At 43.3% G+C, this 144,179-nt stretch overlaps 1 protein-coding gene across 1 annotated transcript; it reads left to right on the plus strand.

Annotated features, from left to right (window-relative positions):
- Window positions 1-21,772: 21,772 nt before the first annotated feature.
- On the plus strand, window positions 21,773-81,271 carry fut10 (fucosyltransferase 10). The gene is made up of 4 exons (XM_060851457.1): window positions 21,773-21,892; window positions 33,666-33,945; window positions 78,418-79,253; window positions 80,694-81,271. Exons 1-4 carry the CDS (start codon window positions 21,773-21,775, stop codon window positions 80,922-80,924), a joined length of 1,467 nt encoding a protein of 488 aa, XP_060707440.1. The 3' UTR covers window positions 80,925-81,271.
- Window positions 81,272-144,179: the final 62,908 nt, after the last annotated feature.

Genomic DNA, 144,179 nt, shown 5'->3' on the forward strand with positions numbered 1-144,179 from the left:
ATCTCGGAAATGGCCTCAACATCGAAGTCCCAGGTACCTATCCATGCTGCAAGCTCACCTACCTTATTTTGGATACTTCCGGCATTGAAGTAGACACACTTCAAACCAGCTTGCTGTCTGCCACCACATTCCTGTGAGGGGAATCTCCTGTCCCTGTCCTCCCTACTTCCAGTTCTGTGCACTAGAACTTCACCTCAGGCTCCTATCCCCTTGCTGAGCTTGTTTAAACCCACCTGAATAGCACCAACAAATTTCCCACCCAAGATATTAGTACCCCTCTGGTTCAAGTGAAGACCGTTCTGTGTAGAGGTCTCACCTTCCCCAGAATGAGCTCCAATTATCCATATACCTGAAACCCTCCCTCCTGCACCATCCCTGCAGCTACATTTTCAGCTGATATATCTCCTTTCTCCTTGCCTTGCTATCACGTGGCATGAGTAACAAACCAGAGATAACAACTCTGTTTGTTCTAGCCCTCAGCTTCCACCCTAGCTTCCTGAAATCCTGCCTTACATCCCTATCCCTCTTTCTACCTATGTCATTGGTACCTATGTGGACCACGACTTGAGGCTGGACACCCTCTCCCTTCAGGACCCCAAAGATATGATCTGAGACATCGCGGAGTCTGGCACCTGGAGGCAACACACCAACCGTGAATCTCATTTGTTCCCAACAAACCTTCTATCTGAGCCTCTAACTATTGTGTCCCCAATAACTAACACACTCCTCCTTTCCCTCCTTCCCTCCTGTGCAACAGAGAGAGGCTCTGTGCCAGAGACCTGGACCCCACTGCATACACCTGGTAAGTCATCCCCCACAACAGTATCCAAAATGGTATACATGTTTTTCGGGGGACAACAACAAAACACTCTTATATAGCTGGAAGGAAATAAAAAAAAGTCCCTCCTTTCCCAGAAACCTCTGCTCTCTGATGTCAAATCAGTGACCCACTGCTTCTAGCAGGCCCCTGGTCCAAGCTCCCGCCCTTCGAGCTGCTGCTGCTGCTGCTGAAAAGCAGAAAAAAAAGGCCTGCATTGATTGCTGATTTTGCCAAATTGAAGTTGCAGAAAACCAAAAAAATGGTTCCTCTCCACCAATTTCTCAACTCAGAAGAAAGCAGATCTTCAGATTTTATTTTAATGTTCCTGACACTTCATTCACGACAGACTAGATGAACGAAGGGGATCTTATTAAAACATACAACATGCTGAGGGGGTATTTGACAGGATAGTTTTTGAGAAGACTGGTCGAGGAATCTCAAAATCAGGGACGCCTGGCGTAGTTCAGCCATTATCTAGTCAAGGGCGATGCAAGCTCAAGGGATCAATTGGCCTCTTCTGCTGCTATTTCTTATGTTTTTATGAGGGCAGTAATTGACAGCATTACACCAGTCACTTTGTCTCAGCAATAAATGGAACAATACATTTTGCACAACACTTACGGAGTTTACCACTAAATGCTTCTGTGTCCTACAGGAAGAATGTTTTTATGTCTGCAAAACACTAGTCATATATGGTGTGGAAAATTAAAAACTATCGTGTAAGGTATTGCTTCTAGATGTGATTCACATAGAAATTATTTGGAAGTGTTGTGAAGTCGAAGGTGTGTGCTGTACCTTTCGGAGAGGGTGAATGCTTCTTCGGACTGGGAGCTTGCAGGCACCTGTCATCTGACTAGCTAGCAGTCTCAATGTAGACTGGAAAATTGAGGATATGCAACATTTGGCTGTGAAATGGATACCTGAGTTGTTTGCTGTTTTGACAATTCAAATTTAACCAATCAGTTTATGAATGCCTCAGGATACTAAAACCCAATCAAGTTTGATTTTATTGTTTTTGCTAACATCAAACCAATGAGACTATCCGATGTTGGGGGTGTAGAAAAAGCAGGCATTTTGAAAGTCAGACAGAACAACTGCCATTGAGAATACTCTCTATCAAAGGTATCTTTTTCACATGATACATCTTGGCAGTAAAAAAAAGACAGTTGCTGTGTGGTTTTGAAATTAAGTTGACGTAATTTTAATAAGTGTTTTATCGGAACAGTATATTGTTACAGAGTTGGAGACGGATAATAAGCAGTTAAGAGAAAGGGGTGCTTGGAGTTGTGAATGGTTGTTGTTTATGTGTTCACTTTTAGAGTTAAGTAAGAAATTGATATTATTTTGTTTAAATAGTGGAATTTGGGAGTTTTCTGTCACTCATACCTTAACAGATTATGAGACAAGGTGAACTTTTCTAGATGTTTGGTTTAATTAGCAGAAGGGTTACTGCTGTGTTGTAACAGTTTAGGGGCTTAGGTCCGTGATTTGGACAGGTTTAAACAGATCCTACCTGAGATTTGAACAGATTTGGGGTATAAAAAATCCCAGCAGATTTAAGCACTTGCCGATTAAAGTCCTAGATCTTTAAAATAAAATGTAAGTGAGACAATATGTTTAATTTTGGTAACTTATTGTTGGATAAATTAAGAGAAATGGCTCTTAAGATTGCTAAAGAGATTCTGGGGTTTGATGATGATTCCTAAATTTGCCAATAAAATTTAGAAAGACAGAAGAAGGACATACTTTTAGACTTAGCAAATAGGTTAGAATTGGGACAAAAGGAAAGCTGAAATTGTAATGGAGTTGGTCAAGCACTTGGGTGTATCTGAGGAACAGAAAAATGCAGTAGAGTTAGAAAACCTTGAATTGCAATTGAGAGAAATGGAGTTAGAAGATAAAGAAAGGGAACGAACAACCATGAGATGACAGAGAAGAAAAGGAGAGAGACAGAGAAGTAGAGAGAGAGTGGAAAAAGAGACAAAGAGAAGGTTCTTAGCTAAGCAAAGAGAGAGAGAGAGAAAAAAGAGAAAGAGAATGGGAGAGAGAATTTGAACTTCAGAAGTTGTGAATTACTCAGGCAAGTCAAGTTATTGGATGGAGATGAAGAGAGAAGGTAGTGATTTCCATACAAGTATATTAAAACATTGTTACATTTCAGTGTGAAAGATGTTGAAGCCTTCTTTATTTCATTGGAAAAATTGACGAGGTTGATGGAGTGACCAGAGAACTTGTGGGTAATGCTAATTCAGACTAAGCTGGTAGGCAGAACTAGTGAGGTACTTGCAACGCCGTCAGATGAGGGGTCAAGAGATTATGCAGATGTCTAACAGGCTATTTTGAGTGCTTATGATTAGTATCAGAAGCATATATGCAACAGTTCAGAAACATAAAGAAGGAACCAGGTCAGACTTAGGTTGAGTTCAAAAGAATTAAACATGGCAATTTTGACAGATGGGTGCAGGCCTTAAAAATAGATAAGAACTATGAGACTCTGAGAGATTATTTTGCTGGAGGAGTTTAAAAACTCACTTCCACAGATGTTAAGAATTCATTTGAATGATCAGAAAGTTCAAAAAGTGAGAAGAAAGGCAGAGATGGCAGACGAATATGCTTTGGTAAGCTTCCGGTAAGAATTTCATCCTGTGAGGAATAGAAATTGGGAGAAGGGGAGATCTTGCACTACAAATGAAGAATAGAGGGTGAAAGGGACGTGAAAGGCCTCAAGTGTTTCCACTGTGGTAAAAGTGGGACATGTAAAGTCACAGTGCTGGTTGTTAAAGAAATGCATTGCGGGAAAAGATGTGGTAAAAGAGGCTAAGCCAGTGACATTAGTGAAGGTAGTAAAGGAGACTCCAAGAAAAATCAAGGAGCTGCAGGAGAGTGCACAGCCTAGGCAGGGCTGGGTATTGAGTTAATGCCTGATCTCTATAAAGACTTCACCTCTGTGGGTCATTTGCTCAGACAGAACAAGGGGAGAAGGGATAGAAGTTATAATTTCGAGAGATGTGGGATCTAATCAGTCTCTAATAGTAAGAGATGAACATATTTGCACTCTTTTTGCCCTGTTACCTGAGAGAGTAGTAATTTGTGGGATAGATGGACAGAAATGTAGCGTTCCTCTATGTAAGATCAGGTTGGAGTGCCAAATCAAGACTGGGGAGGTAATAGTAGGAGTGATTGACAAACTGTCAGTTCCAGGAATACAGTTTGTTCTTGGGAACAATTTAGCAGGATCCAAGGTGGGAGTGACACCCCTTGTTGTGGGAGAAGCCAAAGGAAGAGCAGGGAACTGAGGAGTTAAAAGAAAAATATCCTGGTATTTTCCCAGACTGCGTAGTAACAAGATCCCACTATCATAAGTCACAGCACAAAGCAAAAACCTAAAGAGAAAGATGAAGGAGTTGAGATTCAGTTAGCAAATACCCTGTTTGATGTAATGGTGCAGGAAAACCTGAATAAACCTGACCCCGACCTGGGTCAGGCAGAACTGTTTACTCCTGAAAGGCAAATGGGCTCACAACAGAAAGATGAGACAATAAAAGATATATATTTTGATGCATACTCAGATAAGGAGTCAGAATGTGTTCCTGAGGGTTATTGTTTTAAAGATGAAAATGAGACCATAGCAGGTTAGTGCAGATGAGAAATAGGCAGAAGTGCACCAGATTGTGTTGCCGGTAGCATATAGACAGGAAGTATTATGGGTAACACATGAACTACTAATAGGAGGTCACCTCTGTGAGGAAGACTCAGGCTAAGATACAAAAGCATTTCTATTGGCCTGGAATGCATAAGAATGTGGTTAACTTTTGCCTTAGATATCATACGTGCCAAATGGTAGGTAGGCTCCAGGCAGTCATTAAGCCAACAACTTTGTTGCCAATTCCTGCATTCGAAGATACTTTCATGTGGGTTAAGATTGATTGTGTAGGTCCCCTTCCTAAAACTAGAAGTACTTGCTAACTATAATGGATGTAATTCTGGAAGCAATTCTATTACAGAGTATTAAGGCATAAAGGATGGTAGAGAGTTAATAGCTTTTTTCACACAGAATGGGCTACCAGAGAGATTCAGTCAGACCAAGGGTCTAATTTTACTGCTAGGACAGCTTTAAGGAGCTTTAAGCTGCTCTTTAAGGACAGCTTAGACATAAAGCACTTTAAATCAAGTGCCTACCATCCTGAATCCCAGGGAGCTTTAGAAAGAAGGCATCAGACCCTGAAGACTATGTTAAGAGCATACTGCCAGGATTACCCAAATGATTGAGATGAAGGTATCCCACTCGTAACGTATGCCATTAAAGATGCTCCAAACTAATCTACTCAATTAAATCCCTTTGAGTTAATATTCAGACATGAAGTGAGAGGGTCTTTGAAATTAACTGAAGAGAAATTGGAAATCTCACATTTGGATTATGTATCTGAGGTGAGGGAGAGATAAAATCAGGTATGTGAGTTAGCTAAACAGTACCTGAAGAAGTCACAGCTTAGAAAGAAGCAGGCGGCAGATAAAAACTCTGAAATTCAGACGTTTTCCAATGGGGATGATGTATTACTATTGTTACTAGAGGTAGGAGATCCCTTCAAAGCCAAGTTTAGTGGTCCCTACCAAATTAAGACAAAATTAAGTCAGGTAAACTATCTGGTAAAGATGCCGTATAGAAACAAAAAATATCGGGTATGTCACGTGAACATGTTGAAACCTCTTTATAATAGAGACAGAGAACTGGAGAAACCGGTATTAGTGCCTGGCGAGTGGTCTATCAAATCCAGATGTCGTGGAGTTTGATGTACCTCGTAATACATTGAACACTGAGGAAGTCCTTGAGGAATGGGATAGGTTAGTGAACTATCTGTCTCAGGAGCAAAGAACCCAGTTGAAAGGTTTGTTGGGGTAATATGATGACATATGTAGGAATAAAATGCAGAGGACACTAGTATGATTGTGTACCAAGTAGGAAATGCTATTCCAATAAAAACACCACCCCTACAGATGTAATCTGTTCAAAGCCATGCAGTTGCAGAAGGAACTAGATGAAATGCATAATGAAGATATCATTGAACCGAGTCAGAGTGGAGTTCACCAGTTGTTAGTTCCCAAACTTGACGGGATTCAATGATTTTGTGTGGACTGCCGGAAGGACAATGCCATAACAAAATTGGACTCATACGCAAAACCAAGATTGGAGGACTGTATAGAGAAAATTGTTCAGTCCACTTACATCACCAAGTTGAAATTAGTGCGTGGTTATTGGCAGGTACCTTTGTCACAGAAAGCGAAAGAAGTTTCTGTGTTTGTAACCCCAAATGAATTATATCAATTCGAAGTGTTGTCTTTTGGAATGAAGAACGCATCAGCCACGTTCCAAAGACTCATGAGCAGAGATGCGGCTGGGTTGACAAACTTTGCAGTTTATCTGGATGATGCAGTGATCTTTAGCGTGTCATGGAAAGATCGCATGGTCCAGTTGGCAGAACTCTTTGAACGATTAAGAGAAGCAAAACTGGTAATAAACTTGAAGAAAACAGAATTCGCGAAGGCAGAGGTGATGTTCTTGGGACATAACATTGGTCATGGAAGGTTAACCCCAATGAATGCCAAGACGAAGGCCATTGAGGAACTTCCACGACCAACCTCAAAGAAAGAGGTGCTTCAATTTTTGGGACTAAGCAGATTCTACTGGAAGTTTGTTCCAAACTTCAACAGCGTAATGGCACCTCAAACAGATTTACTGAAGAAGAACACAACATTTCAGTGGACAGAACAATGCCAGGAGGCACGTGAGAAGTTAAAAGCAATATTAACCACTACACCAGTTTTAGCTACACCAAAATTTTGAAAGCATTCAAAACTGCAATTGATGCTAGCGATATAGGAGTTGGAGCTGTACTGCTACAGGAAAATGATGTTGGGATTGAATGACCAATTAGTTACTTTTCAAAGAAATGCAACACCCACCAGAGAAAATATTCTACCATTGAAAAGGAAGTTTTGAGTTTGGTAGTGGCCTTACAACATTTTAATGTTTATGTGATGAACAATTTGTCAGAGACAGTTGTGTACATGAATTACAATCCTCTTACATTCTTGGAATGATTTAAAGACAGGAATATGAGACTATTTCATTGGAGTCATATGTTACAGACTTTAATTTACAAATTGTACGTGTTGTGGGTCATAAAAATGCGATAGCAGATGAGTTATTGCAGATTTAAAGGATGAAGTATAGATTAGATTGAACAGATACCAATGTTTTTTATATATATGTGTTGCAGATATTAATATGAACTTAGATTAATGTCGTATGTATTTCATGGTAATTAAGAATTAGGAAAACAAAATGAAGCCATCTTTTCATTATGATGGTTCATTGTTTCTTAGGTGGGGAGATGTTGTGAAGTTGAAGTTGGGTGCTGTACCTTTTGGAGAGGATAAATGCTGTTTTGCACTAGGAGCTTGCAGGCACTGTCATATGACTAGCTAGCAGTCTCAGAGTGTATTGGAAAATTGAAAACATGTAACATTTGGCTGTGAAATAGATACCTGAGTTGGTTGTTGTTTTGACAACAATTCAAATTTTATCCAATCAGTTTAAATTTTTCTTTTATTTATCCTCACACTACCGCCTAACTGCAGTAATGCTTATATTTTCTCCAGCACCCATATGGTGTGTGTGCAGGTGTGAGACACAGTGAAAGACACAAGGTGTACAAATCTTTATTCCATTTCTGCCACCAGGAAGAAAGGCCAGTGACAAGCAGTACCCTTCTCAGAGGGGAAACTACGGGACCTTGGGGACAATGTGAAATTCCGTCCAGGCAGGGGTGAGCACAGATAGGATTCCACCGCACACCTGAGCATCCTCCAACTGGTGTACTAAGTCAGGTTCGAGCACCGCCGTTTTAAGGCGTTGAATGGCAGTGGCCATGTACTGGACGTCTACCGCTGCCCTGCTCACTATATCCTGCGGCAGCATCCAGCCCAGGGCGCTGCCACCCAGCATGTCCCCGAACCTGGTCACCCTCATCGCCATGGCCCTCCCCTCTGACAGCCACTCGAACCCGCGAGTATAGAGGTGTGGATTTCTGAGCAACAGCTCCTTGACGACAGCCGCTACACCTGCCGGAAGGTAGGTGCAACACGATTCGACCATGTTCCAGACAGTGATCCTGTCGTGGTAAAAGACAGGCAGCGTCCTGAGGACAACCTCCAAACTGTCACAGTTGACGAACAGGAGCTGCGTGTTGTAGTTGAGGTTACTTTTTCTGCCAGGTGCGTATGTCGCCAGGCCACACCATCTAGGAGGAGGCTGTTTGTAAAGGTATCACTGCAAAGCCTGAAGGCGGAAACCAATCAGTTTAAATTATGCCTCAGGATATTAAAATCCAATCAATTTTGAATTTGTTCTTTTTGCCAACACTGAACCAATGAGACAATCCGATGTTGGGGGTATTAAAAAAAAGCAGGCATTTTGAAAGTCAGGCAGAGTAACTGCCATTGAGAAAGACAGCCAATCAAAAACACTCCCTATCAAAGATATCTTTTTCACATGAAACATCTCCACAGTAAAAGACAGAAAATGATTCAGGGAGATCTTCAGCCGAAAGAAGACAGACATCTGAGACAACAGCCGTTGTTGTACAGTTTTGAGATTAAGTTGATGTAATTTTAATAAGTGTTGTTTTAATTTTAATAAGTATATTGTTATAGAGTTAGAGGCAGATATTAAGCAGTTAAGAAAAAGAGGGGCTTAAAGTTATGAATACAGAGGAACCTTGATTATCCGAACGAGGTGGGTGGGCAGTATTTCATTGGGATAATTGATTATTGGGATAACCAGGGAAGCCATACTGATAAATTAGGGAAGCCATACTGATGTAACGCTGTGCTCGATTGATGAGTTTGTTTAAGTCGATAATTTTGATGAGTCTACTATTTAAACAAACTAATCTTTGCATTCTGCAAATTGCAGGTTAAACTGAGAAGGACTAAACCCTTACCAACACACAAATATATGAAATCCCAGCATTAAGTTGCCCTTAGGTCTTTTACATCTTTCCCCTCTCACTCTAAACCTGTGCCCTCTAGTTCTGGACTCCCCTACCCCAGGGAAAAGACTGTCTATTTATCCTATCCATGCCCCTCATAATTTTACAAACCTCCTCAGCCTCCAAGCTCCAGGGAAAACAGCCCCAACCTATTTGACTTCTTCCTGTAGCTCAAATCCTCCAACCCTGGCAACATCCTTGTAAATCTTTTCTGAACCCTTTCAAGTTTCACAACATCTTTCCAATAGGAAGGACACCAGAATTGCAAATAATATTCCAAAAGTGGCCTAACCAATGTCCTGTACAGCTGCAACATGACCTCCCAACCTCTGTAATCAATACTCTGACCAATAAAGGAAAGCATACCAAACACCTTCTTCACTATCCTATCTACCTGCAACTCCACTTTCAAGGAGCTATGAACCTACACTCCAAGGTGTCCTTGTTCAGCAACACTCCCCACAACCTTACCATTAAGTGTATAAGACCTGCTAAGATTTGCTTTTCCAAAATCCACCTCGTATTTATCTGAATTAAACTCTAAATTTTCTTTAAATATCTTTTACTCATATTTTAACAGATTAGGAGATGAGGTGAGCTTTTTTCCAGGTGTCTGGTTTACTGACAGAAGGGTTTACTGCTGTGCCATAACAGAAGCAAGATAACATAAATAAAAATAAATTTCTAAATAAGTACGTTAATATTAATTATAAATAAATGTATCAATGCAAGCAGATCTATTAGATGGCCTGTACCAAAGTACTGTGGAATCAGATGAATGCATTTTTAATGTAAAGAAGGGATCTTGCTTTGATTTGCAAATGTATATTTTTGAATAGTATTGGGCAGCATTTTATGATGGTGCTTTGAGTGAGGCTGATGGTGCTGTTCTTTGGGAAAACACTGTGGCAGCTGAGGTTTGATACGTGTAAGTGTGAGGTTTCCACCTTGAACCAGAGAAAGAAAAATTGGAATATTAAGAATTGCAGAGGAGTGAAAAGATTTGGAAGGCTGAGTATATAGATTATTAAAATCTAGCAATTCAGAACAAATAACAATTGAAAAGGCTATTATTTTAACAGCATCAGAATAGAAGGGAATGGAGTTATGTTAGAGTTGTATACAACCTTGTGTATATAAAACGCAAAAATAGGTGGGATGATAAATTGCAATGAGGAAATGAAAATCTTACAAATGGATGTAGACAAGTTAGGAGAGTGGGGCAAAATGTGGCAAATGGAGTTTAACTTGGATAAGTGTGAGGTTGTGCATTTCAGTCATAAAACTGGAAAGGCGATCTATTATCTAAATGGGGTGCGACTTCAGGGTGCTCCATTGCAGAGGGATTTGGGTGTCCTTGTTCATGAGTCACAGAAAACTAACATGCAGGTCCAGCAGGTAATAATGAAAGCAAATGGAATTTTGGCTTTTATAGCTAAAGGAATATAACAATAAGGAAGTATTGTTGCAACTATACAAGGCAGTGGTGAGACTGCACCTGGAGTATTGTGCACAGTTTTGGTCCCCTTATTTGATGAAAGACATAAGGGCATTGGAGGCAGTTCAAAGGAAGTTCACTAGATTGATCCCAGAGATGAGAGTTCATTGTTTAAAGAGAGATTGAACAGTTTAGGCCTATATTCTCTGGAATTTAGAAGAACAAAGGGAGATCAAATTGAGGTATTCAAGATAATAAAAGGTGTTGAACAAAATAGACATGGAGCGGATGCTTCCTCTTGTGGGGCATTCTCGGATGAGAGGTCATAGTCTTAGGATAAGGGGTAGCAAATTTAAAGCAGAGTTGAGGAGAAACTACTTCTCTCAAGGGGTTGTGGATCTGTGGAATTTGTTAACCCAAAGGGCGGTGGATGCGGGGACAGTGAGTACATTTATGAAGGAGTTAGACAGATTTTTAATTGGTGATAATTTGAAGGGTTATGGGGAGAAGCCAGGAAAATGGGTGCGAGGAGAATATCAGCCATGATCGAAAGGCTGAGCAGACTCGATGGGCCGAATGGCCTAATTCTGCTCCTGTATCTAATGATCTTGTGAACTTGATGAGAACACAGTACAGATGGGGAGACGATGAAATAGTGGTAATGTCACTGGACTTGTCATGTGGAAAACCAGGCTAATGTTCGAGAGGTGTGGCTTTAAAATCCCATTATGGATGTTGCTGGAATTTGAATAAAATTAATTAACCTAAAATCACATAGTTTCAGTAATTATGACTGTGAAATCATCATCAACTGTTGCCAAAACCTAGACTGTTTTGTGAGTATCCTTGGTAACCTGGACTTCCAGTTCCTGTCATGTATGAAACTGATGCCAGTTTCCATAGCCAAGGACTGGTGCTCCCATCACTTCAAAGGCAAAAAGTTATGATATATACTAACCTCAAACCGAATGAAAGGGATATAGAGATATACCCCGGTTTGAAACTTGAACCGTTGGCTATGAGATGTATTTTCCTTGATGTTCAGTAACATTCTGAACAGTCCAGAGTGTGATGTGTTTACAGATAACAACCCATTCAGCTAAGCTAGCAGCAACAGATGCAATTGGGCTGCTGAGGTTTGATTCCAGACCTCAAACAGATTTGGCAAAAGTGATACCCATGTCATTAGTCAGAAGACTGACTACAGGAGGGATCCCCATCCATGCCCCATTGGTGGGGACTAATATCATGTCAATGCCCCAAGTTAAAGGCAATGTTCTGACCTTGATTCCTATGATGTTCAGATGAAGACACAATGGAGTATCTCCAATGCACTTATGAGTGAGGCTTAAACCAGATCCAGGCAGGTAGAGCCAGGTGTGGTTTCACCTTTGACATTTATCTTGAAAGAGGACCTCAAACAGCTTCAGCTGATTGACTTGGGCATCAGTAGACTGCACCATTCCTGGAAGGTGCACTAATCCAGTGCCAACTGATGGGAGGGTCCAAACCCGCTCAGAGACTGAGGAATCCGAATAGATGTGCAAAGCGGATGGAGTCCTCTATCAGTTAGTTCATGACAAGCAGAGAGGGGTGAAGCAACTCATACTTTCCAACAGCCTCAAGTCAAATATTGATTGGAGTTCATGGTTAAGCAGGAAGCCAAGCGATGGAACGTTGACTGTCCTGACCAGTGGAGTTACTAACCCAGGATGGCTACTGATATTATGACGAATGTCATTTATGAGAAATTTAATTTGGCTAAAGCATGGGATCCCTGATTGCCAGAAGATTTCTAACAATTTTATGGTCCTTGGCACTAATTCTAGTAGTAACGGGAGGATGCACAAACTTATAAGATGAATTAAAGCTTTAATGGATTTAGGGGAGGCAATTGTATTGTGGTATAATTGCTGGACTGTTAATTCAGAGCTGCAGGTAATGTTCTGGGGACCAGGGTTCAAATCCCAACATGGCAATGTGGGAATTTGAATTCAATAAAATCCTGGAAATAAGAATCTAACAAAGACCATGAAACTACCATCAATTCATGGTTCACTAATATTCTTTAGGGAAGGAAACTGCCATAATTACCTGATCTGGCCCACAAGGTAATGTGCAATGGAGCGTTCAGCAGCGAGTGGTGACAGTGAGGAGAGGCATTGAGCAGGGGAGCCCATGGATTTGTGCAGGGACCTTTAACAAGATATGATGATGTTGAGGGGAGGTATAGTTGGAGCAGTCAAATGGACCAGACTCTGGTCAAATGCGTTCTTTGAGCAGATTGAATAAGGATTTCTTAAACACAATGTAAACCACAAGTTTTATTCCATGTAAATACTTCCTTATTTAAATTTAATATCCTATCATGTTTGTAAAGACCAGATGCTGATGGCATAATGATTCCCTGCTTCATGATCATTGGGACATCTGTTCAAATCTCATGATACTATGTAAGTAAGCTTAGGTAACAAGTGCTTGCGTTGCCAACGATACTTACACTCCATGAATGATTTTTTTTTACATTCACCAAAATGATACTGGAGTTTAGGAGCTGAATTGATGAGATTGGGTTGCAAAATCTTTGTTAGTATTCCTTTGGGTATCACAGATTGAAAGATAATCAAGGTGTTTAAGATGTTATAAGAATTCAATAGGATGGATAGAGAACAACATGGGAAAGCGTGACCTCCTCCTGCAGTCTCACAGCTAAAGATGGAGTTGTGCACTGTCACCAGTACCACTATTCCACAAGTTACAAAGAAAATAAAAATAGATTTTGAGTAACCGAAATGGCCAAATACCTTGTCTACATCAGTTTTTTTAGTTAAGATACCTGATTATTATATATTTTAATGAACACAAACACAGTTATTGGCTTATAATCAAAACAAAGCTCATGTAGTGAAGATGGAATAATGGGTTAATATAAATGGTCAGTAACATGGAAAATAAATGCTTACCCTTCTAAATAGCTCCAAAACACACATGCAAACACAGGCACACATACACACATTCAGGATAAGAGAAGAATACAGGATTTCTTTCTGAATAAAATACTTTGGCTAATGGGTTATTCTTACATACAGAAAGATAAAGTGTGGAATAGTCCCAAATCTGTTACTCTGATGTTTTGGCATGTGTGGTCACATTATTAATCACAAACAGTCTTGAAGACACAGCTTGTTCACGAAATATGATATTGAGAAGTTCTTGCAATACTTACAAATACATTTCCACCCAGAACTCGAGTGTTTACATTTTACAAATTGGACAAACTCACTTAGTAGCTCTTTCTTACAGGCTTTTACAGACCAGATAAAAAACAGAAAGTCTCCAAGTCTGTCACAGTCTACAGCAAAGCAGTTATCATCAGTCATGTGATTTCTAGGAAGCCTTGCTAACAAAGCCCCAATAGCATTGTAACATATCAATTACTTCTTTTGAAGAAACCGCTCCAACAAAGCTTCACAATTCTTTAAAATTGAAATTCTTTGAGCCATGTTCAATAGGAAGTGTCCATATAATAATAGAAACTACTTTTTAACACAAAAACCTTGGAAATTGATGTGGTTTGTGGTTTTCTATATGTACACCAAATCCTTGTTGTCTGTGGGGATAGGTCACAAATCTCCAGCAGATAACAACAAAAAAAATGCAGTTGTTGCTATAATGTAAATCTCCTTTCTAACACCAAGGACCATGAGATCCATCGGAACTGTCAACGGGGGAGAAAGAATCAAATCTGTGGTTGACTGCATAGTTATGTGGATCGGCGTATAATGAGGAGTAAGGTATACTAGAAAATGGGACACACATTCATAACTGTACCTGAAAAAACACAGAGTAACATTAATTTCCAAACATCTTTTTGGCCACATTGCCTGCTGCGAGCACCTGCCTATAGGAAATGGGAATAAAGAGGAGTTAAAGCTTGTGAAGATTAAAAATGGGTTGGCATAGATGGTAGTGGAAATACAGCACAGGACAGCAAAATGAAACTGCTGGGTTAGTTAGTCATCAGGCTTTCCAAAGCAATCATGGACAATTATGCTCTTCTCCAGCTAGATTTCTCATAATAAGAATGAGGAGCCTGATTAATATATAGACCCTATGAATAGATAGGGCAGAATAAATAAGGGGGAAATTGTTTTCTCAGACCCTATAGATAGATAGGGCAGAATAAAGAAGGGGAAACTGTTTTACTGGAAGTGCTGATAAACCTGCTTAGAAAACCGGTAGATTGGTAGTGGATGATTAAAGTAAAATATCAGAGAATAGTCATAGTGTTATAGTGTTACTAGACTATTAAATGTTTTAGATCAGACCTGTAGGATAATAGGATTTTTGGAAATGAACAAAGGGTGTGTTTAAGTAAGGCTCTGGCTGACAGCGATTGATTTACAGCCGATGATTGACAGGGTCAGGTTTGATTGAGTGAGGCAGATTGTATGGCAGGCCTTAAGAGACTGCTATCCACCCAAAATGGACCCCCAGGCTCTGAGAGGGGATCCACTGGGAGAAAGTGAAAACCCGGCTCCTTACTTGGAAAAACAGATAAAGAAGTGGAGGCTGGAAATAGAGCAAGACATAGAGATTAATCAGTTGCTGACCACAGTGTTCTGAAATTCCATCATTGAGGCAATGTCCTCCCAAGTCAGGTCAAGGCTGGAGGAGGTGGTGGGTCTGACATCATCAATGAACCACCAGGAATTTAGAGATCATGTATATCATGCAGTTGAAAGACAAAGAGAAACTGTCTGAACAGCAGGGAGAGGTGCAAAGGAAGCTGGCACAGATGCAGATCGAAGAGCTTAAAAAGAAAGAAAAAGAGAAGGCTAAAAATGTGCTGCTAGTAAGAGCTGACTCAGTAATCAACACTGGTGTGATCCAAGTGCCGGTGCAAGGGGGGTCCTATCAGGGAGCCAGACAGGGGCCAGAAAGTCCCAGGCCAGCAATGGAGGTTTTTAGAGAAGCTTTCCTGCAGGTGACTTATCTGGGCAGGGCAGATTTAAACAACAGCTTAAACAGAACTGGGGTTCCCAAGGACAAGAACGTAGGAATGGGGGACTCAGGTACATGATAAATAATCAGGCTCAAGGGTGGCCAGAAATTATGTGCCGGCGATGCCATCAACCAGGCCACTTTAGGAGGAATTGCCCTTAGTGGACTGGGCCCTCTCTGCCCTACTGCATGCCTAGACAGCGGGAATCCCCAGTGCCCACTTCCCAGACACCTACAGGTCTAGCAGGACCTGTTAACCTGGATGGGATGTGTTAGGGATGCCCTGAGAACCTGGGTGGGAAGGGGCACTACCCTGTAGTAGCATGGGAGGCTGATCAAGAACCAGTAATACAAGTTAATATAGAAGGGCAGCAGACACCGGTGATGATAGATACAGGAGCTAGATACACTTGTGTACAGCCGCGGTATGCCTCTCACCTTCCCATGTCAAGTAAATTTGTTAAAACTGTAGAGTTCTCGGGGAAATCACAGTTAACCCGATTTATAGCTCTAGTAAGATTAGAAATGGAAGGTAGGGAAATAGTTCTGAAAATGTGTTGCTGGTTAAAGCACAGCAGGTCAGGCAGCATCCAAGGAAATTCGACGTTTCATCAGGCTCTGGCCCGAAACGTCGAATTTTCTGTTCCTTGGATGCTGCCTGACCTGCTGCGCTTTAACCAGCAACACATTTTCAGCTCTGATCTCCAGCATCTGCAGACCTCACTTTTTACACAGGGAAATAGTTCTGCCAATATTAGTGTCTAAAGGGACGCCAATTAACTTGTTAAGTAGGGATGCTTTATGACAGTTAGAAGTAAGATTGGAGTGCACACAGCAGGGTTTGTCATAGAAAAGAGGTAAAAACAATGACTGCAGATGCTGGAAACCAGATTCTGGATCAGTGGTGCTGGAAGAGCACAGCAGTTCAGGCAGCATCCAAAGTGCAGCGAAATCGACGTTTTGGGCAAAAGCCCTTCATCAGGAATATAGGCAGAGAGCCTGAAGCGTGGAGAGATAAGCTACAGGAGGGTGGGGGTGGGGAGAAAGTAGCATAGAGTACAATGTACTCTACACTCATTGTACTCTATGCTACTTTCTCCCCACCCCCACCTCCTCTAGCTTATCTCTCCATTGTCCTAGATAAGGCCAATTCGCAATTAGTGAGTAGTAAGGGTATGGAATGCTTTGCCTGCAACGGTAGTAGATTCGCCAAGCTTAAGTCCATTTAAGTCGTCATTGGACAGCCTTATGGACATACATGGAATAGTGTATGTGGGATGGGCTTCAGATTCGTATGACAGGGTGGCGTAACATCGAGGGCCGAAGGGCCTGCACTGCACTGTAATGTTCTATGATGCAAGAAGTTAAAGATGTTAATGTTTATTGGATAGGGGAGATAGCAAGTGATATTCAAGACACTTGGGGGATGTGGAAAGCAGAAGTGTTGATGATGTTGGTGAAAGCAAGACCACCTAAGTCTTAGCTGCATTGTACAGTAATATTTGATGAGTCTTGGGATGACCTGTTAGAGAGGCAGTGACAGCAGGAAGTCACTGCTCCACAACATTTGAGAAGTGATACAATAATATTAGGGGAGCAGGGAGTGATCCTGCAAATAGAGAGAAATGTGTTCCTGGAAAAGTGGTATAGAGTACTAGATGCTGCACCACATGTAACTTTACTGGTAAATAAAGGATATCAGTCTAAAGACTTAGGATCTATGGTCACGTGTGTAGAAACAGTCAGGGAATGGCATATCCTCACAACAGGGGTTTAGGAATCCAGGGATGGCAGCTATATTAAAATCCTAGCATGCTGAAACTTGCCAGGGAATCCGAAGGATGTCAAGGTAACACCCCAGCGGAGCATGCCAGCGACAGTGGAGGAAGGTGGTCAATACGGTAATGAGCAATTGGATGCATTATGAGCCATTTTGTGGTCACAGCATGATACAGATGTGGGGAGGTGAAATCAGCTAGCCCAGTGGAAATAAGGTTGAAACCAGGAGCTGGGACAGGAGTGAAATTTCTGACAAATGAAGTTATCCCAAGGTTTGGTATACCATTGGAAATTAGTTCAGGCAATGGGTCTGCCTTCATTAGTTAAGTTGATGCCACAGTCTTTGAGAGTCAAACAGAGGTTTGGGTGCGTGTATCATCCCCAGTCAGAGGGTATGGTGGAAAGGATTAATGGGACATTGAAAGCCAAATTAAACAAGATCTGCACAGGCACCAACCTTAATTGGGTTGATGCGCTCCTGCTGGCACTAATGAGTTATCGCATGCAGACTAATCACATGACCAATCTAACATCGCATAAGATGCTCACAGGTAGACCTATGCCAGTGCCCAGGTGGAGAGGCTCATACGAAGGACCTAGCCTGGAGTGGTTAAGCTTGGAACTTAAACAATATATGCAGCAGCTAACTATGATACATGAGACTATCCACCTGCAGGAAACACAAAGGGAACCGCCACCTGTTAACAAGGAAGGACTTATTAAACCGGGGATTGGGTGTACATGCACGGTTTTCAAAGACGCTGGAATGAGCCAAGGAGAGAGGGACCTTTCGAAGTGACTAAGGTATCACCTACCACCATCCAAGTGGAAGGACGACACATATGGTACCACCTTAATCATTGCACTACAGCTCTCCCCCCAGCACAAACTAACTCTAGCACTGAGGTAAGTGGAGCTGAGGCTGAGGAACTTGGACACGGGCAGGCCACACAGGAGGCTAGTACCCCTCAGCAGGGTTCCGAACAAGGTACAAGTGAAGTTCTTGGGGATACTGATCATTCCAGCAATGATTGTGATGGAGATATGGAGCATAGTTCTCCTGGCAGCAGGGATGGAGAAGACACGGGGGATGCCCATGATACCCCCCTCTCTGATGCCAGGCCTGCATACTCAGACTTGGAGACCATTAATTTGGCAGACCTGGCCTGGTAATGCCAAGGTCGCTCAGGCTGGGAGACAAAGACGTATTAGAAGTGCAGACCTTGCTGCTCTAACATGGGCACGCACCCGTGACAATCACTGGTATCAATGGGCAAACTTTACAGCTGTAATGATGGATATACAGGATTGTTTCTTGTGTACTAAGGCAACCCCCTCATACTATGTTGTCCCTATGCCTTATAACTCGACCACCGGTACTCAATGGCATTTGCAGGACTCTAGCCGACCTCTTAATCTAGATGATTCATCAGTTTACATGCAATCCCATTGCCCGTTTTGGTGCCTCCTACTTCAGGCCTCTATGTTCTATCAGCAGAATGATGTGGGCAGGCAGTAACTCCAACAATGGTGTGGCTACAGTACCCTGTGGTCCACCAGTAAGACTAATTACATGTTCCCTGTGGTTGCTTTCAGGATATGGCAAGGGTTTGAATGATTTAAGCGAAATGGCTCCACACCAGTATGCTATTTTAAGGGTCTTTGCAGGAATACAATTGGGGTTGTTTTAAATTTTCAATGCATCCCACTGGCAGATACTGGGTGGCTGTGTGGTAAGATAGGAGGGTTGTGCCCGACGCTGCCCGCTGACTAGAGTAGTAGCTTGCCCGTGTAATGCTCCTACATGAGGTAGTAATATTGCCACACGTGTAGCTTGATGCGATGTCACAGTCAGCTTTGCGCCGAACTAAGCGACGGTATGTCCCTGATCTGACAATTTGGATTGATAGCATAGGACAGCCAAGAGGTATTCCTAATGAGTTTAAGGCCTGCAATGAGATTGCCGTGGGCTGCGAAGCTCTCATCCCAGTGATAGGGGTTAGCAGGAATGCTGAATGAATTAATTACATTTATTACAACCAGCACAGATTTATCAATTATACTGATGATGCACTTGTGGCCTTGGGAGAACAATTGGATGCTACTACCAAAATGACATGGCAAAACAGACAGGCCTGAGATTGTAAACTGGCACAAAAAGGAGGGGTTTGTGTGATGTTTGGGGAACATTGCTGTATCTTTATACCTAATGATACTAGCCCTGGGGATCTTTTACTAAAGCAATGGAAAAACTGAAGAATCTAAGACAGGAGCTAAAAGACAATGCGGGGTTTGGTCATCAGGCTTTTGATTGGCTGAATAATATATTCGAGTCTTGGGGAGCATGGTTTGTCAAGATTGGTCTCATTGTAGGTGTGATTTTACTTGTTGTTGCCTTCATCTTTTACCTTTTATTAAGTCCTTTTTAGTTCGTGTCACTACACGGCAACTTGTGGTCATTTCAGCTACCCTAGGAAGTGCTTACTCCTCTGATGGAACCCCACCGCTCCATTATTATGATCTGACAACAGCCACAGTGCAAGGAATATGTCCATGTGGGGACATCGATGATACTTCTTAAGAATGCGTGTGTCCTAGATTGTGAGGGATCTTGGGTCTTTCTTGGTTATTGGAGGACAGGTTTTGGCCCAAGGGACCTCAGGAATGGAGGAAGAACCCTTTAAGTCTCAGACTCCGAAAATTATTTAGTCTGTGTTGGGACCTATATTGTTTGTATTGGGCACAGGAGAGGCTGAGCTTATTGTCGTCTTCCTCTGGGTGAGACCAGTAGGTCTCAAAGTGGGAGGGGGGGGGGGATATGAAAAATAAAGAACATGAAAGCATGGGAAGGGTTAAAGCATGAAGACCACTGTGTTCTGTGGAAGGCAGGATGGGATAACCATAGTGGAACATACTTACACCAATTAGCAGAGTAAGGTTAAGACTGAAAGGTCACTATGGCGCGATGAGATAACACAAGTAATAAAGCAAGTTTCTCTGTTAAGTGTTATTATGACAGGATTGGGACAATACATATTTCGGACATGACATTAAAATATCTAATTAATAGTTAGTAGAGTCAGCTTGAGACAGGAGACTATTGTAACAGATGGAATAGCTAAATATCTAATCATGACATTAGGAAAATATTGAGTAAGGTCTGGAATGAAAGACCATTGTAGCAGAATTAGTAATAAATATTTTACTGTGACACTAGAATAACATTAAGTAGAATGTACAACTAAAGAGATAATGGGAACTAACATCACTGGTTTATTGTGTAGCTAGAGTGAGGTACTTTGATTAATATAGTTGGACATGCTGATAAGCTAACAGAAACATGATTAAAAAAATATAAAAATCCATGGACCCCAAAGTTTGTGGGCATTCGAGAATCTGCTTTCTCAGTGTCACGGTTTTTTATTTGAAAATAAAAGACCTACTTCTTGAAGAACTCTCTGCGTCTCCTGGTGGTTCTCTATATTTTCTCCACAATACTCCCCTCTCTACCACGCCACCCATCCAGCTACTTGCCCTTTCTTGCAGATCATGCCCTCAAGACATCCAAGAGCCTGGATGTAGAGTAGAAGAGGTGAAGAGTGGAAAATTGCATGAAAAATGTTACTGTAAGTCATGGTGCATAGAAAAGGAGTCGGGGACATGACGCAATATGAAATGAGGGACACAGTTAAAATTAAATAATAAGTCTCTCATTTAAGGTAAAATTGTATCCTGCTTTGGAATGCTGGATTACTGAATGTGTCCACAGCAAAACAAAGATAATTACTTGATGACTGGCACAGACGTGATGCTGAAGGGTCTTTTGTTATGCTGTAGAAATCTCACAGATACTTTTCATCAACAAGTAAGTGGATTCTGGATTAGTGGTGCTGGAAGAGCACAGCAGTTCAGGCAGCATCCAACGAGCAGCGAAATCGACGTTTCGGGCAAAAGCCCTTCATCAGGAATAAAGCTTTATTCAGGAACTTCGCTGCTCGTTGGATGTTGCCTGAACTGCTGTGCTCTTCCAGCACCACTGATCCAGAATTTGGTTTCCAGCATCTGCAGTCATTGTTTTTACCTTGTTGATTTTAACAAGTAAGTGGAGCCCAGGCAGGGGAAAGTGCGCTTTTAGGTGAAAAATTTGATCAGTCATCGAATGGTGGAAGAGTTCGAAAGACCAAGGTGCCGTATTCCTATTTCTTGTGTCCTTCATATGGTTGATTATGGAGCACTTTTCGTATGCTCAGTGATCATACAAGGCGCAGGGAAGGGGAACTTCAGGAAAACGTCCACTCATTCTGTTTCACGTATTTCTATTGCATCCGGCTCAGTTCAGAGTGTCCAACTGGAAAATGTTTCTGGTCGATATTTTTAATCAAATTGTTCAGATGTGTCATGCCACATCTCTGGAGCAAGTTGGTCTTGAACCCAAGCTATCTGGCTCTTTTGAAGAAGAGACTCAGAAAAACTTCCGCCAAATGAATGAGAGCGATCCAAGTCACATGACGGCGCTGGGCGGGGCAGCGATGGGCCGAAGATGATTGACAGCCCGCGCAGCTAGTCAGCGTGCAGGACGTCGGTATCGTCACAAAGAAGGTTCCCTGAGTGACATCCAAAGGAACCAATGGTTGCAGTGTGGGGCGGGGTTGGCGATGTATCCTTTTTCTCTGTTACACAATGGACGGGGAGTTGTGGCCGAGGGGCGAGCGGCGGCGGGGAGGCAGGACCGGCTTCAGACCACTCTGGCTTTACTGCCTCTGCTGTTCCGCTCTGTTGTTTTTCATTGTTACCCTGCAGGTTAGCTGATTCCACTCCGTGCTTGTCGCTGCTGTTGTCCCTCGGGGTGCGTTGGTCCCATTGTCACATCCAGCCTTTTTTCCACTCTCCGATATAGTTCTTCTGGAAACACACAGAGATAATTCAGGAGAAGCCCGGTTCACGTTTCGACTGCGATACAACTCTTCTTTGTCTCGGAGTCGAAACGTTAACTCTGTTTTCCTCTTCACAGATGCTGCCAGACTGATTGACTTTCTCCAGCGTTTTCTATGTTTCAGATTTCCAGCATCCACTGGATTTTTTTTTAAAACATGAATTCTTCTCTTGTCCAATTCGGCTATCTCTTGGCCTTTTTATAATGTTCACCTTGAACAGTTGAGGAGCCCAGTTACCAACTGGGTCTTTAGCTGAAAGGATTCATTTCTGTCTGATCGTGCACATTTCTAAGGGAAACTGACACAAAACTGTTATTGTTGGCGATCTGAAAAAAATGTTAGAAAGTACACGGAAAATACTGAAGTTACTTCGGATTGGCAGCATCAATTCTGATGAATATTAATCTGAAACGTTAATTCTGTTTACTTTCCACGTTGTTCACTATTTACAGCATTTTCTGTGTTTTTTTAATTAATTCAGCAAGTGGTCTACATTAATTTGTCGTGCTGTGTTTGTACTTTCTCTGCCAGTGTTACAGCTACTACTGGACAGATACAATGAAAGAAAAGAATTGCATTTGTATGTCTTTTGTGTCCTCTGATCACTGCAAAGTGTATTCTGTTTTCAGGTTCACTGGGGTACTTCTATAAGGTTGGGCTTGGAATTTAAGGCCAGAGAATTTGACTGGCAGTGTGTTCTGATGTAAGATTTTTACTGTATTATGTAACATCCATGAATGCTTTGTCTTTATGAATAATGTATAGTGGCTTATATTTAGTTTAATGATTTATATTTCAAATATGAATGCAGGACCCCCAGTGCAGATGAGCTTGGTACAAAAGACATGCAGAAGTTAACTGGAAAACATAAGTTGGACATGCTGGTGTTGGACTGGGATGTACAAATGTAAAAATCACACAACACCAGGTTATAGTCCAACAGGTTTAATTGGATGCACTAGCTTTCGGAGCACTGCTCCATCATCAAATGGTTGTGGAGTACACAATTGTAAGACACAATTTATAGCAGAAGTTTACAGTGTGATGTAACTGAAATGATACATTGAAAAGTACCTTGATTGTTGGTCAAGTCTCTCATCTGTTAGAATGACCATGATAGAAGTGATTCTGGATCAGTGGTGCTGGAAGAGCACAGCAGTTCAGGCAGCATCCAATGAGCAGCGAAATCGCGTTTCGGGCAAAAGCCCTTCATCAGGAATAAAGCTTTATTCCTGATGAAGGGCTTTTGCCCGAAACGTCGATTTCGCTGCTCGTTGGATGCTGCCTGAACTGCTGTGCTCTTCCAGCACCACTGATCCAGAATCTGGTTTCCAGCATCTGCAGTCATTGTTTTTACCATGATAGAAGTGAAACTAGCATGGTCATTCTAACAGATGAGAGACTTAACAAACAATCAAGGTATTTTTCAATGTATCATTTCAGTTACATCACACTGCAAACTTTTGCTGTAAACTCTGTGAAGTACACAACTGTAAGACACAACCACCTGGAGAAGGAGCAGCGCTCCAAAAGCTAGTGCTTCCAACTAAACCTGTCGGACTATAACCTGGTGTTGTGTGATTTTTAACTTTGGAAAACAAGAATGAGTTACCACTTTTTTATTTGAAAGTTTCATTTAACCTGTCAGTGCATGAATATTTCAAACCAGTTGTGACCCTTTCAGGTAAACATTTTAGTGTATGTACTACAGTCACAAAATTTCACTGCCTATTTATAGTAGAAAAGTTGTTGAACCTCCATTGATAGGTGGGATGTATTTGCTGTCATTGGAAGAAACACACATAAGTAAATGATCATTCCTCACAACTAAGTTGTGAGTTGTCTTTTATTGATGACTAAGTTGTCCTTATTCTGTCACTGTCTTTTCTATTTGCCATTGAGCAGCAAGCCTTTCACTTTTCACTAGAAAAAGCTCCCACTTATGACTTGTCCATTTTGTCTTTGCTGAATGAAACATTAAAAGGATTTGCCGTCCTTGAAGATTTCTCCTTCCTTCACAGGAGAAACCAGTTTTCTTCTTTTTTTTGAAAACACCACGGTGGCACAGTGGTTAGCACTGCTGCCTCACAGCGCCAGGGACCTGGGTTCAATTCCCGCCTCAGGCGACTGACTGTGTGGAGTTTGCACGTTCTCCCCGTGTCTGCGTGGGTTTCCTCCGGGTGCTCCGGTTTCCTCCCACAGTCCAAAGATGTGCGGGTCAGGTGAATTGGCCATGCTAAATTGCCCGTAGTGTTAGGTAAGGGGTAAATGTAGGGGTATGGGTGGGTTGCGCTTCAGCGGGTCGGTGTGGACTTGTTGGGCCGAAGGGCCTGTTTCCACACTGTAAGTAATCTAATCTAATCTAAACTTGAAGCTACAGTTGCCACTAAGCTCTTTGTCTCCAACTTCATTCTGATTTTGAGGTCCACTTTGGTCTGCAGATTAACCCCAGGGGCTGCCCGCTTACCATGTATGTACTCGCTGACATTTTTTTTAATTAAAGTTTACTTGAATGTGGCAGATTCCTTTTGTGCATCTAACCTTTCAAAACTGCCAATGCGAACCTGGAAAACTGTCCAATACCTTTTAGAGGAGCTAACACTTCCAGAAGATAATTACCAATTCAAAAACATTCCCAGTTGTTGGTTTATCATATTTCGCCTCACCAGGAAAGTAGGTGTGAGCAGCTTTTCAGCTGTTGGGATTTAGAACAGTCCCTTACTTTGACAGCAAAGGGACGTTTTCCTCTCTTTCCAAGTATTGTTATCGTAATTGTCTGAGCATCCATTTCCCTGACAGCCCAGTTTTCCTTTCAACCATTCATTCACATGGGCACGCCACATTTTGCCCTGTCAGATTCTGCTTGCATGTTGCATTTCTTCTTCTGCCACTCTTTTAGGTATTTTAATCAAATTGGGAGATGTCATTACACACCTCTAGGGTACATGGGACTTGAACCTGGCCTTCCTAGTTCAGAGGTTGCAATACTACCCCTGCACAAGAACCTTCCTGCCCTTTTGTAATGCTGTCACCTTCTCCCAGCTCTCCCTCTCATGTTTTATTCCCTCACCTACTTCTTACATCCTACTCCTTACACTGTTGCATTCTGTTGGTGCATTGACACTGAAATACTGTCTATCATCATTGATTTGCAATGCACTGCCTTCAGTGATCACTGAAGCAATTGTCAGACTGAGCAGAAGGACATTACACAGTTTGTGTAAAATGTGACTCATCAGGTCAGGCAACATCTCTGTAGACTGAAACAGAGTTAGCATTGTGAATCTGATTGAAGACGTTCCTGGTTCTACGCATGTTGCTTAATTCTTACCGGAGATTAAAGATACCAAATGAAGCTAGGCACAGAACCACACACAGAACCACAAGGTTGATTGATGTATAGTCAAAGGTACTAATTGTAAGATTATTCCCTTGTAACTGTACAATGCAGTTGTGTACCTATCTTAGAAATACTTTTGATATCCTCAGCAGACATAGAAATGAGGTATTCAAACAGTTCCAACTGCTTCTGCATTTCATGACCAATCATTGAAAATCCTTATGGAGTCCACCATAGCAATTTCTTTTTTCAAATTCTACTTCCAAAAGGGTATTTTCTCTCCCCTGCCACCAAGCCATTGTCCAATCCCTCTCCATTAAAAAGGCAACCTTTATGTCACACCAGTCACCATTATCCCAGCCATATAACCTTTTGAGACCATCTCCTTGAGGCAGTATCTTAGAAGTTGCTTCAGTTTGAGTAGAGTTAGCTTGGAGCTGTGTTAGTGTGCAGAGTGTGTGACTTTGCATTGATAAAAGCTTTGCTATGTGCTTGGTCCACCCATGAAATCAGTTCTCTATGTAAATGTGCAAACGCCCCACCATACCTGGAGCTTGCACAGGTCAGCTTATGTATTTGGTCATGATATAGCGTTTGCAAATTCTACTAATTTTGCTTGCTTAAGTAGTTTCTTTCTTTATAAATCCTAATAACTTTGAGCTCTGTAACCTAAGCTTTTTTTGTGCTATGAATAACAATGTTATAGTAGTCGCTGAAGATGCTTGGTATTGACCATTTTGCTCTCTTCTTGCAGGCTGCGCCCTACAGTAGCTTACGATTTCCTCCGGGTTTTCCTTTCTCTCTGAGCAGCTTCCACCAGCTCCTATCTCCTGTTGCTGATCCTGTAATTTACAGATGGCGGATTCTGTTCCAATTCCACTCTGTTCTTCCTGGTATATACAAAATGTAGTGTGACACATTTTATTGTTGCTACTAACTTGCACTTGCATGTAACATGATATTGTACAGCGAGTTTTGAGAAGATTTGTAGCTCAGGTTGAGGTTCTGGATGTAGATTTGCTCACTGAGCTGCAAGGTTCATTTCCAGACGTTTTGTTACCCTACTAGGTAACATCTTTAGTGGGCCTCCCGAGAAGTAATGCTGAAAATTCCTGCTTTCTATTTATATGTTCAGGTTTCTTTGGGTTGGTGATGTTATTTCCTGTGGTGAAGTCACTTCCTGTTCCTTTTCTCAGTGGGTGGTAGATGGGGTCTAACTCAATGTGTTTTTTGATAGAGTTCAGGTTGGAATGCCATGAAATTGTACACTTGAAATGCTGTAGCATCCAAGGCTATGGGCCAAGTGGTGGAAAATGGGATTAGAATAGATGTATGTTTGATGACTGGAGCAGGTTTGATGGGTTGAAGGGTCTCTTGCTGTGCTGTAAAAAAAAAACTCTCTGACTCCATAACTAACAGCAATGCCATAACTGAAACGAAGTACTGGGAACCACAAATGGAAGCACAAGATGCTAGAAATGCTTAGCAGTATCAGTGACAGTGGCATTGTGTTAAAGCAATCCAGAGATCCAGATTAATTTTCTCAGGACATGGGCTCAAAATCACAGCAACTAGTGGAATTGAAGTTCAATTAATAAATCTGTGTTATTAAAAACAAAAGACTGGTCCCAGTTTCACGGATTGCCATAAAATCCCAACTGGCTGCCTAACCTTTATCCATTCACAGGATGTGGCCATCATTGGCCAGGCATTTATTAACCCAGAGGACATTTGAGAGTCAGCCACATTCCTCTGGGTATGTAGTCTCACATCGGACAGACCAAGTAAGGAAGGCAGTTCCCTTACAGGGGAAAACCAGGTGTATTTTTTTCCCTTGACAATCAGCAATAGTTTCATGACCATCATTGGACTCCTAATTCCAAACTTTTATTGAATTCAAATTCCGCAATAGGCCTTGACTGGATTTGAACCTAGGTCTCCAGAACAGTACCTGGGTCTCTGGATTAATAGTCTAGTGATAATAACCTGTAGGCCATTGCCTCCCATTTTCAGAGAGTAAAATTCTTATTTGGTCTATGACTCTAAACCCACAACAATGTGGTTGGCTCTTAATTGGTATCTGATATGATTCGAGCAAGCCACTCCGTTCAAGAGTAATAAGGGATAGGAAAAAATGACAGAGACACACATCCCATTAAATAATTAAAAACAAAAACCTACGGAGAGGGAAATAAAGTTTGCATTTTGAGCTGATGATCTTTCATCTGAGCTGGAAGAAGATAGAGTCATAGTGATGTACAGCATGGAAACAGACTCTTCGGTCCAACCCGTCCGTGCCAATCAGGTATCCCAACCCAACCTAGTCCCACCTACCAGCACCCGGCCCATATTCTGCCAAAACCTTCCTATTCATATACCCATCCAAATGCCTCTTAAATATTGCAATTGTACCAGCCTCCACCAGTTCCTCTGGCACCTCATTCCATACCCCATACCGCCCTCTGTGTGAAAAAGTTGCCCCTTCAGTCTCTTTTATATCCTTCCCACTCACCCTAAACCTATGCCCTCTAGTTCTGGACTCCCCAACCCCAGGGAAAAGATTTACCCTATTCATGCCCTTCACAATTTTGGAAATCTCGATAAGGTCAACCATCAGCCTCCGACACTCCAGGGAAAACAGCCCCAGCCTGTTCAGCTTCTCTCTATAGCTCAAATCCTCCAACCCTGGCAACGTCCTTGTAAATCTTTTCCGAACCCTTTCAAGTTTCACACCAACCTTCCAATAGGAAGGAGACCAGAATTGCACGCAGTATTCCAGCAGTGGCCTAACTAGTGTCCTGTACAGCAGCAACATGACCTCCCAACTCCTGTACTCAATACTCTGATCAATGAAGGAAAGCTTAGAGCCCGAGCATTTTCTAAGTGCGTTTGAGTTAAGTGGTGGTGGTATTGTAAAGATGAACAAAAGTGATGCAAGACTTGTCATAAGCAAGAATTGTTAAATATCATTGGAGATAATAGTGCAAGAGGGTATTGGGACAAGCAAATAAATACACAATGGGACCTGAGGAGGTAGTGGGTAAAGCAGTGTCTGCTATCCCAAGAAAATGGGAACAGTAGTTATGATCTAATTCTTTTGAAGCCTAAAGTTGTCTAAAACCAAAGATGTAAAGTGTCTGATCAAAAGGTGAGTAAAAGATTTCTCAAGTTTCCATTGAATGTTCTTCAAACATTGTAAGAGGCTGAGGACAAGGAAGTCCAAGGATGATTGGGGCAGCGAAGGGAAGTAGCTATAGCAGAGATATCACCAGGAGCTGAGTGGCAAAACTTTTTTGAATGACCTTTTAATCAATGTTGTTACTTGTTTCTCATACAAGCAAGATGTTTTATCTGAGTTCTTGTTTCCTGAAACAGTATCGGAACTGGCAAAGTGAGACTTGTACTAGGATTTAGTCACTAATTCTCAGTTTTGGTGATTTGTGTATGAAAGGAATCAATACCATAAATGTAGGTGAAAACATCTTTTAAATAATGTGAATGTGACAATGAGAAAATTGTTATCGGCTGGAATGTGCCGCTCGGAAGGACCCAGAAGATTCAGCAACAACTTCCATAAAGGAATTGGAAGAAAACTTGGAAAGTAGATGTTTGTGGGGCTGTGGGAAAAGATGACGGAAGTGGAATTGATTAGATAGCTCTTTCAAACAACTGGCATGTACACAATAGACCAAATGGCCTTGAACTGTGCTGTGTGAATCTATGATTTATCAGAGATTGTGAGTGAAGACTTTGTCAACTGTGTTTAAGATTGTGCAGTGTTATAGATTAGCCTCATAGTTTCCTTGGGCTGTGCTGTTTTGTCTGTGCCTAGAGAAGGTTAGAATAAGGAAAAAACACCTGTAGTCTGCTTAGACCACTCCTTCCAATACTGTTATGACCTTCTATTTTGTTGTTAGATCTCCAGAGTGATCAGCTCACCTGGAGGGGAGTCTCCTGAAAGACAGAAATTCGTTAAGGTTCACACTACCTTGGTGATAATTGCACAAAACCTTCAGAAGATCTAGTTCATTTTATAATTTACATAGGAGTTCAAACCATAAATGTAGGTGAAATGAGATGGATCAGGGTGTGCAGATAGAATGGGCTCTTTATTTGGATATCCTTCCTTATACTCATGTATACCTTTTGCGAGTTTGGTAACATCTCCAATCCTGCTTACTTTGCATTCAAATCACTTTATTGAAATCCTAGTGACAGCAGAGTTTATTAAGAAAACTATCTATTTAAAATAAAAAAAAGTCTAGCTGTTTAGGAAGGTCATTTTCTCTATGGTGGTGATTCTTTCCTTTGTAGCAGGCGTCAGTTTCTCTAATGTGGAAATGTTGAATGGAAGGGTCAACTGGAGTTTGACCTGGAGTTTTGAATTTAATGGTGCATAACAGTGTGTGAAGGCAGCCTTTCGCTGACAATAACTACACTGTAATTTATAAATGTGGACTTGCTTTATCCACAATTCTCAGAAAAATGTTGCCATCACTATGAAGCAGCTGTAGAGGGTTGAAAGTGGTGATTTGGTGCAACTTGTTTTTTCCCATTGTTTGTGCATTTGATGCAATAGGGCTAATTGCACTGGGGCTAACTATCATTGGCTTCACGAAAAGAGTTTGCTTTCCATCTCCAGGGTAACTCCTTGACCTTTATTATATTTTATCTCCATTCTGTGTCATGATGCTGAGAATCAGATAAAATATATATTATATTTGAATGCTATATTAAAAATAATAGGTGCTAAATAGTTAAATTAACATTCACACTTTTCCTTGACCCTCTTCCTTAGTGGGGGGGAAGCTTTTGTATCTTTCCGATCTCTCAATTTACTGAACCAGTCAGAAATCCTGAACTATTCCAATTCTGAAATGAGCTTTTTTCTTTCATATAAACATTTGTCAAGCTATGAATAACTTGATGCCTCCTTGACAAAATACAATTGCCTCTTGTTCTCATTCAGCTGTTTTTTTCCTCGTCAAAAATAGACACCTCCGTTTCTTGTTGGCCTGCTCTCCTACCATCATTCCCCAGACCCTGTCCGCAGTATCTGTGTCTCTGTAAAGTGCCTTGGGATTGTCACCCCAATTCAAAAGATTAGAAATTGAACTTGCTAGACTTTGTCACTGCGGATTTAGTAATTGATGCAAAGCTTTTAGACATTATGCTGATCCAGTGTTGTGGAGCAAGCTGGACCTTTCTCATGATGAGATTCTTGTTGAGCAATGATTTGAAGCCTTTAATACCCTTTATTGCACGAGGAGCCAGGAGTTATAATGTATAAGTGAAAGTCTTGATTGAAACAATCTTCCTGGACATGTATTCCAGTAATTGAGAATAAAACTCCCAATGCACGCACTGCTTAAGGTCTCAAATACAATCTCGGCTGAGGGCTTTGAAAATGTTTTTTTCTGATAGTTTCTGAATGCTGTTTGAAGCGATGAATATGGTTATTAAAGAAGCATTTTTTAAAAAAAAAATGCATTCTGAAGCATAATTATTTCTTTGACTAGTCAATACTTGGGGGGCAGTTGGTTAAAATTTGGCTTTCCCAATATAACTTGGAGATTCATAAGGCTCCTTGTATGATAGGTTTTTAGTGGAAACTATTAAAGCACAGTTTGTGAAGGGATTATTTCTGCTAATGACTTGTTATGAGTTAGGTTGGCTCTAATTATAAGCTAAACTTGTTGCTTCTGGTACTGTAAAGAAATGTGGCTTTTGTCTTGAACTATCTTGTTGAATGTTAAATTAATTCAAAGTGCTGAATAGCAGAAACATTGAGAGTTATGATTATATTCCCTACAGTATGGAAATAGGCCATTTGGCCCAACAAGTTCACACTGACCCTCTGAAGAGTAACCCATCCAGACCCATTTCCTTCCGACTAATGCTCCTAACACTAATTAGCATGGCCAGTTCATCTGACGTGCACATCTTTTGGACTGTGGAAGGAAACTGGAGCACCAGAGGAAACCCACACAGAAACAGAGAGAATGTGCAAACTCCACACAGACAGTCGCCCAAGACTGGAATTGAACCCAGGTCCCTGTGCTGTGAGGCAGCAGTGCTAACCAGTGGGCCACTGTGCCGCCCCCTGTTATCTTCCATTGCTTTGAACTTTCTTTGCTGTTGTTGAAATTCTGTATTGTTTCCAGTTAAAGCTTGAATATAACAAATTATTTAACTTCAGCAATGCACTGAAGGCTAGGTCATCACATGTTTTAGGTGGTGCGTGTTGTATCTTCACCTTTGGAATAATTCCCTTTAAAAACTCAACTTCTGAGCACTCAGCCCATTTGTAATTTATCAGTATGACCACAGCTGTCTGCATTGTAGCATTTGAGGCATAGGTTCTGTCTGGAGAGTTCTCCTTACCATATTAGCTTAGCTGTAAATAAAAGCTTACCAGAGATCTTCAAGTAAACTGAAACTATCATTTATGTTGCATTTAGATAACACATGATATCGTTACAGTATGAGCACGAGTTGAAGAAAATACACAAGTACTGAATGTAGTTTATTGCAACTTTTTCTGAAATCAATAGTATAGATTAGAATAGAAGTTCTCCTGGATGTGGAAAGTTAGTGCTTTAAACAAGGTTCCATGTTGACTGTTTGGTATGTGTTCCAGTGTTCCATTATCAGCACTCTCTTGAGATGACTGATTTTCTACAGCCCTCTGTTGATTGTGGGGCCTGCAAAAAGCCTTATCTCTGAATTCTCTGACTGAGTAAGAGGGAGAAGTAATTGCTTTGAGAGCGTTAAGTGTGCAGATGGGAAGACATATGGGTATGTCGGCACAGTCTGAATGTCAAACAGATGAACAGACCGTTGAGTGAGATGTTATGCCTTAATGAAGAGCTGCAATATTAGCTGTAAATATCCAAATTTTCTTGTAGCTAAGCCTTTGCTAAATTGCTTAACATGATTCGTTGCCAAGACAAATAATTGATATAAAATATCATGAATGCTATGAATTTAATAGAGCAGAGAGAATAAAATTCTGGCAGCTTGGATATGTTTCATTGTCATAAAATACATTGAAATATAAATTTGGTTTCTCTCTCCTGTCATTCAAAAGCAACATTGCATTAACCAGTCAAGATAAGAAATTAAGCATCTGTTCATTAGTAAGAGAAAGTATATATCTTCAAATGTGTGTTTAGAGTTGAGTCTCCAATTAGTGACTATTTCTGCCTCATGAACTAGTAGATAACAGGTTCAAGCCTCATTTTAATCATCCCCGGCAAACAGGAGATCAGAACTGAGGCCCGTGAATACTGGGTTAAATTCCAGTTGGATACCCTTTCCCAACAGGAGCTGACTGAAGCCTGGGTTTATCTTCTCCATCTTAACATTGTATGCCTGAGCTGTGCTCAAAAGCATATCTGTGTAAAAGGGAAAAGGAAACACTGTCACAGAAATAATCCAATGTGATCTGCTGGAGGTGAATGCAATGGAAGAAATGGCTTGTAAGAGGAAAAAGACTGCTTGTGTGGCTCGGTGTTAGACTTTGTTTTTTAATGCTCCGAATGAGTACCTTGGGACATTTGGTTATGTTAAAGGTACTGTCTTAATACATATTGTTCAGTTGCAAACACAGGTTTTAATCAGAAATCTGTCAGAGTTGTTTTTTCATTCTTCAGAGGTAACTATAGCTGACAGGGCTAGCATTGATTACCCACCACTCATTGCCGAAGGGAAGACAGTGGTCAAACACTGTTTTGAACTGCAAGCCAGTGACGTGCAGCTATTCTCCTGTACGATTTTGAGCCGGTAGCGGTGAAGGAGCGGTGATATATTTTCAGGTGTGAGTGTTATGTGGCTTGAAGAGGGAATTGCAGGTGGTGGTGTTCCCATACATTTGCTGTCTTTGCCCTTCTAGGTGGTGCAGATCGTGGGTTTGGGGAAGGCACAGGTGAAGGAACCTTGAGTTGCTGCTGTGCATCTTGTAGCTGTACACACTGCTGCTGCATCTTGATGATGGAACTGGTGAATGCTTCATGGATAGGCTGCTTTTTCCTGGATAGTATCAAGTTTCTTGAGTGTTGTTGGAGCTGAACTCATTGAGGCAAGTGGAGACAGACGTGTGCCTCGTAGCTGGTGGACAGAGTATGTCTATGTTTTAGGAAACTGTTACTGCAGGGTGTGATTAGTTTTGCTGCATTTTCGTACTTTGAGCTGTTTGCTAACAAAGAGAGGGGATTAAGAAATGAAACACTATTGCGTGCAGTTCAAGACTGTTATACCAATTCCAAGCTTTGCATGATTTGAATGTTCCTGTTTGCAGGTGGTGGTTGAACTAGGACAATTTGAAAAAAAAGAAGTCAAAAGTGAGAAGGTGAAGAGAGACGGACTGGTGGTTGTGAATCAGGTGAAAGAAACAAATGGTTTACTGAGCATCGCAAAGAAATATTCTGATGTGGGCATCCAACATCCCATTATCGTCTGGTGGTCTCCACTGACAGGTGAATTGGGCAGAATCGGTCAGTGTGGAGCAGATACCTGTTACTTTACCATAAATAAGACTTACCAAAATCATCAGATGACAAGAGCGTTCCTCTTTTACGGTGAGTTTTTGTTCAGTTCCTGGTCTGTCGTGAGAATTTGAGATACGTATCTGTAAACAATACGAGGGCAGTGATGTGTGGTGTAGGAGAGAGGAGCTGAATGCTGATATGAATAAACATGAGCATACCCGTCTATCGTGACAAGCTAGCTGGTAAAGAATTGCCCAACTTGCTTTCCAGTTCTGGGTCCACAGCTTCGCAGATTACCACAGCTCCAATGTATTAGATTTTTAGATTAGATTACTTACAGTGTGGAAACAGGCCCTTCGGCCCAACAAGTCCACACCGACCCGCCGAAGCGAAACCCACACATACCCCTACATTTACTCCTTATCTAACACTACGGGCAATTTAGCATGGCCAATTCACCTGTCCCGCACATCTTTGGACTGTGGGAGGAAACCGGAGCACCCGGAGGAAACCCATGCAGACACGGGGAGAACGTGCAAACTCCACACAGTCAGTCGCCTGAGGCGGGAGTTGAACTCGGATCTCTGGCGCAGTGAGGCAGCAGTGCTAACCACTGTGCCACCGTGGCGCTCACAAATGTTTGAGAACTTTTCAAATGTTACCAGATTTCTGTTTCTCCCGTTCTTTCAAGAAATGAGTTCTAGTTCCCCACCTCCCTCTGGGTGAAATGATTTACTTTCAAAATCCTACTCATCCTATTCCACTTCAAAGACTTTTATGCACACACTCTCCATCCCCCCACCATATCCAGGGGAAATGGGGCCACCCCCTGTTCTGTAACAGTTACCCCTTATAATTTTATTCATATTTAATGAAATCTCTCCCCCCCACCAATCGTCTTCTATTCTGAAGAAAACCAACTAATCTATCCAATCATTCCTCTTGGCTAAAATTCTACAGTTCAGGCAACAGACTTGCTAGTCTCTTCTGGTGCAATCATATCTTCTACATTCACATACGGTAAACGTGAAAAATAGATGGAAAATGTATTTGGCACTTGTTTTCTCGAAGTGAATTGAAAATGGAATTGGGCAGAATGCATTGGGGGTGACCCATCTATTGCCACCTTTTATATATTCCCATCAAAACTGAACTTCACCATTTCATCTCACAGCTCTTTAGAGGGTTGAACAAGCTTCAGAGTGTATCTAAAAACAAGGGAATGTTGCCCTATAAGTGATGTTAGCTAGACTTGGGGAATTTTAGATGCTTTATTGAGCACCATTTTTGGAAGGATATTGGAATTGTGGCAATGACATGGCAAAGACTCAATGCAGGTAGTTCTCCTGTGACACTGTCGTTTTGTTCCAGTGAAACCTCGCTTAATAGAAAATCAGTCAGTAAAAATAATGGGGCCTATGGGAAAGGTGGGTTTGGGGCAGACCAGCCAGAAATATCACTCACGATCGCTGAAAAATCACTCTGAAGTCTAATTCAAAGTATAACGCAGCCTGAATGAAGGTTGAAATCATATTTATTAATGAAACAAATGTAAATTTAATACAATGCTTTTAAAAAGTGTAACAAAGCAGCTCTCTATATGATACCTCTCACAGCTGTTCTGTTGGCAGCTGACATTAGTGCATGCGCAGGACAGCACAGAGTCAGTGGCGCTGGCATTGGTGTATGCACAGAATAAAATATACGAACCAATCCTTGCTGGAATCACGTTATTGCCAACAGAGGTAAGTGTTCTCGAAAATATCGTTGCCTGATTCTTCAGCGATGTTATAGCCAAATTGCACTGCTGAAGCACGTGTTCTCCCAGGACTACTTGTCGAACAATAACAGGAATAAGAGGATCATGTTATGAAAAATGGTTTTAGACAATTGGGACTATTCCCTATCTTTCCTCCTCTTCCTCCTCCCACCCCCACCCCCCCCCCCACCTCCCCAGCACCCTGGGAACATAAGTTTAAAAGGGAATCAAATAAATATATTCAAGGTGGTACATGGCATTGACGTAACTTTGGGATATTTTACGATATTGTGGGTGTTCTAAAAATACAAACAGTTGTTAAACAGTGTAAGATTACCTACACCAATTGTAAATGGAGGCTGCAACTCCAAGTATCGTGAAAAGATTGGAATGGGAGCTTTGAACTTCTTTTAAAACAAACTGTGCTTTGGTGATTAATTTTAAGTCTGAGTTTGATAAATTCTTAACTCCATTAACTCTGTACCTTTAATACCTTTGGCGAGAAAAATTCCTTTCGATCTTACTGAATTAAGGAGCAAGTACAAGATCCTCATTGAATTGAATTGAATTGAATTCGCTTTATGTCATGTCCAGAAGTGAGTACTACAAAAAGTTTATCACTCACCACTTACGGTGCCATTTTAGATACAAAGATATTGAGGTACAGATTCTTGGTACAAAGCAGAAAAACAAAGTTTTGAAAGATTAAATATTACAGTCCTCCTTATGAAAAAATAAAGAAACATAGTGAACAGTTCAATGCCACAGTCCATGAGCACCTGGCCATGCTGGGCTCGCACTCCTCACAAGGGCTCGTTATCCCCAGCTTCAGGCTGGACCTCACCTCCCCCTGCTGCTTTCCCCCGCACTGGCTGCCTGATCCCGCTCTCATCTACACCTGTCCCTACAAACCTTACTTGCCTGAGAAATCTGGACGATGAGATCGGTGGCATGGTCTTCAGAGGGTCAGCATGGACCTGATGGGCCAAATGTTTTGTTTTATTCATTCACAGGATGAAGACGTTGCTGGCTAAGCCAGCATTTATTGCCCATCCCTAATAGCCCAGAGGGCAGTTAAGAGTCAATCCCATTGCTGTGGTTTAATGGCCTGTTTCTGCCCTGAAGGGATCCTATGATTCAGATGAACCTCCAAGGCTCTTGGGGCATCCACTGTATTTAACTTCATTGATAGTACTGACTCAGATATTTATAGAAGAACTTCTGAACAATCCACGAGGAGCAATGTGAAGATTCCTGTTCGTGAGTGAGGAGGTGATGGCTGGTACTGATTGTCTGAGCTTGCCTACACTGACGAGGTTTACTTGGGCAAACTCTGGGATGGTTGGTTGGATGTGAGTGAGCCCTGGTTGGGGTGTTGCTAGGTAGTCGCTAAGTGCAGCCTTCCCAAAGACGACAAGAGCTTGGCTATGCTGGGTGTATTTTCTTTTGTTCAAATTGTGGCTTGTGGATTGAAATACAGAACATCCTGAGGGCACTTGACAGAACAGATTCTGGAAGGATGTTCACCTTTGGGAGGGAACAGAACAAGGGACATAACTGTACAAAAAAAAGGGTCTTCTGTTGAAGCTTGAGTCAAGGAGAAACTTTTTCTTTTCGATGGTAGAAACTTATGACTCTTCCCCAGAGAGTGGTGGAGGTAGTTTGTTGAATGGTTTTAAGGCAGAGATGCTGAAATCTTGACATTCGAGGGAATTGAAAGGAATCTGGGGCAGGCAGGAAAGTGGTGCTGAGGCCACGGTTGGATCAGGCATGATTTTGGGGAATAGTGGGGCAGGCTCGAGGGGCTGAATGGCCTACTTCTCTTCCTAGCTGAAAATGTGTTGCTGGTTAAAGCACAGCAGGTTAGGCAGCATTCAAGGAACAGGAAATTCAACGTTTCGGGCATAAGCCCTTCATCAGGAATCAGCAACACATTTTCAGCTGTCTGCTGTGCTTTAACCAGCAACACATTTTCAGCTGTGATCTCCAGCATCTGCAGACCTCATTTTTTACCTGATACTTCTCTTCCTAATCTGTCTGCTCATAAATGCCACGGCCATTCTTGAGCATCTTATCTGCAGTAGCACATCGAGGTAACACTGAGAACCGGATACGTAGCCAGGGTGGGAAGGGGTGGAACATAAAAGGAGGCATAGAGAAAGGTGGCTTGTTCTGTTATATCCTGCGCTGGTTGGAGATTAGCTACCCCGCCTAATCCTGCTTTCCAGCATCTGGCCTGTGGCTCTGCAGGTTATGGCACTACCTAGACAATTTTTCAATGGATTGAGTGTCTGCCTCTTTAGGCAGTGAGGTCCTGACTGCTACCACCCACTGGGTGAATAAACATCTGCTCACCTCTCCCATGCCTCCTGGTCACTGAGCATTCTGCAAAATTAACTAGCCTTTGACTGTTTAAAGACGCCTCTCAATTTTCACATGTCAAACCAATAGCACCTCCTGCTGTGTTCCATGGAAAATAATCCTAGCCAATCTTTCCTCGTTGTTATGTTCTTCCGTGCCCTGGACTTGATGGGATGCATCCTAGGCTGTTAAAGGATGTAGCTACAGAGATAATGGATGCACTGTTGGTAATCTCCCAAGAATTCCTTTAGATTCTGGAAAAGTCTTGGAGGATTGGAAAACTGCAAATGTAACACCCTGATTCAGAAAGGGAGGGAGACAAAAAAAAACAACAACCATATGCCATTTAGCTTAACTTCTGTCATTGGGGAAAATGTTAGACTATTATAAAATAGTTGATGTAATAATAAAGTCTTTAGAAATCCAGAGTTAACATGAGTTCGTGAAGGGGAAATCATACCAAACAAATTTATTAGAATTACTTGAGAAAGTAATAAGCTGGATAGATAAGGGGGAATGAATAGATGCAATCTGTTTGGATTTCCAAATGGTGGTTCAAAAAGGTAACTCATAGTAAGATGCCTACGAAGAGCCCATAGTGATGAGGAGAGGATTGGCTAATTCGTAGAACAAAGTGAGTTGGGAAAAAGAGTGTGTTTTCAGGATGTAAACCTGTAAGTAGCAGAGAGCCACATGGGGCCACAATAATTTCCAATTTATAATAATGATTCGGATGAGGGAAGTGAATGTACTATTTCCCCCATTTGCAGATGATGCAAATTTGGTTTGGAAGGCAAGTGGTGAGGACAGCACAAGGTGTCTACAGAATGATATAGTTGAGTGAATGGGCAAAAACTCAACAGATAGGAAATAATGTGGGAAAATGTGAGGCTATGCATTTTGACAGGAAGAACAGAAAGCTGAATATTATTTAAAGTGTGAAATACTGCAGAAAGCTGAGGATTTAGGTGTCTATGTGCATCAATCACAAAAGGCTAGCATTGAAATTTAGCAAGTAATACGGAAGGCGAATGGACCATTAGTCTTCATTTCAAGGGAAGAGAGGATGAAAGTAGGGAGATCTTGCTAAAACTATGCACGTTTTACTCGTGAATCCATACCTTGGGATGCTGTAAACAATTCTGTTCCCTGGATCTAAGAAAAGGATATACTGCAATTGGAGGCAATCCAGGGAATTTCACGATGTTGATCCTGGTTATGGAGGGATTTGCTAATGAGGAGAAGTGGAATAGATGGAGCCTGTTCCCTATTGAATTCAGAAGAATAAGGGGAAATCATCTTCAGTTATATCAGATTCTTAGGAGTTTGATGGGGTAGATGCAGAGATGTTGTTTCCCCGTAGGACCAGATGGCATAATCTCAGAGTAACGGGCCACCCATTTAGGACAGAGATGCGTAGGAATTTCCTCTGAGGGTCAAAAGACTGTGGAATTCTTTACAGCAAAGGCCTGGCGAAGCTGGGTGGTTAAGTGTATTCAAGGCTGAGATAAAAAAATCAATAATGAAATCAAGGGCTATTGGAGATAAGGCAGGAAAGTGGAATTGAGGATTATCAGATCATTGATCTCACTGAATGATTGAGCAGAGAGCGTGGACTGAAGGGTAGTGTTTGCTTCTGTCTTATGGCCTGAATGTCTTAGGCTCATAAATTTCCTCCATATCCTTTCTAGGATTCTGGGGAATCCAAGATGGAGGACTGGGAAAAAAAAATTGTGGCTATAAGAGCTGCTCTTTTTTTCGAGGTGTTTTCAGTGTTGGAGCTAATTTCCTTGAATTCTAGGGGCAATAATTACTGTTTTTTAAGCTGTTGCATTGTTTTGGAACTTTGGTGGGGAGGGGGAGAAAAGGATCAAAACAAAGGCATTCTAAAAAGGGAGACAAAGGCAGTGACCTGATGGGAAGTGGAGGAAGAAACCTACACTGCTGTCTGACTCTCCACAGCTACTGCCTCTGCTGTTTGACTTCAAGTACATCTGGACACTAGAGTTTGTCTAAGGAAAATACATGAGTAGCAAATTCCCAGCTGAAATCTGTGCGGGGAGATCACAACAGGAGAGCAGTTAAGTGGCTAGTTTTTTTTTGGATAAATCTACAGTAGTGAATTGAATGGATTCTTTTTTGATTATATGTTTTTATTGAGATCTGTCTCTTGATTGAACTTTAAAAATGTAAAACATAGGTACTAAGTTAGCTTGGAGCAGTGTTTTTAGAGCAGTAAGACTGTGCTAGTTTCTGGGTCTGTAGATTGTTAGGGTGAAAAGATGGCCTTTAGTAGAGTGATGTGCTCTTCTTGTTGGTATTGGGAGGTTAGGGAGAGATTCCATGTTATTGATGGTTATGTTGAGACAAAAAAATTGCAGATACTGGAATCCAAAGTAGGCAAGCAGGAGGCTGGAAGGACCAGCAAGCCAGGCAGCGTCAGGTGGTGGAAATGCCAATGTTTCGGCATAACCCTTCTTTAGGGCTGGGGGAATGCAGATAAAGGGTTGTGGGGTTTGGGTGGGGAGAGGGGCGACATGGTGAGACCTGCAGCTTTATCTGCAGCTCCGTCTATGCCCTACCCCAGTCCTGAAGAAGGGTTATGCCTGAAACGTTGACTTTCCCACCTCTTGATGCTGCTTGGCTTGCTGTGTTCTCCCAGCTTCCTGCTTGTCTACTGATGATTGTCTGGAGGAAGTGCATATGGTTGCGAATCCTTTCGGATTGCATGGATCGGTTGGTGCAGCAGTTAGAGGCAATACGGAATTCACAGGAGCTGGGGGGAGTGTTGGATGGCAGTTACAGAGAGGGAGATAAACTGAAAATACGGTCAGGTAGATGGGTGACCTCCAGGAAAGATAAGGAACCATGTAGGGTAGGAGTCTCCTGTGGCCATCTCCATCTCGAACAATTATGCTGTTTTGGAAAAGATGGGAGGGGGTGATGAACTCTAAAGGGAATGCAGCACTTACAGCCAGGTTTCTGGTACTGAAACTGGCTCTAATGTAACAAGGGGTAGGTCAGGTTCCAAGGGATCGATAGAGGCACAGACAGACGTTTCTGTGGCTGACAGCGAGACATCAGAATGGTCTGTTTTTTCCTTGGTGTCTGGATCAACGATATCTTGATTAGATTCCCTACGGTGTGGAAACAGGCCCTTCGGCCTAACCAGTCCACATCAACCCTCCAAAGAGTAACTCACCCAGACCCATTTCCCTCTAACTAATACGCCTCTAACACTATGGGCAATTTAGCATGGCCAATTCACCTGACCTGCACATCTTTGGACTGTGGGAGGAAACCGGAGCACCCGAGGAAACCCACGCAGACACATGGAGAATGTACACACTCCACACAGTTGCCTGAGGCTGGAATCAAACCTGGGACCCTGGTGCTGTGAGGCAGTAGTGCTAACTACTGAGCCACCATGATGCCCTCAGAGAGAGAGAGCAGGAAATACTCAAAGGGGAGTGGGACCAGCAGGAAGTCATTGTACATTGGAACTAATGACACAGGAAGAGGTAAGGATGAGATTCTGAGGCGGCAATGTAGGAAGTTAGACATAATTTAAAAAGGAGATCCTTGAGGGTAGTAATATCTGGATTACTGCAGGTGCCACGAGATAGTGAGGGTTAGAATAGGAGGATAGAGCAGATGAATGTGTGGCTGTGCAGGGAAGAACCATTCACATTTTTGGATCATTACGATCTCTTCTGGGGCAGAAGTGACCTGTACAAGAAGAATGTATTGCCCCTGAATTGGAAGGGAACTAATATACTGGCAGGGAGATTTGCTAGAGCTGCTCGTTGTCAGGGAGGGGAGGGGGGAAGTGCAAGGGAGACTGGAACCTAGTGAGATCGTGAGGAAAGAGAGCAGTCTGACAAGGATACAGTTAGGAAAAGGAGTAAGTTAAACAGTCAGGGCAGGGAGGAATAAGGTGAGACTGATAAATTGAACTGCATTTATTTCAATGCAAGAGCCGAACAGGGCAGGCAGATAAACTGAGTCTATGGTTAGGAACATGGGACTGGGATATCATAGCAATGACAGAGACATGGCTCAGGATGGGCAAGACTGGCAGCTTAATGTTCTAGGATGCTATAGGAAGGATAGAAAGGGGGACAAGAGTGGAGGGGGAGTGGTGTTTTTTGATTCCAGGATAGTGTAACGGCTGTAATTAGGGAGGATATTCCTGGGAATACATCCAGGGAAGTTATTTGGGTGGAACTGAGAAATAGGAAAGGAATGATCACCTTTATAGGGATTGTACTATAGACTCCTTAATAGTCAGCGGGAAATCGAGAAATAAATTTGTAAGGAGATCTCAGTTATCTGTGTCAACGGTAGGGTGGTTAAGGTAGAGGATTTTAATTTTCCAGACATGGACTGGGACTGCTATAGTGTTAATTGTGTATAAGAAGATTTTCTGATTCAGTATGTGGATGTATCTACTAGAGAAGTTACAAAACTTGACCTACTCTTGGGAAATAAGGCAGGGCATGTGACTGATGTGTCAGTGGGGGAGCACTTTGGAGCCAGCGACCATAATTCTATTAGTTTTAAAATGGTGATGGAAAAGGATAGACCAGATCTGAAAGTTAAACTTCTAAGTAGGAGGAAGGCTAATTATGATGGTATGATGCAAGGACTTTCAAAAGTTGACTGAACGCGGGTGTTCCCCGGTAAAGGGACAGCTGGAAAATGGGAAGCCTTCAGAAATAAGGTAACGAGAGTCGAGAGACAGTATGTTCCTATTAGGATGAAGGGCAAGGCTGATAGGTGGGAATGCTGGATGACTAGAGAAATTGAGGTTTTGGTCAAGAAAAGGAAGGAAGCATATGTCAGGTATAGACAGCAGAGAGCAGGTGAATCCTTAGAAGAGGATAAAGGCAGTAGGAGAAAGTGAGGACTGCAGATGCTGGAGATCAGAGCTGAAAATGTGTTGCTGGAAAAGCGCAGCTGGTCAGGCAGCATCCAAGGAGCAGGAGAATCGATGTTTCGAGCATGAGCCAATTCTCCTGCTATAAAGGCAGTAGGCATATATATAGGAGGGCATAAAGGGGACATGAGATAGCTTTGGCAAATAGGGTTAAGGAGAATCCAAAGGGTTTTTACAAATACATTAAGGACAAAAGGGTAACAAGGCAGAGAATAGAGCCCCTTACAGTTTAGCAAGGTGGCCTTTGTGTGGAACTGCGGGAGATGCCAAATGAGTATTTTGCATCAGTGTTTCCTGTGAAAAAGGACATGGAAGATAGAGAATATAGGGAAATACATGGTGATATCTTGACATATGTCCATATTACAAAGGAGGAGATGCATAAAAGTGAATAAATTCCCGGGACCTGATCTGGTGTACCCTTGACCTCTGTGGTAAGCTAGAGAAGTGATTGCTGGCCCTCGCTGAGATATTTGTATCATCGATAGTCACAGGTGAGGTGCCAGAAGACTGGAGGTTGCTAATGTGGTGGCACTATTTAAGAAATGTGGTAAGGAAAAGCCAGGGAACTATAGACCAGTGAGCCTGAAGTCAGTGGTGGGCAAATTGTTGGGAATCCGGAGGGACAGGATATACGTGTATTTGGAAAGGCAAGGACTGATTAGGGATAGTCAGCATGGCGTTGTGTGTTGGAAATTGTCTCTCACAAACTTGATTGAGATTTTTGAAGAATTCACAAAAACAATTGATGAGGGCAGAGCGGTATGATCTGTATGGACTTCAGTAAGGCGTTTTACAAGGTTCCACATGGGAGGCTAGTTTGTAAGGTTAGATCACATAGAATGCAGGGAGCACTAGCTATTTGGGTACAGAAATGGCTCAAAGGTAGAAGACAGAGGGTGGTGGTGGAGGGTTGTTTGTCAGACTAGAGGCCTGTGACCAGTGGAGTGCCACAAGGATCCATGCTGGGTCCTCTACTTTTCATTATTTACGTAAATTATTTGGATGTGAACATAGGAGTTATGCTTAGTAAGTTTGCAGATAACACTAAAATTGGAGGTGTAGTGGACAGCAAAGAAGGTTACCTCAGAGTACAATGGGATCTCGATCAGATGGGCCAATGGGTGGAAGAGTGGCAGATGGAGTTTAATTTAGGTAAATTGAGGTGCTGCATTTTGGAAATGCAAACCAGAGCATTTAATAGTAATGTCCGAGGGAGTGTTGCTGAACAAAGAGACCTTGGAATGCAGATTTACAGTACTTTGCAAGTGAAGTCGCAGGTAGATAGGATAGTGAAGAAAGCTAGTGAAGGTATGCTTTCCTTTATTGGTCAGTACATTGAGTGCAGGGGTTGGAAAGTCATGTTGCGGCTGTACAGAGTGTTGGTGAGGGCACTTTTGGAATATTGTGTACAATTCTGGTCTCCTTCCTACAGGAAAGATGTTGTGAAAATTGAAAGGGTTCAGAAAAGAATTACAAGGGTTCAATGGTTTGAGCTATAGGGAGAGGCTGAATAAACTAGGGCTGTTTTCCGTGGAGCATCGGAGGCTGAGGGGCGACCTTTCAGAGCTTTATAAAATCATGAGGGGTATGGATAGGGTAAAGGGCAAAGTTTTTTTCCGTGGGATGAGAGGGTAAAGATATAAAAGGAATCTGAGGGGCAACTTTTTCATGCAGAGGGTGGTGTGTATATGGAATGAACTGGAGCAAGTGGTGGAGGCTGTTACGATTACAACGTTTAAAAGGCATCTGGATGGCTACATGATTAGGAAGGGTTTAGAGGGATATGGGCCGGGTGCTGGCAAATGGGGCCAGACTCATTTAGGATATCTGGTTGCCATGGGCGAGTTGGACCAAAGATTCTGTTTCCCTGCTGTATATCTCTATGACAGTCGTGCAATCATTTTCCTTCTGTCATCATGTGACCGGAACTGCTCACAGCACTCAAGTTATCATCAAAGTAATAATTTATATAGTCCTAGTATAACTTCCCTGTTTTTATATTCTATATCTCCATTAATAACAATGGTATTCCATATGATTTTTCAACGACCTTATGAACCTGCCCTACTACCTTCAGGGAGCTTTCAACATTTTCTCTCAGGTCTCTTCCTTCACACATTTCTGTATTCTCCCCGTTGTTGTGCTTGCCTTCCCTTGGGCACTTATCTGTCCAATCCATTAATACTTTCCTGCACTCGGTAGGCATCCTATCTAACAGCCAAATTTTGTGCTGTATGCACACTGTGGTGGCACAGTGGCTCAGTGGTTAGCAGTGCTGCGTCTCAGTGCCAGGACCCGGGTTCAATTACAGCCTTAGACGGCTGTCTGTGTGGAGTTCTCCTCGCGTCTGAGTGGGTGTGCTCCCACAGTCCAAACCTGTGCAGGCTAGATGGATTGGCCATGCTAAACTGTCCAGGGATGTACAGCTTAGGTTGTTATCCATGGAAGTTGGAGGGTGGATGCTTTTCGGAGAGTTGATGTAGACTCGAAGGGCTGAATGGCCTGCTTTAACATGTAGGAATTCTATGATTTTAACTGCTAGACCATGCCCCCTATAGCAATGTCCAAATTGTTGCATTATATCACAAAACGTAAGAGACCTCATACTGAACACTGCAACACCCCAGGAAACAGCCTTCCAGGGACAAAAACATCCATTAACAATTGTCCTTTGTTTTCTGTTGCTGAGCTAATTTTGTAAGTTTCCTGGACCCTTTGGGCTTTATTTTCATTTAGCCAGACAATGGAACTGTGTCAAAAGCCTCACTCAAATCCATAAGATCATATCAATATTACTGAAAAAAAAATTCAATCACGATCATCAAGCACAAACTTCCTTTATTAACCTTAACATTTCCATTCTACCCAAAGGCAATGAGGAGCATTAACATAGGTGTAATTTCTGTTGCCACTTTGCTGTGATGTGTAGAGGTAATGGAGTTCTGTGTGATTTATCTCAGAAACTACCATTTTATTTGTTGTTTGTCTCGCGGGTAGTCCGTCCCTTGTAATCTTCTTCACTCGGCTTCTGGAGATAAGATATAATCCATGGGTGGCTGCTGATAATGTTTGTGTGGAGGTGCCAGTGTTGGACTGGCTTAGGCAAGGTCAAAAGTAACACAACACCAGGTTACAGTCCAACAAATTTGTTTGAAATCACAAACTTTTGGAGCTACACTCGTTCCTTGGGTGAAGATTTCACTTGCTGAAAATGTGTTGCTGGAAAAGCGCAGCAGGTCAGGCAGCATCCAAGGAACAGGAAATTCGACGATTCGGGCATAAGCCCTTCATCAGGAATGAGGAAAGTGTGTCCAGCAGGCTAAGATAAAAGGTAGGGAGGAGGGACTTGGGGGAGGGGCGATGGAGATGTGATAGGTGAAAGGAGGTCAAGGTGAGGGTGATAGGCCGGAGTGGGGTGGGGGCGGAGAGGTCAGGAAGAAGATTGCAGGTTAGGAAGGCGGTGCTGAGTTCGAGGGATTCGACTGAGACAAGGTGGGGGGAGGGGAATGTGGAAACTGGAGAAATCTGAGTTCATCCCTTGTGGTTGGAGAGTTCCCAGGCGGAAGATGAGGCGCTCTTCCTCCAACCGTCGTGTTGTTATGGTCTGGCGATGGAGGAGTCCAAGGACCTGCATGTCCTTGAAGATTTCACTTGGCAAAGGAGCAGCGCTCTGCAAGTTTGTGATTTCAAATAAACCTGTTGGGCTATAGCCTAGTGTCATGTGACTTTTGACTTTATATATCTCAGAACTGCTGTGGAGCAGCATTGCTATTTCCAACTTTATCACCCACTTGGTTGAGTGCAAGGTGAGTAGTATGTCATAGAGTCAGAGATGTACAGCATGGAAACAGACCCTTCAGCCCAACCCGTCCATGCCGACCAGATATTCCAACCCAATCTAGTCCCACCTTCCAGCACCAGGCCCATATCCCTCCAAACCCTTCCTATTCATATACCCATCCAAATGTTTCTCAAATGTTGCAATTGTACCAGCCTTCACCACTTCCTCTGGCAGCTCAATCCATACACGTACCACCCTCTGTGTGAAAAAGTTGCCCCATAGGTCTCTTTTATATCTTTCCCCTCTCACCCTAAACCTATGCCCTCTGGTTCTGGACTTCCCCGACCCCAGGGAAAAGACTTTTCCTATATACCATATCCATGCTCCTCATAATTTTATAAACCTCTATAAGGTCACCCCTCAGCCTCCAAGCTCCAGGGAAAACAGCCCTAGCCTGTTCAGCCTCTCCTGATAGCTCAAATCCTCTAACCCTGGTAACATCCTTGTAAATCTTTCTGAACCCTTTCAGGTTTCACAACATCTTTCCGATAGGAAGGAGATCACAATTGCATGCAATATTCCAACAGTGGTCTAAACAATGTCCTGTACAGCCGCAACATGACCTCCCAACTCCTGTACTCAATGCTCTGACCAATAAAGGAAAGTATACCAAACACCTTCTTCACTATCCTATCTACCTGCGACTCCACTTTCAAGGACCTATGAACCTGCACTCCAAGGTCTCTTTGTTCAGCAACACTCCCTAAATCCTGACCATTAAGTGTATAAGTCCTGCTAAGATTTGCTTTCCGAAAATGCAGCACCCGCATTTATCTGAATTAAACTCCATCTGCCACTTCTCAGCCCATTGGCCCATCTGGTCAAGATCCTGTCGTAATCTGAGGTAACCTTCTTCACTGTCCACTACACCTCCAATTTTGGTGTAATCTGCAAACTTACTAACTGTACCTCTTCTGCTTGCATCCAAATCATTTATGTTCATGACAAAAAGTAGAGGGCCCAGCACTGATCCTTGTGGCACTCGACTGGTCACAGGCCTCCAGTCTGAAAAGCAACCCTCCACCACCACCCTCTGTCTTCTACCTTTGAGCCAGTTCTGTATCCAAATGGCTAGTTCTCCCTGTATTCCATGAAATCTAATCTTGCTAATCAGTCTCCCATGGGGAACCTTGTCGAACGCCTTATTGAAGTCCATATAGATCACACCTACCGATCTGCCTTCATCAATCCTCTTTATTACTTCCTCAAAAAACTCAATCAAGTTTGTGAGACATAATTTCCCACACACAAAGCCAAGTTGACTCTCCTGAATCAGTCCTTGCCTTTCCAAATGCATGTACATCCTGTCCCTCAGGATTCCCCTCAACAACGTGCCCACCAGCGACGTCAGGCTCACTGGTCTATACTTCCCTGGCTTGTCCTTACCACCCATCTTAAACAGTGGCACCACGTTAGCCAACCTCCAGTCTTCTGGCACCTCACCTGTGACTATCAATGATACAAATATCTCAGCAAGAGGCCCAGCAATCATTTCTCTAGCCTCCCACAGAGTTCTAGGGTACACCTGATCAGGTCCTGGGGATTTATCCAACTTTATCCATTTCAAGACATCTAGCACTTGCTCCTCTGTAATATGGACATTTTGCAAGATGTCACCATCTATTTCCCTACAGTCTATATCTTCCATATCCTTTCTCACAGTAAATACTGATGCACAATACTCATTTAGTATCTTCCCCCATATTCTGCAGCTCCACACAAAGGCAGCCTTGCTGATCTTTGAGGGGAGAAAGTGAGGACTGCAGATGCTGGAGATCAGAGCTGAAAAATGTGTTGCTGGAAAAGTGCAGCAGGTCAGGCAGCATCCAAGGAGCAGGAGAATCGACGTTTCGGGCATAAGCTCTTCTTCAGGAATGAGGAAGATGTGCCAAGCAGGCTAAGATAAAAGGTAGGGAGGAGGGACTTGGAGGAGGGGCGTTGGGAATGCAATGGGTGGAAGGAGGTTAAGGTGAGGGTGATAGGTTGGAGGGTTCCTAGGCGGAAGAACCACAAGGGATGAATGCAGATTTCTCCAGCTTCTTCATTTCCCCTTCCCCCACCTTACCTAAGTCCCAACCCTCGGACTCAGCACCACCTTCTTGACCTGCAATCTTCTTCCTAACCTCTCCGGCCTATCACCCTCACCTTAACCTCCTTCCACCTATCGCATTCCCAATGCCCCTCCCCCAAGTCCCTCCTCCCTACCTTTTATCTTAGCCTACTTGGCACATCTACCTTATTCCTGAAGAAGGGCTTATGCCCGAAACGTCGATTCTCCTGCTCCTTGGATGCTGCCTGACCTCCTGCGCTTTTCAAGCAATGCATTTTTCAGCTCTGATCTTTGAGGGGCCCTATTCTCTCCCTAGTTACTCTTTTGTCCTTAATGTATTTGTAAAAACTCTTTGGATTCTCCTTAATTCTGTTTTTCAAAGCTATCTCAAGTCCCCTTTTTGCCCTCCTGATTTTCTTCTTAAGTATACTCCTACTTCCTTTATACTCTTCTAACGATTCACTCGATCTATCCTGTCTATACCTTACATATGCTTCCTTCTTTTTCTTAACCAAACCCTCAATTTCTCCGGTCATCCAGCATTCCCTATACCTATCAACCTTTCTTTTCACCCTGACGGTAATATACTTTCTCTGGATTCTCGTTATCTCATTTCTGAAGGCTTCCTATTTTCCAGCTGTCCCTTTACCTGCGAACATCTGTCTCCAATCAGCTTTCGAAAGTTCTTGCCTACTACCATCAAAATTGGCCTTCCTCCAATTTAGAACTTCAACTTTTAGATCTGGTCTATCCTTTTCCATCATTATTTTAAATCCAATAAAATTATGGTCACTGGCCTCAAAAGTGCTCCCCCACTGATACCTCAGTCACCTGCCCTGCCTTATTTCCCAACAAGAGACCAAGTTTTGCACCTTCTCTAGTAGGTACATCCACATCCTGGATCAGAAGATTGTCTTGTACCCACTTGACTAATTCCTCTCCAATTAAACCCTTAACACTAAGGCAGTCCGAGTCTACGTTTGGAAAGTTAAAATCCCCTACCATAACCACCCTATTATTCCTATAGATAGCTGAGATTCCCTTAAAATTTTGTTTCCCAATTTCCCTCTGACTATTGGGGGGTCTATAATACAAGGAGGAAGTGAGGACTGCAGATGCTGGAGATCAAAGCTTAAAAATGCGTTGCTGGAAAAGCGCAGCAGGTCAGGCAGCATCAAAGGAGCAGGAGAATCGATGTTTCGGGCATAAGCCCTTCTTCAGGAAGAAAGGCTTATGCCCAAAATGTCGATTCTCCTGCTCCTTTGATGCTGCCTGACCTGCTGCGCTTTTCCAGCAACGCATTTTTAAGCTTAGGGTCTATAATAGAATCCCAATAAGAAAGGGATGGTAATCTTATTTCTCAGTTCCACCCAAATAACTTCTCTGGATGTAGTTCCGTGAATATCCTCCCTCAGTGCAGCTGTAATGCTATCCCTTATCAAAAATGCCCCTTCCCCCTCCCCTCTTGCCTCTCTTTCTATCCTTCTTGTAGCATTTGTATCTTGGAACATAAAGCTGCTAGTCCTGTCCATCCCTGAGCCATGTTTCTGTAATTGCTATGCTATCCCAGTTCCATGTTCCTAACCATGCCCTGAGTTTGTCTGCCTTCCCTGTTAGACCCCTTGCATTGAAATAAAAGCAGTTTAATTTATTAGTCCTACCTTGTCCCTGCCTGCCCTGACTGTTTGACTCACTTCTGTTCTCAACTGTACCGGTCTCAGATTGAAATGGACCCCATGGCCCGCCAGAACAAGAAATCTTTTTTGTTCCGTTCTTTTAAAAAAAAGTTGCATCTTTAGGCTTCCCTTTTAGAGGTTGTTTTTGCATTGAGCTAGTCATATATTCTGCTGATGAAGAACTTTACCCTGGACATTTCATAGTCATTCCAGTATTATGACTAGAATTATTTGGATTTAAGTGGTACATTTCCTCCCTCCCTTTCTAAGGGAACTGTAGACAACCCCAGTGATTTGGAGGACAGCATTCCGACTTGGATTTCTGGGCTGCTGTCCATCAGGTTATCTGCTTATGTTAAGTATAGGTGCATGTCTTTACCTCGTCCTACCCACCCATTGATGTGGGTAGTCCATTGGACTGTTGTGCTTTACAGGAATGTCCCATTGGCAGACATAATAAATGAAGAAACTGCATAAGCACTGTGCAAGTCTGGGTCTAGATGGAGAGACGACAACAAATTTAACATTTCAGGTCAATGCTCAAAGAACAAAGAAAATTTACAGCCCAGGAACACGCCCTTCGGCCCTCCAAGCCTGAGCCGATCCACATCTACTGACTATACCTGTTGCCCAGTTCCTAAGCATCTGTGTCCCTCTCCTCCCCACCTGCTCATGCATCTGTGCAGACGCATCTTAAATTAATCTACCGTGCCTGCCTCTACCACCTCTGCTGGCAACATGTTCCAGGCACCCACCACTCTGTGTAAAGTACTTGCCATATGTTTAGATTAGATTTACAATGTGGAAACAGGCCCTTCGGCCCAACAAGTCCACACCGACCCGCCGAAGCGCAACGCACCCATACCCCTACATTTACCCCTTACCTAACACTATGGGCAATTTAGCATGGCCAATTCACCTGACCCGCACATCTTTGGACTGTGGGAGGAAACCGGAGCACCCGGAGGAAACCCACGCAGACACGGGGAGAACGTGCAAACTCCACACAGACAATCACCCAAGGCTGGGATCGAACCTGGGACCCTGGTGCTGTGAGGCAACAGTGCTAACCACTGTGCCACCCTGCCGCCCATATGTATCCCCCTTAAACTTTTCACCTCTCACCTTGAAAGCGTGACCTCTTGTTACTAAATCCTTCGTCCTGGGAAAAAGCTTATCTCTGTCTATACCTTTCATGACTTTATAAACCCCAATCAAGTCCGCCCTCAATCTCCTTTTTCCTAATGAAAACAAATCTAACCTACTCAACCTCTCTTCACACCTTCCATACCAGGCAACCTCTTCGTAAACCTTCTCTGCACCCTCTCCAAAGCGTCCACATCTCTTTGATAATGTGGTGACCAGAACTATACACTGTATTCTAAATGCAGCCGAACCAATATCTTGTACAGTGTTAACATGATCTGCCAGCTCTTATGTTCAATACCCCATCTGATGAAGGTAAACATACCATATACATCCTTGACTACTCTATCCACCTGTGCAGCGACATTCAGCATACAATGGACCTGCACTCCCAGATCTTTCTGCTCATCAACTTTTCCCAAGGCTCTTTCGTTCATTGTATAATTCGCTCTAGAATTAGTCTTGCCTAAATGCATCACCTCATATTTGTCTGGATTGAAATCCATCTGCCACTTTTCTGCCCAACTCTCCAGTCCATCTATATTCTCCTGTATTCTCTGACAGTCCCTTATGCTTTCTGCTACTCCACCAATCTTCGTGTCATCTGCAAACTTGCTGATCATGCCAACAGTGCCCTCTTCCAGATCATTTATGTATATTACAAACAACAGTGGTCCCCAACACTGACCCCTGTGGAACACCACTAGTCATCTTTCTCCATTTCAGGAAACTGCCTTCAACTACTCTGTCTCCTGTTGCTCAACCAGTTCTTTATCCACCTAGTTAGAACACCCTGCACACCATGTGACTTCACTTTCACTATTAGTTTACCATGGGGAACCTTATCAAATGCCTTACTAGAGTCCATGTATATCACATCAACAGCCCTTCCTTCATCAATCAACTTGGTCACTTCCTCAAAGAACTGTATTAAGTCGGTAAGGCACGATCTCCCCCACACAAAACCATGTTGCCTTTCACTGATAAGCCCATTCTTTTCTAAATATAAATAGATCCTTCTCCAGCAACTTTCCCACCACTGACGTCAGGCTCACTGGTCTGTAGTTACCCAGAATATCCCTACTATCCTTGTACAGGGGGAACAACATGAACAACCTTCCAGTCCTCCGGCACCTCACCTGTATTTAAGGATGCCACAAAGATATCCATCAGGACACCAGCTATTTCATCTCTCGTCTCCCTCAGCAACCTGGGATAGAGCCCATCCGGTCCTGGGGATTCGTCCACCTTAATAACGTCTAGCCTACCCCCAACACATCTTCCCTACTTATATCAATGTGATCCAGACAAATCAAACTTCTATCTCTAATCTCAACATTCATCATGTTCCTCTGCTCAGTGAACAGTGATGCAAAGATAAGTATTTTTGTGATTTCCCTACAGTGTGGAAACAGCCCCTTCAGCCCAACCAGTCCACACCGACCCTCCAAAAAGTAACCCACCCAGACCCATTTCCCTCTGACAAATGCATCTAACACTATGGGCAACTTAGCATGGCCAATTCAACTAACCTGCACATCTTTGGGCTGTGGGTGGAAACCGGAGCACCCTAAGGAAACCCACACAGACACTTGGAGAATGTACACGCCACATAGACAGTCGTCTGAGGCTAGAATCGAGTCTGGGCCCTTGGCACTGTGAGGCAGCAGTGCTAGCTACTGAGGCACTTCTTTTCATTGAACTACCTGGTCAGATACGAGGGAAGGGAGACAAAGCAATGAAAGTGACCACGGTAACAGAGACAAATAAATAGAATCCTGTTAGAGAGAATTATGTAAATTCTTTGAGATGGACATTTCTGGAAGAGAAATAGCAGTGAATTGAACACAGATACAGGAGTATTAATATGACCCTGACAGGAGGAAACTGTTGGGGTCAAATCTCTCATTTCCACAAGCTGTCTCATAGAACATTACAGCTCAGTACATGCTATTCTGCCCTTGTACTGACCTGTGAAACCAAATTAAAGCCCATCTAACCTATAGTATTCCATTATCATCCATATGTTTATCCAATGACCATTTAAATGCCCTTAAGGCTGGTGAGTCCACTACTGTTGCAGGCAGGGCATTCCACACCCTTACTATTCTCTGAGTATTGAAAGTATATTCTCTTAATTTATCACCAAAATAGTTAAGTTGGTTCTCTTTGTTGCTGCTAGCACAAAAGAGACTAATAGAGTTATACAGCACGGAAACTGATCCTTCGGTCCAACCAGTCTACGCCAGACATAATCCGTGCTAAACTAGTCCCTCCTGCTTGCTCCTGCTCAAACCTTTCCTATTGATGTACTTACTAAATGTTTTTTTAAATGTTGCAACTGTGCCTGTATCCAGCACTTCCTTTCATTAGGCTTCTTCAATAAACTCCAAAAACATTTTTTTATTAAGAATCGAAATATTCTTCAAACGTGTAGCAGAAAGGATTATTAAGTAAAATACTATACGGTATCCTGCTTATTCCTAGCCCATATTCATGCGCACACAGAGGAAAACAACACTACTCTGCAGAGTTTTGTGTGTTTGGGGGAAAAAAAGAAAAAAGATCACCTGTGTGGATCAAGAGTCTAAACTAAAAGGGTAGAATACTTTGACTTTCACAGTCTGTTTGGCTTCCTGTTGACAAGATCAAATTACTGTTGGTCACAAAGCTATACAAGATCTTCAGATCAGATTTCAGATTCAAATGGACCACTTTATAAGTCCTGACATCTGAATGTTTATCAGTTTTTCTTTCAATCCATTTTACTGAGAGAGAAATAACCTTTTAGCTGTTCATGCTTTAAGAATCTTTCTCATACTGACGGAGAGCATGATGTTTTCCATCTGCCAACTTTTTTTCAGAGAGGCAGTATTTGCTGTTTCCTGGAAGACACAGCAAGTTCAGTTCAGAGGCTGTTGCTAGACAACCTCTACACAGAGACCCTTCCAAGTTCAAATTTGTTTGTATAACAACTATAGGCTATAAAGCAATATTACCTCTGTTTTAAAAAGGTTTTCTCCCAAAGTCACTTACATTTTTATTTGTAAACAGCTGACAATCCCTGTTCTCTTTGACTTTTTGATCTTTGTGTTCCAGGGAGTCACGTGATAAATCTGTTGAAACCCCGGAGTTGCTTAAATCTTACATTTTCCAATTCTCATAATCCATAAATATATGTATATTTTTCTAACTAGCGCAACATTGCAGATGCTGAATTTAAGAAGTGAAGAAAATGCTGGAAATACTCAGCAGCTGTGAAACAAAAGAAACAAAATTAAAGTTTCAGGTTGAGGACCTTTGATCAGAACCCCCAACTCATGGTAATATTGGCAATGGCCACAGAAGGTCCTTGAATGTATTCAATCAGTCTGTGAATCTACCCTCTACCTCATTGTACTTTCAAAGGGGAGACTGCAGAAGTACCAACTAGGCTTCTAATGCAGAAAGGTGCCAATTGTAAATCTTTGAAAGATCCATGTAATTAGTCTGACTTTACTCGTGCACATTTCCACCCCTTTCGCAAGAAATGATGGGCATGTGACCATCGGAACCTCATTGCCCTGTAACCAAACTTAAAACTTTCATTCCAGATTGTATCATTATATAGCTGGGTAGATTTAACACTTGCATGCACCCATTATCAAGGATCACGCAAATCCCCAAGACAACAGTACATGCCACAAAGCTTCACAACCTACTCACACTGCATATACTTGAATCATACCTTGAATATAGGACACTATAAATTAGTAAGCTAGAAATGTGGAATAATGCAAATGTGGTACTATAACCCCTTAAAAGAACAAGAAAGATTTAGCTTGATGTATCTCTTTTGATTTATTCTGACATCCCAGAACACTTTATATGGTCAGTTATGCAATTTGTGAAGAGTCAGAGAATTGTAATAGCATGGAAACGGACCTTTTAGTCCAACTTGTCCATGCCGACCAGATATCCTAAACTAATCTAGTCCTATTTGCCAGTATTTGGCCCATATCCCTCTTAACCCTTCCTATTCATATACCCATCCAGATGCCTTTTAAATGTTGTAATTGTACCAGCCTCCACCACTTCCTCTGGCAGTTCATTCCATGCCTGCACCACCCTCTGTGTGGAAAAAGTTGCCCCTTAGGTCCCTTTTAAACCTTTCCCCTCTCACCTTAAACCTAGGCCCTCTAGTTTTGGACTCCCCCATCCCAGGGAAATCCTTGACAATTCACCCTATCCATGTTCCTATAACATCTATAAGGTCATCCCTCAACCTTCGCTCCAGGGAAAACAGCCTCAGCCTATTCAGCTGTAGCTCAAACAGCCCAACTCCAGCAACATCCTTGTAAATCTTTTCTGAACCCTTTCAAGTTTCACAACATCTTTCTTATACCAAAGTGTGGGCAGTTTGGGACCATTTCTTCGATTTAGCTGTACATTTTTTTAAATGATGCACTTCGGCATCCAAAATTAAGAATTCTGTTTCTTCAAGTGTTCCATCGAGACACCATGACACTGAAAGTCCCTCAATTTATTTGAACAAATAAATTATTAGGATTTGCAAATGTAAAACCGAAGCACGTTGGTTTTGTTTTGTCCAATCCAGTGCAGAGAGAGAGAGCTACTGACAGAGGTGCAGGCTTTGGGTCTGCTGTTTGGAATTAAGACAAGTGGCTGCTTTTGTCAAAGTTGGAATGAAGACACAATGTCTAAGTTTTTCTCAAACTGTGTATCTTTCGTTACAAACCCTTACTTGATCACTAGTAAAAGTTTGTTTTTTTTCCGAAAGGTGTTATTTCTATGTTCTCAACCTGTAAATTGAACTACAGGTTTTAACTGATTCATACTTTACTATTCAGCTGAGTTCACTTTAAAACGGACTGACGTTAATCCTGATGAAGGGTAGAGAAGCATTGTGTTATACTCAATCTTTCTGGCAATCTTCTGTGTAAGATTTGCGGGTGTTATTAACAGGTTTACCCTGTAGGGTGTTGGAAGGGGAGCCAGCTGCTCTGCTGAAGAGAAATAAAAAGAGGACTGTTCGATAAGGCAAAATTTATTCTGCAGGCTGTTGTTGCTGCTTTGTACTTCATGCTGTGGCTCCACTTCTATTAAACTGCAGTGCAAATGCATTTCTTTTTCATATCTCCCTAGAAGTGACCTCAAGTGAAAATAAATAATTGAAGGCTTTTAAAATGCGTCGTACGTCTATCCAATCAGGCTCCGGCAGACCATTTTTGTGTAACTGTGTGAAAACTGCAAACACGAATCCATGAAATGTGATCATTTTAACAAACACATGGTATGCTTTAATTTTAATATCCAAGTTGTGTTTAGCTACTTGAGGAGTGAACTGTATAAGCTGCTGCTTATCAAGTGGGACGCTAAACTGAAGATTTCTTCAGTCCTCTTGCAAGATCACAGAGCATTATCTGGCAATGATCTCATTGCTGTTTGAGATTTTGGAGGATTAACTTGGGTACCGAGCATCACAACACTTTATCAAATGGTAAATAGACTGTAAAGTGTGCTGGGCTGCATTCTAAGATGATGAAAAGAGCTGTTCAATTATTTTCCCTAAACTAAAGATTTAATGGCCTTTGCATGAGACAATATTGCTTGACATACGTTGGCCAACCCAAGGTCTGTTTTCAGGACCAGCAAAAGCAAGAAGGAAGAAACTGTCTATAGTCAGTCTTGTCCTTTTGAGACACAAAGTCAATGCGATTTGAAAATTATCCACCAGCTGCTCAAGAGCTATCAGGTTCTCTTGTGAAGCAATAATCTCACCACAGTCCATACTCTTAACATTTTATATCAGGAAGCAAATCAAAGTTCACATATTGGTGGCAGATTGAAAACTTTTCCCAAGACGAGTAAAGAATGTGCAAGTCATTTCAGATTTTGTTTTACTATGATGTAGCTCTGCTTGATACCTTCGTGGGAAAAGAGTCTATTGCCATACCAACCTGTAATTCCCACACTGCTTAAAAAAATGCACTTGTCATAGCGGTAATATATCTGGATTAACATTCTAGAGACATGGGTCTAAATCTCATCACAGCAGATGCTGAAATTTGAATTCAATGATATCTGGAGTTTTAGAAAAAGGCTAATTTAATGGCGACCGTGCAACCATGAAAATTGTCATAGAATCCACCTGATTCACTATTGTCCTTTTGGAAGGAAATTTGCCACCTTTACCCTTCTGTGACTCCAGACCCACAGCAAAGTGGCTAACTCTAATTAGAAATGGGTAAATGTGCAGATCTAGCCAGTGACGCCAACATCCTGTGAACGATGGATGTCATCTACAAACTGGCTTCCAAATAGATTGTTAATTTGATTTGTATTCACTTGAAGCTATAAATAAAGGGCAGACCTTTTTAGATATGAAAAATGTAGAAATCAGTAAGATTAAGATGGCAAAATCATTTCCCTGCGAGAGGAATCAATAGCAAGATGGCAGAAACTTAAAATTAGAACTAGGGCAATTAGAAAAATTAACAATTGAAACATTTTTTTCTCCCCAAAACACAATGGGTGTTGGATCAGTTGAAGCTATCAATACGGAGATTGGTAAATATTTGTTAGGTAAGGGGATACAAAGGTTCTAGATCAGGGGATACAGAGCTCAAGTGGGGAAAGTTGATGTACAGATCAAACATGATCTAACTGAGTGGCATTGCAGACTAGAGGGGCTGAATGGCCTGCTGCTGTTTTTGATGTAAGTGGTAAACAGCAATGATCCTGACACTGATCCCTGGAACACCATGATTGCCACTCAGTTGATTACTGCTTTCTGCTAGTGTGCTTTCACTCCATTCTCAATCCACACCAACTGGTCATCACTAATTCCACGTGGTTCTCCTCTGGTATGGACGCTTCTTTTAAGAAATCTTTATCAAAAACTTTAGGAATTCAAAACACTGCTGCTTGAATCCGAACTCTCACCGATCCTGTTCTCCAATCATTCTAACGCTTGCTGACTGTCCTACGCTGGCCCATGATTAAGCAGTGTCTTGATTTTAAATTCTCATCCTTGTTTCTAAACCCTCATGGTCTCGCCCCTTCCTATCTCTGTCATCTCCCTCTTGTTCCACAACAAATATGCCAGCGTTCCTCAAATTCCGGTGTCTCGGTCTTCTCCAATTGAAATTAGTCCACAGTTGGCTGATGGTTCTGGGCTTAAGCTCCCTGGGCCTTAACACTGGGCCTTAACACTGGGCCTTAACACTGGGCCTTAACACTGGGCCTTAACACTGGGCCTTAACACTGGGCCTTAACCTGTGGAATTCTTTCCCTAGCGTTCTTTGCTCCTCTTTCTTTATATCCTTTGTTAAAATGTTCCCTGAAACCTTTCTCTCTGAACAAGCTTTTGGCCACCTATTGTCCCATATATCACCTCGATGTCGAAGACTGTTTTGTACTGCTGTTGTGAAGTAGAGAGTGCCATTTTGTTAGGTCAAAGGTACTCTTTAAATACAAGTTGTTGCACTTTTCTGTATGTCCTGCTAAACTTGTATCCATTTGGCTCATGAATTATCTGCTGTCCCAGTCCACAAACTAGGTGACTTCTTCAAGAAATTCAGTCAAGGTCATAGGATACACCTTTTCCAGAGTAGTCATGATGTGGAGATGCCGGTGTTGGGCTGGGGTGTACAAAGTTAAACATCACACAACACCAGGTTATAGTCCGGCAGGTTTAATTGGGAGCACACTAGCTAACCACCTGATGAAGGAGTGTCGCTCCGAAAGCTAGTGTGCTTCCAATTAAACCTGTCGGACTATAACCTGGTGTTGTGATTTTTAACTTTTTCCAGGGGTTATGTTGACTGAGCCTGATATGGTTTGTGTATCCTGTGTTCCCCTTACAAATAGCACAATGATAAATGTATTGAGATCAAAGTTTGTGTAGCTTGTGATTATTCTACAAACCAGCTGTAGCTGTAAAAAGTGTTTTCTTGACATTAAGAAAGGTTATGAGAGGTTTAAAAAAATCAATTCTCAATGCAGTTTGAATTTGGAAGACAGATTGGTAAAGTTTTCATGAGTAGTTTAGTAAGTCTGTGCTTGATGATGAGGAACATTCTATTTTAAATGGCGAGTGGGGAAACATCTTTGCATTTACAGACATTGACTTCTGCTCCTTGAAACTTTAAATAGTAATCTTTCAGAATTCATAGCTGCAGAGATGTTTTAATGGTATTTGCATTGTTCAGGAGATGTTCACTGTCATCTGGTTTATGACCCTGACAATAATTGCACAGCAGTTACTGCACAGAAATAGACCATACAGCCTGGTCTATGTTTGTCTTAATACTCTGCATGCATCCCCTCCTACATGAACTTTATCTCACCATATTAACTTCAAGGTCTGTTGCTTTCACCACCTAAATGTCTCGCCTCCCCTAAAGTGCATTGATATGGGCTAGATAGTTTGTGTCCACTGTACTAGAAATTCCAATTTAGCATTCATTTCTAGAAGTGCTTTTCAAATGGTGTTTTTCTTTCCAGTATTTTGAAAAGATATTAAGTTGTGGGAGATGGGAAAACTGCCTCTGTAAACCTTGACCCACTCACATGCATCGTGACGTGGCTGATCATTTTTGTTATTGATTCAGGGATAATTGCTGACCAGGAGTGGCCGGGGTGGGGGATCTTACCCTGATCTTCTTGAAATAATTCAGGGCACTTTCTCTCCCTGAATTGGCAGACTCATCAGAAAATTGGATTGCTGCTTTATTTGGATTTGTATGGTCATCTTTAAACGGTAGACTAAACCTTGTGTTTCAATTCTTCCCTTGTACGTGATTCTGCATAAATCAAACTTGAGCAGAAATGTAAGTTATAAAGTTTACTTTTTGTTAAAAAAAAGCGTTGTTGCAATTACATTTAATTTATTTGGCCACTAGAGGGAGGTGTTAAGCTTAATATCTATTTCAAGAGCAGGTTGTTATTTGAAAATATAATGAGCAAGTGTTTAATTCAAGCTATGTACTGGCTGTGGCCAAAACAGCTAGCTTGCAAGAAACTTCCCTTTAGACAGGTAAGGAGACACACTTGAATTTAAAGTCAGTTATGAAATGCATCTGCCTTGTGTGGCAATCTCTGATCCAAAACCAATGGAGGAGAGAAAAGTTTTTGAGAAGATTTGTAGCTTGGGTGTTCGTTGTTGTGGTTCTGTTCGCCGAGCTGGGAATTTGTGTTGCAAATGTTTTGTCCCCTTTCTAGGTGACATCCTCAGTGCTTGGGAGCCTCCTGTGAAGCGCTTCTGTCATGTTTCCTTCAGCATTTATAGTGGCTTGTCTCTGCCGCTTCCGGTTGTCAGTTGCAGTCCGCTGCAGTGGTCGGTATATTGAGTCCAGGTCGATGTGTTTGTTGATAGAATACAGCCAGGGAATTCTTAGAGGCATGGCACTCATCCACTGATTCTATCAACAAACACATCGACCTGGACCCAATATACTGGCCACTGCAGCGGACAGCTGGAACTGACAACCGGAAGCGGCAGAGACAAACCACTATAAATGCCGAAGGAAACATGACAGAAGCGCTTCACAGGAGGCTCCCAAGCACTGAGGATGTCACCTAGGCAGGGGGTGAAACGTTTGCAACAAAAACTCCCAGCTCGGCGAACAGGGGGAGAGAAAAGGTGGGAGGCACGAGTTGGCATTGACTGGGCTTGAGTCATTGCAAATATGGATGTGCCCTCGCTCCGTGCCCCCCCCCCCCAATAAAAAAAGCCAGGTGGCTTGACAGGGTTTGAGTGTCACCCGCGTCCTTGTCCCACGCCCCTGGAAATTATGGACTGCCAGAATGGGGGCAGAAATCCTGAATGAGGTCCCACCTCTCATGTGTAAATCGCTCCACAGTCTCTGTAAAGAGTTCCAGCTCGCCATATAAATGCAAGTTGTTGTTATTGAGTAAGCCCTGCTTCGTGACAGGACTAACCCAAGTGTATCTATCATTTGTTTGATCTGGGACTGGTATTATCAGCAATGGATGTCCTGGCTGAATAGGCCAGGTCAGGTCAATTACTTAGCCTCATGCATCATTGTGAATGAACCTGCTTTAAAACCCAGATCCAAATTCCTTGGTTGAGCTGGATCTTGCGTACCACCAGTTCTGATACTCCACAGTCCCATTGCCTAAACTGTTCCTTAGTCCGTTCACTGAGTTGATCACATCGCGAGTCGAGATAAGAGTGGTGCTAGTAAAGCTCAACAGATCAGGCAGCATCCAAGGAGCAGGAAAATTGACATTTCGGGCAAAAACCCTTCATCAGGAATCCTGATCACATCGTGATGTTGCTGCATCAGGTGAACTGAAAAGTAAAGCATGAGTCGATGGCTTTCACTGAATGGATGATGAGTACATGGGACAGTCTGTACCGTCCGCCACTGAGAAAACAAGAAACACAAACAGCTTTACAAGTAGGAACTGAAGAGGCTCACATTATTAGAAATAGGGAAGTGGGCTAAATGGATAAAAGGTTACGTTGCCCACATGTAAGTTACAGGATATAAAAGAACATTTGAAACAGTGACTGTCGAGTCTGTACCTTAAACTTGAACAGTGATTCCCAGGGTAGCTTGGTGGCTCAGTGATTAGCATGGCTGCCTCACAGCACCAAGGTTCTGGGTTTAATTCCAATCTTGGGTGACTGTGTGCGGTTTGCACATTCTCCCCGTGTCTGCATGGATATCCTCCAAGTGCTCTGGTTTCTTCCCACAGTCCAAAGATGTGGAGGCATCAGCAGCTTTTTATGGGTCTCTAACCAGGTTAGGAGGATTGACCTTGCGGAAATGCCCATCGTGTCCAGCGATACACAGGCTAGGTGGATTAGCCATGGGAAATGCAGGATTACAGGGATATAGGGTGCAGGGGTGGGTCGTTCTTCAGAGGATCAGAGCAGGCTCGATGTGCTGATTGTCTGCTTTCCTCACCGTGTGGAACCTGTAGTTAAATGTTGCACTCCAGACTTGGTAGCTGTCGTGTTTTAGCTAATTGTGCAACGGCGGTGTGGACATAGTACCTGCTATTCCTTGGAGGCAGTTTTTAACATTAATCTGACACTTTTCCATCGCGTGGTGTCCCAGGACAGGTCTATGCTCTCATGGACGAGACTCCTTAAACTACTTACTAGTGAAGAATAGAATTAAAATTAGAATTCCTACAGTGTGGAAACAGGCCCTTTGGCCTAACAATCCACACCGAGCCTCCAAAGAATAACCTATCCAGACCCATTCCCCAACTACTCAGCATTTACCCCTGACTAATGCACCTAGCCTACACATCCCTGAACACTATGGGCAATTTAGCATGGCCAGTCCACCTAACCTGCACATCTTTGGATTGTGGGAGGAAACGGGAGGACATGCAGGAAACCCAGACAGACACATGGAAAATATACAAACTCCATGCAGACAGTCGCCTGAGTCAGGAATCAAACCTGACAGCAATGCTAACTACTGAGCCACCGTGCCACTCCAGTAGCTGGGGGAGTTTCCCAGTGTGGTTGTTATTTTCAGAGCAGCCTCCTACCAGAGCTGGGAGTAAGGCTGGAGACCCTCACCGATAACTGATGATGTTGGGAGAGGGGTGGTTTATGCAGATTGGAATTGAGGACCACCCAATGGATATTAATCGAGCCGTTGGAACCAACGCTCCAGTCTCTGGTCACGAGGATTGGAGAGAGTAATGGCCAAAAACATCCCTGCTGACCATGGACTGGGAGCAGCTGAACACATAGTCAGTCCATGGTCAGTCATCTGGATGCCAACCTCTGACTGGAGACTGTGGGTGGGTGTGGTCGAATAGCACACAGGGAGACCATTCAGCACCTGCCCCACCAATCGAGTGTCCGATGAACAATTAGTGGTTGTTTCGGCAGGTGGCCAAAAGTTTTTTAAAAAGTTTTAATAACGTACTTTTCTAATCAACCTCAAATTGCTGGAAAAGCTCAGCAGGTCTGGCAGCATCTGTGGAGAGAAATCAGAGTTAACGTTTAGGGTCTGGTGACCCTTCGTCAGACCTGCTTGTTTCTGATTTCCAGCATCTGCAGTTCTTTCGTTCTCTTTTCCAGTCAATCTCTTTGGCAGTGTTATTACACACCTCTGGTGCAAGTGGGATTCGAACCCAGGCCTCCTGGTCCGGGGGGTGGGATGCTACCACTGCACCACAATAGGGTCCTCCATCAGCAATTTTAAAAAAAATCTATTTTTCAAATCAACCTGCTCATTGATGTTACTTCACACATCTGGACTGAGTGGGACTTGAACCCAGACCTCCCAGTCCACAGGAAGCGATGCTACCCCTGCATAAGCTTTCCTCAGTTTTGAAGAGAACTCTGCTCAGGAGTTTGATTCCCATGATTGCCCAGCGTTGCTGATGGAAAGTGAGTAGCGATTATCTCCTATAAGAGCGCGGGTGTTAAATCCAGTAGCATTGCATCAAATACATCTGATGCGGTTACTCGATGAAACTAGTGTGAATGTGTTGCTTTGCAAAAGTCATGGGCGTGTACTGGCAACAGCTGTCACATCTGCTAACCTTCTCAACAAAATACGTAGTGTGATGGTCCCTGACTGAGAAAAGCAAACTTCCGAAATCTCCCAAACGAAGAGGATTCCAATTTTGTAATCAGTTCAGTAAATTAACTGATTTATGTCTGCTGTGTGAAAGTTAATGCAGGAACATCAAGCATTCATTCTAGTTAAGGTGCCATTGTAACTGTGAATGATTTAGCATGCATCAGAGAAATTGCTGAGTTAATTAAGGCAGTTAGCTTTGACATTGTGAATAATTATAATGGTGATTAAACAGTCCGATGGATTCTCCAGCCCTCCTTCCTCAAGGGATTGCTGCTCCTGCAAGTTGTTGAATTAAGCAAACTGTCCATTCCTCCTGATTGTGTAGTGAGCTGGGAGGCACTTTCTCTACATTGTCCTTCGCATTGCAAATCCAAAGAAAGGATGGCACCAGATGCAATCAACGAGGGAGTAAGCCTTCCCTGTCTGTGTTGGGCCCTCTTGGAAAGGCTTACTTCATCCTTCTGTTCTGTTTTGAGTTTGCATGGTGCACGTGACTATTTTGGAAAGGCACTATTGACAGATGTGGAGGTGCCAGTGTTGGACTGGGGTGGACATAGTTAAAAACTCACAGCACACCAGGTTATAGTCCAACAGGTTTATTTGCAAGTATAAGCTTTTGCAGCCCTGCTCCTTCGTCAGGTAAGGAGCAGCACTCCAAAATTTTGTACATTCAGGCAAACCTGTTGGACTATAACCTGGTGTCGTGTGATTTTTAACTGCTGACAGAGAACAAGGTGCAGAAGTGAAGCCAATGCAGTGGTTAATGCACTTGACCCCTGACCTTACTATTGAGATGTCAAGCTGTAGCCAGTCATGTATGCATGGTTACTGTCACTCTCACTTAAATACCGATGACAGACTTTCAACCCTGTTCCCCAGGCAGTGGAATCACAGCTGGCTGTTTGCCCTGCCTCTCGAACTGGACGCTCTGGGTGTGTGGACAGAAGACACTACTCTTACCAGTGGTGAGGAACTTGCCTGGAGAAAATGTAGAGGGTGGCATTGGAACACCCATTCAATGAGCCAGCCCAATGGCCTCCCTACGCACTGTCTGAAATCTGTGATATTAATAGTGGTACAGCCTGAGGATTAGGCCTGGCCTGTTCAGGAGAGGTGTTAGGAAGCATTTCTACACACAAAGGGAGGGAGATGTTTGGAACTCTCTTCCACAAGTGGCAATGGATGCTGGATCAGTTTTTAAATTTAAGACTGAGATCGATAAACTTCTCTTCAGCAAAGGTATTAAGAGCAGTGGGCCAAAGGCAGGTGTATGGAGTGAGGCCACAGATCAGCCACGGTCTCCCTGAATGGTGGGACAGGTTGGAGGGGCTGATTGGCCTATTCCCATGTTTCTGTCCCCGCACTCATCAAAACTGCAGATTGCCCTTTGTCTGAGCCTGCCGACTGATTTTACCAGGAATCAGTCCATGAATTGGCAGGGGAGAATCTAGTGTTACTTCTGTGGCAGGAATGGGAGAGGTGGTAACATCACAGGATTAGGAATCCAGAGGACAAGGCTAATGGGAAAATGGCTTCACATTTCAGCGCAGCAGTTGGTGGAATTTAAGTTCAATTAATATAAATATTAAAGTCAGGAATTGAAAGCTTGTCTGGGAACCTGGAGAGGTACAATGCAGCGTGCTTGTACATCAGTCAGTGAAAATAAGCTTGCAGGTGGTAAATAAATCCAGTGTTAAGTTTGCCCTCCTAGTGAGAGGATTCAAGTTTAGGTGCATGGTTGCATTGCCATAGAATCCCTACAGTATAGAAACAGGCCCTTCAGCCTAACAAGTCCACACCGACCTTCTGAAGAGTAACCCATCCAGACCCATTCCGCCATATTTAATCCCTGACTAGTGCACCCAACCTACACATCCCTGAACACTGTGGGCAATTTAGTCTGGCCAATTCACCTAACTTGCACATCTTCGGATTGTGGGATGAAACCAGAGCATGTGGAGGAAACCCATGCAGACATGGTGAAAATGTGCACATTCCACACAGACAGTTGCCTGAGGCTGGAATCGGGCCAGGGTCTCTGGTGCTGTTAGGTTACACTGAGTCACCCTACAGTTGTACTGGGCCTCAGTGAGACCATATGGAATATAGTGTACAGTTTTGGTCACCTTTACCTGAGGAAGGATATCTTGGCTACAGAGGAAGTGCAACAAAGGTTCACCAGACTGATTCCTGGGATGGTGGGCCTGATATATGAGGAGAGGCTGGATCCGTTAGGATTATCTGATCATCTGAATTCTGAGAAAGTGTCACCGGGACCTGAAACATTGACTCTGATTTTTCTTCACAGCTTTTCCAGCAACTTCTGTTTTTGTTTCTGGTTTACAGCATCCACAGTTCTTTCGTATTTTATCCGGTTGAGATTATGTTCGCTGGAGTTTACAAAATGAGGGGGCATCTTATAGACACAAAGAAAATTCTAACAGGCCAAGACAGGGTAAACACAGGAAAGACGTGTCCAATGACTAGGGAATCCACAACCAGGGGGTCATAGTCTAAGGATATGGGATCGGCCATTTAGGAATGAGATGAGGAGAATTATCTTCACCCAGGGAGTGGATATCCTGTGGTATTCTCTGCCACAGGAAGTGGTTGAGGCCAAAATATTGAACGCTTCCAAGAAGGTGATGATTGGTGGTTGCTTTCCACCATTTGTAGGGAGATTAGAGCCCAGCGTTGGCGGTATAGCTTTGGCATTGTATCTCTTTGTACCTCGGGCAGAGAAAGTGCTGTTGTCTCCAGTGACACCGCCATCATTAGCACCTTGCCCATTCTTTGGCCTTACACTCCCACATTTGACACTAACTTCAGGATTGAAAATGACATGAAACAGTTGTAGCAGGTTGGACACATTTTCATCAGCCCTGAGATGAATGACAGGTAAAGAGAAAGGGGGCTGAGTTGGCAGAGAGGAGAGCCAGGAAACCTACCCCAGAGGTGCCAGTGACCCTCCTCATTATGACCAGAAGGCATACGGTTCTTGGGCAATTAATCCCCTGAAGCAGAGAGAGATACCATCAAGAGGGAGCAAAAGACAGGGTTAAATAAATGTTTCACTGGTTCAGAATTGAATTTGACTGGTACTATGTCTCTCAGAGTTTGGTATTGATTTTGTGTCACTGAGATCAGATTGTGATTTTGATGGAACACACGGCTTGTAAAAGCCAGTTTTGTTTATTTTAAACTACGTTGACTTCACAGTTCTGGCCCGAAGTGATGTGAACCTGAGCACTGCTCCAGTGAAGGATCTGATATCTTGTTTGAATTTTGAAGGGCTGCATTACATTCTGTGGCTGAGTCAAATGTTGGTAACCTGGGATTTATTTTTTTCCTCTTGTTTAAGTGTCATTATTACCCCATTCTGACCAGGAATTAATGTGAAAGCAAATTCCAAAACTCTCGTGATTCTAGACTAAAAAAAACCAAAAGAACTGCACATGGGGATGCTGGAAATCAGAAACTGAAACAGAAATTGCTGGAAAATCTGGCAGCATCTGTGCAGAGGAATTAATATTTCAGGTCCAGTGGCCCTTCTCCAGAACTCAGTTTTTCCTGCAATTTCTGGTTTTGTTTGTGTTTGCTTTTGGATTGAAGTCTGGCCTCAATGCTTTCTCTTGTTTAATTGTTTTGATTACTGTGGGAAATGAGTTCACACTTAGGGGTTTGAATTCGACTGTACCAGCTACAATTTGCATATTCTTTTTAATTGACATTTCTGCACACCTCTTGGGTAGGTAGGTCTGCAACCCAGACCTCTTAGCCAATATGTAAGGACACTACCACTGTGCCATAAGATCTCCATTGTGTGCTTGTAAGAAAGTGGAAACACATCAGGCCCTCTATGAATTCAGTGATGTCTTTTGCAAAGGATTGTCTGAATCATCGCAAAGGTGACTTGAACAAATATGTGGAGAACATGTTCAATATGAGTCATAACCAATTTTATTTCCCAGGTAAGTGAAGAGATAAATGGTAGTTATGATCCAATTAATTTCTTCCAATAATAATAGTGTTGTGCAAAACAATAAATGAGTCATGCTTCCCCACAGCAATCGATCGTCTTACTTGACCTAAACCAAATGCCTCCGAATCAGTAACAAAAACGGAAATTGCTGTGAAAACTCAGCAGATCTGGCAGCATCTTTGCGGAGAAAGCAGAGTTAACAACTTCGGGTCCAGTGACTCCTCTCCAGAACTGAACTCCAGAACACCTGAGCTGCCAGAAGAGATGGTGGAGGCTGGTACAATGGCAGCATATAAAAGGCATTTGGATGGGTACATGAATAGGAAGGGCTTCGAAGGATATGGGCCAAGTGCTGGCAAATGGGACTAGATTAGGTTAGGATAACTGGTTGGCAAGGATGAGTTGAGGTGGAAGGGTTGTAACAACTCCATGTTGTACAACTCTATGACCCTATGACTCTAATCAGTTTTTGGTTTATCCACCCTTTTAGACCCTGTGAATGTCTTTGCAGTTTCCCCTTCTGCTCTCTGAAACATTAGGTCCAAAGATTTTCCAGCACAATGGATCTGGTATGTTCTCAATTTATGAAGACCTCATTGCTCACTGTTTACAATCTGTAGGAAAGATATCTGTCAGTAAGCATTATTGTATGTTAACCTTTTTCATTTTCTTTTTAAAAACTCACCATTCGCAGTGACCCTCTTTACAAATCCTTTCAGTGTCAAAAAACTCCAACATTTCGGAAACAATGCTGCTGTGAAATTGCATTGCTACTTGCTGTCTCAACATGTTTTTAATTCATTCCTGGGACATGGGCATTGCTGACTGGGTCAGAATTCATTAACTCTCAACTGCTCTCTGGGTAATCATGTTGCTTTGAGGCTGGAGTCACGTGTAGGCCAGGCTGGGTAAGGATGGCAGAATTCCTTCCCTAAGGGACATTACTGAACCAGATGGGTTTTTGCAACAGTTGACAATGAGTTCACGGCCATCACGGCCAGGACGACACGGTGGCTCAGTGGTTCGATTCCCGCCTGTCTGTAAGGAGTTTGTACTTTCTTCCCATGACTGTGTGGGTCCGGTTTCCTCCCATAATCCAAAGATGTACAGGTTAGGTGAATTGGCCATGCTAAGTTGGCCACAGTGTTAGATGCGTTAGTCAGGGGTAAATGTAGGGGAATGAGTTTGGGTGGGTTTCTCTTCGGAGGGGCGGTGTGGACTGGTTGGGCCGAAGGGCCTGTTTCCACACTTTAGGGAATCTAATCTAATTTAATTAGACTTGGATTTCTAAACTTGTGTTGAATTCAGATTCTGCCATTTGCCATGGTAGATTCCCAGTCGAGATCCCCAGAACAGTATCTGGGCCTCTAGATTTCTGATTCAGTGACAGAACCGCTCACTAGCAGCTCCACTTAAAATATCAAATACTAGTCACTGAATAAAGCATCGAGCTTACTTCAGCGAAAACCCAGTATTTATATCAGTGAGAGGGCATGCTTCTCTTTCACATGCTCCAATGTCAACAGCAGCGAGAGTGGTGTCAGCAAGGATCAGAGGACTGCTGGGAAGATAAATTTCCCTCTAAAAGGACTTGCCTTGAGAGTCAATGGCCTCCATTTTCAGCAGCAGTGGGAGGGAACACCAGGGGGGCTGCCGGGAAGGTAAATTAATCCTTTTAAAAACTTATCTCATGTATGGACGGAGTGCACGCTGAGCAAGGACACGCAGGACAGCTGAGTAAGTGAGGTGTTTGCTTTACCCAAAACAAAACTCCCACCCTTCCTCCGCCTCTAACCAAAAAAAAATTCTGTGTGCCAGATTGATAAAGTTACTAGTCTTTTTCTTTCTCAATAGTCTCTTTTTGGGAATTTAGAGTAGTGGGAATGGATGTTACGGCAGTTGAATGTTCCTCCTGCAGAATGTGGGAGGTAAGGGTCACCACTAGTGTCCCCATTGTCTTCATTTGCGGGATGTGCACCCAAATCCAGCTCCTCGAAAACTGCGTTAGGGAAGTGGAGCTGGATCAACTTTGGATCATTCAGGAGGCTAAGGGGGTAATTGAGAGGAATTGTAGGGATGTAGTCACAGCTCAGGTCCAGGAGAAAGGTAGATGGGTTACAGTCAGGGGGCAGAAAGGGAACAGGCAGACAATGCAGGGATCCCCTCTGGCCATTCCCATCCATAACAAATATACCGTTTTGGATACTGTTGGCGGAGCGGAGTAGAGTAGTCATTGGGGTTTTCATAGTTAAGGGGACAGATAGGAGATTCTGTGGGAACGAGAGAGACTCCTGTTGGTGCGTTGCCTCCCAGGTGCCAGGGCCCATGATTTTTCAGATTGAATTTTTTGTGATCCTTAAGGGTTTGGGGAACAGCCCCAGTCCACGTTGGCACCAATGACATAGGTAGGAAAAGGGATGGAGATGTAAGGCAGGATTTCAGGGAGCTAGGGTGGAAGCTTAGAGCTAGAACAAACAGAGATGTTATCTCTGGTTTGCTTCCCATGCCACGTGCTAGCAAGACAAGGAATAGGGAGAGAGAGCAGTTGAACACATGGTTGCAGGAATGGTGCAGGAAGGAGGGTTTTGGATTCCTGGATAATTGGGACTTATTCTGGGGGAGGTGGAACCTCTACAAAAATAGAATGGGCTTCACCTGAACCAGAGGTGTACCAATATCCTGCGGAGGAAACTTATTAATGCTCTTTGGGAGGTTTAAGCTAATTCAGCAAAGGGTTGGGAACCTGAATTGTAGCTCCAGTGTACAAGAGGTTGAGGGTAGTGAGGTCATGAATAAGGTTTCAAGATGCACAAGAGTGTACCAGCAGGCAGGAAGGTGGTTTGAAGTGTGTTCGGGAGCATCCGGAATAAGGTGGGTGAACTTGCAGCATGGGTTGGGGCTTTGATGTTGTGGCCATTTCAGAGACCAGGATAAAGCAGGGACAGGAATGGTTGTTGCAGGTTCCAGAGTTTCGATGTTTCAGTAAGAATAGGGAAGGTGGTAAAAGAGGGGGAGGTGTGGCTTTGTTAGTCAAGGACAGTATTACGGTGGTAGAAGGGACGTTTGAGGACTTGTGGGCTGAGGTTAGAAATAGGAAAGGAGAGGTCACTCTGTTGGGAGTTTTCTACAGGCCTCTGAAACATTCCAGGGATGTAGAGGAAAGGATTGCAAAGATGATTCTGGATAAGCGTGAGAGTGACAGGTTAGTTGTTACAGGGGACTTTAACTTCCCAAATATTGACTAGAAATGTGATGCTTTGAATACTTTACATGAGTCAGTTTTTGTCCAATGTGTATAGGACAGTTTGTTGATCAGCCAAAGAGGTGAGGCCACATTGGATTTGGTACTGGTTAATGAACTAGGCCAGGTTTAGATTTGGAGGTAGGTGAGCACTTTGGTGATAGTAACCACAATTCGGTTACGTTAACTTTAGTGATGGAAAGGGATAGGTGTATACCACAGGGCAATAGTTATAGCTGGGGATAAGGCAATTATGATGCAATTAGGCAAGATTTAGGATGCATAGGATGGGGAAGGAAACTGCAGAGGATGGGCACAATTGAAATATGGAGCTTGTTCAAGGAGGCTTATGTAAAGATGAGAAATGAAGGCTCAGGGCAATAAACAGTTACAAGTTAGCCAGGAAGGACCTAAAGAGAGAGTTAAGAAGAGCCAGGAGGGGACATGAGAAGTCTATGGCACGTAGGATCAAGGAAAACCCTTTAGCTTTCTTTAGGTATGTCAGGAATAAAATAATAGCAAGGGTAAGATTAGGACCTGTCAAGGACAGGAGTGGAAAGTTGTGCATGGAGTTTGAGGAGACAGGAGAGGTGTTAAATGAATATTTTTTGTTAGTATTCACACTGGAAAAGAAATGTTGTTGAGGAGAATACTGAGATACAGGCTATTAGACTAGAGGGGATTGAGGTTCAAAAGGAGGAGGTATTAGCAACTGTGGGAAGTGTGAAAATAGTCAAGTCCCCTGTGCTGGATGGGATTTATCCCAGGATTCTCTGGGAAGCTAGGGAGGAGACTGGAGCTTTTGTTTTGATCTTTGTCATCATTGTCTACAGGAATAGTGCCAGAAGACTGGAGGTTATAAAATGTCCCCTTGTTGAAGAAGGGGAGTAGAGACAACCCTGGTAATTTCAACCAGTGAGTCTTTCTTCGGTTGTAGGTAACGTGTTGGAAAGGATTGTAAGAGATAGGATTTGTAATCATCTAGAAAGGAATAATTTTATTAGGGATAGTCAACACGGTTTTGTGGAGGCTAGATTGTACCTCACAAACCTTATTGAGTTCTTTTGAGAAGGTGGATGTGGGTCAAGCAGTTGATGTGGTGTGTATGGATTTCAGTAAGGCATTTGATATAGTTCCCCACAGTAGGCTATTGTACAAAAATGGAGGTATGGGATTGAAGGTGACTTAGCGGTTTGGATCAGAAATTGGATAGCTGAAAGAAGTGGTGGTTGATGGGAAATGTTCATCCTGGAGTTCAGTTACTAGTAGTGTACCAAAATGATCTGTTTTGAGGCCACTGCCATTTGTCATTTTTATAAGTGACCTGGATGAGGGTGTAGAAGAATGGGTTAGTACATTTACAGGTGACACTAAGATCAGTGGAGTTGTAGACAACGTGGAAGGATGTTGCAGGTTACAGAGGGGGTAGATAAGCTGCAGAGCTGGGCTGAGAGGTGGCAAATGGAGTTTAATGCGGAAAAGTGTGAGCTGATTCACTTTGGAAGGAGTAACAGAAATGCAACGTACTGGGCTAATGGTAAGATTCTTGGCTGTATAGATGAGCAGAGAGATCTCTGTGTCCATGTGCATAGATCCCTGAAAGTTGCCACCCACGTTGATAGGGTTGTTAAGAAGGCATATGGTGTGTTAGCTTTTATTGGTAGAGGGATTGAGTTGGTAAGCCATGAGGTCATGTTGCAGCTGTACAAAATCTGGTATGGCCACACTTGCGTACAATTCTGGTCACCGCTTTATAGGAAGAATGTGGAAGCATTCAATAGGGTTCATAAGCGATTCACTAGGATGTTGCCTGGCATGACAGGAAGGTCTTGTGAGGAAAGACTGAGGGATTTGAGGCTGTTTTCGTCAGAGAGAAGAAACTTGAGATGTGACTTAATAGAGACATACAAGATGATCAGAGAATTAGATAGGATGGACAGTGAGAGCCTTTTTCCTCAGATGGTAATGGCTAGCATGAGGGGGACACAGCTTTAAATTGAGGGGTGATAGATATTGGACAGATGTCAGAGGTAGGTTCTTTAGTCAAGAGTAGTAAAGGCATGGAACGCCCTGCCCGCAACAGTAGTAGACTCGCCAACTTTAAGGGCATTTGAATGGTCATTGGATAAACACATGGATGATAATGGAATAGTGTAGGTTAGATGGGCTTCAGAATTGTTTCACGGGCCGGCACAACATCGAGGGCTGAAGGGCCTGTATTGCGTTGTAATGTTCTACGTTCTATGGTTGATATGGGGGTTTGAAGTCAGCCAGAGTACGGAAACTAAAATACACAACTCTCATTCTAAACAAATCTGAACAAAGTCTTGATATAAGTGGTAGGCAGAGACTGAACTGACCCTCAGTAGTTCACTGAACACAAGTGCAAGCTTTCTCTCGGTACTGTCGTCTAGCTGACATGGCAGAAATGGGTTCTGTTGCAGAGTCATTGAATTTATGTGCTGGCTGATGAACATTACGTTGGTTAATGTATTTTGTGATTGCCCTGTTGCGTATTTAATATTAAAAACCCAAGTGTAGGTGGAAGGAGGAAAGTCATGTGTTAGCTTTGTGGATTTATCATGAGTGGAAGATTCATGTTTCTCCTTGTTTGTGTATACATTGAAGAACAGGACACAAGTTGACATGACTAAAACTTCCCCTTCCCCCCAACCTCACCTTCTATGGTGGGTGCAAGTAGCAAAATATTTACATTAAAAAGCTTAGTGCCAAATTTACTCAGGGAAACATTTGCACACAGTGGGGTGGGGGTGGGGGAGAATGCATGCATACATGATTTACCTTATACCTTTATATGTGTGTGAGATTATATGCAGATAAAATCTCTACAGTGTGGAAGCAAGTAATTCAGCCCAATGAATTCACACCGACCCTCGGACAAGGGTTTCACCCTGGCCCATCCCCCTACCCTGTAACCCTACATTTCCCATGCCTCATGCACCTAACCTACACATCCCTGAACATTTTGGGGTGATTTAACATGGTCAATCCACCTAACCTGCACATCTTTGGACTGTGGGAGTAAACCCATGCAGGCACAGGGAGAAAGTGCAAACTCCACACAGAAAGTCACCCAAGGCTGGAATCAAATGCATGTCCCAGGTGCTGTGAGGCAGCAATGATAGCCACTGAGCCACCGTGCCACCCTATTATATTGAGTGTGTATATATTTACGCCGTCCAAACCTGTACTTCCTGAATCCCGCTCCAGTATCCGTTTTAACAGCCTGCACCACCCTTTGTTTCCGTTTCTGGTCTCCTGTGCATGCTTTTGAAAGGTTGAAAATTTTGCAGCTGGGATCTGGTTGTCGCCAATAGCTGACGTCTCGCACACTTCAGTAAATTCATTTTACTAACTGGGTCACAAGAATGATATGCTCAGTCTACACGAAGAAGTGGAAGAATGCAGTTTCAATGCGTTGCTTTCCAGGCCCAGGGTGTTGCTGTCACTTACAAAACTGCTCGTTTACAGTTGTCCTTGAGAAAATGATGGTGAACTTTCAGTCCAACGAGGTAGAGTTGGCAGGTTACCTTCCCCTAAAGAGCATTTGTGAACCAGTTATGTTTCTATTACAGAAAAAAAGCAGCTTCTTTCTCTCCCTCTCCCTCTTTCTTTCTCTCCCTCTCCCTTTTTCTTTCTCTCTTTCTCTTTCTCTCTCTCTCTCTCTCTCTCTCTCTCTCGCGCGCGCCAACTTGACAGTCTAGATTTTATTTTCACAGAGCAGGATTTCAAATTTGCAAACTCTCATACACACAGGAAAGGTAATGTCACTGTTGCCCTACAGAACCTTAGGGCTAAACAAAATAAAAAACTGCAGATACTGGAAATCAGAAATAAAAACAGAAATAGCTAGAAAACCTCAGCATGCCAGGCAGCATCTGTGAAGAGAAAGCAAAGTTAACGTTTCAGGTCCAGTGACCCTGCTCCGAACAGAAAGGACCCATTTTGGGTCCTCGGTCACAAGTTCTCGCCCTTGTCCTACAAATGAATTAAAAGCAAGTTGAGAAAATATTGATGAGGCAATGGCTTAGTGCCTATTAATCCAGAGATCCAAGTAGTGTTCTGGGGACCTGGGTTTGCGTCCTGCAGATGGTGGCATTTTATTTTCATAAAAATCTGGAATTCAGAGTCTAATGATGACCATGAATCCATTGCCAATTATTGGAAAAACCCATCAGGCTCACTAATGTCCTTTTAGGGAAGGAAACTGCTATCATTACCTAGTCTCCAGACCCACAGTAACGTGGTTGACTCTTAACCGCCCTCTGGGATGGACAATAAATGCTGGCCCAACCAGGAATGGCCTCCTCCCTTGAATGAGTAAAAAAAAAAGTAGCAATGTAATTTTAAGGCGCCCATTCAAAGAGCTGAGGATATTGAAACTAGAGAAACAAGAACAGAAATTGTTGGAAAAATTCAGTAAGTCTGGCAGCATTTGTGAAGAGAAATAAGAATTAAAGCTTCAGGTCCAATGACCCTTCGGAACCGGAACAGGTCCTTTCTGCTTTTGTTTTGGATCATAGGGCTGTTCTCTCGTTAGAGAGAAACGACTGGAGGTAGCTTAACCTGAGAGACACGATGTCTCAGTCAAGAGGAGAGGCTGAGAAGGGGAGAGGGGAGTAATTTTAGCTTGTGTAGGAATTAAACCCATGCCATTGGTCTTATTCTGCATTGCAAACCTGCCATCCAGTCAACTGAGCTAGCTGACCACCTCCCTTCTCACAGCATATGAATTACAAACAGGGGTAGGCCACTCAACCTCTCTTGACTACTTCACCATGGAGTAAGACCATGACTAATCTAGTGTGGTCCATCCTGTGCCTCAGTGTAGTCCGAATACCCTGTGCACATCAGCAGCTTTATAATACTCTGGGCATGAGCAAGATATAAGAAGAGTTCAGTCACACTTTATTAGCATTGTGATAGACCATTACTATGAAAGGCTAATTGGCTGCAGCATCAAATTGTGTACTGGTTTGTCTGAGAGCTGTTTTAAAAATTAACTTAAATATTCATGGAGTATTTTTGACAGCTGTATCATAAGTCATTTTCCGTATTTGTGTTTTACTCGCGTAACCTACACCAATTATTTTTAAAGGGCGGCGCGGTGGCACAGTGGTTAGCACTGCTGCCTCACAGCATTAGAGACCTGAGTTCAATTCCCATCTCAGGCAACTGTCTGTGTGGAGTTTGCACGTTCTCCCCGTGTCTGCGTGGGTTTCCTCTGGGTGCTCCAGTTTCATCTCACAGTCCAAAAATGTGCAGGTTAGGTGAATTGGCCATGCTAAATTGCCCGTAGTGTTAGGTGAAGGGGTAAATGTAGGGGAATGGATCTGGATGGATTGCTCTTCGGCGGGTCGGTGTGGACTTGTTGGGCCGAAGGGCCTGTTTCCACACTGTAAGTAATCTAATCTAATCTAATCATACTATTGCAAAATGTGATGAACTAAACAGTTGTCTCTACTTTGTTGTGTAGTGAGGTGTTAGAATGTAGAACTTAAACACTCCTTCTTTCTCCTGATTTGAAATTTACTCTGAAGGTTGCTTTGTCTTTCCTCAGGTTAATGGATCTCATGACATTATTCACCATCAGTCAAAAATTTAATTTAGTTTTAATTTATTCATTCATTGACAGTCCAATGTTTCTTGCCCATTTCATTTGGAAAGGTAGTGCTGTGCCACATGCCCTGCAGTTCATGTGGTGAAGGCACTCACATAGTACACTGAAGTAAGGCTTGAAATTTTGATCTATTGACAGTGAAGGAATGGCAATGTATTTCCAAGTCCCCTGCACATGCTGTCCTTATCCTTCCAGGTGGGAGAATTTGGGAGCCACTGCTGGAGGAGCCTTCACTTGTGCTGTGTAACCCTTCATTCTGTTACATTGCTTTTTTTTCATGAATCCATTTTCTATCATGTTATTGGTACATTCTAAAGTAAATTATAGAGTAACGTGTAAATTGGCGTATGAGTTTTAAACGGGACCTTGCTTCATGTCAGAACAAAAATCAAAGAAAAAAGTTGCTTTGTTTGGTCTAAAGTTGTTTTGCATCTGTACCCAATTTATGTGGAGTTTAAAACATAATCATTCCTCCTTCTGTTCCGGTTCTCCCCTTCCCCCGACGGCATCTACCTGCTAATATAAATTTCCACTAATCAGTGCCTCAGTCCACTGCACAGTTTTCTTATGTGATTCCAGTTAGTGAGCATGAACCTTGCTGTTTGACCAAGGGAAGTGTTACATTTAATCCAGATGGTATATTCACACAAGGAGGTCTTTTGATTGTGACCATACATTGGGGATGGGGGATAGTGGGCAGGGATTCACCGATTTCTCCCCTGCACCCCATTCCTCATCCTATCTCCCCGTCACTAATCTTTGGTCAGCGGAGGTGTGACAAATTTGTAATGGGAGTGGACCTGGTAATCCAGAAAACTGGGAGCTAATGTTCTGGAGAACTGGGTTTGAATCCAACTGTGACAGATGGTGAAATTAATGGTGACCACACAGTCACTGTTTATTATCGTAAAAAGCTAACTTATTTAGTAATGTCTGTCAGGGAAGGAAATCTGCCATCCTTACCTGGTCTGGCCTACAAGTGGCCACCAGCAATGTGGTTGACTCTGAACTCCCCTCTGAGCAAATGCCACTCCGATCCAGGGCAATTAGAGACAGGCAATAAACCCTGGACTAGCCAACAGCACTTCGATCCCATGAATGAATAAACAACAATATGTGGCTCAGAAGATGAAATCGGTGTATAATCTAATCCTCTTGGAACTGGCAATGGTCACTTCAATCACAGTTTCTACAACACCTAGATATAGGGACATTCTGCTGATCAAGACATCATTGGTGCTCATTATCATTGAGCATGTGTGTGAATTAACAGTCTGTTTTATGAGCATTATTTGACACGTTAACCTTTTGTTTTCCACATCTCTAATTTGAATAGGTACAGACTTCCAGATCAATAGTTTACCGTTGCCTCGGAAACACCACCATGATTGGGCCTTGTTCCATGAAGAATCCCCGAAAAACAATTACAAGCTTTTTCACGAGCCTGCCATCACCTTATTTAATTACACGTCCACATTCAGTCGCAACTCTCATATGCCCCTGACCACCCAGTACCTGGAGAGTATTGAGGAACTGAAAACCCACAAGTACTTGATCCCGCTGTCTCGCAAGAATCAGCTGAGGGAACATCTGGCACCATTAGCGTATGTACAGTCTGACTGTGATCCACCTTCAGACAGAGACAGTTACGTTCAGGAATTGATGAAATACATCCCAGTGGATTCCTACGGGACATGTTTGCATAACAAGGACCTTCCCAGTCACCTGAAGGATCCCACATCCATGGATGATGATGGACTTTACAAGATTCTTGCTCAGTACAAATTTATCCTCGCTTTCGAGAACGCTGTTTGTGATGATTACATCACTGAGAAGTTGTGGAGATCTTTCAAGCTGGGTGTGGTTCCAGTTTATTTTGGTTCCCCCAGTATAGCTGACTGGCTTCCCAGTAATCAAAGCGCTATTCTTGTCAAGAGCTTCTCACACCCCAAGGAATTGGCTGAGTACATCTTGCAATTGGATGGCAATGACCAAGAGTATGAGACCTTCCTCGAGTGGAAATGGAAGGGTCCCATCTCCAATGCGAAGCTGCTGACTGCCATGAAGGAACGCAAGTGGGGTGTTCAAGATCTGTCCCAGGACAATTACATTGATGCCTTTGAATGTCTAGTGTGTAACAGAGTGTGGGAAAATCTCAGAAGAAAGGAAGAGGTATTTTATGTGTATAACTTCTTCTCTGTTGTTTCATGAGCTGAAAGGCTTACCTTGACAGTACAGTCCTAAAATTGTTGAGAGAGGAAGCAAGTTGAAAATGTGTTGCTGGTTAAAGCACAGCAGGTTAGGCAGCATCCAAGGAATAGGAAATTCGACGTTTCGGGCATAAGCCCTTCATCATGATTCCTGATGAAGGGCTTATGCCCGAAACGTCGAATTTCCTATTGCTTGGATGCTGCCTAACCTGCTGTGCTTTAACCAGCAACACATTTTCAACTGTGATCTCCAGCATCTGCAGACCTCACTTTTTACCCGAGAGAGGAAGCAAGTCCATTTTCAGTTTAGAGGGCTCAGAATTCTATCTCGCTGGGATTATTTCCCATTTAATTCAGATTTTTAAAAATGCCACTTGTGATGGGAGGGATTGGGAGCGGTGTGTGTAGATTTTTCTAAATCTACTCTGATGCCTTGACCACTTGCCAGGTGGAACTGGAATGAGAGCAAACAACCAAACAAACAGGCAAGAAAAAAAATCCCTGATGTGGAGGAGCCAGTGTTGGAATAGGATGGACAAAGTTAAAAATTACGCAACACCAGGTTATAGTCCAACAGGTATATTTAGGAGCACACTAGCTTTCGGAGTGCTGCTCCTCCAACCCAGCAGATCAGGTAGCATCTGTGGAGAGAAACAGAGTTAATGTTACAAATTGATGACCTTTATCAGAACTGAAGCCAAACAGAGGGGTTTTTAAGCCAGTGGCATTGTGGGGAGGGAAGATAGGAAGAATGAAGGAGAGAGTCTGTGACAAGGTGAGGATCAGGGGAGATTAAATAACAAAATGTCTCAAGATGCAACAGCCAAAAGGAGCTGTTGTGGATATATTGAAGCATGTGTTGTGTCCGAGTTAGTGTGAATTGCTCCATAATAAAAATGCAACATGAAGGGATTGTTAAAAGAAACAAGGCAAAGCTGAGCTCAGCAGAACAAACACCAAGGTAGTTATGATCTATAAAGTTTTTGAACTGAGCGTGGAGTCCGAAAGGCTGTAGAGTGCCACTTTGAAATGTAGTTTGTTAAGCTTACAGTGGGTCACACTGGATCGGTGTTGCAAACCCTAGACAAAAAGGAAGCATTTTTGTTCTCATTTCAGGCTCCCACCATCTACAACATTTTGCTTTTATGTAGGAACCTGGTGGAACTCTAAATGTTTGCGAATCCTTTCCTTAGACTTTGAGATCAGTCCCGCGGCTTCAGTGGAAGAGTTGGCTGGGACAAACAGAAATGATAATGCAGGCCCACACATGGCTTGGGTTGGAGTTACGTGATGTTTGATGTCGGCAATAGGTTTCCGTGCATCTATTTGAAATGTAGCTGGATTTTGTTCCTTAGCCCTTACTAATTCTTTTTTTTTAAATCACTCTTTGTCTTATCAACAGGGTTTATCGCCAATTCAGTGGCAGGCACAAGCCAATCATTTGAGCTGCCCAGAGCCTGCGGCATTCACCTTCTTGCCCTCCTCACTGGGGACATCAGTGATGCGAGAGCTGTGGATGCCAAGTTTCCACCAGTCGAAACGCGAAGCTGCTGCATTAAGGCGCCTCGTGGAACTGAACCAAAACTTTACAACCGAGCAGTTCTGGAGGATGGTGTTTAAGGAGAAACTTTAATTTTATTTCTTAGGATAAGAAATGCATCCGTTTTTGGGTTGCTTCTGAGGAATCACGTGAGAAACGCATCCATTTTCTGCAATGCAGTCAGAGAGGAGGAAAAAAACACTCCAATGATTACTAAGTTCCGTACTGCCACTGTGCATCTTTCAGAGGTTCCACGTCGGTGATGGGATTTAACTGTAGTATCTGTCAGCTGATTGTAACTTGGAGTAAATGGTGTTTCCTCATGCGCAGGAGATTTCCTCAATAAGAACCATTTAAAATCTTGTGGACCTTGAAATTATGCTGTGGCAGGCTTTTAACTGCTGAACAAGTTCTTCTGAAGATCCTTTCTGCTGTTTTCATGGAAGCATTAACCCCTTCAACTTCATTGACAAATTCTCTCCTCTAGAATGAATGAAAAAATGAATCTGAAATGGAAGTTCTAAGTATCTGTGCTTAATGGCCGTCATTAAGACCAACCATTTTCCACTGCATCATTTAAGCTTCCTTCCATCGTAAGGGCAGAGGTGGGATTGTCACTAAAGACTTGCCTGGCTGAGTGCAAACTTCACACCAGTCGGGAAAAAGTAGCCGGACGGTTAGAACATTCACTCCCTACAGCACAGGTGCACAATGTGTATCATCTACAAGACACACTGCAGCAACTCACCAAGACTGCTTCGACAGCCTATTCCAAACCCCTGAGCTCTACCAACTAGAAGGACGAGGGCAGCAGATACATGAGAATGCCACCGCCTGCAGGCTGTTCCTCAAGCCACTCACCATCCTGACTTGAAGCTATATTGCCCTTGCACTGGATCAAAATCCTGGCCCTTCCTTCCTATTGGCATTGTAGATGTACCTACAACAGCTCGACCACAGCAGTTCAAGGAGGTAGCCATGGAGGGTAAGTAGGGATGGATAATAAATGCTGGCTTAGCCAGCGATGCCCACATCTTGTAACCATAGCATCCTTTCAAGGTCATGGCTACCAGGGTTCAATGATTAAAGTCTAAGTTGCTGGAATAAATTACAGGTAGCTGCATATCAAATTCAACTGGCTGCCTGCATAAATGCAGACTGGGATTTCACAATGAGAAGATCATGTAGAAAATTTGATCTAACTAATGGAAGTTGTGAGACTCTCAGTCATCAGGAACATAACCTTTAACTTTCCCTGCCTTGACGTATCTGCTGCTGATGAAACCCTCATTTGTTACCATTGGATTCAACTATTCCAACGTTGCCTTGGATACCTTCTGACTTTATATCCTATGTGACCTAGAGCTGATCTGAAATGTTTGCTGACCATTTCTTATCAATTCCAGTACTTAAATGAGTAACATTAGTGCCATAATATGTCTCTATTCGATTATCATTCTTCCAAGCTGTGGTTAATACATTCGGTACTTATTAACATATTAATTGGTTTGCTGAGAATCTCTGCCATAATTGGATCTCTAGATTCTGCTTGTGTCCATAAATCCATTGAAATACCTTAATTTAATTAGAGTTTTGTAACTCCCTGCACACTACAATATTTGTATCCTAGATGTTCAGCTTTATATCTGACAGCCTTAAGCAAAATGTTGTTTTACAAGTAGGGTACGAATTGGTAATTCACTGCTGTATTTTCTCTTTTTTTCTAAAGTAACACAATATCTTGTTATCAGAAAAGCACATTGAAGGCGATATGAAGTAATGCTGATGTAAAAACAAGGATGTATATAGTTGTGGGTTAAAAATTGGAGAATTGAGAATGCATTATACCTCTGCTCAGACATCCGAATATGAATATTTTACGATTCCTTAAACCCTCCCCATTATTTAATAAGATTGTGGCTGATCTGATTATTCCATGTTGCTGCCTGTCCCAGTAACCTTTCACCTTCTAGCTTATTCAAGAATCTCTCTTCCTCTGCCTTAAAAATATTCAATAATTCTGCTTCCACCATTATTGACAGCGAGGTTCAAAAACAATGACCCTCTGAGAGAAACTATTTCTTCTCATTGCTGTCTCCAATGGATGACCCCTTGTTTTAAATTAGGAGAAAGTGAGGACTGCAGATGCTGGAGACTAGAGTCAAAAAGTGTGGCACTGGAAAATCACAGATAATTAGGCAGTATGTGAGGAGTAAAAGGATAAATGTTTCAAGTATAAGCTCTTCATCAGGAAGAGCTCTTCATCATGATGAAGAGCTGATGCTCGAAATGCCGACTCTCTTGCTCCCCTCCTGATATTTTTTGACCCTTGTATTAAACACCCCCATACTTCCAGATTCTCCCACCAGAGAGAACATCCTCTCCACTTCCACCCAGTCAAGAACCCTCAGGATCTTGTACGTTTGGATCAAGTTGCCCCTTATTCTTCAAAACTCTAGTGGAAGCAAACCTAGTCTACCCAACCGTATCCTCCTAAGATAACCCATCCATTCCAAGTTAAAAATCACACAACAACAGGTTATAGTTCCATAGGTTTATTTGGAAGCATTAGTTTTTAGAGCGCTGCTCTTTCAGAAGGATGATAACGTCAGCATGTACGAGGGAGGCATAAATACAAATTGAGGGGTGATAGCTTTAAGACAGATGTCAGAGGCAGGTTCTTTACGCAGAGAGTGGTAAGGGTGTGGGATGCCCTACCTACTAATGTAGTCAACTAAGCCACATTAGGGCGATTTAAACAATCCTTAGATAAGCACATGGATGATTTTGGGATAGTGTAGGGGGACGAGCTGAGAATAGTTCACAGGTCGGCACAACAGCGAGGGCCAAAAGGCCTGTTCTGTGCTGTATTGTCCTATGTTCTATGTATTATGTAAAGTGGAGGTTAAGATCATGCTCACAGAATTTATACCAGTGGTCCAGTGTCGTGGAGATGTGATACATTTAAACAATTGTTTACTCACCTCCATCTAAGGCTCCAAAGGAGCTTTCCACATATCATTTATTGTATCCGTTACTCCTCAACATTGGGGAGACTGGACGCCTTCTCACTGAGTGCTTTAGAGAACGCCTCTGGGACACTGGCATCAATCAACCCCACCGCCCCGTTGTCGAACATTTCAACTCCCCCTCCCACTCTGCCGAGGACATGCAGGTCCTGGGCCTCCTTCACTGCCACTCCCTCTCCACCTGATACCTGGAGGAAGAAAGCCTCATCTTCTGCCTCGGGACCTTCCACTCCCATGGCATCAATGTGGACTTCCTCATTTCCCCACCCCAGTTCCAACCTTGCAGCTCAGCACCGTCCTCCTGACCTGTCTCATCTGTCAATCTTCCTTCCCATCTATCCGCTCCACCCTCCTCTCTGAGCCACCTTCATCCCCAACTCCTCCACTTATTGCACTCTCACCCCCGCCCTCCCATTTATCTCTCCACACCTGAGGTTCCCAGCCTCATTTCTGATGAAGGGCGTTTGCTTGAAATGTCGATTTTCCTGCTCCTCGGATGCTGCCTGATCTGCTGTGCTTTTCCAGCACCACTCTTATCTAGACTCTGATCTCCAGCATCTGCCGTACCCACTTTCACCTTAATCTCTACCTGATGAAGGAGCAGTGCTCCAATAAGTAATGCTTTGAAATAAACCTGCTGGACTATAACCTAGTGTTGTATGATTTTTAACTAAATAAGGAGAACAGTACTGTACACATTATTTCAGATATGGCCTTACCAATGCCCTGTACAATTAATTCAATTGCCCTTGCACTAGACAATAACATTAGGTTTACTTATTCCTCGCTGAACCTATAGATGAACCTTTTGTGATTCATGCGTATAACATCGTGATCCCTCTGCACTTCAGGGTTTAGACCATGTGCTTCACTTTTTAAAATTCTTCTTGTCAAAATGGACAGCTTCATATTTTCTCATGTTTTGTGCTATGACATGCTTGTACTTATTAAAGTTATTAAACTAACTTCTTAATATCCTGATCTAAAAGCTATGGCAGTCGTTGGAATCTCCATCCAATCTTCTTTCATTTTCCAAACAACTCCAGGGCTTGCCCATACTGCACGACGTTCAGCACCACTCACTACTCCTCAAGTACTTCAAGCCCTGATCAATATCCAGGCTTAGACTGAAATGGGGGAAATAATATTCATCCCAAACAAATGTCAGGCAATGACCTTCCAATAAGAGAGAAGCCACTTCCCCTTTACATTCAATGTCATCACAATCACTGAATCTCCTCTTGTCAATTTCCTGGAGACGAAATCAGAATCCAAACAGGACAGTCGTGTTAATACACTGGCTAAAAAAGCAAGCAAGGTGCTAGGAATAATGTATAGGATAACTACTCCTCTGTCTCCCCAAAGCCTGTCCTTCATCTGCAAGACACAAGGCAGGAGTATGATGGAATACATCCAACTTGCCTGGATGAGGTGAGCTCCAACAATACTCAAGAATGTAAGGGATAGCAGCAAGAGCAGGCCATTCAGCCTCTCAGGTCTGCCTCGTCATTAAGAAGACTAGGGCTGATCTGCCCCAAGTTTTAACTCTTGTGCCAGCTCCTTATAGTCCTCCACTCCCTGACATTTCAAAAACCCATCTGCTTCCTCTTTAAATAATTCCAGTGATCTAGTTGCCACAACTCTCTGAGATTGGGAATTCCATGCATTCACTATCCTCCAAAGAAGAGATTCTGTCACATCTGAGTTTGAGGGTCCCCTCATTCTGTAAGTGACACAGTCACAACCTACTTTTGTTACTGCCTTTCTGTTGTGAGTAAGTTTAGCAATCTGGTCATCAGTGCCTTTGACCAAATTGTTTATGGCTGCGGCCCTGGGCTATGCCACCACTAGGTGGAGCACCAAGCATGCGCTGCCAATTGGCGGAGGAGCAGTGGCGTCTCATATAAACGATGTAGCCCTTATGTTCACAACGTGGAAGCAAACTGCGGCTTCCCCTGCGAAAATGCAGACTTCATAAGGACTGAAGTTTTGATCAGAGCAAACATGGGGTTTGAAATCAGAACTGTAGATTGGCCATTCAGTGGTGCCATTCCAACTGCAGCTTAGCGGATCATGTTTAGCCTCAACTTGTTGCATACCATCTTGTAATACATTTGCTGAACAAGACAAGCTTACACAGCTTTGCTGCTCTTGTATGGAAAGCTGGTATGAAAATTGCCGATTCTCCACCTAGTCATATGCAGAGGCGTACTGGCACACCCGAGATTCCTGTCACTGGAGATTGACGCTGTTAAACCTGGCATGTGCAGGTCGTTGTCAGCGGCCATCTTGAATGGTGGCTTCCATTGGCAACACACACACTGTCTAATGTCAATTGTTTACAAAAAAAACTGAGATGACAGCATTGATCCCTGTGACACATGTTCCAAACAGAAAATGGCTCATTTATGCCTATGTTGGCAAGCTAATCTTCTATCCATGTCAATATTCTAAGCCATGAGCTTTCATTTTCTACAATAAACATTGATGGGCAACTTATCTAATGCCTTCTAGAAATTTAAATACAGTACATCCATTGTTTTCCCTTTTTTCAGAGCACTCCTACTTCAAAGAACACCAATAAATTGATTAAATATGATTTCCCTTTTGCAAATCATGTGGACTCTGCCTGATTACCTTGAACCTTGATATGTACTTTGTCACCGCATCTTTAACAATAACTTCTCTAACATCTTCCCTATCTCCGATGGTAGACTAACTGGCCTGTAGTTTTCCTGCAAAGGAATTATATTCATTGTTTTCAAATCTAATGGAACCTTCCCTGAATCTTGGTAATTTTGGAGCACTGCGTCAACTATCTCAGTAGCCATTTCCTTTAAGACTTTGAAGCCCTTTAGGACCCAGGGACTTGTCTGATCATGGCTCCAGCAATTTGCTCTGTACAACTTCCCTAGTAATTGTAATTTTTGTGAATTGCCCTTCTACCTTCCATTCTCTGACGTACGTCTATTTCTGTTGTTACTTGTTTCCGCGATAGTAAAGACCAATGTAAAATACCTGTTCATGTCATCTGCTATCTCTTTATTTTGCATTAATTCCTTAAATGCACACTATGTTAACTATTTTTAAATATATCTGTAGAAACTCTTACTATCTATTTTTATATTTCTAGCTAGCTTTTTCTCATTCTGATTTTACCTTCCTTCTTATTTGACATGCACTCACATATATGCATAAATGAAGAGCATATGCAGGTATACATACACATAGCCACATGCACACTGATATACGTGTACATAATTACTGTATCATCTATGCTAACTCTGCTGGAGTAATGCAAAACTAACTTTGCTGCTCTGCTCTCTCCCCATAACCCTGCATCAACATTGCTTCAAATATGTACCCAAATCTCCCTCAGAAAGATGAAATAATTTGTGTCTAACTATTTCTTCTAACAAAGTATTTCACAATCCAAAAATCCAATGTGTTAAGAGGTTTCCCCAGCCCCTTGCCTCACTCTCTAAGTGAACATTTTAAACTAATGACTTCTGCAACTCTGAAAGTCCAGAAAGATGAAATAATCCTTATCCCTTCAGTTAATATAAGCCTTCAAAATTTTGAAAATAAATTGTTAATCAACATATTGACAATCTAAAGAAAGACTAGCATTTATATGCATCTTTCAAGACCTCCAGATCTCTCAAAGTGCTTTACAACAATTACTGTATATACACATGTAAAAGTCAGATGTTTAAAGGTTCAATTCATAGGGTTGATGATTACATGCGCACTAGTTTTGAGGGGCTGAAATTCATGCAGTTCGAAATAACCGTATTATTAGCAGAAGTCGATTTGATCGCTCAACTAATCCCAGGTAAAGAAGAAAAACGCAATGAATTACGGTAAAGTAATTACCGGATAAAAGCGAGAGAAACAAGAATGAATTACTGGTAGTAGATTTTATTTATACACACCGGTACGAAAATTTAACATGTCAAAGATTCATTGAAATCCTGCAAACTCACACTGTTCAACATCTTCATGGCCTGATATAATGGCACCCTTAAAATGAAACATTTATTCAATTCTGACTGTGTACGCATCTTGAACTTTCCCGCCAAATTCTTCCGTTTGCCTCCCATTTACTCTCGTATGTAATGAACCTCAGCAACATTAACAAATTTGACAAATAATTAAAGGTATACGTAGCTAATATGTCTAGCTTTTATTCAGATATAACGGCACACTTAAAATGGTAAACTTTTTAACAATATTAACTTTTGGATGTATAGTGGACAAAGTGCGCTAAGTCTTGGTCTGAATGAATCAAAATGTGCTGTTGTAAACCAAGTGGGCTAAGTAGAGGGATGAATGAATAAATGAATACAGACGCAATATAGTAAACAATAGAGTTGCTGGTATGAATGAATGAATGCGATTTCATTTAAGTGGGTTAATGGGAAGATGCAGTTTCCTTTGTAAGAAGTTTATAATGTGATATAGTAGGGTCAATTTTTACATGAGATACATGAAAAATATAAGGTTCTTTGGCCAAAAATAAGGGGCCAACCTCTATATGTGATCCACTTGTACACGAATATATGCAGTAAGTATTTAGAATGGTGACACTTCTGCAGTGTGGAAACAGTTTATACACATACCGATCCCAGAAATACCTCTACATCTGTGACTTTCGAGTGCCAAGCTACCAGGAAGACTGTGCCTTTCTTTGAATGGTGACTCAGAATCTTTAGCGTTCACCTCAGAGTGCAGACAGAGCATTGGTTTAACATCTCGTCTGAGCAGTAGCACCTTGGCTGTACAGCACTTCCCTCAGCAAAATGCATTTGAGCCTTAGCCTGGGTTCTCTTCTCAAGTTTGTGGTTTGGGCTTCAGGCCCGCTACCTTCGGACTTGAGCAGGAGTGTTGCCATTCAGCTAACCTCATGCCCTCTGCAGTAACTTCTGAATGATTCTTTGCCAAATGTAAGGACCACTGAAGTCATTGACAAATATTTTCTGTGGATTGGTTGTGTTGCATTTCATGCGGTGTTAAGAGAAGAATATTCTGAGCTTGCCTATTCTTTTCAGATTTAACATTCAAAAGGAAGCCCTACCCCTCATCTAGAAAATTTCTCAAGAAGTCAAAGAACAATGAGATTTTTTGGCACTGTTAACATTGACTCCAAGTAAAATCTGAAAGTCAACGAGACAATGTCTGAGAGGGACAATGAACCATGAATCTCCTGATATTATCTAGGAGAGAGAGATTAGAAATGCAAGAGAAACGTTATGCAGAACCTAGAATAATTATCAAAAAAAACTTCTCCTTCAGATATTTTGACTAGAACGTAAAATGTTTGAATTTGTGTGATACGTTGGAATAACCTTTTTACTGACCTGAAGAGTTGATCAATAAAGCATCTTGTACAAAGGGAATTGTCCACTGTGTTGAATGCCAAAGTGTGAACGAATTTGGCGTTTTGTTTGACCTGCCTACATCCAGCAACATGAATGTAGAATCTATCATAAAGACCTGCAACAAGAAATATGGCTTTCGATCAGTTTTACAGTGGTTCATCACGGAGTATCCTCTATGAAGTGTACATTATTTAATTTTGCATCTTTGTTGAGCTAAATATTTGGCTCTTAAACATTGTATACAATAATTTCTGAACCATAAGTAAGACATTCCAAATGTCAACCTCTCAATAGAGCATGGACAATCATTCTAATGCTGGGTCAAAGTTTATTTAAGAAAGCTTGATGAGATCTGCTTGCTTGCTTACTTTCAAGTGATTGAAATAGAATTTCTGAGGGGTAGTATGGGATCTTCCCCAAGTGCATGAAAATAACTCTCAGCTTCACTGTAATAACTTAAGGGGACTCCAACATCAGTATATAGCTCTTCTGCAAGATTCAGTTCAGACCCATCTTGCTGGTTCTTGCTTACACAGGCTTGGAGCAGAAACATGCAAACTAACAAAGACACAACTTGCATTTATTCAATATCACAATCTCAGGAAGCCCCAAAGTATTTTTCATCCAATGAAATACTTTCAAAGCTGAGGCATTAGTTGGGAATGCTGCAGATTTCTGTACAAAGAAGTCCCAGAGACAGACATTTCATGCGTGTTTTTGGTGTTGTCTGAGAAATATTTAATTAACAGGAGACTGATAAAAGTCACTTACTCGTTAAATAGTGACATGGGATCTCGCATGGCAGCCGTGTAGGAAGATGAAGTCTCTACTTATCATTACATCCAAAAGATAGTAGCTCAAAGCATAGCGAACTCATTGTGTCTTTAGTCAAAATAGTTTTGTGATGTGTCATCCAATTTCTTTTTTAATTAACTTGTACTTTAGTATTGAGAAAGAAGTTTGAAGCTTGAGATTAATGCACTGCTCAAAGCACTTTAATAACCCTGTATTGCTTCGATTATGTTACAAGGTTGGAGCCCAAGATCTGGGATGAGCAATTACTGATCTAACCAGTCAATAGAACACTGTAGATGATGGGTAGGATTGTGAGCACTATTATAGTATGGGATGTTCTCCCCATTCTGTGCCTGGCTTTCATCTGGGATATTAATAATCTCCATAACTGGAATGTCAAATTCCAGAATGTATTTGGTGAAACAAAATTAATCTAAAGTATTAATATCATAAGTATTTTGTTTAAGTTGATCCAGTATTTTACTGTATGGAGTATTCAGAGAAATTATTTACTTGATCAGTGTTTGGAATGTGGCCTCTCTGGCTGCTGTACCTAACAGCTGAGTTCAGTGGGATTAAATGTCAAGGACAAGAAAATTTCACGGTCAGCCCAGCCCAGAGATGAGAGAGGAGAGAAGTACATCTGTGGCATTGATGACCTCTTGAATTCTCAGAAATTGAGGGGCTGCTTAATGGAATTGTCCAGTTGTGCCAGGTTATTTTGTTTGTGGGTCTGGCTATGATTGCCTGTTGTAATGAACTTTGATCCAGCAGTGGCTTATATCAAGGAAATTTGGCAATTTTGTGCAAATGTCTTGGGAAGGTTTTAAACAACATTTGAAAAGGACTTGCATCAATTGTAAATGGATCAAGTAATAAGAAATATTGGTTAATGTGAGCCTCTAATCCTTGAGCTGGAAATAGTAACAGAAAGACGTTGACAAAAAAAGGCAGATACAGAGGACAAAGAAGCTAAAGGCCAGAGAAATCAGCCATGGACAAAATGAGGAATACAGACTTGATATAGCTGTGTATGTCTTGACATTGAAAAAGTGTTTAGATGTACAATTGCAATGTTATAAGGGTTTCTGCCTCTCCCATCCTTGCTGGCAGTGAGTTTCTGATTCCCATCAACCTCTGGGTGAAACAGATTTTCCTCACATCTTCTCGAAATCATCTACTCCTTACCATAAACCATTGACTCCTTACTGTAAATTATCAACTCCTTACCATAAATCTATGACCCTTGATCATTGATCCCTCCAATAATGGGAAAGGTTTCTTTCTAACTACCCTGTGCAAACACCTCATTATTTTATACATCACAATGCCCCACTTAAACTCCTCCATTCCAAGCAGAATCTCATTAAACTTCACAAGGGATTACAATTCTTTATTTTTGACAATCTTTGACTTTTGACCCTTCATCATGGAATGCCTGAACATCTGATACCGCTTGTATTGATCAACGTCCTTCTCTGCGTCTACATTTGGCTGGACTCCGAAACAGTCCACATACAAAAGCATAACTCCAGCTCTTCAACAACAGCTGGCTTCACCCAGCAAGACCTGCTCCCTGGTGTCTCCATGAGCTTCAATCTTTTTCAGTTACGTGAAGCAAATACTGGTTTTGGTTTTGCAACACACCCCACCCTCGCAGCTGCACCACGTCTTAATGCTAGATGGCTTCAGAGCGTCTCTTGGTTTCTGTCAACACCGACCTGCCCCAATTCTAATTCTCTGAGGACTTCTAATCCCCTGAAGGTTAATAGCATGCTGGCTTTCATAACAAGGGGGATTGAGTATAGAAGCAAAGAGGTGCTTCTGCAGCTGTACAGGGCCCTGGGTGAAACCACATCTGGAGTACTGTGTGCAGTTCTGGTCTCCGAATTTGAGGAAAGACATTCTGGCTATTGAGGGAGTGCAGCCTAGGTTCACGAGGTCAATTCCTGGAATGGAGGGCTTACCTTACGCTGAAAGACTGGAGCGACTGGGCTTGTATACCCTCGAGTTTAGAAGACTGAGAGGGGATCTGATTGAGACATATAAGATTATGAAAGGATTGGACACTCTGGCAGCAGGAAACATGTTTCCGCTGATGGGTGAGTGCCGAACCAGAGGACACAGCTTAAAAATACGGGGTAGACCACTTAGGACAGAGATGAGGAGAAACTTCTTCACCCAGAGAGTGGTGGCTGTGTGGAATGCTCTGCCCCAGAGGGCAGTGGAGGCGCAGTCTCTGGATTCATTTAAGAAAGAGTTGGATAGAGCTGATTTTTATTCTTAGGGCAGCACGGTGGCACAGTGGTTAGCACTGCTGCCTCACAGCGCCAGGGACCTGGGTTCAATTCCCGCCTCAGGCGACTGACTGTGTGGAGTTTGCACATTCTCCCCGTGTCTGCGTGGGTTTCCTCCGGGTGCTCCGGTTTCCTCCCACAGTCACAAAGATGTGCGGGTCAGGTGAATTGGCCATGCTAAATTGCCCCTAGTGTTAGGTAAGGGGTATATGTAGGGGTATGGGTGGGTTGCGCTTCGACAGGTCGGTGTGGACTTGTTGGGCCGAAGGGCCTGTTTCCACACTGTAAGTAATCTAAAAAAAAAGCTCTCAAAGATAGTGGAATCAAGGGTTATGGAGATAAGGCAGGAAGAGGATACTAATTAGGAATGATCAGCCATGATCATATTGAATGGTGGTGCAGGCTCAAAGGCCTGAATGGCCTACTCCTGCACCTATTGTCTATTGTCTCCAACGTTTAGCTGCCTACTAAATCCTACAGCTTCTCCTGAGCTTTAACAGCACAGAGCTATCCAACTGCTCTTGACTTTCCACTGATTCTCTTACACAGAATCTGCAAAATAAAAGGACTGTGGATGCTGGAAATTAGAAAAAAAAGAACAGAAATTGCTGAGAAATCTCAGCAGTAACTGTGGAGAGAAAGCCAAGTTAACGTTTAGGCCCAATGACCTTTCTTCATAACTGCAGCATCACTGGACTCAAAACATTAAGTCTGCTTACACTCCACACCTATGTAGAGTCATAGAGATATACAGCATGGAAACAGACCCTTCGATCCAACCCGTCCATGCTGACCAGATATCCCAATCCAATCTAGTCCCACCTGCCAGCACCCGACCCATATCCCTCCAAACCCTTCCTATTCATGTACCCATCCAATGTGGAGCCTGTTTCTGTGTCTCTTTCTCCTGTACTCATTGGCCTCCCCTACTGCCTGTAACCTTCAAAGTCTTCCTCAGTCACCCTTGAACTGTTGTGAGAAAACCCTGCATTAAGCACCTCTCATATAACTGGCAGAAAATAGCATCTCTTGGGACTGCGTGTACTCTGAATGTTGTAATTCAGATTGCTCCCTTGCCCATTACAATTGGATGCAACAGGCAATTAATAATTTAATCAGAAGAACTCTTTAAACTGTATCCCTTGTTCTACCTTCCGAACTTCATTGTAATTCATTGTACCCTCTTACATGCATTTAGTGTCTGTGGTAGATTTTAAATATTTCAGTAATTGTTTTTTAGGTTGATGCCTCAAACTGGTTTGATTATTAGTTGTTGTTTAGTCTTGATTCTTATTTTTCTACCTGATTTTTTTTTAATCTTATAGTAACCTAGCTAATCTTGCACAGCAAATGAAACAATCCGACCAGTTTATATTTGTGCCTGTGCACGCGCTCCTATTTTGAGATCTGATGATATTAGCTGAGACGAATAGTTAAGAAGACAGAGCTGGAATATCACTGTGACCTTGCACATTGTAGGTTGTGACAAAAGGAAGGTTTAGTGTGTATCGCTTGCAAGAGCAGGATATGAGTAACTGCAGTTGCATAGGAGCTTACACTGTGGTTTGTCTGGGCCATTCACACCGAGGACGAAGACGGGAAATGTATTGCCTTAAAGATCATTCTCCTCCATTCACCATAAATCACATTCAACGCAAGGTTAATAACTAGACTTGACTCAAGCTGTTTTCCTCATCGGGTGAATTATATCTCCTTACATGAGCAGAATTATTGTAATGTAATCCAAATGTCCCAGCAGGAATGCCTGCTTGTTTTGGAGTGGATCTAGCTGCAATCAGTAGATGTGGAAGGTCACCCACTTAATCACAACAGAAAGCCACATTGAGGAGATCCTTATGAGTGGGATAAACTCCTCATGGCAAGACATTAGTCCCATTCAGCAAGATCTATTAATAACTTTTGACACTTGTTCAGTTGAAGTGTAGTGATATGATTGAGAAACAGAATAGGTCTAACTGTGTGTACTGCAATGAAATTACACATCTGACAGAAAATAACACCATTAACCCACTGGTCAATTATTGGCCATTTCTTTCTGTTCACTTGAGGCAATAATTTTACGATCTTGTCATGCTGTCATTTCTCCACAACTGGCTTAGAAATTTTATTTAATACTTAAATAATCCATGTCACTGTCACATTATTCCATCAAAGTAGGTTTAACTGAAGATCCATCTTGCATATCTTAAGTTTTGTATCTTTTATGTATCATCTACCCCAGAGTTAAAAGCTTTTCTTCCCATTTTGAAACCCTGCATTAGATTTATTGATTTTTGTTCAAGGCTTTGGCCATCTCTTACCTGGGAAGTTACCCAGATACAAGGATGTTTGACAGAATAAAATCTACTATTGGTACTTTACACAACTGACTATCCAAATACCTGCCCCCCAATCTCCTGACTATCCCTTTGACACCACCTCACTTCTGACTACCCTCCCAACCCCACCCAGTTATGCTCCCAAATACCAAACCAGCTACCCACCCTGAACTGACCACCTGACCACTATCACAACCTCACCAACCCCCATGTCAACTGTTTCTTGTCCTGAGTACCACATGGTACCCACCATGCCTGTCACCAACCCCCTCCCCGCTCTATTGTGCCATTGCCCACCCACCAGCATTTATTGCCCATCCCTAATTGCCAGAGGGCAGAGTTAACTACATTGCTGTGGGTCTGGAGTCACACATAAGCCAGACCAGGTAAGGATGGCAGTTTCCTTCCCTGAGGGACATTAGTGAATCAGATGGCCTTTTCCTTGGCAAATGGCAATTGGTTCATTGCCATCATCTTAATTACAGAAATGTGTTTGAATTCAAGTTCGAATATCTGCAATGATAGGATTTTAACCCATGTCCTCTAGAATATTATCTTGGTTTCTGAAATTAGTCCAGTGATAATACCAGTTTGGTCATGCATATAAATATGTTTAGTAGCACAAAGGCATTGAAACATTTAGCATCATATGTCAGTATTCATTCTGAAGAGGCAATAAAGAATGAAGTAGGACTGAGTTTTCACCATTCAGACTCACTGTGACCATAACCTTGATGGCTGAGGTCAATGGCAGGCTGCTGGGTGCATGCCCTTGAGGTGAAGGTGGTGGTGAGCAACCTTCTTGAACCATTGCAGTCCACATGCCGTGGTTGACCCACAATGCCTGTTAGGGAATTCCTGGATTTCAACCCAGTGACAGTGAAGGAACGGCGATACATTTCCAAGTCTGGATGGTGAGTGGCTTGGAGAGGAACTTGAAGGTGATGGCGTTCCCATGTATCTTCTGCCCTTGTCCTTCTAGATGGAAGTGCTCATGTGTTTGGAAGGTGCTGTCTGAGGATCTCTGGTGAACGTCTGTAGTGCATTTTGTTGATAGACCTCGAATAGTTCCAGGTAGGAGAAACTCCCTGGAGAGAAGGAGACTGAGAGGAGATTAGGTAGAAGTTTCCAAAATTATAAGAGTAGATAAGGAGAAGCTAATTTACATTTATAAAAGGGAAAAGAGTAAGAGGACATACACTTAAAATAACATAGAAGAGCAGCAAGAGTGATGTGAGATAAAAGTCTTTGTCACGTAGAGAGTAACTGGTGTTTGGAATGCTCTGCATGAAAATGGAGGCAGGCATGCAAGAGGACTTTTCATTGGAATGGTGTGCAGGTTTAGGAAAAAAGGCAAGCAATTGGCACTAGATAATCAAACTCATGCAGGCACAATGGGCTGAATGGCCTCCTTCTGCACTGTAACAAAAAATGCAGCATGTGCTGCCAATGCCAAAAGTGGCTGGTGATGATGGCTGCCTAAACAGATGGTGGTGATGACATTGTATTGCCATGACAGCGCTCTCTGACCAGACCCCAGCCTTTACCTGCCACTCCACTTACCTATAGTGATCGCTACTCCACCTTGCAGCTGCCCCTGACCCCTCCCCGTTCATTGCTCTCCGCTGACCACCTTCCTCACTCGACCCCCGCATCCTTTGCTACTAGGAGTATCCCTGACTGCAGGGCTTCATTACATTGCAGCACTTCCTAAGCAATGTGTGGTGACGGGTGAGAAACTTCTGACCCGCTTATCCTGACAGCGCTCTTGGGTCAATAGCTTTCTATTGCATTTCAGGGACACCTCATGCACAGGCGCCTTAGCTATACAATGCTGCAAGTTTAATAAAAACCGCACACTGAAAAGTCAACTCTGCTCGACTGGAATATCTATTGACTTCTGTGATTCAACACTCTGGAGTCTGACTCCAAGGCGTGTGTGTGGTCATTGAGTCGCCTAAGTGTGACATTGGCAATAACTGTGTGCCTTTAAAACAATTGCTCCTCAGTAAAAGTTCTGGTAGCTTTGTGGTACTTGTATTGATCATACATGAGGTTAGAATGTGTTCAAATTGTCTTTAGGATTGGGTACCTATAAATTAATTCCTTTCCAAATTTCTGAGCTGTTCAGCTTGACAGTGATGATTGTGCTCAGATACAGTTCTGATGTCAGTGCCAGCAAAGCTGTGGCACACTGCCTATGCAGTAGGTAACACTTTTTGTATTTTGATTAAATGCACAATGTATTAAAACTCGCCAAAATACTTCATAGGAACTTTACCAGATGGAATTTTTGATGGAAGCCACATGAAGAGATATGACCAAACTCCTGATCCAGGAGGTAGGTTTTAAGGAAGTTTTAAAAGGAGGCAGTAGCAAGTTTTAGGGAAATAATCCCAGTAATTAGGGCAGAATTGCTGAAGACACGGCCATCATTGGTAAAGCAAGGAAGATCCAGAAGAGGAATTCATAGTTGGAAGAGCCCAGAAATCTTTGGTGGTCGTGTTCATGGAAAGTTGGGGTGGCATGGTGGCTCAGTGGTTAGCACTGCTGCCTCACAGCACCAGGGTCCCAGGTTCGATTCTAACCTCGGATGACTGTCTGTGTGGAGTTTGCACATTCTCCCTGTGTCTGTATGGGTTTCCATCGGGTTCTCCGGTTTCGTCCCACGGTCACAAGGATGTGCAGGTCAGATGAATTGGCCGTGGTAAATTGCCCATAGTGTTAGGGGCATTAGTCAGAGGAAAATGGGTCTGGGTGGGTTACTCTTTGGAGGGTCAGTGTGGAATGGTTGGGCTGAAGGGCCTGTTTCCACACTGTAGAGAATCTAGTCTAAAAATCAAATCAAAAATCAGGTCTTGGAGAGGATTTGAGCACAGGAAACTGCGACATTTGTATTTTGAGTCAATCAAAATACATGAAGGAGTGAGTATTAGCAATTTTTACACCTGCATCCAGCTCACCTCTTGTCTCATGACTGCATCTGTAAGCTTCAAAGCAACAAATCACTCCCCTTTGATCAGGAATGGGAACTGATCAAGAACCAGTTACACAATGGTCCATCATCAGTTTAATAATGATCAGTTAGCTGAGTGCAAAATCAAATCCATGAGCTTTTGGCTTTGTTCACATTGAACCCCTGATAACTTCTGGTCTTATATTTCACATCTCCTTTGTGGTATATCCTACCTGTAGCCACATTACTAGTTATAAGTTCACCAAGGTAGACTGGACAGTCTTTAGTTCAGAACGAGGAGGCTGAGGGGAGACCTATCAAGTATGTGTGGAGACATTGTGTTCCCTTCTGGGGAAACTGGCATCCAAAACTGGCGTTCATCAATAAGTGACAGTCACCCATAAATCAACTAGGAAACTCGAGAGAACAGTCGATACCAAGAGAGTGGTTACAAGGTGCACCTATCAATCACATGACACAGTTTAGCAATAACATTTAAGGGGAAATGAAATAATTTCATTCCTCTTCTCACCCCAAATGACAAAGGAGGCAAGTAAAGAAAGTCTGAACTAGACAGAAGAGGGAGAAAGTAATAGGGTAAAAAGAAGAAGCTGATTTCATTGGACTACAGTGGGCAAGGAGATGCAGCAGAAACTGTTAACTGTCTTGGTTAACTGCCGACATTTAAGGCAGGTCAGGGGCCTCTGTTTGGTCAGAGTGTGATCATGGGGAAACAAAATGGATTGGCTCTGCCCTTTACACAATGAAAAAGGTACATAGTCTGTAACATTCCTTTCCCATGCTGTATCAATTGTTGCTTCCTTTCTAAAATTTGTCGTCTTGCGTTTCCGTCCTGATGAGTGCAGGACGTTACTTCTCCTTTTCACAATACTGTGATATACTTCATGGCTTATTTTGAATTTACTTGTGCCACCCTCTAGCTGTGGATACCAGGTAGTTTTGCCCAGTGGTTAACTATCTTGCATTTCTACCACCCACTCAATGTCTTTACGCTCCTCTGTGAGCGGAAAATAGCACATTGAAGAGTTGTGAATTTGCCTAAGGCAGCTTCATCAATTTAAAAAAAAATAAAAACGAAGAACTGGAAAAACTCAACAACATCTGCAGAGAGAGGAACCGAGCTAACATTTTGAGTCTGCTATGTCTCTTCTATGGAACTGGAGGGAGGTGGAAAGTCTTGGCTTTCATGCTGTTGAAAAGGACAGAGGGGGTAAGTGGGACAGAAAGGCAGGTCAGGAGCAGATTAAGAGAGATTAGAGATCAAATTGGTCAACAAATAATGAATGGAATGGTAATTGTAGTGAAGAAAAGATTTGGTTCCAGAGAAACTGCTAATGACAGAATAAAGATGAGCTCTGACTGAAAGCTAAACTGAGAAAAGCAAGATACAGATACTTAGATGTTGGGAAATCAAAATGTAGGGTGGAGTTCATGGTCAAAAGTTGCTGAGCTCAGAGTTGAGTCCAGTAGGCTGTTTTGTGTCCAGTCAGGAATTGAAGCGATGTTCTCCATCGGGGGCTATTGGGCTTCACTGGTTCACTGGTACACTGCAGCAGGTTGAGGGCAGAAGTGTGAGCATGGCAGCAAGGTGGTGTATCGAAATGGCACGCAAATGGGACACAATGGAGTGTGAATGGAGCTGCATATCCGTCCTGAAATTCACCCGCAGGTTACCCTGGAAGGTAAAAGTAGAGCAAAGGTTTGAGGAGCAGGTGAAGCTAATTGGTTTATGCTGCTACAGTGGTGGTGTCTGCCACCAACAGAATCCTACTGTTAGGCAAAAGGATGTTCTGCCTAAACAAATGACGAACGTGGTGTAGGAATTTTAGTGCTGGTGTAATGGATGGTACGTAGGCCATTTGTCGTAAACAGTGGAGGATCTTATCAAATAGTACATCCCTTTCACTGTTCATTATGTCCAGCATTAAATATGATTCTGTACTTGGGCAACACATGATGAAGAGCTACACTGACAACCAATTTAGAGTTATTAGTTGGATGTTCAATCTGATGTACTTGAACATACAGGAATTTATATGAATTAATACACAGATTCCTGTGCATTGCAGTCAGAAAGAACTTAAATTACTCATGGTGTCTACTTCAACTCAACAAAATAGGTGACAGCTATTCTCTGGTTCATGACTCAGGCCTGACCAGAGTTTGGTTTAACATCTGAACAAAGCTTGATAGTTACCAATCAGTCATCATATAAAGGGTACATATACCAAGACAACGACTTTACCACTTACCAACCAAGCAGCATCCTCTTCTCATACAGTAGAAATGTTGTTTGCCATTTATATTGAGTTTCTTGCTAATTGTCCTGATGAGTGCAAGACAAAAAGGTTCAATCAGATGTCTTTTTTCAGCAATCCTCAAATTATTTACCATCAACTGATTATTGTTTCAAAGAACAAGGAACAGAAAAGCACAGGAACAGACCCTTCGGCCCTCCAGGCCTGCACTGACATATGATGTCTTTCTAAATGAAGAACATCTTTCCTCTATGCAGTCCATATCCCTCTATTCCCTGATTATTCATATATCTGTCAAAACGCCTCTTAAACACTATTGTGTCTACTTCTACCAGCTCCTCTCATAGCTCATTCCAGGCACTTAACTCCCTCGATGTCATAAACTTCCCTCTCACATCTCCACTAAACTTTTGCCTTAAACCTATGTCCCTTAGTAATTGACATTTCTCCCCTTTTTACTAGACCTAGTTCATTTTAAATCAAAGTTAAAAATCACACAACACTAGGTTATAGCTCAACAGGTTTATTTGGAAGTACTAGTTTTCAGACCAGTATTCCTTCATCAGTGTTCTGACAGCTAGTACTTCCAAATAAACCTGTTGGACTATAACCTGGTGCTGTGTGATTTTTAACTTTGAAAAAGTGAAGACTGCAGATGCTGGAGGTCAGAGTCGAAAAGTGTGACGCTGAAAAACACAGCTGGTCTCCCAGCATCTGATGAGCAAGAGTGTCGACGTTCTGGGCATTAGGACGAAAGGCTTATGCCTGAAATGTCAATTCTCCTGCTCCTTGGATGCTGTCTGACCGACTGTGCTTTTCCAGCATCACGTTCTCCGACTCTGATTTTTAACTTTGTCCACCCCAGTCCAACACTGGTGTTTCCACCTCATTTTTAACCAACATTTTATTCTTAAAGCTCCAGAACTGAAAATAATTTCAATTTATAGCTGGAATTTAATCTATCTTATATTGTTTTAATACTGTATCCTCTTATTTCCCGCCCAATAGGCATTCAAGGGCAACTAGGGACAGACAATAAATGCCCCACAAGTAAATTTTTAAAATTCCCAATCTAGTGGCGGTAGAATGAAACCCGCAGTTAGCCATTTTCCAGGTGCAAAATGAGTGCAAAAGTCAACACTTTTGTGAGGCTTCCTAGTCTGTACCAAATCAGGCTGGCTACGTTTAAAAAGGGCTTGCCAAAAAGGTCATTTATTCCTGATCTGCTTCTTTGGCACCGACTAGGTCAAGGAGGTGAAATTCCAAGCCCCTTTCACAATTCATATTTAATTTTTAATTGAAAGTAAATGTTCCAAACCTGCATATAGCTCCAAGTATCAACCCCTTTGCAACGCACAGTGGTGTTCTTGTCAATAGCATTTATACTGGGCATGCCTCTTTGAGAATAAATAGTACATGATCTTGCAACAGTGGTTGTATTAAAATTCATTTTGACTTGCTGACCCACTCCAAAGGTTGTTAACTTTTAATAATACAACTCTTGTCAGGGGCAATTTGAACAATCGATACATTTTTCCAAGAGCTTGTAGTCTTCCATTATTTACAACACAGAAATCATATTTGTTATATTAACTTTTACGTGGAGTGCTAATGACTGCACAAGAATTTGACCTGGTGAAAATCCATGGAACAGTTTCATTGCAAACTCCTAATCAATGTTTGCACTGGAACTAGACAAAACCTGATATTCTTAAAAAAAAGGTTAATAAAGGAAAATCAGCTTTGTTTTGGATAACTGAAAGGAGATCCTTCATGGCTGATAATGACAACACACAACAGATAAAGAACTCCAATAATCCCAAAGATGAGGGTCTCAAGAGTTATAATCAAAGAGAGAGAGAGAGAGAAATTCAGTATTCAACATTGAAAGATAATACAAATGAAACATATTACTGTGCTCAGTATGTCTATTTTAATACATCATGCTCAGTGACTTTCGCCCCCCCCTTACTGTCATGTTTGCCACCACTTCCACCCCCCACCAACGCCACTCACCTGCATTCTGCTGACACGCCCCCCACAGATCCCACTGTCACCATCCCCGCCCTCCAGAACCCTGAGGGGAACACCACCCCTGCTCATGACTCCACCACCATTCCCCCCACCACCACACCCACTCCAGTTACCGGCTCCAGCCCCACTCCCAGCTCCCAGCCCTGCTGAGTTTTCACCATCCCTCCAGACCTCCCCCTCACTGTGGACAAACGATCAGTCCTCAGCAAAGGACTCACCTTCATCCCCCTCCATCCACGCATCAATGAATTTAATACACGCTGTGATGTCGAAACTTCTTCCGTCGCCTCCGCCTCCGAGCTTACTTTCATAATCAGGACTCCCGCCCACCTTCCAAGGACCCCTTCGCCCACCTCCAACACACTCCATCCACCTGGACACCCTGCGTTGGCCTATTACCCGCCCTCAACCTCTTCATTTCCAACTGCCACCGGGACATTAACCGCCTCAACCTGTCTACCCCCCTCCCCCACTCTAACCTCTCACTGTCACAACGCGCAGCCCTCCAATCCCAACCTCACCATCAAGCCAGCAGATAAAGGGGGCGCAGGGGTAATCTGGTGCACTGACCTCTATACCGCTGAAGCCAAACACCAACTCGAGGACACTTCTTCCTACCGCCCCCTCGACCATGACCCCACCTCCCCATCACCAAACCATCTTCTCCCAGACCATACAGAACCTCATCACCTTAGGAGATCTCTCACCCACAGCTTCCAACCTCATAGTCCAGGAACCCGGCACTGCCCGGTTCTACCTCCTTCCCAAGATCCACAAGCCTGGCCGACCCGTTGTCTCACTATGCTCCTGCCCCATTTCTACCTACCTCGACACTGTTCTATCCCCCCCTAGTCTAGGAACTCCCCACATACGTTCAAGACACCACCCACGCCCTCCACCTCCTCCAAGACTTCCACTTCCCCAGCCCCCAACGCCTCATCTTCACCATGGATATCCAATCCCTCTACACCTCCATCCGCCATGACCAGGGCCTCCAAGCCCTCTGTTTCTTCCTCTCCCAACATCCCCAACAGTACCCTTCCACCGACACTCTCATTCGTTTGGCCGAACTGGTCCTCACCCTTAACAATTTCTCCTTCGAATCCTCCCACTTCCTCCAGACCAAAGGGGTAGCCATGGGCACCGGTATGGGCCCCAGCTATTGCCTGTCTCTTTGTTGGCTACATAGAACAGTCGCTATTCCATAATTACACCAGCACCACTCCCCACCTCTTCCTCCGCTACATTGATGACTGCATTGGCTCCACCTCGTGCTCTCACGAGGAGGTTGAGCAATTCATCAACTTCACCAACACATTCCACCTGACCTTAAATTTACCTGGACCATCTCTGACACCTCCCTCCCCTTCCTAGACTTCTCCATCTCCATTAATGACAACTGACTTGATACCGACATCTTTTTACAAACCCATCAACTCCCACAGCTACCTGGATTACATCTCTTCCCATCCTACCTCCTGCAAAAATGCCATCCCGTATTCCTAATTCCTCCGCCTCCACTGCATCTGCTCCCAGGAGGACCAGTTCCACCACAGAACACACCAGATGGCCTCCTTCTTTAGAGACCGCAATTTCCCTTCTCACATGGTTAAAGATGCCCTCCAACGCAGCTTGTCCACATCCTGCACCTCCGCCCTCAGACCCCACCCCTCCAACCGTAATAAGGACAGAACGCCTCTGGTACTCACCTTCCACCCTACCAACCTTCGCATAAACTGAATCATCCACCGACATTTCCACCACCTCCAAACAGACCCCACCACCAGGGATATATTCCCCACCCCTTTCCAACTTCCGCAAAGACCGTTCCCTCTGTGACTACCTGGTCAGGTCCATGCTCCCCTTCAACCCACCCTCCCATCCTGGCACCTTCCCTTGCCAACGCAGGAACTGTAAAACCTGTGCCCATACCTCCTCCCTCACCTCCATCCAAGGCCCTGAAGGAGCCTTCCACATCCATCAAAGTTTTACCTGCACATCCACCAATATCATTTAGTGTATCTGTTGCTCCCGATGCGGTCTCCTCTACATTCGGGAGACTGGACGCCTCCTAGCAGAGAGCTTAAGGGAACATCTCCAGGACACCCGCACCAATCAACCACACCGTTCCTTGGCTCAACATTTCAACTCCCCCTCCCACTCTGCTGAGGACATGGAGGTCCTGACACTGATGTAAGTGCAGTTATCATCCTTTTATGCATCTTAGATGAGATGTACTCAGGAAACTGGCACAGTATGGTATGATTCACACAGAACAGGCCAACTGCTTACAACATATCTGACGCCCCATACATTACCGATTCTAAATGCCAATACAGATCGTGGTATGGATACTCAAAACATTTTGTTTCATTGAAACAGACAGACGACCTATCCTTACTCGATCTCTATGCACAGTTCCATAAATTCATATGATTATCGGGTACCGAATCCGCCAGTTCGATAGGAAAGATACCAGGCTGCAACATTGATTTCATATATTTTGGTGAAAGCAGGGCAGATTATGCAAATTAGATATGACCAGTGCAACAGCTCAAAAAAGATCATCATCATGAAGTGAGCTAAATGCATCTAAAAGCTATCACATTCTGTGTGGTTATTGAAAGAGAAACTCGGACTCTTCCAAAGTGCCATTTTCAAATGCAGCAAACTCTTAATTCCTCCAGATTCACCTCAAGACATGCTAGACCATACACTTATAGGCACATAGCTACAGAAAAAGCCAGAAGATTGTCATGAATCCATTTATGGGGCTTGGCGTCAATAAGACATCAGTCAACTGATTCAAGTTGTATGAAGCCTTCAACTCCACCAACCTCAACAATTGAGAGAATGTCTTCCTCAAAATAAAATTCCACCTGAGCCATAAGGCAAAATCATTATTAATATTTTCTGTGTTCATGAAACAATTACATTCTGGTGACTGATATTTCCTTTTATATGTCAAATCATTGATACCACTGGCGTAACAGTTGGTGACGTACTGACCACCATGTTTACTGTGCTTGCTAACTCAGCAGCAAGTGCACTTTTCCAAGGAATGCGCGGGAAATGGGCTGTTTAAGCTATTGTCTCTTCTCTTCACTATCCTCTGTCAAACACTTGCAGAATTTATGCTGTAAAGTCATAAAATGTGAAGTGACTTCCCAAGATTTTCAGATGGCTTGGTGCTTAAACCTCGGTGCTCCTCCTCTAGTGACATTTAACCTGACTGGCAGCTCTTATGTTTGGACATAACCACACAGTTATCCTCTTCCACAGTCTCACCAACCATTCATATGGGCACAGTGCATTGTTGGAAGGGAGGGCTGGCACATGGGCATGATCAATGAACATGATACAGTTATCCCAGCTTGAACCAGGTATGAGGTTGAGACTTTCATAAAAATGAATATGCTTGTAGAAAGATATTATGTAATTATACCTTGACAAGGTGATATGCCATAATGAGTAATAGTCAAGTCCTGTGCAGAAAGGCCCATCACACAGGACTTCAATACTGATGATATAATGCCAGATAACAACCACGCATCTATGAAAAATAACATACATATGTGCCTGCAATGATACCATGCCTTGGATTGTTTAATCTTAACATGTAAGAAGCTCAAAGCTAAAGGCAGTTCTTGATCTTGCATCCTTATTGACCATTCAGTCTTGAACGCAAGCTCATGGTTGTGGTCACAAAAACCACACAACGAAAGAGTATGTGCAGAGTACTCCAGGTCAACAAGGCTCTTTAGAACTGTAAAAGTCCTTCTTCAAGAAGCAAAAGAGGTGGTCTATTCTGAGGCTGCAACCCCAGGGAGAGATTCGCACTGATGAAGGGATGCTCTCAAAGAGGGTAAGAGTTGTTAAAGAAGGCAGAGAGGTCCCAGTGATTGGAGGGTGGCCAGCTCCCATGCACCAAAACCAAGACGTTGGTGCAAGAGTATCCATTACCATGGTGTGTCCCTCTGTGGGGTCTGGAGTGCCCATAAAGGGGGCATGCCTGAAACCTGCAGGGAGGGTTGCCAGGTATGAGAGGTGGTCTCCACAAAAGGCAGGTGGCTCTCTTGCACATGCAGGGAGTGCTTCTTAATTTCTCATGCAGTGGGACACCCAATTTGCCAATCTCCATGCCATTGGCAACATAGCACAGTGGTGTGAAGATATCTGATACACTTCCCCTTAGATTACTCTGTTATGTGCCAACCCTTCTGCCTCCCAGTCTGCCACCTGAGGGTCCAGAACATTCTAGACTTGTTTCCATAAATGTCTCTATCATCAAGTTGGCTAACTACTAATTAGCCTGTAATTCCAGCTTCATTCTATTCTTTTTTGAACAACAGTGCAACATTAACAGTCTATTGATTTACTGGCACTACGCTTCTATCTGAAGAAGATTAGGGCCAGAACTGGAATTATCTGAACTCATTCTACAGATTGATGACTTTTTTTTAATGCACTGTGGCTTTCCGCACCAAATGCTTTGGGTAATCAATGTGAAGCACGTTATAGAGTCATAGAGATATACAGCATGGAAACAGACCCTTCGGTCCAACCCGTCCATGCCAACCAGATATCCCAGCCCAATCTAGTCCCACCTGCCGGCACCTGGCCCATATCCCTCCAAACCCTTCCTATTCATATACCCATCCAGATGCCTTTTAAATGTTGCAATTGTACTAGCCTCTATCAGTTCCTCTGGCAGTTCATTCCATACACATACCACCCTCTGCATGAAAACATTGCCCCTTATGTCTCTTTTATATCTTTTCCCTCTCACCCTAAACCTATGCCCTCTGGTTCTGAACTCCCCCACCCCAGGGAAAAGAATTTGCCGATTTATCCTATCCATGCCCCTCATGATTTTATAAACCCCGACAAGTTACCCCTCAGCCTCCAACACTCCAGCGAAGACAGCCCTAGCCTATTCAACCTCTCCCTATAGCTCAAATCCTCCAACCCTGGCAACATCCTGTAAATCTTTTCTGAGCCCTTTCAAGTTTCACAACATCTTTCCGATAGGAAGGAGACCAGAATTGCACGCAATATTCCGACAGTGCCCTAGCCAATGTCCTGTACAGCTGCAACATGACCTCCCAACTCCTGTACTCAATACTCTGACCAAAAAAAAAGCATACCAAATGCCTTCTTCACTATCCTATCTACCGGCCACTCCACTTTCAAGGATTTATGAACCTGCACTCCAAGGTCTCTTTGTTCAGCAACACTCCCTAGGACCTTCCCATTAAGTGTATAAGCACTGCTAAGATTTGCTTTCCCAAAATGCAGCACCTCAAATTTATCTGAATTAAACTCCATCTGCCACTTCTCAGTCCATTGGCCCATCTGATCAAGACCCCATTGTAATCTGAGGTAACCTTCTTCCCTGTCCACTACACCTCCAATTTTGGTGTAAACAGCAAACTTACCAACTATGCCTCTTATATTCACATTCAAATCATTTATATAAATGATGAAAAATAGCAGACCCAGCATCGATCCTTGTGGTAGTCCACTAGTCAAAGGCCTCCAGTCTGAAAAACAACCCTCCACCACCATCCTCTGTCTTCTACCCTTGAACCAGTTCTGTATCCAAATGGTGAGTTCTCCCTGTATTCCATGTGATCTAACCTTGCTCACCAGTCTCCCATGGGGAACCTTGTCGAACATCTTACTGAAGTCCGTATATATATCATATCTACTGCTCTGCCCTCATCAATCCTCTTTGCTACTTCTTCAAAAAACGTAACCAAGTTTGTGAGACATGATTTCCCACACACAAAGCCATGTTGACTATCCCTATCAGTCCTTGTCTTTCCAAATACATGTACATCCTGTCCGTAAGGATTCCCTCCAACAACTTGCCCACCACTGACGTCAGGCTCACTGGTCTATAGTTCCCTGGCTTATCCTTATCACCTTTCTTAAACAGTGGCACCACGTTTGCCAATCTCCAGTCTTCTGGAACCTCACCTGCGACTGTCGATGATACAAATATCTCAGTAAGAGGCCCAGCAATCATTTCCCTGGCTTCCCACAGAGTTTTCAGCTGCACCTGATCAGGTGTTGGGGATTTATTCACTTTTATGCATTTCAAGACATCCAGCACTTCTTCCTCTGTCATGTGGACATTTTTAAAGATGTCACCATCCATTTCCCTACATTCTATATCTTCCATGTCTTTTCCCCAGTGAATACTAATGCAAAATACTCATTTAAGTATCTGCCCCATCTCCTACATAATTGACTGTTCCTGCTTTAGAAGCAACATTATTTTACTGCAATTAGTATTTTGCAAATCAATCAGAAAGTATTATCTTAACTCCAGTTAATCCCTGGTCATTCCAGAAATGTATTCAATTAGTCACATTCTCAGCGGTTTAAGTTAACTTGTTTTGATCTTTGTCAAATACCAGAAGAGTCTTACAGGTGCCTAGTCAGCGCTGGATGAATCTGGAATGACCAGGGACTAATTGGTGTTAAGAGAATACTTTCTGATTGATTTGCAAAATACTAATCGCCATAAAATAGTGGTACTTCAAAAGCAGAAACAGTGTGGTGGACAGTCAATTATAGAGAACACACATTTATTTATTCTGTATAAATTCAGAATATTGCGTAATTTACTTTCATGAGAAGTTCCCTTTGAAACAGTATCACTGGTTGCTAATTGTCCTGTCCGACAGTTAAGTGCTCCACTTTGTGTCTGTGCTTTTAGTGTCTGCTGAATTAATAACTTTCCTCTGGTACAATTTATGTTTCGCCTTCTGATTTAAAATAAAACACATTTATAATACATTCCAGTAAATAAATGATTTTTGCATAATATTCCTTTGGTTCATCCCTGCCTTGTTAACCAAACAAGACACTCAGATCCAACATGGTGGAAGCAACGCTCCCTGGGGTCGATTTCATATTACAATCATGCTTGTGTTTTATGCAAAATCACGTTGGATCTTAGTTGAAAATCATATTTCCTCTTAAGAGCCCTGCATTCACAGACACCTCGTTGAGATGAATAATCATCTCTGGTCTTCACTAAATATTCCAGCAATATGCATTTTGCTTTCAGTAATTGACCATGTCAGGACAGAATCAAGGAGAGGAAGAATGACTCACCCACTTTATTGTGTTATTAGGATGAATGTAGAGGCAGCAATTTATTTCCTATAAAACATATTCAGTAATGATTAGAAGGAAGTAGCAAAGCTTGTCAGGGAAGAGCATTGAAGTACGCTCTGTCTCAAGTGGTTTGGCCAAATAATAAGTGCTTGAGACAAAGGGTTCATCCATTTGGTCCTGTGTTTATCACTGCAAAGACAGAGTCTAATGTTCAGACAACCTTCAGAAAAAGGGTGATCGTAAAGCCTTTAAACCTCAGTTAACTCACTAACTGAAACCGGCATCTTAAATGAAGAGAGAGAAATTGAGTGCTTATCTCATTTTGAATGGGATATAGTTGGGCATTTGTACATCTTTTCACCTTGCCAATATTCTTCCCTCCTCTTATTTCTTGAGCTCTCCTCTCTGGACCATCATTCACTCTCTGTTCCTTGTCTGAGAAAATCCATGGCATCACTCGTCCCTACTTTGGCCTCATCTCCTTTGCTGCTGGACTACCATCCATCCAGGCCTTTCTTACACCAGCCCACAATGCTTTCTAAGCTGAGCTTCTCTCTGTAAACTTGCACACATTCAAAGCTCAACCTGCACTGAGTCCTGTTCACCAAATATCCCTTGTGCTTACTGGGCCAGCAATTCTTCAATTTTTAAAAGGTAATCCTGCTTTTCAATTCCCTCCACGGTTTCGTCCCTCTTTATTTTCATAACACCTCCCTGCCCTAATAGCCTCCAAGATCTCCATGCCCACCCCCCCACCCCCACTTAGCCTCTTGTACGTCTGGCTTCATCATGCTTTTCATTGCTTAATCCCTGGCATTCCCTCTTAAATTTCTTTGCTTACCGCAGTTCCTTTTCAGCACACCTCAAATCCATGTATCACCTTATGCGGCACGTCTCAATTTCGTTGGGTAAGGCTCTTGAACAGTAATCAGAAGTGAGAGATCTGCACAGACTTTTTTTTCCATGCTAAAATTGTGATGCAGCGAGGGCTGTTCAAGGGCAGAAGAAGCTATCAGTCATAAGCAATTTGAATCTAATAATAAAAGTAGCTGACGCAGCTCTTCAGGATAAGCTTAGTATCTGGAGGGACAAATTAAATTGATAGACTTGAACTCAATTAATCAATTGGGCTTTTTAATTGGAGTGTAGAAACTGTACGTTGAGTGGTTCTGAAAGTAGAGATGTTCATTCATCAAATGAATCCTTACTTTTTTTGGAAGTAGGTGATAGTTTAATCTATTTTCAAAAATATTGCAAAGAAATCAGTTTCTAAAATCCTTCAGAACTTAGAGGCAAAGAGTTGTACAGCTTAGCTTCCCATTTTCTCTCATTTCAATTTACAGATTCCTGGGATGGGGAGGGTTATTTATGAGGAATGGTTGGACCAGCGTGGGCCTGTGTCCATTGAAGTTTAGATGAAAAAGAATCATAGAGTCTTAGAATCATTCAGAATGGAAACAGACCCTTCGGTCCAACTCATCCATGCCAACCAGATAGCCTAAATTAATCTAGTCCCATTTACCAGCATTCGACCCAAATCCTCTAAATCCTTACTGTTCAACTACTTATCCAGATGCCTTTTAAATGTTGTAATTGTAACAGCCTACATCACTTGCTCTGGCAGCTCATTCCTTACACGCACCACCCTCTGCATGAAAAGGTTGTCTCTTAAGTCCCTTTTATATCTTTTCCCTCTCACCCTAAACCTATGCCCTCTAGTTTTGGACTCCCCTACCCTGCAGAAAAGGCCTTGACTTTTCATAAAAAGCACAATCCTCATGATTTTGTAACCCTCTATAAGGACACCCCTCAGCCTCTGATGCTCCAGGGAAAATAGCCCCGGCCTATTCAGCCTCTCACTATAGCTCAAAACTTCAACCCCAGCAATATCCTTGTAATTTCTTAATCAGTTCCTTGTAAGTATTTGTAATCAATCTGTCTGGGCATGATATGACATGTCTCCAGGGCAGGTGGAACCTGAAGCCAGGTCTTCTAGTCTAGAGATAGGGACACTACCTCCACATAGCAAAAGCCCTATCATCATTTCTCTATATCTTGAGGATGCATTGATGATGTTGAGTGATTTGTAAAGTTATGGCTAGACTATATTCAGTTTGAAGATGCAGAAATGTCCCCACATTGTCATTGATGGTCACCATTATGGTGTCGCAATGGGGACACAGTGCTTTAAGATGATTGAGGTGTATGCCTGGGAGTCAGTGGTCAAAATGGGGAGAAAAGAGTTGGGTGGGAGCATGGGGAAGACTAAATCAATGGGCTTCACAGGAAGGGCAGAGCAGAAAGGAACATGATGGTTTTGGGGGTCAACTGTATTGAGATGCTGAGCCTGTGACTCACTCTGTGAAGCACTACCCATGTTACTTTCCATCCTTATCCTAATGCACAATCTAAACAGAAATGGCTGGCACCACACCCTGAGTGTGCAGAGTAAGCATTTTGTCTATCTCTGAGGGTGATCTACTTGAGTGCGATTCAAAAGGCAGTAGCATCAAACAGAAACTCATACAGTACATACTTCTGTTGTCACAACATTCTGCAATGACCCAACTGCATTGACTAGATGCTGATCATGCCATTCAACATAACACATCAATGCTAGTAAGGGCATGTGAAGCTGTGAAGCACAAGGAATGTCAGACAAGCTGTCAAGATCCACCTTAGTTTCCAAAATAATAGCCACCTTCCAAAATTCCATAGGCTGCAGAAGTTGCAAGAACTCTTCAATTGACAGCTTGGACTATAAACTGACTACACCATTATCCTATATGCCATGCTGCCTTCTTTGGGTTCTATAGAGGTTGGAGTGAGGCTGAGGGGCTAGCAGAGGTTGTTCTTATTACTCCCACATCTACCCTGTATGTGTGCTGAAAGGTTTGTGCAGCAAACACATGAATCAACTCAAAATCCGTGTAGAGACGACCTCCCTGGTGGAGGCCTCAATTCCTCAATATTTCGAGGACAAAGTTCAAATTTTTTTTTGCATGTGTGTATTTCAACTACTCATTGCACAGTGGCTCAGTGGTTAGCACTGCTGCGTCACAGTACCAGGGACCTGGGTTCAATTCCCACCTCGGGTGACTCTCTGTGTGGAGTTTGCACATTCTTCCCGTGTCTGTGTGGGGTTTCCTCTGGGTGCTCCGATTTCCTCCCACAATCCAAAGATGTGCAGGTCAGGTGAATTGGCCATGGTAAATTGCCCATAGTGTTAGGTACATTAGTCAGGGATAAGTATGGGGAATGGGTCTGGGTGGGCTACTCTTCGGCGGGTCGGTGTGGACTTGTTGGGCCGAAGGGCCTGTTTCCATACTGTAGGGAATCGAATGGAATCTAACTAAACCCGTTGCTGAAAAGTTGTTTTGACCCCCACCCCACCTTAATGTTCGAACAGGTTCAGTGGGCTCATCCTCAGGGACAGAAGCAGAGGTCAGTCCTGTGGCCGCTGCACTAAGACCTTCTGCACAATGAGAGATACCCAGGACTGGCATCAAATTCAGGCAGATGTGGAGCACCCTCCTCACGTGGAACTTTGTTTTTGATTTGATCTATCGTTGTCACATCTGCCTGAACACATTGCAAAGTTTTGTTTTTGCAAGCAATACAGGCAGATCAGAACATACAAGGACGCACAGATCATAGGGTGCTTACAGAATGAGGCATACACGATTGCAGCTGTACAGGAGGTGCACAAAAGCAAGGTCAACATTCAAACTGAAGTAAAAAAGTCCATTCAAAGGTCTAATAACAGCAGGGAAGAAGCTATTCTTGAACCTGTTGGTGCATGTGTTCAAGCTTCTGTACCTTCTGCCTGACTGAAGAGGCTGGAAGAGAGTATTCTGAGGTGGTATAATACAGGTAGTTTACAGAGTCTGTATGATTCCTGAAGAAGGGCTTATGCCTGAAACGTCGATTCTCCTGCTCTTTGGATGCTGCCTGACCTGCTGTGCTTTTCCAGTTCGTGTATGATTAGATTCCCTACAATATGGAAACAGACCCTTTGGCCCAATGAATCCACACTGACCCTTTGAAGAGTAACCCGCCCAGACCCATTTCCCTACCCTATATTTACCCCTGACTAATGCACCTAACACTATGGACAATTTAACATGGCCAGTTCACCTGACCTGCACAGTTTTGGATTGTGGGAGGAAACCAGAGCACCGGAGGAAATCCACACAGACACGGGGAGAATGTGCAAACTCCACACAGACAGTCACCCGAGGCGGGAATCGGACCCAGGTCCCTGACACTGTGGGGCAGCAGTGCTAACCACTCTGCCACCCATGATATTGAAAATGCAGGAAAGCCACAATCTCTTTTCTTCCAAGGAATGGGAGTGGGGAAGTGTGGCTATGCTCTGTTTAAAGGTGATAGTCAGAATGTGGTGATGGCCAGTGGATCTGCAGTGCAACGCCTTCATCCACTTGGGACCAATGAGGGTTGAAGATGATCTCCTCCACATCAGTCCTCCATACTGACCATGCCTGGGGATTTGTTGCATTACTGTATAGACAGAAGGTGCTCCTTAACCCCTGAATTCTTTGCTGCATCCAATAGGATGCACTGAGACAATGTGATGAATGATGGGCATCCGTAACAGCCACAGCATTGTACCCAGTAAAAATGTGAAGACGAAAAGTAAAATATCTATGCGGATGCTGAAGGTCTGTTCTGAAGGCTGCAATCAAAATGTGAACCCCACTTTCTCTCCACAAATGCTGTCAGGAATTCCTGTTTTCATGAAAAAGAAACGAGGACATTCTTCAAAATGGACAGCATTTTCAGTATCCTACAACCCAACAACATCTGCCAAAGCAACATAGGCAGGACTCCTACATGATCCTCGTTCAATGGAATTGAGTTGTGTGAAGCCAAATTGCACTAAATGTAAATATTGTGGTGGTGCAGAAATGAGAGTGGCCTGGTTAATCCCTAACTACAAATACACTTTACTAGCTGGATTTTCTCTGCTTTCCCTGGTACTTAATAAAAATTATGTTTACAAACTGATGGAAGCCTTCACAGCATCTGATGCCTCCTCATCAATTATAACCAAGTTTGATGTCAGCGTGGGTACTGTGGCAAGTGCCTACAGAGTGTGCCCTGAGCTGCCTGGTGTCCAATGTGGAGGTCCTTTAGAACAAACAGCAATCTGTAGGCACCAGGTGCCCCTTCTGGCTCCCGTGCTCGATGTCTAGGTGATTCGGTGTATTTGGTAAGATAGGAAGCAGAATATTAGTGAGGTGAATTGCGTTGTTAATGCAATTCAGCAAGCTCTAATTTCATCCTTCATTGGCAACTCTCTGCAAGAAAGTCACCCATTCACTCAGCAAATGCATAAAAGATGCAACAAGTTGCTCCCAACATCATGATGGGTCTCAATGGACTTCTCATGTAATTCTGCCACAAATTACACCATTGCCCGAGTGGTCCAGATTCTGTCTTTTGGTTCTGGGACTACAAATGAATGTTGCCAGAACATTTCATGGTGCAGTTTCCATTCGGCACATTGCTGTGATGGTTACTCCTCTCCTTACAGTGTCTCCAGTCAGACTCCATTAGGTTTCCGCAGCTGCTTTATTGGTACTGGTGTATATAACACTGTTCTCCAACTAAATTTCTCACTTATACAAACTATTCCATCCTTTCTTCACAGTTTCCTACATCTGTCTACTGATGTCACTGCCATATCAATGTTATACACTGTTCAATCTCAATACACTACTCCATTGGCCACAGGAAAATGCATTTATTGAAAAAATGTGATTAAAGCTTCATGTCAACAAATCTATTGCGTTGGAATTACATCAGGTGGCATTCTTAGTAGACACATCTAAACAAATATTGATAATATTGATAAGGTGAGATTTTAAGGACAACTATGAATGGTTAACACTGCTGCCTCAGTACCAGGGACCTGGATTTGATTCCAACCTCGGGCGATTGTCTGTGTGGAGTTTGCATATTCTCCCTGTGGTCTGAATAGGTTTCCTCCGGGTGCTCCGTTACCTCCCATAGACCAAAGGTATGGAGGTTAGGTGGGTTGACCATGCTAAATTCAGGGATAGGGTGGGCGGATGGTCTTCTGAGGGTCTGTGCAGACGTGATGGGCTGAATGACATCTACATGGAACATAAGAAGTCTATAATGTTTCCTTTCCATAACCACCGTATGACAGCACAATTCAGTGTGAAGGAAAATGTGCTTTAATGCTTCCTTATTTGTCATTGTCATCTCTGTATGCCTTCAGTGATCCAACCTTGTCCTTCATTTATCTTTCTTTCTCCAAATATATTTATAAAAACTGTTGTGCCCTTAACATAATATGTTCCCTTCTTGCACCTCTCATGACATTCTTCGTATCCTTTTTGCTATCATTTTTACCTCTCCTTATCAGCCTGCTTTTGACTTTTCCTTGAATTTGTCATCCCTTTTCCATTGGACATATGAATAGTACAGAAGCTACATGATTGGCTTGCAATACAGTGACATTAACAGTGTGGGTTCAATTCCTGCATCAGATGAGGTTACCATGAAGGACTCTCCTTCTCATCCTCTCCCCTTTCCCTGAGGTGTGATGACTCTCAGGTTAAACCACCCCATGTCATTCCCTCCCTCTCTCTAATAAGAGAGTTGGACTATGGCAACTGATCAAAGGATAGCATTTCACTCCTGGCTGCATATACAATAAGACTTGATGATTGAGGGTGTCCTGTGTGGTCAAAGAGTTTAATTTCCTTTGTTCCTTCCAGCACTGGGACAAAAGAATCGAAATGAGACAATCTGGGATGCAAGGTGATTGTCAGGAGGTGGCCATACTACAATGATATCCTGCAAAATAAGCTGTCAGAATTGTATAAGCCAATGACAACTTTATTTTGCCAACAATTTTGAACCAAATGTGGACTGACTGTAAAATCTGCATCAAGCTAGTTGGTGCTCCATCTAGTGGATTAACTGTTATTGCAGGATTTCCATGAGGTTTGATGTAATTCTATATGTCACCATCTCTGTGAAGTTCACCAATACTAGGTCACTGCAAATAGCTGGCAACCCCTTGCTTGTGCAACCTGTCCTCTTACCCTCGTTACTGTTTAACCACCACCACATACTGTACCTGTCTGCAGCTAAATCCCATTTAGAAATCCTCTCTAAGCCACCTCTGATGTCCTCAAATCCCACTAGAGACCAGTAGGACAAGCAATGGGATTTCTAACATGAGCTGTTATTTATGGGTAGCCAAAGGGGAAACAATGAAACAAACAGAGGCTGCAGTTGGCCCCACAATCCAAACAAACAGTCATGACCAATGATTATTTTACATTCCATGACTACATGTTGCGTTCAGCTTTTTTGGATGAGAATGGATGTCAATTAGTGGCTTGAAGCAACTGATGCAACTGAGCTCTGACATGTCTTCCCAATCTCCTCATTCTCCTCCTCCCAGCATCTATCACATAGAATCATTGAATTTCTACAGTGTGGAAACAGGCCCTTCGGCCCAACAAGTCCACACTGACCTCCAAAGAGTAACCCACCCAGACCCATTCCCCTACTCCTTTTACTCTACGTTTACCCCTGTTGAATGCACCTAAACCTACACATCCCTGAACACTATGGGCAATGTAGCATAGCCAATTCACCTAATCTGCTCATCTTTGGACTGTGGGAGGAAACTGGGATACCTGGAGGAAACCCATGTGGACACGGGAGATTGTGCAAACGGCACACAGACAGTCGCTCAAGGTTGGAATCAAACCCCAGTCCCTGGCGCTGTGAGGCACCTGGCACATTGTCACGTTTCCTGCTTGAATTGCAAAATCACTGCAAACCAGGATGATGAGGTCAGTTTGGATAATACTGGAAGGGATCTCCAGACTGGTTCAGGCAGTGAAACTACATCTTCATCTGTCCCATCATTCTCTCCACCCTGACCTTTGTTGAGACATGGACACCTTTGTATCTGCACTCCTCTGCAGTCAGGGGCCAACACAATGGGATCACGAGCCATGGTGGCAATGGGTAGCTCTTGTCTACCAGTAACCAGCCTTGTAATGTCCCTGGACCCTCAAATGCACCAGATACTTGACAGTGCTTCAGGATGTAGGTATCTTGGCAGCAGCCAGGGCAGCGGACACATACCTCCAGGACCTAGGAGAAAGTGAGGACTGCAGGTACTGAAGAGTCAGGGTCGAAAGAGCGACACTGAAAAAGCACAGCAGGTCAGGCAGTATCTGAGGAGCAGTTAACATTTCAGGCATAAACCCTTCATCAGGAACTGCTTTTCCAGTGTCACACTTTTTGTCACATCTCCAGGAAGTGGAACAGTGATCACAGATCACCTGGATATGAATCATGTGTGGAACCCCTTGCTAAGTGAACTCTGCAATATTGTGATACAGCCTTCTCAGTGGAGTGTGTGTGTGTGTGTGTCTATATATGGGTGTGTGCCTGTGTGTGTGTCTATATATGGGTGTGTGTCTGTGTGTGGGTGTGTGTGTCTGTGTGTATCTGAGTGTGTGTACATCTGTGTGTGGGTGTGTGTGTCGGTCTCTGTGTGTCTGTATGTATGTGCGCCTGTGTGTCTGTTTGTGTCTGTCTGTGATTAGATTACTTACAGTGTGGAAACAGGCCCTTCGGCCCAACAAGTCCACACCGACCTGCCGAAGCGCAACCCACCCATACCCCTACATATTACCCCTTACCTAACACTACAGGCAATTTAGCATGGCCAATTCACCTGACCCGCACATCTTTGGACTGTGGGAGGAAACCGGAGCACCCAGAGGAAACCCATGCAGACACAGGGAGAATGTACAAACTCCACACAGTCAGTCGCCTGAGGCGGGAATTGAACCCGGATCTCTGGCGCTGTGAGGCAACAGTGCTAACCACTGTGCCACCGTGCCGCCCACTGTGTGTGTGTGTCTGTGTGTGCGTGTCTGTGTGTGTATGTGTGTGTGTGTGTGTGTGTGTGTGTGTGTGTGTGTATGTGTGTGTGTGTGATTGTGTGTGTGTGTGTGTGTGTGTGTGTGTGTGTGTGTTTGTGTGTCAATGTGTTCTCCCTGGAAGGTGCCAGCCACAGAGGGTTTCACAGTCGCTGTGAGAGGATGGGTAGCTACTCCTGAGGCAGTCAGAAGGCACTTCAGCATCCCACACTGTTCTATATAGAGTCTGCATCAATATTGCTTTTCCATGTCCCCTTCGACCTTCACAGTCAATTTCTACCAAATTCCCTTCTAATCTGGAGATGCACCACATCGAATTTTGCCTTTGACTGACCTCCCTGCCCCAAACATCAACATTGCACCCACAGGTGGCTACCCTGCTCCTCTACGTTCACCCTGTGGAGGCCACGATGGTGGGCACTGGCGATAAACTCCCATCATGTAGCCTACCATGCTCTAAAGTGGGGAACCATGGGAGTGACACAGTTACTTAGTGGTTAGCACTGCTGCCTCACAGCACCAGGGACTTGGGTTCGATTTCAGTCTCAGGTGACTGTCTGTGTGGAGTTTACACATTCTCCCCATCTTTGCGCGGATTTTCTTTGGGTGCTCCGGTTTCCTCCCACAGTCCAAAGATGTGCAGGTCAGGTGAATTGGCTATGCTAAATTGCCCGTAGTGATCAGAGATGTGTAGATAAGGTGCATTAGTCAGGGATAAATGTAGAGTAACAGGGTAGGGAATAATAGGTCTGGTTGGGTTACTCTTCAGAGGGTTGGTGTGGACTGATTGGGCCAAATGGCCTGTTTCCACACTGTAGGAATTCTATGATATGCTGTTAGGCCTAACCAACACCTGCCCCCCACCACCTCTCACCCCACCCCCTCCACCAGCACAATCATCTGCTTGCTCCCCCATCACCATCCTTGTTCCCATCTCTACAAAGGTCTCTGTGTACCCCTGTCCTGACCCCTTTTTGAAGTGATTGTCCCACTGCCCCTATAGGCTTCCCCTGCAGCTTTCTGAATGATCAATGAAGACCCCCCACAGGACTGTGTTTACTTCAGATCTCCGACAGACTGTGACAAATAGCCCCTTGACATGACTGACCAGACCCCTGACCACAGGACAGGCGATGGTCTCATGATGTTATCATTGGACTGTTAATCCAGAAAACCAGGTAATTTCTGGGGACCTAGGTTCTAATCCCGCCATGGCAGATTGAGGAATTTGAATTCAATAAAAAAGAAAAAAACAAATCTGAATTAAGAGTCTAATGATGACCAGGAAGCTATTGTCAATCATCAGAAAAGCCCATCTGGTTCACTACTGTCCTTTAAGGAAGGAAACAGCCATCCTTACCTGGTCTGGCCTACATGTGACTCCACACCCACAGCTATGTGATTGGCTCTTGACTGCCCTCTGAGTATTTAGGGATGGGCAATAAATGCTGCCTGAGCCAGCAATGCCCTCATCCCATGCATGGATAAAACGTGTCTTTGCAACTCTCTGACTGAAGATCAATGCTTTCCCCTTTCTGCTGCTGATGGGTTGTTCAGATAGGAAGCTGAATGCTAATGTGGTGAGTTGCAGGTGATATAAAGGTATTTAACAAACTATAATCCCCCTTCCTTGGCAGCTCACTACTCTCTGACTGAAGATCAGTGATTCCTGTTCCTGTGCTGGTGGCCTGACAGGACTGACCATTACCTGTTGGATATACCTTCTGACTCTGGACTGAGTGTAGACTGTATACATGACTCTGGATCAATGGTGCTGGAAGAGCGCAGCAGTTCAGGCAGCATCCAACGAGCAGCGAAATCAACATTTAGGGCAAAAGCCCTTCATCAGGAATAAAGGGCCTTTATTACTTTATTCCTGATGAAGGGCTTTTGCCCGAAACGTCGATTTCGCTGCTCGTTGGATGCTGCCTGAACTGCTGTGCTCTTCCAGCACCACTGATCCAGAATCTGGTTTCCAGCATCTGCAGTCATTGTTTTTACCTTGTATACAAGACTGACTGCCCTGAGACCCCGAGACAGACAGCAGCCCCTTCCCTTGATGGCCTGAGGTCTGGACCCCACCTTTTTACTATCATGGTCATTTGGTCGAATGGGTATTCACCACGCAGGCAGCTGGCACAGGCTGTGAGTATTAGATTGATGTGTCATTGTGTTAAGCGGCAAGATGTTACTCCCGTCAACTCTTCCCTGCGTCCGTCCCTCCACCATTTCCAGTCAAATCCCTTCTGCCAAGCAGCCTGGCTATGGGTCTGCACAAAACAGCACATCACTAGAGTATTACTGATAGGTTTTGGCTCTGGCTAATTAAACGTCAGCATGGCACAGCATTGAGGCTGAAGTATACAGGTGGGTGCTAAGTGAGCGAGTATACAGACAGCAAACATGCAGCCCTATGATGCAGCCTGGTCCAATCAGTGAGCTGGTATAAAATATCCGTTCAGCAGCCATTCAATGCGAGTCACTGATGTTCCCTGCAATACAAGTCTGGCCCTCGATGACAACCCATCGGAGAGAGGTCATGAGGTTCATGAGGAACTGATAAACATCTGATGCCAGTGTCGATGGATGAGAGCTGTGTGTGTTTTGTGACCATGAGCTGTGTCCTGGGATACAGTTTGGTGGTGAGTAGTATAGAGGCCCAGCTGAAATCACCAGGTACCTGTTCTGTCTTCCATGTTGGGAATTCTCAAGATCTAGATGTTCTTGACATTCAGGGCGCTTATTCCGATAGGAGGCTGAGTACTCATGGTGAGTTGCAGGTGCTGTAAAGATACTTAACAAACTCTAACCCCCTTCACTGGCAGCTCGCCACTTACTGTTAAGAGAGAAACACGCCTCACCGCTCAACAAATGCAGAAAACATGCCGTGAATTGCTCCTGATGTTGAGGTAGATCATGCCAGACATTTTACCTGAATCTCCCACAAACCTCACTATAGCCCACATCACTCAGACCCTGCGAGATCCCACCTGAGATTCAGCAACCTCCATAAGTTACATGTCTTTGTCTGAGACCAGCCTGAGAGAGCCGTACTGTAAGACATATTCAACCATCAACACGAAGACGTCTGACAAAAAAAAATCTTGCCCTGTATAACAACAGGTATCTTGTACTCTATAATAACAGAGATATTTAACAGATCAATGCAGGTGTGGACTGTGGTAAGCAACAATTAACTAACACTTTAGGGATTACTTTTTTAAGCTGTTACATGAAGTAATTTAATTCTGTTGGTATTTGTTTAAATGAAATATAATAGATGAGGTATTTAACAATTGAATGAATGAATTCGCAATTTAATTTATCGTGACAACAAAGTCACTCTTTCAAATGCCGAACAGTCTGTGATCCCTAAATTATTAGTTGACCGTAATTTTCCATTTTCCAGCATTCCACCTCTACATTAATCTGGTTAAAACTCTGTAATTATTTGTAACAAGGTGGTTTCTGTCAGAAATATTAGGTTTTTATTTTGGATATTACTTCTTTCAGCCCTACATTCTCAGGCTGGCCTCAGACAAAGGCATATATTCAGTGATAACTTCTTTTAATTTTACACAAATAAAACAGGACTGAAGGGAGGCAAGCTACTCAGCTTTAAGATAATGAAATAAGGTAGCTCCCCTAAGGCAGCTTGCAGAGTGTGCGTAGAGTTCGACGAGGAAACAAAAATGCTAGCAAAAGCAGGGGAAAATGACAGAACTGAAGGTTTCTCTTCTTCCTCACCTCTATGGGAGTATCTGTGACAGGGCATGAAACAATTCCAGGCCGAGGTTTGAAAAGGAACTGTTGAGAAAACTGATTGAGTTGCAGGGATATCCATTCAATTTATATACAACAAGCAGTAGTTAATGCAGAATGTAAAGGTCGTGGGTGGGCAATGGGAATGAGACAGTAATGCATAAACTTTGAGATGAATTTACTAATAGAAGGAATGTACCTAATGGTCCAAATGACCATATTTCATTTTCTTATTTTTTTATGTTGTTTTATACTTCAAGGACAATTAAGAATGAATATTAAATGCTGGGTGAGCCAACAATGCTTATGTCACGTAAATGAATAAAAAAGTAATAAATCTTAATACATTTATCATTAATAAACGCTAATGAATCACATGATCCAGATGACCTGATCTGAAAGTATATGATTTATGTTAGGAATAGAAACCAGCTATAACTTTCCCAAATTCATCACACTGAATTGAAAGAAGATGCAACCAAATGCTATTAGATTAGATTACTTACAGTGTGGAAACAGGCCCTTCGGCCCAAAAAGTCCACACCGACCCGCCAAAGCGCAACCCACCCATACCCCTACATTTACCCCTTACCTAACACTACGGGCAATTTAGCATGGCCAATTCACCTGACCTGCACATCTTTGAACTGTGGAAGGAAACCGGAGCACACGGAGGAAACCCACGCAGACACAGGGAGAACGTGCAAACTCCACACAGTCAGTCGCCTAAGGCGGGAATTGAACCCGGGTCTCAGGCGCTGTGAGGCAGCAGTGCTAACCACTGTGCCACTGTGCCGCCCCCACCATGTCCTGCTGATAAAACAAATGAAAAGAACAATAACCACTTAGCGGCAGTCCTCACAGTGATGGGAAATAAAGTCAATATCTTGGGTGAGGGAGCATTTTGAAAAGTTCAATGGTCAGCATTGATTTACCAAAGACCAGTCCTGTTTGTCTCTGAACATACAGCATGTTGGAACTTACAGCAGTCTGAATATACAGCAGTCTGAATATACAGCAGTCTGAACATACAGCAGTCTGAACGTACAGCAGTCTGAACGTACAGCAGTCTGAATGTACAGCATCTGAATGTACAGCAGTCTGATTGTACAGCAGTCTGATTGTACAGCAGTCTGAACGTACAGCAGTCTGAATGTACAGCATCTGAATGTACAGCAGTCTGATTGTACAGCAGTCTGATTGTACAGCAGCCTGAAGGTACAGCATGTTGGAACGTACAGCAGTCTGAACATACAGCAGTCTGAACGTACAGCAGTCTGATTGTACAGCAGTCTGAAGGTACAGCAGTCTGAGCGTAAAGCAATCGGAACATACCGCAGTCTGAACAGACAGCAGTCTGATCGTACAGCATGTTGGAACGTACAGCAGTCTGAACATACAGCAGTCTGAATGTACAGCAGTCTGAATGTACAGCAGTGTGATTGTACAGCAGTCTGTATGTACAGCAGTCTGAATGTACAGCAGTCTGAATGTACAGCAGTCTGAATGTACAGCAGTGTGATTGTACAGCAGTGTGATTGTACAGCAGTCTGAACGTACAGCAGTCTGAATGTACAGCAGTCTGAATGTACAGCAGTGTGATTGTACAGCAGTCTGTATGTACAGCAGTCTGAATGTACAGCAGTCTGAATATACAGCAGTCTGAATGTACAGCAGTCTGAATGTACAGCAGTGTGATTGTACAGCAGTGTGATTGTACAGCAGTCTGAACGTACAGCAGTCTGAATGTACAGCAGTCTGAATGTACAGCAGTGTGATTGTACAGCAGTCTGTATGTTCAGAAGTCTGAATGTACAGCAGTCTGAATATACAGCAGTCTGAATGTACAGCAGTCTGAATGTACAGCAGTGTGATTGTACAGCAGTGTGATTGTACAGCAGTCTGAACGTACAGCAGTCTGAATGTACAGCAGTCTGAATGTACAGCAGTGTGATTGTACAGCAGTCTGTATGTACAGCAGTCTGAATGTACAGCAGTCTGAATATACAGCAGTCTGAATGTACCGCAGTCTGAATGTACAGCAGTCTGAACCTACAGCAGTCTGATTGTATAGCAGTCTGAATGTACAGCAGTCTGAACATACAGCAGTCTGAATGTACAGCATTCTGAAAGTACAGCAGTCTGAACATACGGCAGTCTGAATGGATAGCACGCTAAACGTACAGCAGTCTGAACGTACAACAGTCTGAACATACACCATGTCGGAACGTACAGCAGTCTGAATGTACAGCAGTCTGAATTACAGCGGTCTGAAAGTACAGCAGTCTGGATGTACAGCAGTCTGAATGTACAGCAGTCTTAACATACAGCAGTCTGAATGTACAGCAGTGTGAATGTACAGCAGTCTGATTGCACAGCAGTCTGAATGTACAGAAGTTTGAATGAAAAGCAGCCTGAACGTACAGTAGTCTGAATGTACAGCAGTCTGAACGTACAGCAGTCTGAATGTACAGCAGTCTGAATGTACAACAGACTGAATGTACAACAGTCTGATTGTACAGGAGTCTGAATGTACAGCAGTCTGAACCTACAGCAGTCTGAATGTACAGCAGTCTCTATGTACAGCAGTCTGAACGTACAGCAGTCTGAACGTACATCAGTCTGAATGTACAGCAGTCTGATTGTACAGCAGTCTGAATGTACAGCAGTCTGAATTACAGCAGTCTGAACGTACAGCAGTCTGACCCTTCAGCAGCCTGAATGTACAGCAGTCTGAATGTACAGCAGTCTGAACATGCAGCAGTCTGAACATATAGCAGTCTGAACGTACAACAGTCTGATTGTACGGCAGTCTGTATGTACAGCAGTCTGAATGTACAGCAGCCTGAGTGTACAGCTGCATGTACTGCAGTCTGAATGTACAGCAGTCTGAACATGCAGCAGTATGTATATACAGCAGTCTGAACGTACAGCAGTCTGAATGAGCAGCAGGCTTAATGTACAGCAGTCTGAATGTACAGCAGTCTGAATGAGCAGCAGTCAGAACGGAAAGCAGTCTGAACGTTCAGCAGTCTGAAATTGCAGCAGTCTGAACGTGCAGATGTCTGTATGTACAGCAATCTGAACGTAAAGCAGTCTGTATGTACAGCAGTCTGAACGTACAGCAGTCTGATTGTACAGCAGTCTGATTGTACAGCAGTCTGAACGTACAGCAGTCTGAACGTACAGCAGTCTGAATGCACAGCAGTCTGATTGTACAGCAGTCTGAATGTACAGCAGTCTGAACGTTCAGCAGCCTGAATGTACAGCAGTCTGATTGTACAGCAGTCCGAATGTACAGCAGTCTGAATGTACAGCAGTTTGATTGTACATCAGTCTGAACGTACAGCAGTCTGAACGTACAGCAGTCTGAATGCACAGCAGTCTGAACGTGCAGCAGTCTGTATGTACAGCAGTCTGAACGGAGAGCAGTCTGAATGTACAGCAGTCTGAATGTGCTGCAGTCTGAACGTGCAGCAGTCTGAACGTACAGGAGTCTGATTGTACAGCAGTCTGAATGTACAGCAGTCTGATTGTACAGCAGTGGGAATGTACAGCAGTCTGAACATGCAGCAGTCTGTATATACAGCAGTCTGAATGTACAGCAGTCTGAATGTACAGCAGTCTGAAAATGCAGAAGTCTGTGTGTATAGCAGTCTGAACATACAGCAGTCTGAATGTACAGCAGTCTGAATGTGCAGCAGTCTGTATGTACAGCAGTCTGAATGTACAGCAGACTGAATGAACAGCAGTCTGATTGTACAGCAGTCTGAATGTACAGCAATCTGAACATGCAGCAGTCTGTACGTACAGCAGTCTGAATGTACAGCAGTCTGAATGTACAGCAGTCTGATTGTACAGCTGTCTGAATGTACAGAAGTCTGAACGTACAGCAGTCTGATTGTACAGCAGTCTGATTGTACAGCAGTCTGAACATACAGCAGTCTGAATGTACAGCAGTCTGAACGTACAGCAGTCTGAACGTACAGCAGTCTGAACGTACAGCTGTCTGAATGTACAGCAGTCTGATTGTACAGCAGTCTGAACCTACAGCAGTCTGAATGTACAGCAGTTTGAATGTATAGCAGCCTGAATGTACAGCAGTCTGAATGTACAGCAGTCTGAACGTACAGCAGTCTGAACGTACAGCAGTCTGAATGTACAGAAGTCTGATTGTACAGCAGTCTGAACCTACAGCAGTCTGAACGTACAGCAGTTTGATTGTACAGCAGTCTGATTGTACAGCAGTCTGAGTGTACAGCAGTCTGAATGTACTGCTGTCTGATTGTACAGCAGTCTGAGTGTACAGCAGACTGAATGTACAGCAGTCGGAACGTACAGCAGTCTGAATGTACAGCAGTCTGAATGTACATCAGTCCGAATGTACAGCAGTCTGAATGTACTGCAGCCTGAACGTACAGCAGTCTGATTGTACAGCAGTCTGATTGTACAGCAGTCTGAATGTACAGCAGTCTAAATGTACAGCAGTCTGAACGTTCAGCTGTCTGAATGTACAGAAGTCTGAACGTACAGCAGTCTGATTGTACAGCAGTCTGATTGTACAGCAGTCTGAATGTAGAGCAGTCTGTATGTACAGCAGTCTGAACGTGCAGCAGTCTGTATCTACAGCAGTCTGAACATACAGCAGTCTGATCGTACAGCAGTCTGAACGTACAGAAGTCTGAATGTACAGCAGTCTGATTGTACAGTAGTCTGAACGTACAGCAGTCTGATTGTACAGCAGTCTGAATGTACAGCAGTCTGAATGTACAGCAGTCTGAACGTACAGCAGTCTCAACCTTCAGCAGCCTGAATGTACACAGTCTGAATGTACAGCAGTCTGAACATGCAGCAGTCTGAACATATAGCAGTCTGAACGTACAACAGTCTGATTGTACAGCAGTCTGTATGTACAGCAGCCTGAGTGTACAGCTGCATGTACTGCAGTCTGAATGTACAGCAGTCTGAACATGCAGCAGTCTGTATGTACAGCAGTCTGAATATACAGCAGTCTGAATGTACAGCAGTCTGAATGTGCAGCAGTCTGATTGTGCTGCAGTCTGATTGTACAGCAGTCTGAATGTACAGCAGTCTGATCATACAGCAATCTGAACATGCAGCAGTCTGTATGTACAGCAGTCTGAATGTACAGCAGACTGAATGTACAGCAGTCTGATCGTACAGCAGTCTTATTGTACAGCAGTCTTATTGTACAGCAGTCTGAATGTACAGCAGTCTGAACGTAAAGCAGTCTGAATGTGCATCAGTCTTTATGTACAGCAGTCAGATTGTACAGCAGTCTGAATGTACAGCAGTCTGATTGTACAGCAGTGGGAATGTACAGCAGTCTGAACATGCAGCAGTATGTATATACAGCAGTCTGAACGTACAGCAGTCTGAATGAGCAGCAGGCTTAATGTACAGCAGTCTGAATGTACAGCAGTCTGAATGAGCAGCTGTCTGAACGTAAAGCAGTCTGAACGTACAGCAGTCTGATTGTACAGCAGTCTGAACATGCAGCAGTCTGTATGTACAGCAGTCTGAACGTTCAGCAGTCTGTATGTACAGCAGTCTGAACGTACAGCAGTCTTATTGTACAGCAGTCTGATTGTACAGCAGTCTGAAGGTACAGCAGTCTGAACGTTCAGCAGTCTGAATGTACACAGTCTGATTGTACAGCAGTCTGAATGTACAGCAGTCTGAATGTTCAGCAGTCTGAAAGTACAGAAGCCTGAATGTACAGCAGCCGGAATGTACAGCAGTCTGAACGTACAGCAGTCTGAATGTACAGCTGTCTGAAGCTACAGCAGTCTGATCGTACAGCAGTCTGAACGTACAGAAGTCTGAATGTACAGCAGTCTGATTGTACAGCAGTCTGAATGTACAGCAGTCTGAATGTACAGCAGTCTGATTGTACAGCAGTCTGAACGTTCAGTTTTCTGAATGTACAGCAGTCTGAATGTGCAGCAGTCTGAATGTACAGCACTCTGAACGTACAGCAGTCTGAATGTACAGCAGTCTGAATGTACAGCAGTCTGAACGTTCAGCAGTCTGTATGTACAGCAGTCTGAATGTACAGCAGTCTGATTGTACAGCAGTCTGAATGTACAGCAGTCTGATTGTACAGCAGTGGGAATGTACAGCAGTCTGAACATGCAGCAGTATGTATATACAGCAGTCTGAACGTACAGCAGTCTGAATGAGCAGCAGGCTTAATGTACAGCAGTCTGAATGTACAGCAGTCTGAATGAGCAGCTGTCTGAATGTAAAGCAGTCTGAACGTACAGCAGTCTGATTGTACAGCAGTCTGAACGTGCAGCAGTCTGTATGTACAGCAGTCTGAACGTTCAGCAGTCTGTATGTACAGCAGTCTGAACGTACAGCAGTCTTATTGTACAGCAGTCTGATTGTACAGCAGTCTGAATGTACAGCAGTCTGAACGTTCAGCAGTCAGTAAGTACAGCAGCCTGAATGTACAGCAGCCGGAATGTACAGCAGTCTGAACGTACAGCAGTCTTATTGTACAGCAGTCTTATTGTACAGCAGTCTGAATGAGCAGCTGTCTGAACGTAAAGCAGTCTGAACGTACAGCAGTCTGATTGTACAGCAGTCTGAACATGCAGCAGTCTGTATGTACAGCAGTCTGAACGTTCAGCAGTCTGTATGTACAGCAGTCTGAACGTACAGCAGTCTTATTGTACAGCAGTCTGATTGTACAGCAGTCTGAAGGTACAGCAGTCTGAACGTTCAGCAGTCTGAATGTACACAGTCTGATTGTACAGCAGTCTGAATGTACAGCAGTCTGAACGTTCAGCAGTCTGAAAGTACAGAAGCCTGAATGTACAGCAGCCGGAATGTACAGCAGTCTGAACGTACAGCAGTCTGAATGTACAGCTGTCTGAAGCTACAGCAGTCTGATCGTACAGCAGTCTGAACGTACAGAAGTCTGAATGTACAGCAGTCTGATTGTACAGCAGTCTGAATGTACAGCAGTCTGAATGTACAGCAGTCTGATTGTACAGCAGTCTGAACGTTCAGTTTTCTGAATGTACAGCAGTCTGAATGTGCAGCAGTCTGAATGTACAGCACTCTGAACGTACAGCAGTCTGAATGTACAGCAGTCTGAATGTACAGCAGTCTGAACGTTCAGCAGTCTGTATGTACAGCAGTCTGAATGTACAGCAGTCTGATTGTACAGCAGTCTGAATGTACAGCAGTCTGATTGTACAGCAGTGGGAATGTACAGCAGTCTGAACATGCAGCAGTATGTATATACAGCAGTCTGAACGTACAGCAGTCTGAATGAGCAGCAGGCTGAATGTACAGCAGTCTGAATGTACAGCAGTCTGAATGAGCAGCTGTCTGAATGTAAAGCAGTCTGAACGTACAGCAGTCTGATTGTACAGCAGTCTGAACGTGCAGCAGTCTGTATGTACAGCAGTCTGAACGTTCAGCAGTCTGTATGTACAGCAGTCTGAACGTACAGCAGTCTTATTGTACAGCAGTCTGATTGTACAGCAGTCTGAATGTACAGCAGTCTGAACGTTCAGCAGTCAGTAAGTACAGCAGCCTGAATGTACAGCAGCCGGAATGTACAGCAGTCTGAACGTACAGCAGTCTTATTGTACAGCAGTCTTATTGTACAGCAGTCTGAACGTACAGCAGTCTCAACCTTCAGCAGCCTGAATGTACAGCAGTCTGAATGTACAGCAGTCTGAACATGCAGCAGTCTGAACATACAGCAGTCTGAACGTACAACAGTCTGATTGTACAGCAGTCTGTATGTACAACAGCCTGAGTGTACAGCTGCATGTACTGCAGTCTGAATGTACAGCAGTCTGAATATACAGCAGTCTGAATGTACAGCAGTCTGAATGTGCAGCAGTCTGATTGTGCTGCAGTCTGATTGTACAGCAGTCTGAATGTACAGCAGTCTGATCATACAGCAATCTGAACATGCAGCAGTCTGTATGTACAGCAGTCTGAATGTACAGCAGACTGAATGTACAGCAGTCTGATCGTACAGCAGTCTGAATGTACAGCAGTCTGAATGTGCATCAGTCTTTATGTACAGCAGTCAGATTGTACAGCAGTCTGAATGTACAGCAGTCTGATTGTACAGCAGTGGGAATGTACAGCAGTCTGAACATGCAGCAGTATGTATATACAGCAGTCTGAACGTACAGCAGTCTGAATGAGCAGCAGGCTTAATGTACAGCAGTCTGAATGTACAGCAGTCTGAATGAGCAGCTGTCTGAACGTAAAGCAGTCTGAACGTACAGCAGTCTGATTGTACAGCAGTCTGAACATGCAGCAGTCTGTATGTACAGCAGTCTGAACGTTCAGCAGTCTGTATGTACAGCAGTCTGAACGTACAGCAGTCTTATTGTACAGCAGTCTGATTGTACAGCAGTCTGAAGGTACAGCAGTCTGAACGTTCAGCAGTCTGAATGTACACAGTCTGATTGTACAGCAGTCTGAATGTACAGCAGTCTGAACGTTCAGCAGTCTGAAAGTACAGAAGCCTGAATGTACAGCAGCCGGAATGTACAGCAGTCTGAACGTACAGCAGTCTGAATGTACAGCTGTCTGAAGCTACAGCAGTCTGATCGTACAGCAGTCTGAACGTACAGAAGTCTGAATGTACAGCAGTCTGATTGTACAGCAGTCTGAATGTACAGCAGTCTGAATGTACAGCAGTCTGATTGTACAGCAGTCTGAACGTTCAGTTTTCTGAATGTACAGCAGTCTGAATGTGCAGCAGTCTGAATGTACAGCACTCTGAACGTACAGCAGTCTGAATGTACAGCAGTCTGAATGTACAGCAGTCTGAACGTTCAGCAGTCTGTATGTACAGCAGTCTGAATGTACAGCAGTCTGATTGTACAGCAGTCTGAATGTACAGCAGTCTGATTGTACAGCAGTGGGAATGTACAGCAGTCTGAACATGCAGCAGTATGTATATACAGCAGTCTGAACGTACAGCAGTCTGAATGAGCAGCAGGCTTAATGTACAGCAGTCTGAATGTACAGCAGTCTGAATGAGCAGCTGTCTGAATGTAAAGCAGTCTGAACGTACAGCAGTCTGATTGTACAGCAGTCTGAACGTTCAGCAGTCAGTAAGTACAGCAGCCTGAATGTACAGCAGCCGGAATGTACAGCAGTCTGAACGTACAGCAGTCTTATTGTACAGCAGTCTTATTGTACAGCAGTCTGAATGAGCAGCTGTCTGAACGTAAAGCAGTCTGAACGTACAGCAGTCTGATTGTACAGCAGTCTGAACATGCAGCAGTCTGAATGTACAGCAGTCTGAACGTGCAGCAGTCTGTATGTACAGCAGTCTGAACGTTCAGCAGTCTGTATGTACAGCAGTCTGAACGTACAGCAGTCTTATTGTACAGCAGTCTGATTGTACAGCAGTCTGAAGGTACAGCAGTCTGAACGTTCAGCAGTCTGAATGTACACAGTCTGATTGTACAGCAGTCTGAATGTACAGCAGTCTGAACGTTCATCAGTCTGAAAGTACAGCAGCCTGAATGTACAGCAGCCGGAATGTACAGCAGTCTGAACGTACAGCAGTCTGAATGTACAGGTGTCTGAAGCTACAGCAGTCTGATCGTACAGCAGTCTGAATGTACAGAAGTCTGAATGTACAGCAGTCTGATTGTACAGCAGTCTGAACGTACAGCAGTCTGAATGTACAGCAGTCTGATTGTACAGCAGTCTGAACGTTCAGTTTTCTGAATGTACAGCAGTCTGAACGTACAGCAGTCTGAATGTACAGCACTCTGAACGTACAGCAGTCTGAATGTACAGCAGTCTGAATGTACAGCAGTCTGAACGTTCAGCAGTCTGTATGTACAGCAGTCTGAATGTACAGCAGTCTGATTGTACAGCAGTCTGAATGTACAGCAGTCTGATCATACAGCAATCTGAACATGCAGCAGTCTGTATGTACAGCAGTCTGAATGTACAGCAGTCTGATCGTACAGCAGTCTGAATGTACAGCAGTCTGAACGTGCAGCAGTCTTTATGTACAGCAGTCTGATTGTACAGCAGTCTGAATGTACAGCAGTCTGATTGTACAGCAGTGGGAATGTACAGCAGTCTGAACATGCAGCAGTCTGTATATACAGCAGTCTGAACATACAGCAGTCTGAATGAGCAGCAGGCTTAATGTACAGCAGTCTGAATGTACAGCAGTCTGAATGAGCAGCAGTCTGAACGTAAAGCAGTCTGAATGTACAGCAGTCTGAAAGTACAGCAGTCTGAACGTGCAGCAGTCTGTATGTACAGCTGTCTGAAGCTACAGCAATCTGATCGTACAGCAGTCTGAACGTACAGAAGTCTGAATGTACAGCAGTCTGATTGTACAGCAGTCTGAACGTACAGCAGTCTGAATGTACAGCAGTCTGATTGTACAGCAGTCTGAATGTACAGCAGTCTGAATGTACAGTAGTCTGAACGTGCAGCAGTCTGTATGTACAGCAGTCTGAACGTAAAGCAGACTGTATGTACAGCAGTCTGAACGTACAGCAGTCTTATTGTACAACAGTCTGAATGTACAGCAGTCTGAACGTACAGGAGTCTGAACATACAGCAGTCTGAATGTACAGCTGTCTGAAGCTACAGCAGTCTGATCGTACAGCAGTCTGAACGTACAGAAGTCTGAATGTACAGCAGTCTGATTGTACAGCAGTCTGAACGTACAGCAGTCTGAATGTACAGCCGTCTGATTGTACAGCAGTCTGAAAGTACAGCAGTCTGAACATACAGAAGTCTGAATGTACAGCAGTCTGATTGTACAGCAGTCTGAACCTTCAGCAGCCTGAATGTACAGCAGTCTGAATGTACAGCAGTCTGAATGTACAGCTGTCTGAATGTACAGCAGTCTGAACATGCAGCTGTCTGAACATATAGCAGTCTGAACGTACAACAGTCTGATTGTACAGCAGTCTGTATGTACAGCAGCCTGAGTGTACAGCTGCATGCACTGCAGTCTGAATGTACAGCAGTCTGAACATGCAGCAGTCTGTATGTAGAGCAGTCTGAATGTACAGCAGTCTGAATGTACAGCAGTCTGAATGTGCAGCAGTCTGATTGTACAGCAGTCTGAATGTACAGCATTCTGATCATACAGCAATCTGAACATGCAGCAGTCTGTATGTACAGCAGTCTGAATGTACAGCAGACTGAATGTACAGCAGTCTGATCGTACAGCAGTCTGAATGTACAGCAGTCTGAACGTGCAGCAGTCTTTATGTACAGCAGTCTGATTGTACAGCAGTCTGACTGTACAGCAGTTTGATTGTACAGCAGTGGGAATGTACAGCAGTCTGAATGTACAGCAGTCTGAATGCACAGCAGTCTGAACATGCAGCAGTCTGTATGTACAGCAGTCTGAACGGAGAGCAGTCTGAATGTACAGCAGTCTGAATGTGCAGCAGTCTGAACGTGCAGCAGTCTGAACGTACAGGAGTCTGATTGTACAGCAGTCTGAATGTACAGCAGTCTGATTGTACAGCAGTGGGAATGTACAGCAGTCTGAACATGCAGCAGTCTGTATATACAGCAGTCTGAATGTACAGCAGTCTGAATGTACAGCAGTCTGAACATGCAGAAGTGTGTGTGTATAGCAGTCTGAACATACAGCAGTCTGAATGTACAGCAGTCTGAATGTGCAGCAGTCTGTATGTACAGCAGTCTGAATGTACAGCAGACTGAATGAACAGCAGTCTGATTGTACAGCAGTCTGAATGTACAGCAATCTGAACATGCAGCAGTCTGTATGTACAGCAGTCTGAATGTACAGCAGTCTGAATGTACAGCAGTCTGATTGTACAGCTGTCTGAATGTACAGATGTCTGAACGTACAGCAGTCTGATTGTACAGCAGTCTGATTGTACAGCAGTCTGAACATACAGCAGTCTGAATGTAGAGCAGTCTGAATGTACAGCAATCTGAACGTACAGCAGTCGGAACGTACAGCAGTCTGAATGTACAGCAGTCTGATTGTACAGCAGTCTGAACCTACAGCAGTCTGAATGTACAGCAGTTTGAATATATAGCAGCCTGAATGTACAGCAGTCTGAATGTACAGCAGTCTGAACGTACAGCAGTCTGAATGTACAGAAGTCTGATTGTACAGCAGTCTGAACCTACAGCAGTCTGAATGTACAGCAGTCTGATTGTACAGCAATCTGAACATGCAGCAGTCTGTATGTACAGCAGTCTGAATGTACAGCAGTCTGAATGTACAGCAGTCTGATTGTACAGAAGTCTGAACGTACAGCAGTCTGATTGTACAGCAGTCTGATTGTACAGCAGTCTGAACATACAGCAGTCTGAATGTACAGCAGTCTGATTGTACAGCAGTGGGAATGTACAGCAGTCTGAACATGCAGCAGTCTGTATATACAGCAGTCTGAACATACAGCAGTCTGAATGAGCAGCAGGCTTAATGTACAGCAGTCTGAATGTACAGCAGTCTGAACGTAAAGCAGTCTGAATGTACAGCAGTCTGAAAGTACAGCAGTCTGAACGTGCAGCAGTCTGTATGTACAGCTGTCTGAAGCTACAGCAATCTGATCGTACAGCAGTCTGAACGTACAGAAGTCTGAATGTACAGCAGTCTGATTGTACAGCAGTCTGAACGTACAGCAGTCTGAATGTACAGCAGTCTGATTGTACAGCAGTCTGAATGTACAGCAGTCTGAATGTACAGTAGTCTGAACGTGCAGCAGTCTGAATGTACAGCAGTCTGAATGTGCAGCAGTCTGTATGTACAGCAGACTGAATGTACAGCAGACTGAATGAACAGCAGTCTGATTGTACAGCAGTCTGAATGTACAGCAATCTGAACATGCAGCAGTCTGTATGTACAGCAGTCTGAATGTACAGCAGTCTGAATGTACAGCAGTCTGATTGTACAGAAGTCTGAACGTACAGCAGTCTGATTGTACAGCAGTCTGATTGTACAGCAGTCTGAACATACAGCAGTCTGAATGTACAGCAGTCTGATTGTACAGCAGTGGGAATGTACAGCAGTCTGAACATGCAGCAGTCTGTATATACAGCAGTCTGAACATACAGCAGTCTGAATGAGCAGCAGGCTTAATGTACGGCAGTCTGAATGTACAGCAGTCTGAATGAGCAGCAGTCTGAACGTAAAGCAGTCTGAATGTACAGCAGTCTGAAAGTACAGCAGTCTGAACGTGCAGCAGTCTGTATGTACAGCTGTCTGAAGCTACAGCAATCTGATCGTACAGCAGTCTGAACGTACAGAAGTCTGAATGTACAGCAGTCTGATTGTACAGCAGTCTGAACGTACAGCAGTCTGAATGTACAGCAGTCTGATTGTACAGCAGTCTGAATGTACAGCAGTCTGAATGTACAGTAGTCTGAACGTGCAGCAGTCTGTATGTACAGCAGTCTGAACGTAAAGCAGACTGTATGTACAGCAGTCTGAACGTACAGCAGTCTTATTGTACAACAGTCTGAATGTACAGCAGTCTGAACGTACAGGAGTCTGAACATACAGCAGTCTGAATGTACAGCTGTCTGAAGCTACAGCAGTCTGATCGTACAGCAGTCTGAACGTACAGAAGTCTGAATGTACAGCAGTCTGATTGTACAGCAGTCTGAACGTACAGCAGTCTGAATGTACAGCAGTCTGATTGTACAGCAATCTGAACGTGCAGCAGTCTGTATGTACAGCAGTCTGATTGTACAGCAGTCTGAACCTACAGCAGTCTGAATGTACAGCAGTCTGATTGTACAGCAATCTGAACATGCAGCAGTCTGTATGTACAGCAGTCTGAATGTACAGCAGTCTGAATGTACAGCAGTCTGATTGTACAGAAGTCTGAACGTACAGCAGTCTGATTGTACAGCAGTCTGATTGTACAGCAGTCTGAACATACAGCAGTCTGAATGTACAGCAGTCTGATTGTACAGCAGTGGGAATGTACAGCAGTCTGAACATGCAGCAGTCTGTATATACAGCAGTCTGAACATACAGCAGTCTGAATGAGCAGCAGGCTTAATGTACAGCAGTCTGAATGTACAGCAGTCTGAATGAGCAGAAGTCTGAACGTAAAGCAGTCTGAATGTACAGCAGTCTGAAAGTACAGCAGTCTGAACGTGCAGCAGTCTGTATGTACAGCTGTCTGAAGCTACAGCAATCTGATCGTACAGCAGTCTGAACGTACAGAAGTCTGAATGTACAGCAGTCTGATTGTACAGCAGTCTGAACGTACAGCAGTCTGAATGTACAGCAGTCTGATTGTACAGCAGTCTGAATGTACAGCAGTCTGAATGTACAGTAGTCTGAACGTGCAGCAGTCTGAATGTACAGCAGTCTGAATGTGCAGCAGTCTGTATGTACAGCAGACTGAATGTACAGCAGACTGAATGAACAGCAGTCTGATTGTACAGCAGTCTGAATGTACAGCAATCTGAACATGCAGCAGTCTGTATGTACAGCAGTCTGAATGTACAGCAGTCTGAATGTACAGCAGTCTGATTGTACAGAAGTCTGAACGTACAGCAGTCTGATTGTACAGCAGTCTGATTGTACAGCAGTCTGAACATACAGCAGTCTGAATGTACAGCAGTCTGATTGTACAGCAGTGGGAATGTACAGCAGTCTGAACATGCAGCAGTCTGTATATACAGCAGTCTGAACATACAGCAGTCTGAATGAGCAGCAGGCTTAATGTACGGCAGTCTGAATGTACAGCAGTCTGAATGAGCAGCAGTCTGAACGTAAAGCAGTCTGAATGTACAGCAGTCTGAAAGTACAGCAGTCTGAACGTGCAGCAGTCTGTATGTACAGCTGTCTGAAGCTACAGCAATCTGATCGTACAGCAGTCTGAACGTACAGAAGTCTGAATGTACAGCAGTCTGATTGTACAGCAGTCTGAACGTACAGCAGTCTGAATGTACAGCAGTCTGATTGTACAGCAGTCTGAATGTACAGCAGTCTGAATGTACAGTAGTCTGAACGTGCAGCAGTCTGTATGTACAGCAGTCTGAACGTAAAGCAGACTGTATGTACAGCAGTCTGAACGTACAGCAGTCTTATTGTACAACAGTCTGAATGTACAGCAGTCTGAACGTACAGGAGTCTGAACATACAGCAGTCTGAATGTACAGCTGTCTGAAGCTACAGCAGTCTGATCGTACAGCAGTCTGAACGTACAGAAGTCTGAATGTACAGCAGTCTGATTGTACAGCAGTCTGAACGTACAGCAGTCTGAATGTACAGCAGTCTGATTGTACAGCAGTCTGAACGTTCAGCTGTCTGAATGTACAGTAGTCTGAACGTGCAGCAGTCTGTATGTACAGCAGTCTGAACGTAAAGCAGACTGTATGTACAGCAGTCTGAATGTACAGCAGTCTTATTGTACAACAGTCTGAATGTACAGCAGTCTGAACGTACAGGAGTCTGAACATACAGCAGTCTGAATGTACAGCTGTCTGAAGCTACAGCAGTCTGATCGTACAGCAGTCTGAACGTACAGAAGTCTGAATGTACAGCAGTCTGATTGTACAGCAGTCTGAACGTACAGCAGTCTGAATGTACAGCAGTCTGATTGTACAGCAGTCTGAATGTACAGCACTCTGAACATACAGAAGTCAGAATGTACAGCAGTCTGATTGTACAGCAGTCTGAACCTTCAGCAGCCTGAATGTACAGCAGTCTGAATGTACAGCAGTCTGAATGTACAGCTGTCTGAATGTACAGCAGTCTGAACATGCAGCTGTCTGAACATATAGCAGTCTGAACGTACAACAGTCTGATTGTACAGCAGTCTGTATGTACAGCAGCCTGAGTGTACAGCTGCATGCACTGCAGTCTGCATGTACAGCAGTCTGAACATGCAGCAGTCTGTATGTACAGCAGTCTGAATGTACAGCAGTCTGAATGTACAGCAGTCTGAATGTGCAGCAGTCTGATTGTACAGCAGTCTGAATGTACAGCATTCTGATCATACAGCAATCTGAACATGCAGCAGTCTGTATGTACAGCAGTCTGAATGTACAGCAGACTGAATGTACAGCAGTCTGATCGTACAGCAGTCTGAATGTACAGCAGTCTGAACGTGCAGCAGTCTTTATGTACAGCAGTCTGATTGTACAGCAGTCTGACTGTACAGCAGTTTGATTGTACAGCAGTGGGAGTGTACAGCAGTCTGAATGTACAGCAGTCTGAATGCACAGCAGTCTGAACATGCAGCAGTCTGTATGTACAGCAGTCTGAACGGAGAGCAGTCTGAATGTACAGCAGTCTGAATGTGCAGCAGTCTGAACGTGCAGCAGTCTGAACGCACAGGAGTCTGATTGTACAGCAGTCTGAATGTACAGCAGTCTGATTGTACAGCAGTGGGAATGTACAGCAGTCTGAACATGCAGCAGTCTGTATATACAGCAGTCTGAATGTACAGCAGTCTGAATGTACAGCAGTCTGAACATGCAGAAGTGTGTGTGTATAGCAGTCTGAACATACAGCAGTCTGAATGTACAGCAGTCTGAATGTGCAGCAGTCTGTATGTACAGCAGTCTGAATGTACAGCAGACTGAATGAACAGCAGTCTGATTGTACAGCAGTCTGAATGTACAGCAATCTGAACATGCAGCAGTCTGTATGTACAGCAGTCTGAATGTACAGCAGTCTGAATGTACAGCAGTCTGATTGTACAGCTGTCTGAATGTACAGAAGTCTGAACGTACAGCAGTCTGATTGTACAGCAGTCTGATTGTACAGCAGTCTGAACATACAGCAGTCTGAATGTAGAGCAGTCTGAATGTACAGCAGTCTGAACGTACAGCAGTCTGAACGTACAGCAGTCTGAATGTACAGCAGTCTGATTGTACAGCAGTCTGAACGTTCAGCAGTCTGTATGTACAGCAGTCTGAATGTGCAGCAGTCTGATTGTACAGCAGTCTGAATGTACAGCAGTCTGATCATACAGCAATCTGAACATGCAGCAGTCTGTATGTACAGCAGTCTGAATGTACAGCAGACTGAATGTACAGCAGTCTGATCGTACAGCAGTCTGAATGTATAGCAGTCTGAACGTGCAGCAGTCTTTATGTACAGCAGTCTGATTGTACAGCAGTCTGATTGTACAGCAGTTTGATTGTACAGCAGTGGGAATGTACAGCAGTCTGAATGTACAGCAGTCTAAACGGAGAGCAGTCTGAATGTACAGCAGTCTGAATGTGCAGCAGACTGAACGTGCAGCAGTCTGAACGTACAGGAGTCTGATTGTACAGCAGTCTGAATGTACAGCAGTCTGAACGTTCAGCAGTCTGTATGTACAGCAGTCTGAACGTACAGCAGTCTTATTGTACAGCAGTCTGATTGTACAGCAGTCTGAACGTTCAGCAGTCTGAATGTACACAGTCTGATTGTACAGCAGTCTGAATGTACAGCAGTCTGAACGTTCAGCAGTCTGAATGTACAGCAGTCTGAACGTACATCAGTCTGAATGTACAGCTGTCTGAAGCTACAGCAGTCTGATCGTACAGCAGTCTGAACGTACAGAAGTCTGAATGTACAGCAGTCTGATTGTACAGCAGTCTGAACGTACAGCAGTCTGAATGTACAGCAGTCTGATTGTACAGCAGTCTGAACGTTCAGTTTTCTGAATGTACAGCAGTCTGAACGTACAGCAGTCTGAATGTACAGCACTCTGAACGTACAGCAGTCTGAATGTACAGCAGTCTGAATGTACAGCAGTCTGAACGTTCAGCAGTCTGTATGTACAGCAGTCTGAATGTACAGCAGTCTGATTGTACAGCAGTCTGAATGTACAGCAGTCTGATCATACAGCAATCTGAACATGCAGCAGTCTGTATGTACAGCAGTCTGAATGTACAGCAGTCTGATCGTACAGCAGTCTGAATGTACAGCAGTCTGAACGTGCAGCAGTCTTTATGTACAGCAGTCTGATTGTACAGCAGTCTGAATGTACAGCAGTCTGATTGTACAGCAGTGGGAATGTACAGCAGTCTGAACATGCAGCAGTCTGTATATACAGCAGTCTGAACATACAGCAGTCTGAATGAGCAGCAGGCTTAATGTACAGCAGTCTGAATGTACAGCAGTCTGAATGAGCAGCAGTCTGAACGTAAAGCAGTCTGAATGTACAGCAGTCTGAAAGTACAGCAGTCTGAACGTGCAGCAGTCTGTATGTACAGCTGTCTGAAGCTACAGCAATCTGATCGTACAGCAGTCTGAACGTACAGAAGTCTGAATGTACAGCAGTCTGATTGTACAGCAGTCTGAACGTACAGCAGTCTGAATGTACAGCAGTCTGATTGTACAGCAGTCTGAATGTACAGCAGTCTGAATGTACAGTAGTCTGAACGTGCAGCAGTCTGTATGTACAGCAGTCTGAACGTAAAGCAGACTGTATGTACAGCAGTCTGAACGTACAGCAGTCTTATTGTACAACAGTCTGAATGTACAGCAGTCTGAACGTACAGGAGTCTGAACATACAGCAGTCTGAATGTACAGCTGTCTGAAGCTACAGCAGTCTGATCGTACAGCAGTCTGAACGTACAGAAGTCTGAATGTACAGCAGTCTGATTGTACAGCAGTCTGAACGTACAGCAGTCTGAATGTACAGCCGTCTGATTGTACAGCAGTCTGAAAGTACAGCAGTCTGAACATACAGAAGTCTGAATGTACAGCAGTCTGATTGTACAGCAGTCTGAACCTTCAGCAGCCTGAATGTACAGCAGTCTGAATGTACAGCAGTCTGAATGTACAGCTGTCTGAATGTACAGCAGTCTGAACATGCAGCTGTCTGAACATATAGCAGTCTGAACGTACAACAGTCTGATTGTACAGCAGTCTGTATGTACAGCAGCCTGAGTGTACAGCTGCATGCACTGCAGTCTGAATGTACAGCAGTCTGAACATGCAGCAGTCTGTATGTAGAGCAGTCTGAATGTACAGCAGTCTGAATGTACAGCAGTCTGAATGTGCAGCAGTCTGATTGTACAGCAGTCTGAATGTACAGCATTCTGATCATACAGCAATCTGAACATGCAGCAGTCTGTATGTACAGCAGTCTGAATGTACAGCAGACTGAATGTACAGCAGTCTGATCGTACAGCAGTCTGAATGTACAGCAGTCTGAACGTGCAGCAGTCTTTATGTACAGCAGTCTGATTGTACAGCAGTCTGACTGTACAGCAGTTTGATTGTACAGCAGTGGGAATGTACAGCAGTCTGAATGTACAGCAGTCTGAATGCACAGCAGTCTGAACATGCAGCAGTCTGTATGTACAGCAGTCTGAACGGAGAGCAGTCTGAATGTACAGCAGTCTGAATGTGCAGCAGTCTGAACGTGCAGCAGTCTGAACGTACAGGAGTCTGATTGTACAGCAGTCTGAATGTACAGCAGTCTGATTGTACAGCAGTGGGAATGTACAGCAGTCTGAACATGCAGCAGTCTGTATATACAGCAGTCTGAATGTACAGCAGTCTGAATGTACAGCAGTCTGAACATGCAGAAGTGTGTGTGTATAGCAGTCTGAACATACAGCAGTCTGAATGTACAGCAGTCTGAATGTGCAGCAGTCTGTATGTACAGCAGTCTGAATGTACAGCAGACTGAATGAACAGCAGTCTGATTGTACAGCAGTCTGAATGTACAGCAATCTGAACATGCAGCAGTCTGTATGTACAGCAGTCTGAATGTACAGCAGTCTGAATGTACAGCAGTCTGATTGTACAGCTGTCTGAATGTACAGATGTCTGAACGTACAGCAGTCTGATTGTACAGCAGTCTGATTGTACAGCAGTCTGAACATACAGCAGTCTGAATGTAGAGCAGTCTGAATGTACAGCAATCTGAACGTACAGCAGTCGGAACGTACAGCAGTCTGAATGTACAGCAGTCTGATTGTACAGCAGTCTGAACCTACAGCAGTCTGAATGTACAGCAGTTTGAATATATAGCAGCCTGAATGTACAGCAGTCTGAATGTACAGCAGTCTGAACGTACAGCAGTCTGAATGTACAGAAGTCTGATTGTACAGCAGTCTGAACCTACAGCAGTCTGAATGTACAGCAGTCTGATTGTACAGCAATCTGAACATGCAGCAGTCTGTATGTACAGCAGTCTGAATGTACAGCAGTCTGAATGTACAGCAGTCTGATTGTACAGAAGTCTGAACGTACAGCAGTCTGATTGTACAGCAGTCTGATTGTACAGCAGTCTGAACATACAGCAGTCTGAATGTACAGCAGTCTGATTGTACAGCAGTGGGAATGTACAGCAGTCTGAACATGCAGCAGTCTGTATATACAGCAGTCTGAACATACAGCAGTCTGAATGAGCAGCAGGCTTAATGTACAGCAGTCTGAATGTACAGCAGTCTGAACGTAAAGCAGTCTGAATGTACAGCAGTCTGAAAGTACAGCAGTCTGAACGTGCAGCAGTCTGTATGTACAGCTGTCTGAAGCTACAGCAATCTGATCGTACAGCAGTCTGAACGTACAGAAGTCTGAATGTACAGCAGTCTGATTGTACAGCAGTCTGAACGTACAGCAGTCTGAATGTACAGCAGTCTGATTGTACAGCAGTCTGAATGTACAGCAGTCTGAATGTACAGTAGTCTGAACGTGCAGCAGTCTGAATGTACAGCAGTCTGAATGTGCAGCAGTCTGTATGTACAGCAGACTGAATGTACAGCAGACTGAATGAACAGCAGTCTGATTGTACAGCAGTCTGAATGTACAGCAATCTGAACATGCAGCAGTCTGTATGTACAGCAGTCTGAATGTACAGCAGTCTGAATGTACAGCAGTCTGATTGTACAGAAGTCTGAACGTACAGCAGTCTGATTGTACAGCAGTCTGATTGTACAGCAGTCTGAACATACAGCAGTCTGAATGTACAGCAGTCTGATTGTACAGCAGTGGGAATGTACAGCAGTCTGAACATGCAGCAGTCTGTATATACAGCAGTCTGAACATACAGCAGTCTGAATGAGCAGCAGGCTTAATGTACGGCAGTCTGAATGTACAGCAGTCTGAATGAGCAGCAGTCTGAACGTAAAGCAGTCTGAATGTACAGCAGTCTGAAAGTACAGCAGTCTGAACGTGCAGCAGTCTGTATGTACAGCTGTCTGAAGCTACAGCAATCTGATCGTACAGCAGTCTGAACGTACAGAAGTCTGAATGTACAGCAGTCTGATTGTACAGCAGTCTGAACGTACAGCAGTCTGAATGTACAGCAGTCTGATTGTACAGCAGTCTGAATGTACAGCAGTCTGAATGTACAGTAGTCTGAACGTGCAGCAGTCTGTATGTACAGCAGTCTGAACGTAAAGCAGACTGTATGTACAGCAGTCTGAACGTACAGCAGTCTTATTGTACAACAGTCTGAATGTACAGCAGTCTGAACGTACAGGAGTCTGAACATACAGCAGTCTGAATGTACAGCTGTCTGAAGCTACAGCAGTCTGATCGTACAGCAGTCTGAACGTACAGAAGTCTGAATGTACAGCAGTCTGATTGTACAGCAGTCTGAACGTACAGCAGTCTGAATGTACAGCAGTCTGATTGTACAGCAATCTGAACGTGCAGCAGTCTGTATGTACAGCAGTCTGATTGTACAGCAGTCTGAACCTACAGCAGTCTGAATGTACAGCAGTCTGATTGTACAGCAATCTGAACATGCAGCAGTCTGTATGTACAGCAGTCTGAATGTACAGCAGTCTGAATGTACAGCAGTCTGATTGTACAGAAGTCTGAACGTACAGCAGTCTGATTGTACAGCAGTCTGATTGTACAGCAGTCTGAACATACAGCAGTCTGAATGTACAGCAGTCTGATTGTACAGCAGTGGGAATGTACAGCAGTCTGAACATGCAGCAGTCTGTATATACAGCAGTCTGAACATACAGCAGTCTGAATGAGCAGCAGGCTTAATGTACAGCAGTCTGAATGTACAGCAGTCTGAATGAGCAGAAGTCTGAACGTAAAGCAGTCTGAATGTACAGCAGTCTGAAAGTACAGCAGTCTGAACGTGCAGCAGTCTGTATGTACAGCTGTCTGAAGCTACAGCAATCTGATCGTACAGCAGTCTGAACGTACAGAAGTCTGAATGTACAGCAGTCTGATTGTACAGCAGTCTGAACGTACAGCAGTCTGAATGTACAGCAGTCTGATTGTACAGCAGTCTGAATGTACAGCAGTCTGAATGTACAGTAGTCTGAACGTGCAGCAGTCTGAATGTACAGCAGTCTGAATGTGCAGCAGTCTGTATGTACAGCAGACTGAATGTACAGCAGACTGAATGAACAGCAGTCTGATTGTACAGCAGTCTGAATGTACAGCAATCTGAACATGCAG

The sequence above is a fragment of the Hemiscyllium ocellatum genome, chromosome 36 (genome assembly GCF_020745735.1).
Source record: "Hemiscyllium ocellatum isolate sHemOce1 chromosome 36, sHemOce1.pat.X.cur, whole genome shotgun sequence".
Lineage (NCBI taxonomy): Eukaryota > Metazoa > Chordata > Chondrichthyes > Orectolobiformes > Hemiscylliidae > Hemiscyllium > Hemiscyllium ocellatum.

Bases quoted from the DNA above. Each gene is read 5' to 3' on its own strand.
- fut10 (XM_060851457.1), top strand. From the start codon at position 21,773: ATGGACGGGGAGTTGTGGCCGAGGGGCGAGCGGCGGCGGGGAGGCAGG. The intron at 21,893-33,665 runs GTTAGCTGATTC...TCCTGTTTGCAG, and splicing joins TTTTCATTGTTACCCTGCAG to GTGGTGGTTGAACTAGGACA. The intron at 79,254-80,693 runs GTATTTTATGTG...TCTTATCAACAG, and splicing joins ATCTCAGAAGAAAGGAAGAG to GGTTTATCGCCAATTCAGTG.